General features: G+C 38.9%; 1 protein-coding gene across 1 annotated transcript; it reads left to right on the top strand.

The window, feature by feature from the left end:
- The first annotated feature begins 32,403 nt into the window (after positions 1 to 32,403).
- On the top strand, positions 32,404 to 98,059 carry TRPA1 (transient receptor potential cation channel subfamily A member 1). Its single transcript, XM_032316738.1, has 27 exons — positions 32,404 to 32,785; positions 41,284 to 41,443; positions 43,867 to 44,042; positions 50,559 to 50,666; positions 53,726 to 53,834; positions 54,018 to 54,163; positions 54,578 to 54,714; positions 56,951 to 56,999; positions 58,801 to 58,900; positions 59,561 to 59,661; positions 60,838 to 61,007; positions 61,093 to 61,257; positions 62,903 to 63,017; positions 64,099 to 64,265; positions 65,917 to 66,010; positions 69,473 to 69,532; positions 70,168 to 70,266; positions 73,186 to 73,256; positions 80,660 to 80,822; positions 81,590 to 81,679; positions 84,553 to 84,722; positions 86,285 to 86,414; positions 87,033 to 87,215; positions 90,073 to 90,141; positions 93,827 to 93,937; positions 96,474 to 96,571; positions 97,216 to 98,059. The coding sequence occupies exons 1-27, from the start codon at positions 32,675 to 32,677 to the stop codon at positions 97,424 to 97,426; spliced, it is 3,363 nt and encodes a 1,120-aa protein (XP_032172629.1). The 5' UTR covers positions 32,404 to 32,674; the 3' UTR covers positions 97,427 to 98,059.
- Positions 98,060 to 144,179: the final 46,120 nt, after the last annotated feature.

Below are 144,179 nucleotides of genomic sequence, written 5' to 3'. Positions count from 1 at the left end.
GGAACATTGGGGTTTAGATGCAATGAATCATGGAACACTACACTAAAAACTAATAATGTACAGTATGGTGACTAACAACATAATTAAAAAAAAAAGAAATCTAACAAGTTTGAGTACCTGGTTTCCATAGCGGATTAGAAACTTTGACAAAAGGGATTATTATAAGCAGGTACAAAATAAGAGGGTTAATATGGCTATTATATAAAGACCACACACATCTAAAGAAAGGAAAAAAATCAGAATGCAATATGAGATTTCAAAAGAGAAATATTTGGGTTATTTAGTGTAGTGACAAATAGTAGGACTTTTCAACTGATTCTATGGCAATAGCTATAATAAAATTCAGAATAATATTTTATTTCATACTGATGAACATATTCTCAACAAAAGTTAAAAGTAAATAGCTTTTAAGGTAATAACAAAACATAGATTTTAGTCTGGAGAAAATCAATAATATCCAAAGGTTATTTATTTACTGATTTATTAAGGTTGATGGCTGAAAGTTGTAATGTTCAGTCATCCAGAAATTCTGTTCTTTACATTGATTTATCACCCAAAGATTCTAGATCACTGAATTTCTGTTTAATTATTAACTTGCCCAGTGTGAGCTTAATAAATGCCATTTATTATCAGCTAAATGACTAATGTAAAATAAACTTCCATTATATCTTGCTAGTCTAACCTCTGGGGAAGCATGTAAAATATGAGAAATTTTATTTTTAATTGTGACAGGATTATAGGTTGCATAGATAAAGGAGAACCCAGTGACATACTTTCACCCGGTTTTTAAAAATCTCTCAATTTCTCTTTCTACTTGTAGTCATAATGACAAGCTGCAAGTATGATACCCTGAAGAGTGAATGAGAAACTTCAAGCCCGTAGTTCACCAAAGAACATCCACTCAGACCATATAGTTGTGGGGATGAAGTTGTTAAATAATAAAACCCACAGAGGTACGTCCATGATCATGTGCAGGATGCCTGTCCCACTGTGTTTCTGGGCAGTAAAGGAGCCCTTCTAGCTCCATCTGGCAGCTACTGTCCTTGTAGGGCCACTACCCACCATGACCTTAGGCAGCAGAGTTGAAGAAGATGGGAAGCAGGGCTCTAGCATGGCCCAACCACCCAGAGAAGCCATCTCCACCAATACATAACTGGTAGTGGACCCTCCTTTTCGCGAAGGAGAGAAGGTTGCTCTTAAAAATCTGGCCTTAGTATTACCATTTGCAACAGCCTGTGATACAAAGCAGCAACAGCCCCAGGGTGTTTCCACACAAGACAAGAAGAGTTTATGACAGAGAGGCATGGATGGGATCCGGGAAACATAGCAAAGGTGAATAGACGCATTGAAGTATCCCTTGGTTATGGGCTGAACTGTGCCCACCATCCTTCCCCTAAAACTTGTATGTTGACATCCTGACCTCCAGGACCTCAGAATGTGGCCTTATTTGGAAATAGGCTCATTGCAGATATGATTGGTTAAGGTGAGGTCATACTGGAGTAGAGGGGCCCCTAATTCAGTGACTGGTGCCCTGATAAAAAGGGGAAGTTTGGAGCCAGAGGGAGCATACAGAGAGAATGCCATATGATGAGGTAGGCAGAGATGGGGGTGAGACACCTATCAAACAAGGAACACCGAAGACTGCCAGCAAACCACCAGGACCCAGGAATGAGGCATGGGCCAGATTCTCCCTCACAGCCTTGGGAGGGAGCCAACCCTGCTGACAGCTTGATCGTGGACATCTAGCCTCTACAACTGTGAGGCAATCAATGTTTGTCATTTAAGTCACCCTGTCTGTGGCAGCCCTAGCAAATGACTTCAATCATTTACCAGTTCCTTAGTAAGTGCTAAACACTAATTACCAGAATACATCTGTATAGAATTAGTAATAATCACATTCATATAACAGATGGAAGAAGCAAAAAGAATTAGAGGAATAGGTTTGGATTAATTCTAGTTGTTTTATTTCTACATTTATATGTCTATCCATCTACCTATTCTCCCTCCAAAATTCAGTTAACCACATGGAAAACTATCCGCCAATCTTTTTGTTTTTTTTTTATTTGATACAGAGAAAGAGAGAGAGAGAGAGGTCGCAAGTAGGCAGGCAGAGAGAGATGGGGGTCAGGAAAGCAGGCTCCCCGCTGAGCAGAGAGCCCAATATGGGGCTTGATCCCAGGACCCTGAGATCATGACCTGAGCTGAAGGCAGAGGCTTAACCCACCGAGCCACCCAGGTGCCCCCTGTCCACCGATCTTGTCCCACATAGAGGCGTGAGTCCTTCTCAGCTTCCTCTCCCTGCTGCTGTGCATCTAAGCCTGTTAGAGGTAACTGTGCTTCAGATTCTGCTGACCAAGGGGCCAGACCAATTAAATAGTGCCTCTCACCAAGTGGTGCTTCAACAACACTCCTGTTGGTTGTGCCACAGGTCACATCCAGGAAATTAATCTTTTGTGCAACTACTGTGTACAGGGCTCAAGGTGAGGTACTTGGGGACAAGGCATACATTAATAATTAACTATTAAGCTGAACATTAACAAGAATACAGAGGTCATTTTTGCAGCTTTTTATTAATAATACTCTGGACAGAAAAAAATACTGTGGATTGTAGAGCTAAATCACAGGACTTCTTTGGGGCACCTGGGTGGCTCAGTGGGTTAAAGCCTCTGCCTTCAGCTCAGGTCATGATCCCAGGGTCCTGGGATCGAGCCCCACATTGGGCTCTCTGCTCAGCAGGAAGCCTGCTTCCTTCTCTCTCTCTCTCTCTGCCTGCCTCTCTGCCTACTTGTGATCTCTGTCTGTCAAATAAATAAATAAAATCTAAAAAAAAAATCACAGAACTTCTTTGAATTTATGATAGGTTTTATACTTCCAAGGTCTAAAAAAGCCTAATTACAGCATTTCCCTCCTCTTTATGAAGAGGTACATTCTCTAAGGATCCCTACTTCCTGGACATTTGCCAAGTGAAGCCCTGTCACCTAGAAACATAATTACCAAAAAGTCATAGATAATTTATTATTGTACAATTATAGTAAATCATTTTACATGTACCTCTTCCATTTTATTTTTTTTAAGATTTTATTTATTTATTTGACAGAGAGAAAGATCACAAGTAGGCAGAGAGGCAGGCAGAGAGAAGGGGAAGCAGGCTCCCCGCTGAGCAGAGAGCCTGATGCGGGACTCGATCCCAGGACCCTGAGATCACGACCCCAGCCGAAGGCACAGTCCCAACCCATTGAGCCACCCAGGAGCCCCATACCTCTTCCATTTTAAAAGGCAACTTTCTCCTAACCTCTAAGGTGTGTACTACTTACCTTTATGTGAAAAAATATGTAGTTAGGGATAATTTTATCTTGAAATATTCAATACATTTTTTCTACTTATTTGCTTCTTTTTTTTTTTTCAGTGACTTTATGGAAGATGTTTTATGAAATGCTTTGAATCCCCACATCCCCTCTCCTGCGTTCTAGAAGCACATAGGTAATAAAAGCTTCCCGCATAGGCTAATTGGAACTTACTGGATAAAAAGGGACTTAATCTCTGCTCCAGGATGACCCTCTGAAGAGAGGCTTTTTAAACAGCATCATTTAACCACAATCAGAAGTAGTTTCCTGACTTATACACCAGTGAAACTACTTCGGGAAACAATTTGCTTTATTGATGGAATGGGAAGAAATGCCAAATAGCAATCACAGAATCAGTGAGCAAACATTATTAAGCTTGTGATGGAAAGAACATTATTTAATCTGAATCCTTTCATTAGAATCCAGTGTTTTGTTATAAATGAGTTACCATAGAATGTTTTCAAATTAACGTGAACCTCTTATTTAGATGTATCTAGAATTAGCTTCTATATATTGAAATCATGACTTGTGACTCCTGTACTTATAATTCTGCATTTCCTTAACAGGATCAGTCTAGTTTAGTATATATCTATGAAGCATATTTGAAATGGACATGGAGTGGCTCATATAAACACAGTGACCACTCTGGCTTTAAAGAAAGGTAGAGAACCATTTGGAAACATCTGAAACCATGAAAATGAGTAACTCCAATTGGTACAGAATAACTAGAATCTTAAAAATCTGCCCCAATCCACTCTCTTCCTATAAAAGGTATATATACAACTGAACACCAAAAGACCCCCAAACAATCCAATTAAAAATTGGGCAGAAAATGTGAATAGACACTTTCCAAAGATGACATCCAGATGGCCAATAGACATATGAAAAGATGCTCAACATCACCAACCATCAGAGAAATGCAAACAAAAACCAGAATGAGATATCATCTCAACTGGCCAGAATGGCTAACATAAGAAAGATAAGAAATAACAAATGTTGAAGAGGCTGTGGAGAAAAAGAAACCCTCATCCACTATTGGTAGAAGTGTACATTGGTGCAACCACTGTGGAAAACAGTACGGAAGTTCCTCCAAAAATTAAAAATAGAAATGCCACATGGTCCAGTAATTTCACTACTGGGTATTTACCCAAAGAAAACAAAAACACTAATTCCAAAATATATACACACCTCTATGTTTACTGCAGCATTATTTATAATAGCCAAGATATGGAAGCAACCTAAGTGTCCATCCATTGATAGATGAATGGATAAAGATATTATATATATATATATATATATAAAATATATATAATATATATACATACATATAAGCCTGTTAGAGGTATATATATACACACACACACACACACACACACACACACATATATATACACACACACACACACACACACACACACACACACAATGGAGTGTTACTCAGCCCTAAAATGAACGAACTCTTGCCATTTGTGACAACATGGATGGATCTAGAGGGTATGATGCTAAGTGAAATAAGTCAGAGAAAGACAAATACCATATGATTTCACTTACATGTGTAATCTAAAACAAATGAACAAACAAAAAAAATCCCAAACAGACTTAATTACAGAAAACAAACAGGAGGTTGCCAGATGGGAGCTGGGGGGATGGGTGAAGCAGTTGAAGGGGATTAGGAGGTACAAACTTCTAGTTACAAAATAAATGAGTTACAGGTATTAAAATACAGCATGAAGAATATAATCAATAATACTGTAACAAGGTTCTATGGTGACAGATGGTGACTACATTTACCATGGTGAGCACTGAGTAATGCACAGAATTTTCAAATTAATAAGTCATATACCCAAAATGAATATTTTATTTTATTTTTTAAAAGATTCTATTATTTGACAGAGAGAGACACAGCAAGAGAGGAAACACAAGCAGAGGGAGTAGGGGAGGGAGAAGCAGGGTTCCCACAGAGCAGGGAGCCGGATGCAGAGCTCAATCCCAGGACCCTGGGATCATGACCCAAGCGGAAGGCAAATGCTTAACCACTGAGCCACCCAGGCACCCCCCAAAACTAATATTTTTTAAAAAGCATATGTTCTCTCCTCTTTTGAAAAGCCTTCTCTTGCTGTTCTTTAATCTATACGTGTCTTAATTCTTTCCAGAAACATTGATTTCTCAATTAGCATGGATTCAAAGTCAAATGCTCATAGTAGCCAGGAAATCATACACTGGGGAGAGGTGGTGAGCAAGTTAAAGCAATGTGGCAAGTGACAGTAAGTGTTGGGAGCAATAGGGAGAAGAGGCAACTGTAGTGAATGGAGATTCTCTAAAGCTGCCTTTGGCTCTCTGGGTCATTCCAAGCAGGAATGTGGGCTCAGGTGAATGTCCTAATTTTAATGTCAGATTTTTAACACACTTGTGGAAGTTGAACAAAACACTTCTGTGTTTTCCACAGTGAGATTATTTCTTGCCTCAAGGACATTACAATCATTGAATAAAGTATGATAACAGAGGTAGACATGATTCTGTGGAAAAAGATTCTTCATCTATTCTGAACAGGCTCAGAGGGCAGTGGGGGATGGGTGGAGGTAGCTTGGTAAAAGAATGCTTCTGGAGGATGATCAGCCTTATCTTGAATGATGACTGGGGGTGGCCGGACGTGAAAGCAGGCATAGAGACACTCTAGGTAGAGGACAGAATAGAAGCCACACAGTTGTGTGAACCAGAGCAGGGAAAAAGCTGCTGAGGTTCTTTATGCCTGGGGTATAGGTGGGGTGGTGAGAGAAGGTAGCTGTGGGTGAAATTTATGGAATTTGAGTTGAGCTGAAAGATTTAAAATATTTCCATTCTAGGTCATTTATTTTTTATTTAAGGTCAAAACAATGATTCTTTAATTTTGGAATTTCATGGACCAGTAAATTGGGACATGTATTTTAAAAAATTAATATTGAAGATAAACTTGATTTATCATAATTATGGTGTAACACATCTCTATAGTTTTATCAAGTTTTAAATTGACATAAACCTCACATTTGATTAAAATATGATTAAAAATCATAAACATTATTAACATCTGTGCAAAACTGTCACCTCATTAAAGATAATTAATATCTTCCACAAAAGTGTCCTCATGTGCCTTTGTAATTACTTCTTACTCCACCCTGCCCCACCCTTGTTCACAGTCAACCATTGATCCGTCTCCTATTAATATAGACTAGTTTGTGCTTAATAGAGTATTATATCAATGGAACCATATCGTCTGGCTTCCTTTATCGTCTGGCTTCTAGCATTATTTTGAGATTTGTCCATTATGTCGAAGCATCAAATAGTTCCCAAATCAATAATATATGAAAGTTTCAGCCTTTAAACATTTTATCAGTTCTCATGGATGTAGTGGCGTATTACTGTGGATTTACTTAGCCTTTGACTAATGACTAATGATGTTGAAGAGCTTTTCACGTGCTTATATGCCATCCATATATCTTCTTTGGTGGGATAGAACCATTTGCGGTCATAGACCCTTTCAAGCCAAAACCACTTTGTAAGAAAAGATTCTTTGGCCACAAACTGAATCTGAGTCTAACAACTCTGAGCTTAAGATACAGTTAATGGACGAAACTTCAAAGTGGAGCACTGTGACTCTTTGGCACTGATGTATGTTTAAATTATGTGCTGTGATTGATTTTGCACATGCTGTTTTAAAGAATTTGTGTTATTTTTACATGGATTGTTCCAGACCTTAATTGTCTGGTCTCCTTTTGTTATTGTTGGGTAGCCCTTCCCTAAAACCTGGTCCTACCCTTGGAGGCTTGGCACTGCCAGTAGGAGGCAGGGCAGTGGCCTGGCAGGTCTACAGAAAGGCCACTTTCTGTCTAGAGAAAGGTGGGTCACTCACCACAATGGCAGGAGGCGACAGGACACACGGCCAGCTCATGCTGTCACTGCCCCTGCCAGGAACCTCTATTGGAATTCTGTCCTTCTCCTAGCCAGGTAAAAATAACCAGACCCTCTGAGAACCTATAATTGTTGGGGAAATCTGCTTCCCTATTCTACCACTATTCTTTCCTCTCAATGCATGAAACAGGCTTAAAATCCATTTCTTCCTTTCTCCTTGTGGATTCTTCCCCTTCCTATAATTGAGTCTTGGGAGGCTAGAAGCCAAATGAAAGCTTGCCTATCATTTTATACATAAATTGTATCTGTGTAAATTGTATCTCTGTATGGTCATTTGACACACCGCCTGGGGAAAATGAACGTGCTGTATTTTAAAATTAGTCTTTCATCAAACCACTGGTCAGTCAACTAATAGCTTTAGTTTTTAAAAATTCTTCTATGAGGGTTTTATACTAGGTAGTACCTTACTCCTCTCAGCTCTAAACTCTCCATATTTGTAAACATCAATTTACGGAGGCATTAAATGTGTCACCCTTCACAAGGCTTAGCTGTTAGTTCTTTCTTCCTCCTCTCCCTTCCTATGTAACAAAAACATCTGGCACAGAAGTTAAACAATATTAGGAGTGTTGATTGATTTTTTTTTAATTTGTCAAGACATGATCTGTAATGTATGTTCTTAGATGTTTAATTTTCTCAGGAAATTTCAGTTGGCACTGCCATATTACCACTGTTACATATAGATTATTACATTACTCATATTTTGAATTACTCACATTTACTATTTCCTGTCTTGTCATGTAAAGAAAATTTGCTGTGAGGAAGGACAGAGTACTTCGAAGTCAACTGGATGGCAATATCCATTAAAATGGGTGAACATGTTTTTCTTCTAAAATGAAAAGTAAGAATCACTGTAATTACTGGAAGAAAGCTATCGTGTTGGCAGAGATGAAATGTACCATAAATATTCTAATATGTTAAAACTATTATTTTTTTATCGAAGTTGTACATGTTTTAAACAATCAAATAGTTCTATAACACTTAACAAAAAACTGCACAGGCCACCACCACTTTCAACCCCACAAAGGCAATAATTTCCACTTTTTATCTAATTATTTTTTAATCTAATTTTTAAAATCTAATTAACAATTTTGTTATTTATCTCCATATCACAACATAATATGCTTCTGGATTGTGCATGTCTTGATTTTTCACTTTTCATCCTTTATTGACTGTTGAAAATGGAAAATGAAGCACCAGCTCTTTTTCAGTTTTTCACAATACCCCACACACTTCCTAAAACTTTAGTTTGTCATAATTCTACCATAATATCACTGTAAATGCTCTTGAAAGATGCATTTTAAAAGGATACAGTGATTTGCTCTCCTTTTCTGTATATTTTATTTTCACTAGAATTAATTGTGCACATTTATTTGCTAACTCTTCTATATATTTATTACTTATTTAACTTCCAACTCTCCTTCAGTTATATACATCTCTCAGCATGTCCAAATGTTTTAGATATTCCAGCGATTTTGTCTTATTGAGCTTGTCTCTCTCAGAGCTTTCAGACTTGCTTCAGTCTGGAATGGTTTTTTCTTAGTCCTCTGGCTCAGGGTCTTGGCAAGCTCTCCTCTCACCAGCCTCCTGGTGACTACTCTACCCTACCCTCCCCTCCCCGCCCCTCCCCGCCCCTCCCCTCCCGTCATCAATCTCCTTTCCTGGATTCCACATCTTCTTTTTCTCTCTACTCCCTTGGTATGATGTGGCACATTCTCTTTTAGCTTCTTTTAATTTTTTAAAAAAATTTTAAAAGATTTTACCTATTTACTTACTTGACAGAGAGAGAGAGAAATCATAAGTAGGTAGAGAGGCAGCGGGTGGGGGGGGGGGGAGCAAGTTCCCTGCCGAGCAGAGATCCCGATGTAGGGCTCGATCCCAGGACCCTGAGATCATGACCTGAGCCGAAGGCAGAGGCTTAAAACCCACTGAGCCACCCAGGCGCCCCTCTCAGCTTCTTTTAGAAAGCATAGGCGATAACATGTTCAGCTTGCTATTTATTCCACCTGAACACTTAATCAGGGTTTAAAATTTCAGTTTGGAGGTTAACTTTTTAAAAAAATTTGAAAACATGAATTATCTCCAGTCTTCCAGTGTGGCTGTTAAGTCTCTTCTCCTTCTTTAAAATCTTTTTTCTTTTTTATAAAACCCTTTTTCTTTTCTCCTTGAAAGCTGTAATTTTTTCTGCAGTTTTGCCCCACTTTCATATACTGTGCAGAGCACTTAGTGGGTCCTTCTATCAACAAACTCCAAATTCTCTGTTCTTAGAAATTTTCTTCAACTATTTCTGTAACTATTTTCTGCCCTGCCCCCCAATCCTAGTTCAATTTTCTCTTTTTCTTTTTTCTAGAAGTCCAAATATCTGAATGTGCTCTAGTTATCTTATTTTCTTGCTATTTTTCATCTGTTTCTCTGATGGCTGACTTCCTATAAGATTTTCTTCATCTTATTTTCTAAACTTTCTATTGAATTTTTTAAAATTTCTGAAATGATCTATTACATATTATCCCAGAAATTCTTCTCTCTGAATATTCATGCTTCATGGACATGGTATCTTCCCTTCTTTTATGATATTTATCTTAGTTTTCTTCTTTTTAAAATCCTTTCTCCCCTCTATCTTATCTCTATGCCACACTTACTCGTTTCTATTTGTTCACTTTGGCTTCTAACTTTTTGTGATTGGAATATTTCATTTTGCATAATGTCTTCAAGGTTCATCCCTGTTATAGCATGTGTCAGGATTCTTCTGCTTTTTAAAGTGGAATAACATTTCATTGCATGCACATGCCACACTTTGTTTATGCATTCATCTGTCAACAGAACCTAGATTGCTTCCACCTTTTGGCTATTATGAATAATGCTGCTGTGAACATGAACATGGGTATACAATACAATCCTTAATGTTGCCTTTGTTCAGACCCTTTCTCAAAGATCTCCAAATTTCTTCCCTTTGGTGTTTCATCAAAATTTTCTTTCTTCTTTGTTCTCTTCTCACAATTTCTCTGTAGCCCTTTACTGAACTTACAGGCTCAAGAAGGATAGTAAAGCCATGAAGGCTCAGTAGGCAGCACAGTATAGCTAAGCCTCAGAGGGACTTGTCTTCAGAGTAACCCAGGCCTCCAACATTAAGGGATCTGGTCCATTTAGATAAATTAATACGGTTTCGGCTATTTTATGGTGATATAATTTTATATGGCCTATCTTAGAAACTTAACCACAATTTGTATTTAATTTCTTGTATGAATGTACTGAATAAACATTTGGGATATAATTTGTATTGATCTGTATATTATGGCTACAACATGTAACTGATTTGTAATCTAGTGGTTACTTGTAGAAACAAAATATTTTAGAAATAGTTTTAGCTATACAGTAACAAAATAATATGGGTGGGCATAGAATTGAATGCTACCTAAAAGACTACATGCAATTCAAATCCATAAACATTTTAAAATAAGTACACTTTAGGCACTGAATGTAATGAGATAGCTATCTATTAATACATGTTTTAAATATTCTGCCATGCTCTATTCAATTAAACTATATGCTCACTAATTCACGTGAGCATGATCACGTGAAGCCCCCTGCTGGAGAGATCTAGACTTAAAACAATTACATAGCCTACCAAATCACACAGATGGTCTGTATGAGACCATCTCATACATAGATGTCTGTATGGTCCAACTCATACGTTGGTGCTCTTAATGCTATGGTACAGAAACAGAATGCACGAAAAAGGCAGGACAACTCTAGGTGAAAAAGGAAGGGAAGTTGGCATTATAAGATGGACAGGGAACCCTCTCATAAAGTTTTTTTTTAATTTTAACCTTTGATTACATTAACTAATATTAAAAAAATAACATCTTTCAAAAAGAATCTTAAAATTCTCTATGTGTGTTAGACTCACCACAGAAGTTAGTGGGGTGCATTTTACAAGGACAACAGAACACCTTCCTGGTCTGTTTCATATATAATACATCATCCCACAGTTAATAATCATGACAATATGGTCTCTACACAGGAGTAGCATAATATATGAATATGAAAGACCAATGAAATCACAAAATATTTAATTCAGGTTTTGTAAAGATCTTTAATCTTTAAAGCATACACCTATTTCTATCATCATGATATTCTTAAATTCCATGTCCTAAAAAGATAGTTTTAAGTTCTGCCAAAAAAAAAAAAACCTTTTATATTCAATACTCCCAAATAGAACCCATTGTGTGACTGCATGTCTAGATGAGGCGCCTCTCTAAAATTCAATAGAATTGTAACTGAGAAAAACTTAGATTGAGATTTCTGTAAAGTTCACCTGAGATCAAGAAGGTCTTAGAAAATAATCTTTCTAATGGGCTTAATTTCAGGAACTCATTTACCGATTCCCTTGTTACTGGTGCCACTCCCTGAAGAACACAGTGTGAAAATGATCTGAATCCAAGGAAGAAGGGGGAATGCTCTTGGAAAGCTAATGGGTTTTAAAAGCCTCATCATCTTCATCTCTGAGTACCCTGACGGGCAGCATTAAGCATCTGAAGATGGAAAGTGTTTCATGAGAGCACATTTTTAACATTATTAAGCTTCTCACAGCAAATTGAGGTTTCTTATTCAGAAAAGTGCTGAAGAAAACCTCAACCTTGTTGAGTAGTAATAATGTAGGAATCTGGGACAGCAACCGTAATTGCTGTCAGTAATAATTAGTTTCAGGTGTAAAATTTAGTGATCATCAGTTCCATACAACCCCTGGTGCTCATCACAAGTGCCCTCCTGAATGCTCATCACCTATTTAACCCTTCCACCCCTCCCCCCTCCACCTCTCCTCCGGTAATCATCAATTTGTTCTCTATAGTTAAGAGTCTGTTTCTTAGATTCCTTCTTACTAAAACACTGATTGTCAGAATTCTCTTTGGGAAAGAAGTCATGATAATCAATCTCTATTATTAAAGCTTAAAAGCTTTATGGGCTTAACCTTCTACAAAATAGTAAATTGTAAGTAAAATTATAAAGCCAAAAAGTACTTAACCTAGTTGAAATTCGTTATGATACAGGCTTTGGTATGAAATAGTTATTTCTAAGTTTAAATGGATGTGTAGCATAATGAGAAAAATATATTTGGGTTTCTGTCCCTGGTCTCTAATAGAGCTCCCAAAATTCTTATAAATTCCTGAGTGATAGGGATGATAATAACATCTTTTATTCTAATATTTGGTCTTTCTCCTGATTCCTGACCTAGGCTCTTAAGTCCTCTGGAATTTCCTGGGAGATCAAAATATCTTTTGTTTCAATGGGGTGACTTTTATAGCCTCCTAAGGAGCTATAGGATAGGAACTAATCACCAGGCAGACCGAGACAGTGTTTCAGTAGTACAAAAGTAGACAAAGTGAACAGAAGGACTAAATAAACATGCCAGAAATAAACCTACCTGTATCTAGATACCTACATCATGACAAAATGACCTAGAAGTACAACAAAGACAGCTTTTTAATAATGGTGTTGGATTAATAAGATGTTCATATGAGAGACAAGTGTACTTTGACTCCCACCTCAAACCACATATAAAAATCAATTCTATATAAATTGGAGATCAATTCTGTATAAGTTGTAGACTTCTATGTGACAGATAAAATATCAAAGCTTTTGGAAAGATAAGATAAGATATCATTTCATGACTTGGAGTAGGCAATAATACACAAAGAGGCAAAAGATTTGTATTAACTGATGAGAAACCAGAGTATTGCCATTTGCAACAATGTGGATGGAACTAGAGAGTATTACACTAAGCAAAATAATCAGAGAAAGACAATTATAATATGATCTCCCTCATTTGAGGAATTTGAGAAACAAGGCAGAGGATCATAGCGGAAGGGAGAGAAAAATGAAACAAGACAAAACCAAAGAGGAAGACAAACCTTAAGAGACTCCTGGTCTAAGGAAACAAACTGAGGATTGCTGGAGGGGAAGGAGGGGTAAGGGATGGAGTGGTAGGGTAGTGGACATTGGGGCGGGCATGTGGTATGGTTAGTGCTATGAATTATGTAAGACTGATGAACCACAGACCTGTACCCTTGAAACAAACAATCTATTCTGTGTTAATTTAAAAAAATACACAAAAAGGACTGAAAGATAAAAGATAAAAAAGCACTAAAGATAAAAGGAAATATTGGGAAAGTTGACTATGTTAAAATCAAGACTTCTGAATACCAGAAGATACCACTGAAAGAGTCTAAGACCAATTCACAGAGTGGGAGAAGATACCTTCTTACATACATCTTAAAGAGGACTTTTTTCTAGGATATATTAAGAACTCTTACCAATCAGTAAGAAAAACACATATGTCCCAAAGATACTGAAAAAATACTTCAACATATACATCACAAAAGTGGATATTCAAATAGCTAACAAACCTATAATAAAAAGTTCAGTTTCATTATTATCAGGGAATTGCACATTTAAACCACTTGATACCACAATACTGCCAGAGATAAAAAATGAAAAAGACGGAAAATATTTGGTGTTGGCAAAGATGTGGATAAGCTGGGTCACTTACCCAACACAAGTACGAGTAGAAATTGGTATAACTGCTTTGGAAAATGGGCATCTATGACAACCCAACAGACTCATACCCTAAGACTCAATAATTCTACATATACACTCAATAAAAACACCAGGAACATACATTTGCCAAAGGACATGAAAGAGAATTTTCACAGTGACACTATTTTTAAAAGCAAAGTTCTGAACATTTTAAATGCCAAATAGAATGGATCAGTAAATAGTGATATATTGACACACTGGAATATATGCAACAATGAAAATGAATGATTTACAGCCGCATGAAACAATTTCAAAATATCTCAACCTAATATTGAGTGAGAAACCAAGCCATGAAAGAGTGTTTAATTTACATAAATTACATAATCGGACAAAGATAATGATGGTTAAAGTAGAATTATGGTGGTTAAAGTAGAATTATTACTAAAAGGGGCACAAGTGGAGTTGTCTGAGGTCCTGGTAATATTTTGTTTCTCTTCCTAGGTGCCAGTTACAAAGGTTCAATCTGTGCAATATTCCCTGAGCATTATGTATATACACACAAACACACACACATTTAAACTCTATGTTTAAAATGTTCCTCTTTCCTATGGATCTCTATGCTAGAGTTTCCTAGTTTTCTTAATGTTTCTTAATGTTTTTTATACATTCTATTTTTTGGAATGATGCATATGAATATATTTGACACAACTGCTTTTTAAAAATTAACATGTGAATGTAAAATTGTAAGAAGGTTCATAAAAATTCAAGTGGCAGAAAATGGAAATTTAGTTTTCTGTAGCAAATTATAGCTTTGTGGATTCAAGTGACACAGTAATACACTGCCATGTTTATCACTGTGGTTTGGATATTTATACAAAGGAATTACAATGCTTCTTGAGTACAGGATGTTTAAAGCAATGATACCTTTTATGATGGTAGAAGGAATTTATATTATCTTGACCTAATTTTACTCAACATACCTTGATGTTAGGAGCCTGAGTCACCACTGACTCAGCCCTTGAAATACAATGGTGCTTTCCTAGTAATTTTTCAATTAATCGAAAATTAATTAATTGAAAAGTTAATTTTCAATTAATAAACTTTTATGGTAAAAAAAGCAGAGGAGTACACTGACAAAGCTATCAATACTGATTTTGCCCTCACTGTAATTGGCTTCAGCAACAGAACATAAAACTAGCAATAGAACATGGAGAAAACTCCTGCTAGTTTATTTTGTTCCCTTTTTTTTTTTTTAAGATTTTATTTATTTGTTTGAGAGAGAGAACACAAGTGGGGAGGGAGCTCAGAGAGAGAAGCAGACTTCCCACTGAGCAGGGAGGCTGATGTGGGGGCTCCATCCCAGGATCCTGGAATTCCAGGATCATGACCTGAGCCAAAGGCAGACCCTTAACCAACTGAGCCACCCAGGTGCCCCTAGTTTATTTTGTTCTTGAAAATACGAATAATGGGGTGCCTGGGTGGCTATATTGGTTAAGCATCTGCTTTTGGCTTATGTCATGATCCCAGAGTACTGGAACTGAGCCCGGCATGGGGCTCTCTTCTCGGTGAGGAGCCTGCTTCTCTCCCTCTATCTGCCTCTCTGCCTACTTACGCTGTTAAATAAATAAATAAAATCTTAAAAAAAAAAAAAAGAAAATATGGGTAATAAGTCCTCCTTCCCACAATAAAAAATAAAGCCAAAATTTGGGGGGCTAATCGCTGCTTGGTTTTGATTGGTTTCTTCTTCTTTGAGCACCCAAGAGACATCTCCCAAATTTGTGCCGGATTTAATAAAGGGAAAAGAGTAATGATAAAGACTTTTTGTTGTTGCTGTTTTGTTCTCAGAATTAGATACTAATAATTTTTCTGTGTCACCATTGGCATTTCAATAAGAAATTGGGAGAAGCTTTGTATAATTATATGCATTTGAAGGAATGTTTTTAAATACAAGTAAAAGAAAGTCTTTATTGTTTTATTAATAAAAAGTACAAAAAAATAGGTTTCCAGGATTGGTTCTGTAGCTCCATGATTGTGTTGCAGATGTAGAATCTGTTCGTTTTTCCTGTATCACCATTATGTGTCATCTTTCACTCAGGTAGTTTGCCTCATGCAAACATTAAATCCTCACATGACAATGTCCAAAGCTGAAGGGAGGTAAGTAGGAAGAAAAGGGCTTTTCATCCTATGGTTCTCTCCTTTAATCAAGGAGAAAAATTATTCTCAAATGGCCACTGCTCCCTAGCCAGCCTTCTTACGTCTCAAGTTCAGGGGCGATTACCGTAATCAGTTTAGAACTATTACGGCTTAGTCCCTGAAACTCATTGAGCAAAACTCTCAGTATTTTCAAAGAAAAAAGTACAACGGACATCAAGTAGGCAAGGAACATCATCCATTCTGGGCTGTTTGCCATACACTTCTGTGAACAAAAGTCTTCACCTGAGTTTTCCAACATCTCATTCTCTTATGAGATGCCAAATGCAGACTTTATATGCCGAATATATGTCATTAGAAATCAATATCAAAAGCAAGAAATAAAATAATTTATTTCTTAATATTCTTACTGCACAAACCCAATAGCTATATATATTTTAATGATAGGCTCACAAGTCAGGTCACACTGGAAGGAAAACTGGCTCTAGCTAAATGAGTAAATTGGAATGAAGATAATATTTGAACAGATATTTTCAATCCTACAATAACACCACCAAGAGCCAGTAGAAAGAAATGCTTGGGAGGGAGACAAACCATAAGTGACTCTTAATCTCACAAAACAAACTGAGGGTTGCTGGGGGGAGGGGGGTTAGGAGAAGGGGGGTGGGGTTATGGACATTGGGGAGGGTATGTGCTTTGGTGAGTGCTGTGAAGTGTGTAAACCTGGTGATTCACAGACCTGTACCCCTGGGGATAAAAATATATGTTTATAAAAAATAAAAAATTAAAAAAAAGAGAAAGAAATGCTAGTAGATGAATGCAATTCATCACCACCACGCAAAAATTATCACAAGCATAGGAACCTCTGATATTTCACCTTTTTACATCAGATAACCAAGTTATTTCCATGAAATCAAAATAAAAGAACACTGGGAAATGTATCCAAGAACCCCAACAGATATCACAAAGTCCACTGGAGGAAAAATCAACAAATGTAGATGGAGATTATATAGTGGTTACTATTCCAGAACAAACACATCTGAGTTTATCTTCTCCCAAAATATTTATTTTACTTGTTAAGACAGTTTTCCTGATGTTTTAAAATTTTTCATATGCCTAAACACCCTTGTGGATAGGCAACCGCACTGTAAAGCTATGGTGTGGCAACTTTACAGAAAGTCAGGCAATGTTTGGCAATATAAACACATGATGTAACAGAAGATGAACATCTGTGCAGAAGGAAAATTAGCTGTTCAAACGGCATCAAAGTCTGTGGTGTGCAGTGAACCCTTTGTATCTCTGGTTGGCCAACTGGGCCAGTATCTTGTGGGAACATGCTGTATGAGGAGAACAGATTTTCACTGTTTGAACAGATGGATGGAATTGCATCAGATTATTTCCCTGAATGGGATTAGAATCCTTATTAAAGGATGCTCACTCAAGAGAAAAAAAATATTACTCTGGAATCACAGAGTGCAGGAAGAAAAAGCAGAAGGAAGACAGCACTGGGAAGCAACAGGAGGATGATAAGAAAAGACAGAGAATGATCTCCTTCTTGTGGAGATTCTTGGATGGTTTTAGGGGCTCCCCCTGAGCCCAAGATATGACTTTGTACCACATTCTGTTCTCTAACCCCGTGGAACCACTTACAGAGGCAATGCATCACAACCGCATGTTGGGGTGCAGGTGGCATTCCCGAGGACATCAGTCTTGGCTCTCCTCTCTCTTTATTCTAGATATGGCCCCAAAAGTTTTTGGTTTCACTTGCGTAGTCTTTCTTCTTTCCCCACCTGTTTTCGTCCTGCTCAGTTGCCCTGGGAGGTGATTCTTGTCAGCTCCTTTAAGGCTTGGGGATGGGTGTGGACAAAAGACCCCAGCAGAACACTGAAGGACAGCAGGAGAGAGAAGTCAAGTTGTTCTTTTCTGCTTCCTCCCTCTTTCAATGCTATCTCTCTGGCAGTGGCCTTGTTCCTGCCAGCAGCTCCTCCTCTAGCACTCTGGGTCCCAGTGGGCTCTGGAAGCCCTAGTTCTTCTTTTCCTTCTGCCTTAGTAGCCTATCATGCTTCCCAGGGCATTCTTGGTAACTAGTGGAAGCCTCATCAGCCATTGTTGGTTCTCTCCATCCTAACCCACCTCTGTAAGAAGGCCTTTTATTTCTCTACATTTGAATCATCTGGGGTAATTCTGCTTCAATTTAGGACCTTGACTACACAGCTGCTGTCTCCTAAAACTGGTAAATCACCTCTTGAAAAATCAGACTTGACAATACCAGGCCCATATTTTCACATCAAACCAATTATTTAGACAGAAAACAAAACATAACAATTTGACCTTTTAAATCAGTGCTTCCCAGGCTTTAGTGTGCCTGAGTATCATTTGGGACTCTTGTTAAAATGAGTATCTGGCTATAGTAGCTCTGGGGTTGGGCCTGGGATTCTGCATTTCTAACAAGATTTCAGGTAACGTCAATGTTGACAGTCAGTCCATGAACCACATTTTTGAGTTGCAGGACTTTAAACAGGATGTAGTTACCCACATTTGCCACTCTCACTTATGTTACTTTCATAGTACTTTTATTTCCTCCACCAATCCTCACTCATTTATGATACTGGTCTGGCTTATAATCTTTGCTCTCTATTCATTTTCGTTAATTTTCTTACTCTGATGATCTCAATTGTCTTCGAGTTCAGACGTCTCCCTTGATCTTCCGATGAGTGATACCACCCACCACCCAGAAACGGAGTAACCCTAGGAAAAAAAAATCCCCTTTCCTCTACCCACATTTAACTGCTTAGAATTTTTGCTGTTTCTTTCTCCCATAAATCTTATCCATCCACTAGCATGTCTATTTGAATTTTTACTGCCCCCAACCAGACTCTTATTATTATCTGCCTGGTAGGACCTCTTAGCTTGTCCCCCTGTCTTTAGGTTTTGTGCCTTCAACCTATTCTTCAGACAGCACCAGACTGATTTTTCTTATCTCTTTTTTTTTCTTTTAAGATTTTATTTATTTATTTATTTGACAGACAGAGATCACAAGTAGGCAGAGATGCAGGCAGGAGGGGTGGGGGGAGCTGGCTCCCCGCTGAGCAGAGAGCCCAATGTGGGGCTCAATCCCAGCACCCTGGGATCATGACCTGAGCCGAAGGCAGAGGCTTAACCCACTGGCCACCCAGGTGTCCCCAGACTGATTTTTCTAAAAAGCAAACTGAATGTTGTCTCACTTTTTTTTTCCCCCCTTTGGTGTTTCATACAATCTATAGCATAAGAAAGCCTTAGCAATCCTGTTTCCAGCTTCTGATGCAGCCCCCCACCTATTAATTTTATGATCTGAAAACATTGAAAAACTTACAGGAGACTTCCAGTCCCTCAAGCTTTGTCCATGCTATTTCTTCTCCCTGAAATGCCTTTGCCACCACTTCTTGCAAACATATCTATGGGTTTTTGCTCCCAGGAGAAGGTCTTCAGGCCAGAAACCATGTCTTGTCTTCTTTCCCTTTCCCTTTCCGTTCTTTCTTATGTCCAGCATCTAGTCCAGAGTGTCTTCAGTAAATATTAATAAATGTATCATTTAAAATGGTAGATTAATGTTTGACAATGTATTATAATATTCTATTTCAATTTATACACTAAGATTTATTTTAAATGTGGTTAGATATAAAACAAAACTGTTACTTCTCTTGATGTTCTCAATAGTAGGGAAGCAATTTTTAAAGAATGAGGTTTATAATCTTCACCCTGGCTGTCTATTTGGCCTTTATTAGAGATTAGTTATCTTCCTTGGATCTGCGCTTGGAATCTCCTGATGAGGGTGACAGATGATAGATCCAATGTAGACCCTAATCTGTATTAATTTTGTATCTTACTGAGGAAGTAAGCAATGGTAATTTGTTTCTTTTTCTTTAACCACAACACAGGAAATTTATATCTGGAAGGATTTCCTCTTGGGCAGGCAATCTGCCTGGAAATACTTATTGAGCACAGTCCAGATGAATCAGACTATTGGGTCTCAGTGTTTACAGATAAAAATAACTTACATTTATAGAGCAATAGAGGGGGTATTTGAGACTTGCTGCTGCATAGAGATCATTAAATGTTAGAACTGACAACCAAAGATGCTACAGAATCCCTATCCGTGGCAGTTCTTAAAAGCCACATACACTGACTTAGTAAAGTCACTCCACCATTCCATTCCATGTCCTACTTGCCTTATTTGTAAAATGGACAAAATAAAAGACCTACTTCATAAGTTGTCATGAGAATTCACTGAGGTAATAAATGGGAAGCACTTAAACGAGATAATAAGTATAAACTTAGCTCACTGTGTTCATTAATAAATGTTACTATCAATTTAGTAAACAGTGTGCAATAATGACTGTAAGTATCTTGGCGACTTTGGAATAAAGAATCAGAAAGCATTATTTCCCTTTTATTACAATGGTTCAATTAAAAACTTAGTCTATAGTCATTGCTCCAAAGGCTCATCTTATTCCCAAGTACCTCAATAAAGCACCTTTGACTTTAGAAAAGTCCAAGATTAAATGTTTTTCCACCTGAAAGTTCCATAAATGATGTGTCGTATTTATTCCTAATGTATTCTCCTGTCACTGATCATCAGCATAATAAATAAGCATTTTGTAATGGTGCTCATAAAACCCAGATGATTATGCTGCACTTTACAGTTTAATCAACATTTTATCATGCACTGTCTAATTTGCTTGTAACAACCCCAGGGAGGCTTGTTGTACTATTTCCATTTTGTGCATAAGAGATGAGAAAATCAGAGAAATTACAAGACCAACCTAAGGTCATGAAATTACCAGATTGCAAGCTGGGACTCAAACATTGGTCCTTTTACTTCACATTTCATGTCATTGCACAGACTTGTGTCTCTTGGCCTGGAGAAGACTGGTTTAGCAGACCATTTGCAGAATCTTCTGTGAGTAGATGGTACTTTGGGTGTGGGTTTGCTGATTTCCTACTGGGGACAGACCAACATTTGCAGTGGTCCTCTATATTAGTCCATAGCTGTTTTACATTCTACTATGGAATTATTGCATTTATTTATCCCTGAAGAGTGAGAAAAATAAAACTAAACATAACCAAATGTAAAAGGTAGTTTTTATTTATTTGTTTTTGTAAGAACTCATCATATTATAAGTTTAAAATAAATGCAGGTCATTCACCACTTAAGTTTTTGAGGCTTCTCATAGAATATATAGAGAAAAAGTTGCTCCATTTCAGTTTTTAAAAGTATGCGATTATATAAACAAATGTATTTTATAGGCCAATTTCCATGTCACTTTTATTTCTTTGAGATTTTGTTATTCTAGATAATGCAGTATTGCATTTTTTTTTAAGATTTTATTTATTTATTTGACACGGAGAGAGAGAGAGTTCACAAGTAGGTAGAGAGGCAGGCGGGGTGGGGGGGAAGCAGGTTCTCTGCAGAGCAGAAAGCCCAATGTGGGGCTCAATCCCAGGACCCTAAGATCATGACCTGAGCCGAAGGCAGAGGTTTTACCTACTGAGCCATCCAGGTGCCCCTGCATTTTCAGTTTTGAGAGATTTTCCATTCTACCAATTACAGTTTTGCTAATTTTTACAAGCTATTTTTTATCCTTCAGAGATCTGGAATTACATTGAAATGTCTGTTATTAAAAGGTTTGTCTTTTATAATAATAACTAAAGCATATCATTGGGTATAAGGATTTGAAAAAAATAATTTTTGATTCTTCATACCTTGAAATTTTGTTGTCATAAATTCCAGAAGTCATCATTCTTGCTAGTAGCATGATCTTATATCATTTTTATACTGAACTTTAAAAAAGATTATTGTAAATTACAATACTTAGCATGATGTTTTAGTAATAATAATATGCATTATCATCATCAAATTTCCCAACAATTTAGGCAGAGATGGAAATTTTCCATATGGAGACATGCCAGCATTGGAACTCCAGTAATTCTGTATAGAAATAATCTTTTTTACATTCAAAACATAATCATTAATTTTAAAATTTGTCCAATATCATTGTGATAAACATCATAGCCCCTTCCTATCTATAACTGAATCACTTAAACACTAAACTAAGCTGTACCATTTTTTATCCTAACAAATGTGATATTATTTCCAATGCTATTTAAGTGCTTAGTATTAATAAATTTAAATGCTCATACTGCTGTTAGCAAGATCACCGGTGATACTCTGGTTTCCACATTGAAAAACTACCTTTTGGTTCTCATTTTTTTACCAACTGAAGGTTTTACCATATTAAATATTTCTAACATTTTGAAATCTCTCATCTCATGGCCTTCTGGATGGCAGGATTTTTTTCTCCCTCTTCTCCGAACACCTCTCACTTTTCCCTTCCTCCCCTCTCCATCTCAAAAAAACCAGGAACCCTGCAGACATTCTACATTCTACTTTCACTCATCTCACCTTCAGATTGTCCTCTGATGTCTGTAATGTCTATGTCCTAGACATCTAATAAACCCTGCCCCCTCTTTGTTTCCATTGTCATGATTCAGGACTGGACTTCTTCCTTCTCAACTTTATGGCCACTATGCCTTCCTTATTGATTTTAGTGACTCTACTCTTATCCTGCTTACTTCATTCCCACAATATTGTTAGAGAGATATACGAAAAATGGAGTTTTATACCCTACAAAGTGGACAACCATATTACAAAACCCATCCATGTCCCTTCATGCTCTGTTTTCCTCCTATTCTTTCACAGGAACCCATGTTCTTGAAACGCCTTAATTTTACCATCTTCTCTCACTCCTATGATTTGCACATGGCTCCTTCTTCTACACAATGAGCTTGCTCACATACCTCTTAGTTCACCACTCCAGTTTAGCTCCTACTCATCAAATCAGATGGGCTTTTTCTCCTTCACAGAGCCATCTTGAACAACCTCCCACACAAGCTGCAGTCCCAGAGCACGTGCAGAAGGGACTATCAAGAAACACACTCCTCCTCTTCCTCCTCAGCACCACCTTTCCCAGCCTTCTTTGTTGTTTTTACGGTCATGTCACCACAAAGGACCTAGCCCAAAATGATGCCCCTGGAGCTAATCCATGCTTTTTTGTCTTTCATGGCTGGATACAAATAAACAAGGCAACATGGGAAGCCCTGAGAGGAAGATGGCAGAGTCACTATATGGGCATATCCTTGGTTTCTGAACTATCACTTGAACAAAATTTCTGGCTGGTTAGGAATACTTATTTTGGACTCTGTATGATTAAAGTACCAAGTTTTATTACCACAATTAGTTTATGCTAATACACGCTGTACACTCTAGCAAAAATGTCTACTTTCTTGTCTAATCAAGCTGGCAGCTCTCTGGGAGATCCCAATACACTACCTATTATAGTGACAACTCAATCAGTGTTTCTAAATAATAATTAAATGAGTGAATTAAAAATGTTTTAGAGAAAGAAAACAGAGAATAAATCAGATGGGACATCTTTTTTTAATTTTTTATTTTATTTTTTTATTTATTTATTTTTAAATATTTTATTTACTTATTTGACAGAGAGAGAGAGATCGCAAGTAGGCAGAGAGGCAGGCAGAGAGAGAGAGGAGGAAGCAGGCTCCCTGCTGAGCAGAGAGCCTGATGCGGGACTCGATCCCAGGACCCTGAGATCATGACCTGAGCCGAAGGCAGCAGCTTACCCCACTGAGCCACCGAGGTGCCCGGGACATCTTTTTTTTTTTAAGATTTTATTTATTTATTTATTTTTCTGAAAGAGAGAGAGAGCAAGCACAAGCAGAGGGAATGGCAGGCAGAGGGAGAAACAGGTTACCCACTGAGCAAGAAGCCTGATGAGGGACTCAAGTCCAGGACACTGGGATCATGACTGGGGACAAAGACAGATGCTCAACTGACAGCCACCCAGGCATCCCCAGATATTTAATCAAGTTGTCATAGTTGATGTGAAAAGTTAAGTTAATTTTTAAATATTACAGCTTTCATAAGGTAACTTGATAGTTAACTACTTTAGCAATACATTTTTCTCTAAATCATATCCATGATAGACACAGATATATGTTTTTGGCATGAGGCATCTATCATATTTTATTTTAGATAATTCTCCTTGGATAGGCCAGTTTTATCCCCAATATACTGATATATAGTAGATTTTAACAAATGATAATGCTATGGTCCTTTATTTACTTTTATTAGTAATCTTTTATTCAGTAGGAAGATGATAATTAGTTCACCAAAAAAGCCAGATAATTCTCCTAAGCCTACCATTGTTAATTATTTTGATTTTTGGTACTTCATTACAAAGGGGTCATGGCAGGTGAGATAAACCTGCAAGCAATAATTACATTAGGTGATTTTTTTTTCAGTTGCCAATAATCAAATTTTAAAGCTGGCATTATGCAATCTTAGTGTTTACCCATCTTTTATGTAAGATAGTCTAATAAAAAGGCATAATATTGACTCTTAGAATGAACCACTCCTTGTATAATCATATGAAACTATAAAAGTAGATGTAACATATTGACTCTGTCAGGAAAAGAACAGTTCTCTACTTGGACATTTATACTTGTGTAACATCAGAAACAGGATGTCAATTTTTATGAATGAAGGTAAGCATAATTTTTATTACCTTATAACTTTCACTTTTTTAAAAAGATTTTATTTATTTATTCAACAGACAGAGATCACAAGTAGGCAGAGAGGCAGGCATAGAGAGAGGGAGGGAGAAGCAGGCTTCCCGTTGAGCTGAGAGCCTGATGCGAGGCTTGATCCCAGGACACTGAGATTGTGACCTGAGCTGAAGGCAGAGGCTTAACCCACTGAGCCACCCAGGCACCCCAGTAACTTTTCATATTTTTAAAGGATAATGCATAGATTTAGATGTTAGAAAAGTTTTCTCATATAAGAAATTAGTATAATTTTAATACTAATTATGTATCTGAAATGCCATTTTGGGTTTCAACTGAAAGGAACGCAGGCTCTCATTTTGCATTTGACATTATTTAGCTTTAACCTGACCTCCTTACCATAATGCACTGGATAAAATAAAAACTTTATTTTACAACTAATTCAATTCAAATTGTTTAAGCTATTGTCCAGAATTCGTTATGAAACTTAAGAATTGGGATCCTAAAAAGTTTTTCTCTTCACAGACTGAGATAAGTTAATGTATCCTTGAAACAGTAAACAGTATCTCTAAATACTAAAGACAGATTTTGAACTACAGACATTATTAGTATGAGCTACCTAGGACAAATTTGATAAAGTGTTTTCATATTTTAAATACTTTAAAATGTTTTAAAATTTAAATAATTTAAAATATCCTTGGACTAAAAGCATTCCATATGTAATAAATTTGTTAAGGTAAATAACAGAGGTGCTAAAGAGAAAAGAGCTTTCTTTTGTATTCTCACTGCCCCGGTCTAAAATGATCTATGTATAAATTAGTTTAATGTCTATCAAGTAAAGTTGTATCCTGCATGCCTTTTATAATCAGTAGGAAGTTTCAATTATACTTTCAAATCCTATAAAGGAATTCTACTATTATGAGGAATCTGCCATTATCTCTCATTCACTGGCAGATATCATGGCAACTTTTAAAATTTTGTCTGTTGCTTCTGGTTAAATAGTTGGAGATAAAAATTTACAATGTCAGGATTAATCCCATCATAAAATTTTGCCTCACTTTAGGTTAAACAGAACGAAAATTCACAACATAATGACTAATTCTATCATCTGATTAAGTTATATAATAAAAGTTTATAAGAATACGAATCAATTTATTATACCTAGATTTATTCTAAATTTCAAAATATTATTTGGTATGACATAATTAACTTTTAGGAAGGTTTTCCTTGTCTAGAAAGAAGGCCAACTTAATTAGCTTTCTAAATATCTCACATTTTAAATAATCTTATCAGATTTGCATTTTTATTAATTGTTCTAATAATTTCCCTAGACTATGGTTGCTACGGCCCTGAGAATGGTGCTGGTTTGGATAATCTACGTACAGCAATTAGTCCTCTGGGTAGTAAACAGAGCAGAATTTCCTTCAGGTTTCTCTGTAACAAAGTACACTGAGTTGCTCTGACTCCCTGGCAGAAAAGAGCATTTCATAAGTGCCCACAGTAGCATGTGTGTATGTGTATGTGTAATTTATCTCACTATTTATCAAGATGAAGCAGAATTTTCCATGTGAGACTCAACGATCACAAGACTAATGACACACCCTGTGAATAGGAGAATCTCATGAACATTAGTTTCCTCCCTTCCTCCCTGACCCAATCCTTTTCTCATGTAATTTCAATGCTCAAGACATGCTATATGAAAAATTTCTCCTTTCCATACAATTTGGCAGGAATGAGGTAGAATTTTTGAAAGTTACATAACAAATAAGAAAAAGCAATTAAATTAAGATAGTTAATGTGATAGTTATGTGTCTGAGTATACATATTTATTTTCCTTTCCATCTGAAAACCTATGAAATGTCAAAAAAATTTAATAAAGAGTAAATACAAACAAAGGTAGGAAAACAAAAAAGCAAGCAATGCCACCTACCATCTAGAAATGTTAAAAAGAATTCTGGGAAGATGGAAGGTGAGCGGGATCACATCTACAGAGATATAAATAAAGGAAAACACAAGCATAGGCAAAAGTATACTGTGATGGGAAAAATGACAGGGAGCCAGGAGCCAAAGGATAAAAGAGGTAGGCTTTTATCATTCCTCAAAACAGTTGTTAATGGATGAGAAATGGTCAGAGTAAGGCTAGTCAATACCTCTCTCCTCTCCAATTTGTAGTAAGCAGTAGACAGCAATGGTGTTTGCCCATAGCTTAAAGTGGAGTGTGGGCAGTGGGGGCCTGGAAGCAGAGCAATGTTCCAGAGAGGACAGGAACTGCTCAACTCAGAAGGGAAGCTGATGCACACTGCATGATCTTCCAACAGCCTATCTGGCCTCTCCCACACAATCCCCAGAGACTGAGCTTGAACACTAAAGTCAAGTGCATAGAGATACCAAACACAGAAATGAACTAACAGCAATTACTGAGCATGTGAAGGAAATGACCACTACTATAAAGAGGAAAGGAGATCAGGACTTTAAAATAACCATGTGAGCATATACTGCATTTAAGGACACTCAAGAAGAAATTTTGAAATAAAAATTTCTTCGTGAAATTAAAAATAAATACTTGAATGATAAACATAACTGGAGAGCCAAACAGTGAATTGGAAGATCAAGTTGAAGAATTTTCCCATGACACAGTGTAAAAAGAAAAATAAGTTATACATATATGCTTATACACACACACACACACACACACACACACACCCATATATATGTATGGGTATGCATTCTTATGTATAAATGAGTGACAAGAAGCTTAAGATGCAAGGAAAGATGGATCAGGAAATGTTAATATGTAACCAGAAAAATCAAACAGAGAGAAGGTATATAAACATCCACACAACCAGCTGGAAACAGACACTCAGCGTCAATTCCTCCTTCTTCTGCCAGTGTACTCCAAGTGATCTCAGGGTGATAGAAATGATCCTTCCCCCATTCTCAGTCCACGCAATTCAGGCAAAGTTGATATCAAGTATGACATTGACAAAGAGCATGTAACTCAGATCTGAATAATCAGATCACTCTTTTTCTGGCTGTGGCGATTAAGATATTGAATTTATAACCCAATTAGAGCCAGTGGTACATCATGAAATTTTGTAGAGCTGGTAGAAAATTCAGTGGTCACACCCATAGATGTAAACTTGAACAATTTCAGCCAGGTGCTGCTGTAGGCGAAACTTCAAAGAAGTGGAGACATTTCTTTCTTTCTTTCTTTTAGGATTTTATTTATTTTTTTGGACAGAGAGCACAAGTAGGGGGAGCAGCAAACAGAGGGAGAGGGCAAACAATGTGGGGCTCAATCCCAGGATTCTGGGATCATGACCTGAGCTGAAGGCAGCCACTTAATGGACTGAGCCACCCAGGTTCCCCAAGTGGAGAAATTTCTTGCTCTTGATATAAAAAAGTAGAAACAGGTTTTTTATTTTTAAGATTTTATTGATTTATTCGAGAGGGAGAAGGACAGAGGGAAAAGGAGAAGCAGAATTCCCACTGAAGAGGAAGCCTGACTTAGAGCTTGATCCCAGGACCCCAGGATCATGACCTGAGCCAAAGGCAGACATGTAACTGAGTCACACAGGTTTCCCAAGAAACAGCTTCAATGACATGGAGTACTGGATCTATCTGGGTCCTAAGCTAGTTCTGCCACAGGCCTTTTTCGTTTTGGAGCCAATTAATTCTAGTTTGGGTTAAGCCAGTTCTGGTTGTGTTTTTCTATTATTTGCCATGAAAAGATGCCTAACTTATGTAGAAATAAATAACGACACTAAACAAAATAGAAGAAAATTTCCCAGAACCCTAGAAAGATAATCACTAGATTAGAAGAAACCACAGAGTACAGAACAAGACAAACAACAGAAAATCCCCACTGAGTTACAGGATGGTGAAATTTCAGAACACCAAGAATATAATAAAAGTCCTAAAGTTTTCAGAGAAATAAACAAAATAAGTACCAAGAAATGAATGAGATATAGCTTGACATTAGACACTTTAACTGCAAATATTGGAAGGTAAAAGAAAACAAGAAAGTCTTAAAATTTCTGAGGGAAAATGACTTTGAAAGAGTTTTGTACCTATTTAAACCACTATCTACTAGGAAGGCAAAATAAGGAGAGTTTTGTAAGGTAAGTCGCAAGGACCGAGGCATCTTACCACCAACATACTTTTCCTGGAAGAATTATTTATATATAGAATCTAAAAAAATTAATATGAATTCAAGAAAAAGAATTATAAAGATTGTGAGAAACAATGCAATTTGCGATTGTCTAAATATTTTATAAAGTTTAATTTCTTAAAAATCAGAAATTAGAATACTGGATGTATTAACAGGGATGGAAGAGAAACTCAGGGAGGAGAGAAATGCAAGCATGGTAAGCTTATTGTAAATGGGGAAGATACAGACAAGCACTAACTTTTGCAGTCATACAATCATTAACTTTTGAGGTCAGCAAAAATCTTAAGTCATTTAAGTAACAACAATATGATATGATATTTTGATGTCTTCTCATCAGAAACAATAGAGGACAGAATAACATTTGAGTTGCTCAAAAAAAAAACCAAAACACAAAAACCAAACCAAACCAAAACAAAACAAAAAACCCCCCAAAAAACCCTGTTAAGCAGAAGTTCTCCATCCAGCAAAAGTATGCCTTAACATATTTTTCAAACAGAACTGCCTTACAAAAAATTCCAAAGAAAGCCCTCCAGATTGAAAAGAGAGGACACCAGAAAGTAACTCAGATCTACAGGAAGAAATGAGTAGTGGATATGGTAAATACAGCACCGTATTTTAGAGTGCATAACATTAAGAAAATAAATTTTTAAAAACTTACAAATAAATGAGAATTGTTTTCCAAAAAAAATGTTGGACACAAAAGAAGGCATTAAAGAAAGAACAGATGGCAGAAAATGATATAAGACATAGAAAACAAATATCAAAATAGAGGTATCATAGCAACAATTACATTAAATGTCAATGACTAAACATTAATTAAAAAGCAGAGACTATCAAGCTGGATAAAATAGCAACATCTAACTCTATGCTATTTACAGGAAACACACTTTAAAAATACAAATAGGTTAAAAGTAAAAGGATGGGAAAAGATTTACCAAAGAAACAATAAATATAGGATATGTGGAATAGCTATCTCAGACAAAATTGACTTTAACTGGAAATATTACTAAAGACAAAAAAACTCATAATGATAAAGAAAAATGCAACAGAAAGCCAACAATTACAAATATGCATACATTTAAGAACAGAGAATCCCCAAAATGAAGTAAATCTTGAACAGAATGAAGAGACTAGACAATTTAACAATTATAACGAAATGTTAACACTCCTCGCTCAGTAGTTGATAGAATAGACAGAAAGTTACTAAGAATACAGAAGGCTTGAACAGCACTATTAACCAACTGGCCTAATAACATATTGAGAAACTTGAGCAAACCACAGCATAATTCACTTTCTTTTCAAGTAACAATCTCCAGGATAGACCACATGCCAGCCATAAAAACATGTTTCAACAAGTCTACATTTGAATGTAGAAAGACTAAAATCATACAAAGTATGTTCCCTGACCACAACCAGATTGGATTAGAATTCAACAACTGAAAGAAATTTTGGGAAATGCCACATATATAAAAATTAAACAATACACTTCTAAAAAACAACTTGTGAATAAAAAAAGAAGCCATAAATGAAAACAACAGCAAATCAGAGTTTATGGGATGTCACTAACACAATGTTTAGAAAGTATCTTATAGCTTTAAAGACTTACACTAGAATGATGAAAGATCTAAAATCAATAACCGAAAGTTACATATCAAGGAAGTAGAGAAAGAAGAACAAATCAAACCCAAAGTAATTAGAAAGAAAGAAAAATCAAAGAAGAAAAAAAACAAACAATAAAACCTAAAGTAGATTTTAGAGAAAAACCAGTAACATTAAAAACTGGATCTTTGCAAAGATCAAGAAATTTGATAAGCAATAGCTTATAATAACTAATAAGCTAAAAAAGAGAGATGACACAAATTATCAAAATCAGGAATGAAAGAGCCAGCATACTGCAGATCCTATAAGAATTAAAAGGATTATAAGGGAATTTTATGAATAAACTCATACCAAAAATAGATGACTTAGATGAACAGATATATTTCTTGAAAGATACAAATTACCAAAATTTACTCAAGCAAATTATAAATTCAGAAAAGACCTATAAAAGAAAAGGAAATTGGCAATTAAAAATATTTCCAGAAAGAAAACAAAGAGCCCAGACAACCCAATTCACCAGGCTGCACTGGTGACTTGTATCAGAAATTTTAGAAAGAAATAATACCAGTATTATATGTTCTACTTCAGGAAATAGAAGGGGACATTTCTCAGCTCTATCAGTGAGGCCACTATTACACTGACACCAAAGCCATACAGAGACATTACACAAAAGAAAAGCCACAGACCAATAGTCTTCATGAATATAAACACCAAAATCCTTGATATTAACAAATTGAATTCAGCAACATATAAAAGGCTAACTAAATATTAGAAAATCAATTAATGTAAAATAATAGAATAAATGAGAAAAAGCACACAATCACCTCAACTGTAGAGAAAGCATCAGATAAAATTAATGCCGCCTCATGATTAAAAACTCTTAACAAAGTCATCATGGACGATATGTCCCTCAACATGATAATAGGCAATTATGAAAATTCTAATATTAACATCATACTCCAAAAGACTGAGAAAGAGGCAAGATGTCAGCTCTGTTCAACTGACTGTCTGTTCAACAATGTCCTGGAGCTTCTAACTAGTGCATTATGGAGGGGAAAAAAAGTTAAAGATGTAGAGTTGGGAAAGAAAGAAGCAAACTGTCCTTATAGTGAAAGACACAATCTTATTAGTTCATAAGAAATCCAGGAAAAAAAACTATTAAAGTTAATGAGCAAGATTAACAAGGTTGTAGAATATACAAGAAATATAAAAATTCAAATTTTATTTTTATACTTTAAAACAGATAGTCGGAAAGTGAAATTAAGAAAATAATTCTGTTCAAAATATCTTAAAACTAATAAAATTCTTAGGAATACATTTAACAACAACAACAAAGTGTATGGCCTGTCCATGGAAAATTGTAAAACGCTGCTTAGAAATCAAGAAGTATCTATATGATGGAGAAAATGCCACATTTCTGGATTAGGAGACTTGATATTGTTAAGATGGCACATCTGCCAAATTGCTCTATAGACTAAATGCCAATTCATCAAATCCCAGCAAGCTTTCCCATGGAAATTGACAAACTGATTCTAAAATTTATAGTGCAAAGAACTTAGAAGAGCCAAACCAATTTGGAAAAAGAAGAAGTTTGGAGGATTTATACTTACTGTTTTCAAAATTTGCCATCAAGTGCAAAATCAAGATTGTGATATTGACTTACTTAGGCACAGACTTATCAATCAATGGAATAGAGTATGAAGTCTAGGAACAAACCCAAATATTTATGGTCATTTGATATTTTTTTTTAATTTATTTTTTATTTTCAGCATAACAGTATTCATTATTTTTGCACCACACCCAGTGCTCCATGCAATCCATGCCCTCTATAATACCCACCACCTGGTACCCCGACCTCCCACCCCCCGCCCCTTCAAAACCCTCAGATTGGTCATTTGATTTTTGACTATGGTCCCAAGGCAATTCTATGAAGAAAACACCCCCGCGCCCCACTACAGTGGGTGGGCGGTTCTTACTGTTTTTATTATAAAAGATTCCAGGTTCCTTGGATCCACCCAGACCTGACACCTTGACTCTAAGTGTGCGCAGCCGGGACAGGCAAGTCGCGCGTGCTCTGGGCGCGAAGCGGCGAGCGGGGGACAGTCTCGGCGCGCCACGAGGTCTGTGTCCCTGCCTCCTCCCCGTGCCCCTCTTGTTTCCTGCACTGCTAGCAGCCCGGGACGCGAAAGCCCTTCCAGAAGTTCTCTCCGCCTGGGGGAGAGCGAGGCGCCGGCAGCTCTCCGCGCTCCGTCGCCGCGGGTGCCCGCGCACGTGGGGAGCAGCTGGCGCAGGTGGCGCCGGGGTGCGGTCGATGAGGCGCAGCCTGAGGAAGATGCTGAGCCCTGGGAAGCAGGAGGAGCCCCAGGGCGCAGTCTACCAGGGTGTGGAGAACGACATGGACGACTCCAAGGACTCGCTTAAGGTACTCCGGGCGATGGGCGGGCGGGGCGGGTCGGAAGCCGGGCGGGGGCGGCAGTGCTTAACTCTGCGCTCCTGCGTTCGGGGTTTCTCAGCCGGCAACCCCGCGACGGGAGGACGCCGAGCACTGGGGACCTTCTGAGAATGGGGGCGGGGGGCGAAGGGCCGCGAGGCGCCCCAGGAGCGTCTGCTGTGTCCAGTTTGCCTTACGCTTTGCTCAACCTGCCCTTACCCCGGCGCGGGCACCTGCAGTCTGGGGAGACTTACCCCCAAGTACGGGGAATGGCGGGACTGGCGGGCTCCTCCGGGGAGTGGGGGCGTCAGGAAGGACTGTGGAAGAAGAGGCCTCTTGACGTGGGATGGGTGGTCTTCTCGAGGCGCTCAGGGCTAGGATGGGCTGTGTCGCTTGCATGGTTCCCGGGACACCCTGGCGTCCGTCCCAAGAGGCAGCACTAGCTGCAGACGGCCGGGTCGGGGGACCGAGGCTGTTGAGGGCTCAGCAAACCCGCCCCTGGCTTTCCGCCCGATGTCAGCAGGAGGAAGGGTCTTTTTTTTTTTTTTTTTTTTTTTTAACGTTAATATTACGAGTCTTTTCGACCCCACCCCCTACCTCAAATCCATTTCCTGAATTGGAACCGTGTTATCAGTGCCTCCAGTATTTTCCAGAGCGCGGGGGAGGAGGAGTTTGAACAAATACATACACGTGACACGAAATTATATTTTAGAGTACTTTAAAATTCACTTACAGATGTATCTCACTGTGTTTTTGGAGCTTTATAGTATTCCCTTACGTGAATGCATCATGATTTACTTCACTAGTTCAGCATGAGTGGACTCTCAGGTAGTGTTTTTGTTGTGTTTGTTTTTGTTGTGTTTTGCTATCACACATGTGCTTGTGTAGTGAGTGTGGATATAGCTTATTCTCTTAGTATATTAGTGAATATGCATGGATATCAAAGTCTTAGCAGAACCAAGATGTGTGTGCAGCTTTAATTTTGATAGAAATTACCAGCTTGACCTCTAAATAGGTTGCACAGATTGTTACTGAGACAAGCGCGTGTAGTGAATCACATAAACTGACAAACCAGCCTTCCCCTATTTGCACATCCAGATTAAACACTTTTTTTTCCTTCCCTCCTCCTTAATATAAACATATTAACTAGGGTCTTTTGGCTTAATCCAAAGGATTGAGGTCCTGAGTTCCAGGGCTAGGATAGTGTTTTTGGAATTAATATTACAGACTGGAAGAAAATTGTACATTTCACAAATCTCAGAAATACTTCACTTACCAACGTGGTTTTGTTTTCAAGAGATACTTGCCAAAGGATTTCTGCAGCACAGAGTCTCAAACTTCATATTTTTGTTTGTAGTTCATGTAGTTTTATTGCCTAAATCAAGTAGAGCCATTTATGTGATTTAAGGCTTTTAGAGGCTACAATAGAGCTTGTAGTTTGAAGGGTTTATGTATTTTATTAACTAAAGTAATTCCAGGTCATTCTGTAGGAATGTCAGCGGTGAGACTAATTACAAATCGGTACCTATAATACTGTAGAGAGTTCTGACTCTAAAGATTTTCTGATTAAAAAGATGTGGTGTATAGTATTTTCTCCAGCATCTCCACACCATCTCAGGAATACTTAAAAAAAATCAAAGGATGGAAGAAACCTTACAAGATGAGAAATGTGGACAGAGAACCATCTGATTGAGGCCTTTACCTTTTTCCATGACACTCTAAGCATTTGACCCTTCATTTGTCAAAATCTTTCACCTGTTTCCCTCTTTTTTACCCCATTACTGCTTGTATTTCATTAAAGAAACCTAGAAAAAATGCATTTGATACCTCTGTGTTTTTTTAAAAGATTTTTATCTATCCATTTGACAGATCACAAGTAGGCAGAGAGGCAGACACAGAGAGAGATACCTCTGTTTTAAAGTGCTTAGAATTAGTTTCTTTAAAAGTGATTATGTTCTGTATCTAGTCATGTAGTTTGGAATCCAAAAGAATTTGAAGTAACCCTGTGACAAAAAACAAAACAAAAAAATAAAACTGTATTGAGTGAATATAAAATAATTCTGTCTAAATGACATTCCCGAATTACTTTCAGAACTTTAAGAAGTCTCTTCAAAACCCAACTTAACATATACTGTACTAAATCCAGACTGTTTAGCACATCTGATGAGCTTATATAAAGTACTTAGATGCTCTTTTGTCATTTTGAATTCAGCAGTACCTTATGAGCGTCTGAGCCTAGTATTTGTCCTCTAGAGCATGTAATTGGGTTTGTGTTGACAGCATGTCACTGATCAGACCTGTAGACTGTTCTCTCCGGCCCTGCAGGGTGGGCACTGTAATCCCTTTATTACTGGGAGAACATCAAATTCAAGTGCTAAAATACTTCCAAATGTAATTAAACACTTTCTTTGGTAGAGTGAGACATTGAGAAACAGTGTATTTCTGAAAGAACCTCATTTTTAATTTTATTACTGAATCTGTTTAAGTTTAGAAATGGTTGCATGCTCCTTGTTCTATCATTCATTCACCAAAATTATGGGTTGCTACATAGAGTTTTGTAGTTGAAAAGTGATACATGTGTATTTAAAAGACTATCATATTTTAGTATATGTGCTGCTGAAGCGAGCACTAAAAGACTATCATAGAAAAATGATTTCTTCGATACTATTCTGTGATAACAGAGCAAAAACCAAAGTTCAAACTTTTAAGGGATTTCATTTTATTTATTTCAACCTGGCATTTGTTGAATGAATCCTTTGAGTTGTTGAGTAAATCATAATATGCTCCATGCTTATTAACTATATTAAAAAACATTAAGTAGTTTAACAATTTTATCTCAATGCGTGTCAAACATGACCAGTCACAGCCAAAGGTAGAATTAAAGCAAGTATCTGGATTATTTGTTTGGAGGATGTTGCTGCATTTTCAGGAAGTAGTTATTTTATGGTGGTTTCTATGAAAAGCTACTGTCTTGTAAAATGTTTGGTTTTCATTTCATTTGATGAAATATTTGATAAGAAATACCTTCAGAAAAAAGACAGATTATTGCTTGGTCTCATATTTGCAAAGCTGGGAGGAACATTGAGAAATAATTTTAGCTTATATATTAGTATAGCATTGGAATGAGGTTCCATTAATTTTTCCCACTGATTTTTTTTTAATTTTTTTATTTTATTTATTTATTTTTTTTTTCCCCACTGATTTTTAAAAAGGTAGTCTGGGGAAATTCTGAGGTGTATACGGGTCCATATGACCCCACCTGCTGCTCTGTAAGAGCTCTGGATCTGCCTTATTTCTCCCCTTCCTTCACTTTCTTTTTCTGGAAAACCTATTTACATATATAAACTATCATGCAAAATAAGTATCCAAATGTGTAGAGCACATTTAGCATAGACAGTCTGAGGAATGAACTAGAGAATGTTTCTCAAACTTTTTTGTGTGTGTCTTAGAACACCTTTAAACTTAAAATTGATGATTCCAAAGAATGCTTGTTTATGAGGTTAAAGCTACCAATAGTTACCATATTAGAAATTAAAGTGGAGAAAACATTTAAGACATGGGAATCCATGGCACGCATTCTAGTAACTGTCAGTGCTATAATGTCACCATACCTTCTGTGGCCTGTCTCTCACTGCGCAGTCATGAGAGACAGAAAGAAAGGCTAGGCTAGAGAATGGCATCCTGTAGCTCTCCCGAAAGCCTCAAGGAGGAGGGAGAATTTAGGAGGGCATTTAGAAGGTGGATTGGAAAGGAAAGAGAACAGGGCACACTTCATTCAGGTGGACAGACTGGTATAGTTTGAGCTAAGCATAACATGGACACGGTGCAGCATGGTGCTAGAAGAGGCTGGCTTCTGGAGTAGAGCACTTGTGTGCAGTTCAGGGACATGTCAGAGTTTGGCGGCAGCCTCAGTTTTGGCCCACACTCTGCAATTTGGCTTTGGCTTTGGCAATCAAATATGAAAATACCTTATTCAGTGCCATTTCTGGTGTCTTCTGGCTGGTGTGTTATCAGTGATACCATCATATCTAAACACTATAAAAATGTTAGCAACAGAATATGGCATGTTGTTCGTATTTGTTAATACCTAAACACTTTCAAATATAAGGAATTCTAGAAGCAGCTTAGACTAACACTCTTGTCAGTCAGTTGAAGTGTAATTAATAAACATGATTATATTTAATTATTTTGAAAATTCCTTTTTTGTCTTTCTAAAGATTTTATTCATTTGAGAAGGTGCGAGAAAGCACAAGAGTTGGGCGAGCAGAGAGTCCAATGTGAGACTTGATCCCTGGACCCTGGAATCATGACGTGAGCCAAAGGCAGATGCTTAATTGACTGAGCCCCAAATTTGAAAATTCTTAATTTTTTGTATAAAACAGATAGTAAGAATTTTCAAGTAGGGAAGTAGAATATGGAACTAGACTGTCAGTTAATACAGAGATTATAAAAGGATACATTACTTAATTTTTGAAAAAAACAACATACTTTAGATCTAAAGTATTCATGAAAATTTAAATAATGCAAAGCAAGGTAATAGAAGTAAGTTCATCACATTAAGGTTTTAATAAAATTTTCTTTGCTATAGTAACATTAATAACATCAAATGAAATTATTTTTAAAGATTTACTTAATTTTTAGTAAATTTATTCTGTTTAGGCCATGAGGTTTTCTAGAAAAAGTTCGGCTTGGGTATTTTTCATATCTTGTGAGAATGAGTCAAAAGCGGAATATCAACATTGTCACCACAAAATTTCATAAGGAAGAGATACAGTGTCATTTATGATAAATTATCCTCAGTCCAGTCATGATAAAGAATATAAAAAGCAAGAAGAAGAAAAAAAAGAGTATTAGAGAAAAATAAGGTATTCAAAAAAAGCTCTCACTTTTCCCCTGACATCAGTGGAAATGAGCATATGTTTGGAGTTAAACTTTCACAGGCCAGTGACAACAGCCAACTATGCCAAAAACTTACTGAACTTGCTCTCCAAGATCTGTTCTTATGGTTCAAAATATTTCAGTCTATCACACACCTCGTTCTTTTTTCTTTTCTTTTTTTTTTTTAACTATTAGCCAAATCTCTCTTTTTTTTTAAATTAACATATAAGATATTATTTGACTCAGGGTACAGGTCTGTGAAACATCAGTCTTACACAATTCACAGTGCTCACCATAGTACATGCCCTCCCCAATGTCCATATCCAGCCACCCCATCCCTCCCATCCCCCTCCCCTCCAGCAACCCTCAGTTTGTTTCCTGAGATTAAGAGTGTCTTATGGTTTGCCTAGCTCTCTGGTTTCATCTTTTTTCATTTTCCCCTCCCTTCCCCTATGATCCTCTGTCTTATTTCTCAAATTCCTCATATCAGCGAGATCATATGATAGTTGTCTTTCTCTGATGGACTTATTTTGCTTAGCATAATAACCTCAAGTTCCATCCACATGGCAAATGGGAAGATTTTGAGGGTTTTTTTTGATGGAGATAGATAGATATATACATATATATAGATATATATCTATATATCACATCTTCGTTATCCATTCATCTGTTGATGGACATCTAGGCTCTTTCCATAGTTTGGCTGTTGTGGACATTGCTGCTATAAACATTCGGGTGCACGTGCCCCTTCGGATCACTACATTTGTATCTTTAGGGTAAATACCCATTAGTACGATTGCTGGGTCATAGGGTAGCTCTATTTTCAACTTTTTGAGGAACCTCCATGCTGTTTTACAGAGTGGCTGCACCAGCTTGCATTCCCACCAACAGTGTAGGAGGGTTCCCCTTTCTCCACATTCTCGCCAGCATCTGTCATTTCTTGACTTGTTAACTTTAGCCATTCTGACTGGTGTGAGGTGGTATCTAACTGTGGTTTTGATTTGTATTTCCCTGATGCTGAGTGATGTGGAGCACTTTTTCATGTGTCTTTGGCCATTTGGATGTCTTCTTTATAGAAATGTCTGTTTATTTCTTCTCCCCATTTCTTGATTGGATTATTTGTTCTTTGGGTGTTGAGTTTGATAAGTTCTTTATAGATTTGGATACTAGCCCTTTATCTGCTATGTTGTTTGCAAATATCTTCTCCCATTCTGTCGGTTGTCTTTTGGTTTTGGTGACTGTTTCCTTTGCTGTGCAAAAGCTTTTGATCTTGATGAAGTCCCAATAATTCATTTTTGCCCTTGCTTCCCTTGCCTTTGGTGATGTTCCAGGAAGAAGTTGCTGTGGCTGAGGTCGAAGAAGTTGCTGCCTGTGTTCTCCTCAAGGATTTTGATGGATTCCTTTCTCACATTGAGGTCTTTCATCCATTTTGAGTCTATTTCCATGTGTGCTGTAAGGAAATGGTCCAGTTTCATTCTTCTGCATGTGGCTGTCCAATTTTCCCAACACCATTTGTTGAAGAGACTGTCTTTTTTCCATTGGACATTCCTTCCTGCTTTGTCAAAGATTAGACCATAGAATTGAGGGTCTATTCTGGGCTCTCTATACTGTTCCATTTATCTGTATGTCTGTTTTTGTGCCAGTACCATACTGTCTTGATGATGACAGCTTTGTAATGGAGCTTGAAGTCTGGAATTGAGATACCACCAACTTTGATTTTTTATTTTTAACATTCCTCTGGCTATTTGGGGTCTTTTCTGGTTCCATATAAATTTTAGGGTTATTTGTTCCATTTCTTTGAAAAAAAAATGGATGGTATTTTGATAGGGATTGCATTAAATGTGTAGATTGTTTTAGGTAGCATAGACATTTTCACAGTATTTGTTCTTCCAATCCATGAGCAAGGAACATTTTTCCATTTCTTTGGGTCTTCCTCAATTTCTTTCATGAGTACTTTATAGTTTTTTGAGTACAGATTCTTTGTGTCTTTGGTTAGGTTTATTCCTAGGTATCTTACGGTTTTGCGTGCAGTTGTAAATGGGATTGACTCCTTAATTTCTCTTTCTTCTGTCTTGCTGTTGGTGTATAGAAATGCAACTGATTTCTGAGCATTGATTTTATATCCTGACACATTACTGAATTCCTGTATGAGTTCTAGCAGATTTGGAGTGGAGTCTTTTGGGTTTTCCACATGAAATAACATATCATCTGCAAAGAGTGATAGTTTGGCTTCTTTGCCAATTTGGATGTCTTTTATTTCTTTTCATTGTCTGATTGCTGAGGCTAGGACTTCTAGTACTATGTTGAATAGAATGGTGAAAGTGGGCATCCCTGCCGTGTTCCTGATCTTAGCAGAAAAGCTCTCACTTTTTCCCCATTGAGAATGATATTGGCTATCATACAGCTCATTCTATGATGATGTTTTTTTACCTCAGCTTCAGTTTCTCTTGTATGTTGGTTTTTCCATCATTGACCAATCAGCCAAAATACATATTCCATGCATCTCCTGTTCAAGTTGTGACTTTGCTATTTACTGAGTCCCTTTGGGCAAATTGTGCAACCTCTCCATGCCCTTGTGTGTAGCCCTACGTAAGTCCACAGTATAGCTAGGATTTCCAATGTGCAGAGAACAATGAGGTTGGGCTGACTTGGCCTGGTGCAGGATCTCACTAATCAAAAGAGGAGGAATAATGTAATCCTAGGGCGTGAGTGGATAGCCATCTAGATTACTAACCAAGTAAGTTACATAACACTATTTTGGTATAAATCTAGCTCTGCTACTTAAGGAAACATTGGATGGGAATTGACTGTCAGCAGGAAGGTCAAAGATGAGACAATAATTTAGATTCCTGGACTTAATCCTTGTATCATGGAAATCTTTTTATTTAACCAAAATCCCACATGCTCTGATATAAGCACATATTCATCTGAAAAAATTTCTCTATGTTTCTGGGCACCTGGTTGTCTCAGTTGGCTAAACTCCTGCCTTTGGCTCAGGTCATGATCTCAGGATCCTGGGATCAAGTCCCACATAGGCTCCCTGCTCAGTCTGTTTCTCTCTCTCCCTCTGCCCCTCACCCCCTGCTCATTCTCTCTTTCTCAAAGAAATTTTTAAAAATTTTTCTCTATATTTTCACTATACTTGCTGTTTTTTAGATGACATCCCTTATAATTACTTCAGTTAAAGTTTTCTCAAGGCCTTTATTTCTACGGCATATACAAGTTTATGATCAGAAAAGCTTATCATTTATTTAATGCACTTATTAATGTTCAAGCATCTACTTGTACCTTCTATATATCTGTACTCATTTTTTGTTCTTCAAAAAATATTTACTTTACCATAAGCATGATGAATAATTTTGGGTGATAGTAACCTTTTAACAAACAGCTTGTAGTGAGGTATCTGGGCAGCTCAGTGGTTTAAGCATCTGACTCTTGATTTTAGCTCAGGTCCTGATCTCAGGATTGTGAGATTGAGCCCTGCATGGCCTCCACCTTCAGCAGATTCTCTCCCTCCTTCTCCCTCTGCCCCTCCTCCCTTAAAAAATTAACTTGTATTAATACGTTTTATGTATGCTTGTTGGAGGTAACAATTTTTTATATACTTCCAGGTGGTTTTTGAAGGAAGTACATGTAGACTTAAAAACCTTCTGAAGAAACGAAAGAAATTAAGCAAATATGATGATATGAATGCATCCCCTTTGCACCATGCTGCAGCAGAAGGTCACGTGGAGCTGATGGAGATGATCATCAATGACTCCTCTTTTGAAGGTCACGGGATGTTACAATGAGTGCTGTATAAGTCCATCATCCCATTAGATTCATTGGGAAGAGTGGTATGAAGTGATTTTGAAGGGCAGATGAGTTCCAGATTATAAAGGGCCTGAATATCTCACTCAGGAATGTGGTTTTCCCTTCGAGCTAGTTTCCACTGAAATAATGCAAAGGGTGGTGCAGGGATCTGGCACATTGCACAACATGCAGAGATTTTCTTTATACACATTTGTTGTGTTCTTTACTCTTTTAATTGAGGTCATTCTGCACTTAAATTGCATATCATTGAATAAAATCAAGGCTCTAAGAAGACAGAACATCCTCTCCTATCCAGCCTCATGCACACACAACCTTGTTTGATAAACTCAACTGTAATCCCATAAGGAAGAGATATGCTACAGATTTAAGCCATGAGATACTGTGATAAGACCTTTGTTACTTGAGATGACTCCATCAATATTGTGGAAGATGGATTGGAGGAGGAAGTGCAAATGAAAAGCTATTTTAGTAGCAAAGAGAAGATGAGAGTCCATGAGGGTTTTGAGATTGCAATAGGGAGAAAGGGAGAGAATCAAGAGCTGTTTTGCATGTAGAATGGACAAGGCTTGATAAGAGATTGAGTGTGAGGAGTAAATAGCAAGCAGTTGAACCAACTTTGAGTTTCCTAATTTAGGAGATTAGGCTAATAGTAAAGCTATCCAGAAAAGAAGGCATATAAAAAGAAGAGAAGAATAGTGAGAGTGAGATGTGAAGAATAATGAATTTGGTTTGGTCATACTAAGTCTGAAAGGTCCAGAGGACATCTACTATTGGAAATATCCAGTAGACTAGAACTCTAGAAGGAAGGGGGCTGCCCCCACAGGGCCTTTGTTCATAGAAAGTATCAGAGGCTATGGAAGTGCATGGAAATCTTTTAGGAGACCATGAAATTGACGGCAAAGGTAGCTTAAGGTTAGAGCGCTGTCATTAAGGATCAGATGGCAGAGGAAAAGCTAGCAAGAGGATCTTTGAAAAGGGTGGTGGATAAGGGATGGATGGTACAGAAACCCAGGGAAGAGTTTCTCAGATGTTTAATAAGAGTAATTGCACCCAAGAACTAAAATAGGAAGAAGAACACAATAACCCATGTGCAAAAGGGTCTCAATGACCTTTATAAAAATGGTATCTGAAAACTGATAGAGATAAAGGTCAAATTCATTAGTTAGTTAGTGAATGGGAATTTATCATTGTAGGCCCCTGTTTAAGTTTGGTGCTGAATGAAAATCTTGAAAGGAGTGATTTAATCAGACAGATTGGTCCAAAGATGTAGATGAGTATGAGGGAGTAGGAGTATATGCGTGTGTGTGTGTGTGTATGTGTGTATGGGAGTGTTGCTGAGAATGAGGTATTGGATGAATGAAAGGAGAGAGGAAAGATAAATTTTTAAAAGGAGAAACATGGGCATTGTCGCTGCAGTGTGGTTGCACATGGTCCCAAATCATTTTCATGATTGAGTACTTTCCCATCTCCTCAGACATAATAATATCCTGCCACTAATTAAAAAGGCTGATAAAGCAGACAGACATGTCTATTTTAGAATAGATATAAGATACTGCTGTATAAAAGGTCTTACCCTTATGTTGAGCTCACAAGGTAAGTAGTATAATATGTTGCATTGTAGCGGAATTGTAAGCAGAAACCACATGTGCATTAGGGGCACAAACTCTAGTTCTAGCTTTATGGTTTATTAGTGGTGTGTCTTTTTTCTCATTAACATTTTTTTGAACCATTGCTGTGGGCCATTCTACTAGAATCATTGAGGACATGATTTGATATTATCCACCCTCAAACATTGTGAAGTATATATATATATATTTAAACTTCCTCTTTCCTCCCTCTCCCACACCCTTTCCTACCAAATTTGACTATAATAACACTGAGGTTCAAAGAGTAAGGCAGTTTACAGAACTCCATACTGGTTGTGTAACATTGGCAAGATTTTGAACCTCTGGTCTCATCTTTCTTTATCTTTCTGAAAAAAATGGCCATGGTTCCTTGTGGGGATTTGGAGGGTTGAATGTGGTAAAGGTTATATGGAACTTCGTTGTGTTTCTGACATATAGTTACTACTTTTATATAAACTCAATATTTTATAACTCTTCTCAAATTCATACTTAAAATAAAAACATATAGCAACAGGAGAATCTGTTTCTTGAGGATGCTGTAGATGGACATCTAACTCATTTGACAGTGCTGGTGCTGTACTTCAGCATATCCCTGTTAGGTGTCAGTCAGATGTTTCCTGAGAACTGAAGCTATATTGTATTGTTTTTATAGAGAAGGTAAAGCCTGTGTCAGCAGTACTTGGCTTTGAAGTCATGCAATAGGTGTTGAATATAGTCCAAGCAAAATCTAACTGTTATTTCGGTGTATTTTTCTAGTGCTGAACGTCATGGATGATTATGGAAATACCCCTCTGCACTGGGCTGCAGAAAAAAACCAGGTTGAAAGTGTGAAGTTTCTTCTTAGCAAAGGAGCTAACCCAAACCTCCGGAACAGCAGCATGATGGCGCCCCTTCACATAGCTGTGCAGAGCTTGCACAACGAGGTGATGAAGGTAAGGCTGCTGCCCACACCCCATCATAGCATGAGCCAGGACCCCAGTCTGGTGGTCTCTGCCTGAGCCAGAGTGGTCAACATAGCCAACCAGGATGAAGGAAATATGGTGATGAGAGAATATTGGTTTTGCTTTTGACCAATCGGTGATGATCTTGTCTTTATCAAAGGGTTCTTATGTATCAGCATTTTTATTTTTTAAAGATTTTATTTATTTATTTGACAGCGAGAGATCACAAGTAGGCAGAGAGGCAGGCAGAGAGGGGTGGAAGCAGGCTCCCTGCTGAGCAGAGAGCCTGATGCGGGGCTTGATCCCAGAACCCCGAGATCATGATTTTAGCCGAAGGCAGAGGATTAACCTGTTGGGTCCGTGGTCAAAGGAGCGAGACTGATACAAAGCGAAGGTCAATCAAAGCTTTATTTAGCGCCAAGCATCGAGAATCAAACTGACCGGCCAGGGCCGTCTCTTGCAAAGAGGCGGCCCCTCCCAGCTTCCCAGATTAACTTTTATAGAGTAAAGGCCATGTAGTTAAGCCTGGCCACACACAGGTGGCCAATTGAATTACAATTCACCCTATAGTAGTTATTTGAACTAGCCTATCACTCTGGTCAGAATTGACACCCAAAAGGCAGGGCCCACATTCTTGGGTAGTTAGGGAGGTTCTCTCCTGATTGGATGTCTCCACCTGGCATGGCTCATCCTTGTATTCTGAGCTCTGTTACCTCCCCCTGTCCAGATACGTTCTGGTGTATGGGCTCTGTTATCAGAGGCTGGTCAGTCAGATTTTACTGGTTTCCCAGACTTGTTTCTAAGTAAGTTCCTCTGAGGGGGCAGGATCAGTCTAAGTTTATTGCATAAACAACAAAATGGCTCGCTCTGGCTAAGCAGGCCCTTACAAACCCACTGAGCCACAAAGGCGCCCCTGTATCAGCATTTTAAAAAAAAGTTTTATATGTTTCAACTTTTTAATCCTCATTCAAAGAAACAGAACTGTGTACCAAGACTATTATTATCCCTATATCAGAGCTGAGGGAACTGAGGCACAGAGAGAATGAAATAATTTGCCTAATGTCATATAACTGGTTGAAAGCAAAAATTAGGAATTTTGTTCTTTTTGTGAGTTCATACTTTGCTATTTTTTTACCTGACTGATTAAATGATAAAAGGGAAGACACTGATGAATGCCTCAGGAAGACAGAAAACATAATTGCAACTATTTTTGTTACAGCAGACAACATGCCTTGGTGGATGGCATGACTTGGCAGAAGACATAATGACACTTTGGGGGGGATTTCTTACTTTTTCCAAGACCTCAGACTGAGTGAGTTTTGTCAAATAAAGGAAATGCTGGGAAATGCCAAAAGGGTAAGGTTTAGCCCAAGGCTTTTAAACTGCATCGCAGAGTCTCACAGACACACCAGAAGACCCATGGGGTTACTGACTTAAAGAGCCATGAAATTTACGAAGGGATCATGTTTTGCGTATTCATTTCTAAGAGAGGCAAATTGGAACTTATAATAAGTTTTTCTGAGGTAATTATATTGCAAATAATGACTTGGCTATGAGGCTAACCCACCTATCTTAATTAGTGCTAGTTGCTGTAACAAAATACCATGGACTGTGGGCCTAAGCAGAAACATTTCTTTTTCACAGTTCTGGAGGCTGGGAAGTCCAAGATCAAGGCACTAGCCAGTTTGGTGTCTGTTGGGGGCCTGCTTAAGGCTTGTCTTTCACAGATGGTTGTCGTCTCCCTGTGTCCTTATAAAGCAGAGGGGGCAAGAGAGCTTGTGGGGTTTCTTTTATAAGGGCACAACTGTCATTCTTAATCACCTTTTGAAGGCCCCACCGCCCAATACTATTACATTGGGGATTAAGTTTCTACATAAATATCAGGTCCATCCCACCATCTCCAAACCGACTTTGTGTATAAATCACCCCCCAAATCCCAGGGGTGTTCTTGCGCTCCATGCTCCCTGTAGCCCAGACACCTTTCTCTCCGCCCCCTGGGTCCTTGGTTCCTTGAAGCTGAGCATAGAGGGTGTGAGAGGAGCCTGCTTTCTGCTTTCCCACTGTAAGGTGTGTATAGCTCTATCACAATACTTGGCACATGGTATTGTAATCAAAGTTCATGTGCTCCGGGAAACAAATGGAGGGTTTTAGAGGGGAGGATGGGATGGAGTAGCCAGCTGCTGGGTATTAAGGAGGGCATGTGTTGTGATGAGCACTGGGTGTTATCAGCAACTAATGAATCGTTGAACACTACATCAAAAACTGATGTTGCACTATATGCTGGATAACTGAACATAATAAAAAAAAGAAAAAATATTAAAATCAAAAGACTTAAAAAATAGTTCATGTGGTTTCTCTGGTTCTGGCTGGTTAACCTTGAAGAAGGGACTGTGTGCAGCTAATCTAAATATCTCTAGTCCTCATCAGGATGGCTCTTGAATAAGTAAATGAATGAATGAGTAAATGGGCATTTTTGCCTGAAGGAGAAGGAATGAGTTTAAGTTTCAGCCCCTAGGAAGATGGTTCAGGGCAGCCCTTTGATGAGGTTACAGAAAAGGCCTTTGGCAAGGGGCTATTTGTTTTTAAATGTCTGCATTGTTTGTGAGCCAGATACTTTATTCTATGCCTTCTGCACTGGACCCCCTAGTGACTGTGGGGACCTCTCTCTACCTAAAGAAGCCACATATTTCCTCAAGGAACTCTTGTGTTTCCTCTGAAGGCTCTCTTCAGATACAAACGCCTATTGACTTAATTAACTTTGACTCTGAAAGTGTGATTTGGGAATTCAAAGGCAGGTAACAGTGGAAGGGCTATCTTTAATTAGGAATCAGAAACCTTAAGACTGGCAAATACAGAAAGATACCACATAGAAATAGAAAATAAAGTTTAGAAATAAGTCCTTAGCTGGTTTATAAACTAGTAGGTGGGGGGGGGGGGTATAACAAAGAATTTCCTAGTGACACCAGAACAAGAAAAAAAAAAAAGAAAGAAAGAAAAAAAAAAAAGCAGGATTATAAAAGAAGTGAAATTAGTTGTCTCTCCTGTGCTTGATTTTACCAGCCATAACTTCATCTAAAAATATTTCCAAACCCTCTACTTCACCAGAGAAGATGTAAGTGGAAGGAGGAGGAATTTGGGGTTATTTCTCTGTGTGCTTGTAAGCTCCTTTAGGGCTGCCTCTCCCATTTACACCCATGGGTCCAGCCTGTACCCCACCAGCCTTTGCTGAATGTGGAATGCTTCTCCATTGTCTGTTTGGCCAACCTCCCCCAAACCTTCTACCCCTGCCTATATGCTTGTAAAGTAAAAAACTTCAACGTCCCCTCAAGTTCTTGTGCAGCTATCAGCTGTGTTTCCTGGGACACAGTGGCCTAGAGGTTAGTGGGTGGGCTCATTTCTCAATAGCCCCTAAGCTTTACTACTCAGGGCTTACCCCTTCAGCATCCAGTGGTTGACCCTCCGGTGAGGCTTCCTGGATTTCTATCAAAGGGACCTCTGGAGGCCACACCTACACACGGTCCAGGCTTGCCTGCTTATGTGTGAATCTGAAGTGGGCACAGTTTAGTTGCTCTCTCTGGGATCTCTGCCACATACAATTTTACACAGCTTTAGGAAAAATTGTGCTTATGGTAGTAAGCAAAAGCACCCTCATAAGTGCTGTATTCTTATGATTCTAAGAGGGCAAAGAGAGAAAAATCTCTTACAGACTCAGTAGGAATGCAGAGTTTGCTGAGAACAGAATGTGAAAGTGCCTGACGTTGGGAATGAACTTGTGCTCTCACTTTCTTTCACCCATCAATAATCTCCTATGTGTTCTTACATACTAAAATCTCCATTTAATTTTGTTTTATGACCAGAGCTAATTAGTAAGCCTAATTCATTGGCTTACCTATCTGGGCTTTTTTTTTTTCATTTTATTTTATTTCTTTGCAGTGTTCCAGCATTCATTGTTTATGCACCACACCCAGTGTTCCATGCAATATGTTCCCTTTATAATACCCACCACCAGGTTCACCCAACCCCCCACCCACTCCCCTCCAAAACCCTCAGTTTGTTTCTCAGAGTCCATAGTCTCTCATGGTTTGTTTCCCCTATCAGGGCATATTCTATTAACAAGGGGCTCTGTGCACTTTTTTTTTTTTTAAGTCAAGGCTTTTAGGAAATAGCTTGTTTAATAAATTCTTAAGAAATTTAATTGTAAGTACATATTATAGTTTTATCATAGTTTTGCTCTAAGAGAAAAGGCCTCTAGTAGGCTAATTCAAAAATTCTTTCTTGGGGGACACATTTGTAGGAACTAATTATTAGATCTGATATAAAATGAAGACTGGTTAGATTCTTTTTATTAATTTAAAGATTTTATTTATTTATTTGACAGAGAGACAGCAAGAGAGGGAACACAAGCAGAGGGTGAGTGGGAGAGGGAGAAGCAGGCTTCCCACTGAACAGGGAGCCCGATATGGGGCTTGATCCCAGGACTCTGGGACCATGACCTGAGCTAAAGGCAGACACTTAATGACTGAGCCACCCAGGTACCCAAGATCTATAGATTCTTGGGCCATAATCAGCTGGGAGCCACCAGCTGAGGGGATGTCATGGGCATGCTATGAAGGCACATATAGGAGTTGTGTCTTTTCACAGTGTCAGCTTTATTCAGTCATAAAGCCAAGTTAATCACAATTATAAAGCAGGTTCAGGACCCCAAACTCCATGACAGTTTGCCATGTGATTAAACTTGGCTTCTTACGTGGCACACAGAGCAGGACAGAAGACAAGCCAAACAACAAACAAGATAACAGAGGGGGCAGGACATGAAGGAACTGAATGCAAAGTCAGTCTATGGGTGCCCAGTTGAGATAGGTCTGGTCAGGGTCTGCTCTCAGCCCTCACTACTTCAGATCAATCAGACAGAGCCTTCTGAGGCAGCTGCTTGTTTTAATCGATCAGACACAGAGGAGTCACATCTGAAGAGTCTGACAGTTTGCTGCCCAAATCTTCTCCTTTCTAAAAAGATTGAATTGGTCCTGGGTCCTTGCAGACCTCCGCTGGTTGCTTGTTATCAGTTCTGGGGTGTCAGCTAGCCGATGCTGGTCCCGGCGAGATCTCCTAACTGCAGTACCTTAACTGCTTGCGTCACTGCTTGACAGGAGAGACTGCGTTGTGTTCTCTACAAGGGAACAGTTCTTAAGTTAAATTCCATCAGAAAAACTGCTTAACCATTTTATCAGGAACAGTAAGTTATTACATCACAGAAGAAGTTTCTATTCCGGACTAAGTCTGAATTAATTGAGGTAAGCCATATCAGTGTTACATGAACTCTCTTTTTTCTGCTAAAGAGAATGGAGTTTTTTTTTTTTTAAAGATTTTTTTATTTATTTGACTGAGGGAAATCACAAGTAGACAGAGAGGCAGGCAGAGAGAGAGAGAGAGGGGGAAGCAGGCTCCCTGCTGAGCAGAGAGCCCGATGCGGGCCTCGATCCCAGGACCCTAAGATCATGACCTGAGCTGAAGGCAGCGGCTTAACCCCCTGAGCCACCCAGGCGCCCCAAGAGAATGGAGTTTTTAACTGACATTTCCCAGAATACTTAGAATAGAGGTACAAGAAAAATGACTGGAGGGAGACAGCAGCTCTCCCCCATCCACCCCTTCTCCCTCTCTCCTTTCCCACCTTCCTTCTTTGTCTCTCCCTTCTCCCCCTCCCTTCCTCCTCCACACTCACACATTCTGAATGGCTCCGCAAATTTATTTTTTTGAAGCTGTTAATTTGTTAATTAACATAGTTCATTTAATACAAGTGAGAAGTATTAAGTGAGCTGTTTATTAGTATCTGTATTTCTTACTTCTTGTTTCATAACTCCATATTGCCTTAATTGATGTGATACAGAAACCTCCCGCTCTCCCTTCCCTTCTTCCTTGAGAGAGAACATGCATGGGCACATGAAGGGTGGGGAAGGGCAGAGGGGGAGAGAGAATCTTTTTTTTTTTTTAAGATTTTATTTATTTATTTGACAGAAAACGCAAGTAGGCAGAGAGGCAGGCAGAGAGAGAGGAGGAAGCAGACTCCCGCTGAGCAGAGTGCCCAATGTGGGGCTCGATCCCAGGACCCTGAGACCATGACCTGAGCCGAAGGCAGAGGCTTAACCCACTGAGCCACCCAGGTGCCCTGGGAGAGAGAGAATCTTAAGTAGGCTCCATGCCCACTGTGAAGCTTGACACAGTGCTTGATCTCTTGACCCTGAGATCATGACCTGAACCAAAATCAAGAGTTGATTGCTTAAGCAACTGAGCCACTGAGGTGCCCCAAAATCACCATTATTTAATCTTTCTGAGAAATGTATACAGTACCTACTAAGTAGATGTTTATGCCTGATTCCATGGGAGAGGGATGAAAAAAGATGAGTAAAGACATGGTCCCTAACATCCAGGAGCTTATAATCTAATGGAAGGCAAATATTCTCATTGGCAACTTGAAAGCTAACGTTTGACCGTTATCCCCCTCTTGTGTAGGTCTTGACTGAGCACAGAAGTACAGATATTAATTTGGAAGGAGAAAATGGAAACACAGCTGTGATAATTGCATGTTCCAAAGACAACAGTGAAGCACTGCGAATCTTGGTTTGTGTTTTAACCATTTCCCCCCATTTTCTTTCCTTTCGTTAGGGTAACACAGATTGTTATTTATAGCAGATTTGTTGTCATTTATAGAAGATCTTCTCATCAAAATATAAAATGCAGAAAATGTCAGGAAAAATAGTTCTCTGTGTTTCTGTATTTGTGCACACTCCTTAAATCAATCTGAGATTGTTTACAGAAGATTCACAAGAAAACTTTGGAGAAAATGTGAGGAGAACCAAGTGACAAGAAAGTATAGACAGCAAAAATGAAGATGAAGCTGCTGGTCAGGCTAGACTGCAAAATACAAAGTATAGTAGATTGGATGTTAGTAAAGGTGGACCATAGTTTTGACTCTGAGTTTCTGAATAGTCTGAGGAGAGATAAACATAGTTGACTGCAAACTTCCTTTTGGGCTCATGAAATAAAAGCCAAGAGACATGGACTTTCATGTTCCTAGGACTAGAAGTTGCCGCCACGGATTCTCAGAAAGGGAGCCCTATCTGACATAATGACTGAGGTCCTTGGCCACAGCCCTAAAAGTAGGGCCAGTCCTCTCTCTGGTGGGATTTCCTGGGGTGGTCCACTGAAACTCTGGAGATGCCCATCTGAAATGACTGACTCCTTCCCTACATAATGTCCCTTCTGAGTGTGGTATTAGAATTCCCAAAAAGCTTTCTTTCAACTATCGCTTAAAAACTTGTATGCTATTCAGACGAGGGTATATATTTTTGCCGCTTGATTTTTTTTTCTCTTCGCTATCCCAGAGAGTAAGAAAATAAAAATAATTTTAGAATATCTTCCTGAATATTTAAATTTACAAATAAGTTCTAAAAACTTAATTACATGTTTTGGAGAAAAAATACATATTCCTATAAACTGTTATGATTGGACCAAAAAGAGGACAAAAAGTAAATGAATTAACACTTAAACCAAGAATTTAGAAAGAGAGCCTCAAATAAAATAAAAGAAAATTGTAATAAAGGAACAGCACATTTTTTTTTTTAAAGATTTTTATTTATTTATTTGACAGAGAGAAATTACAAGTAGATGGAGAGGCAGGCAGAGAGAGAGAGAGGGAAGCAGGCTCCCCGCTGAGCAGAGAGCCCGATGCGGGACCCGATCCCAGGACCCTGAGATCATGACCCGAGCCGAAGGCAGCGGCTTAAACCACTGAGCTACCCAGGCGCCCCAAGGAACAGCACATTTGAAAACAAATATTAATGATTTTTAGAATTATTTGACAAGTTGATTTGTTTCTTTGAAAAAGATGATACAATAGAGTTGGTATGGGGCAAGTCTAAATAAAAGAGAAAAAGATGAATTGCAAATCATGGAGGACTTTATCTGGATATGATAGGAAATATTAAGATGCCAAAAGATCAGTATGAATAATCCTATTCTAAAAAATTGGAAATTCATTTTTAAATGTGTAAATAGTTAAAAGTAGTTGAAATTTAGTAATTAGCCAAAAGTTAACTCTAATTTATATAAAGAACTATAAAAATATTTAAAATGCATTATTAAGCTCTGTAGTCAGCTAATTTTACAAGCTTTTATAGATTCTATAAGTTCTTTCAAACTTGTAAGGAAAAGGTTTTCATTTCAGGTAACTATTTTATAACACAAGAAAAGAGTGAAAATATCCAGTTTAATATTAAGAAGCAAATGTAACAATTCTAAAATTTGCCAGTTTTCCTGGCAACTTAGACCAATTTTACATATAAACATATAGATGCAAAAATCTTAAAAATACTAGCAAAATTGATTTTAATCATTAAAAGAGTACTTCATTGGCTTTATCCAGGGAATGTACAAATAGTTTAGTATCTGATTATAGCACACCAGTTGATGTGAACAGACTAAGCATATGATTACCCATTTCTTTATCTTTAAATGGATAAAAATGTATCTTTAAGGTATTCTTATAAATCTGTAAGGAAAAGGCTACAGAAAATTGGCCAGGAACACATGAAGTTTAATTAGTTTCTCTAATACAGAGAAACCTATTGAAATAATGAGGTTGTTTTTTTTTAATCTCTTAAATTGGAGGAAACAAAGTTATTGATTTGATATTCAGGGTTAGAGAAATTTTGATGAATCAAAGAATTTCATTCACTGTGGGTGTGAATACTTTTTGATTCACCAATTTCAATTCTTGGAATATATTCCAAGGAGATAATTAAACCTATTATTGATATTAATGCTAGTAGTACATATATCAGAGGGAGAAAATTTGAAAAAAAGCAGAAGTTCAGTAATAGGGATTTATTGTATAAAGTTTTGTGTATCCAAAAATGCAATATGTACTTAAAAAATCATATTTTTAAAGAATGTAGAACTTTTTGAACAAAATGATCACACAGTGTACACAAAATTACTTTTGAAAAGAAATAAGACAAAAACAGTTGTTTCCTAAAATGTAAACCAACAGTGTTCCTCAGAAGTGAGAGTGTAGGTAATATTTGCTTCTTCACAGCTTCCTGCTTGTATAAAAAATGTTAGTTGAAAATAATGGACTCAGAGATCAAGGTAATATTCCTTTAGTAGAGAATTTCTACTAATGAAAATACCTGAATTTCATTCTTTTAGTAGAGAATTTCCAATAATGAAAATACCTGATTTTCATAGTTTAACAAGAGTGCTGGTCTTACCATTTATTAATTTTATATAAATGAGAGGAAAGGAATTTGGGAAATATCACTTTATTTATGTATTGAACGTAGATATAGGCGAGGTCATGGTAATGTTTTAAAACACTTCATTAATTTCATTGAAAAATATGTTGACTTTAGTTGGAGTATCAAGATTAATATTTTTGTGACTACATTGTTACTTCATCTTTGGAAAATACAAAGTATCTCTAGTTCATAATCCTAGCCTCCTTCCACAATTACCTTCTTCCCCAGATTTCCTGTCCTATGAACCTTTTCTATATAGTGTTACTTAGGCACAGAATAATGTAATGACCTAAGAGTGGCAATTAATTCTTGTTTATCCTTGTGATTTGGGTTTTTGCTTGGATCAGTTGACTTTTTTTTTTCTCCTTTCTTTTCTTCCAGTTAAATAAAGGAGCTCAGCCATGTAAATCAAATAAATGGGGATGTTTCCCTATTCACCAGGCTGCATTCTCAGGTGCCAAAAAATGCATGGAAATAATATTAAAGTTTGGTGAGTAGAAGTTTTCATACATTATGTACTATAAAGAAGCCTGTTTTACTCGATGCTATTAATTTGAAAAAATATTTAATAGAGTTTACATAAAGGCTTTTATATAAGTCTAAATATCCTTTTTAAAAAAAAAATCCTTGTATTTATAATGTTTGTTCTTTTGAATTCTATTTTCCTCTGAAGGTGAAGAACATGGATATAGTAGACAGTCTCACATTAACTTTGTGAATAATGGGAAATCTAGCCCCCTGCACATGGCTGTTCAAAGTGGTGACTTGGAGATGATTAAAATGTGCTTGGACAACGGTGCACAGTTGGAACTGATGGAAGTAATTGCTCATGTTCTACATGCTGCTTTTATTTAGGGTTGTCATAAATTTGTCTCCAAAATGCTTTATTGCTCTTTTACAGTTAACTTAGGTTGCAGCAGGCATCATTTTTTGCTGTTCAGGTAGAAGCAGAACAAGAGAATATCACATTTCAACCTAGCCAAAGAATTCTGAGAGCTACCCACAACACTTTCAAACACAAATATGGGCGGATAATGATACTGATAATGATAGTAGAGGTACTGTCAGAGCTGTCAAAAGCTCTCAGATTTCAAGGAAGCAGAATTGTTCACTGTGAATCTTATATTAATGCTTGATTTTGTTGATCTAGGAAGAAAAAACTCACAGCTGAATTTAGGTTATATCCTTAAATTTGGACTTAAATATTGGTTCTGATATTAAAACTCTTTGCAGAATGGGAAGTGCACACCCCTTCATTTTGCTGCCACCCAGGGAGCCACTGAGATTGTTAAGCTGATGATATCCTCTTATTCTGGTAGCAGTGATATCGTCAACGCAGTGGATGGAAATCATGAGACACTCCTTCACAGGCAAGTTTCCTGCCTATCATTGGGTGTACAAGTTTTTAGTCTGCGTGTGTTAAAGTGTACCCTCCAAGAAAAAGTTAGCACTCATAGTAGCGGAAATTCTATCATTTAAAAGAAAAGAACAGAACAGAGATACAGATCCTATGTTTCAAATGGAATCTCTATGTTCCTCTGGAATTAGAGTGTTAAATAGATTTTCTAAGAATAAAGTCTCCAGTGGCATGTTCTGGATTGTTTCTTAGGCCAGTGAATATAGGCTCAAGATTAATCTTTTATATGCTCTGGATAGCAACATACATGCTTTTCTAAGCCTTTTCTTATTTGTTTCAATTCCTTATGTGTTATCTTTTCCTTATTTTTAGTGGAGATAATGGAGCAGATACATCTGGATGTTCCACTGTTCCTTACCCTTTCCACTCACCCTCATAGTTATAAATATTTTCAAAACAGTTTTTAGGAGATGGTGGCCAAGCTCCAAATAAGATGAGAGTTTAACAGAAATACACATCAGAGAAAAAAAGCATCTGAAACTGTAGGCTTGCTAGATGCAAAGACAGAAAGCAGGCAGTATGGACTGAGAAGGGAAAACAGGAGTAAATACTTCCTGTGTGAGTGAAAGAAGTAGCTGAGACGAGCCTTCCCTCTCTCTGTCCCTGACTCTCTCTCTCACACACACACAAACTGGCATTTGTGAGTAAAAGGTTGGTGATATGAAAATGGCTATTACATCAGAACAAAAACAATTGATTAACCTCCAGACTGGAGATTCTCAAACACCCGTGTATTAGTATCAGGGCAGTAATTTATAAACTCCCAGCTTCTTTGGGATGGTCTCGGGAACTTTTTAAAATGTTATAAACTATTTCCAGGTTTAAGCCAATTTAGAAACCCAGTGATCAAGATGTAAATAAAATGTGTCCATTTGGGTCACAGCTTTAATGTACAAGTATGCAAAAGAAGGAATTATTTTAGAAAAATAAATCATTCGCCTGACGTGTAAGTGTCCTCAACCTGGTGACTACTCTAGCTGGACATACTCAACTTGGATTGGCTGTAGATTTCTTGCATCCATTCAGTCCAATTCTGATTAACCTAATACTGATCTATAATCCTGGAATGTCCTTTTAATAGCCAGTGACATTTGGAGTTTATGTTGAGCTTCAAAGTGAAGTTTGCTCTTTGGGCTAGAATTCTTTTAGTTATCATAGTGCAAAGACCCCAGTTCCTTGTTATGACTGAAACAGTGAACTTTGGAGAAAGGGGAATAGGGTGCCAGCCCTACCTGGCTGTCTAATATTTGGAAAGTCATTAACCTCTCCCAGCCTCAATGTTAAGATCTCCTGAGAATCTGCATTTTTAATGGACCTCTCCCAGGGGGTGCCAGCGCTGGTCTGCAGTCCACAGTTTGAGTAGCAAAACTCTAGACTGGGGAGAGAGAAGAACAAGTCAAATGGGGCCTTAATGTTGTTATTCATTTTCTACAGTTGCTAAACATATTTAATGTAATTTAAATGTAATACAACCTCTTGTGAATTTGGGGTGAAAATTGACAAGCCAGTTCTAAAATTTATATACAAAGGCTAAATAGCTGAGATCATCTTAAATAGGAACAAAGAAAGAAGATTTGCAATAGGAAACAAAATTTTCAGTCATTAGTATTAATATTTATTACAGAGATGCTGTAATGTAGATTGAAAGTTTTTACTTGCTTTATTAATATTATCCTTATGACTGGTTGTGAGATAATACCAAAGTGACTTCAGTGTTCCCCACAATTTGTTTTTGGCTTCATAAAACCTTAGGAAAGTAGTGCTGCCTTTTAACTTTTGGCAAAGAGGGCATTTGGAACACTGCCAGTGAATTTTAGGTGCACCTTGTATGCAGCTGTTTTTATTCCCCATGATCATGGTGATAACAACCAGTTCCTCTGTCTTTTGTTTTCAGCTCTTAGGACAGCTGTTACTATTCACTTCACATCTTCATGGTGATTTTACAAGGAGAAAATCATTTTACTAAAAGATGAGGAGGGAAATCTTGTGATGTATTTGAACTTTCTCTGTTCTTTGACTTTGAAAATATTATCCTCCTCACAGTCAGTTACACATTTTGGAAGGTTATTGATTGCCTAGCATTTTATTATGTTGTTAAATGATCATTTTAATTGACCTTTTAAGTGCAGTATAGTAGCTTTATTTTCTCTATCAGTAGTCCCTTAATATGTGTGTCACTCTCTTTGCAGAGCCTCACTATTTGATCACCATGAACTGGCAGGCTACTTAATTTCAGTGGTAACTATTCCATGGACAGTTTTTTATTTTATTACTATTTTCAGTTGAACAATCATATAATTAAATAATACAAATGTTCAAATAAGCCGAACTTTAATTTGTTGCTTCTAAGCAAAAAAGTTTACAAAAAGATGACTGACACATTTACAAATAGGCTGTATTGTGTATGAATACATTCCTGGCCAGATGTCATTGCCGTGTAGTTGGTCAGAAGTACCAAAGTGTACTTTTGATACCTGGATCCATGTTTTTAGTGTTGGGGGTTGGTGAGTACATGGCAAGGACAGTTCTGTGAACCAGTCCTAGAAGAGGGTTAGGCTTCGCAACTCTGATGACTCTTCCATGCACAACAAGCTTTCCTGGTGGAAGCAGGATAGGCAGCACGAGTAGCCTCCACCGTTCACTGTAAGCTTCTACCCAGCTGCCTCAGTGCCATCTTTCAAACAAGGAAAAACTGAGAAATTAAAAATACTGTCTAAAGTCTGCCACAAGTGAAAGCACACAGTCTTTTTCATTCTGAGAAGGGTACTTACTCAGTTGGCTTTTGAGTTAAATTTTAACAAGTCGTTTACACAAACGAATATATGATGTATTTATTGAAGCCCCACTGTATCAGCAAAAGTGTAATTCTATTGTAGTGTTTGTTGTGAATAGCTACTATTGAAATTGTGATATTTACATAGAGGGATCCTGGAAAGATTCATTATATGCCGTAGTTTTGTCATGCATGGTTTCCTATAAATGCAGCCATGTCACCTGGCAACCTCACTAACCAACATGAGATTTTCAAAGGGGCTGCTGGTGCTATCATTCGTCTGTACTTGCTGGGTCCCCGCCCCACCCCCCCAAACAGGGAACTAGCCACAGCTGGAGCTGAAGTTATTTTTATTATCCTGTCCAAAAGATAGAATTCTTTCCATGAACTTTTTTAAGCCCTGTTTCTGGTCATGTAAAGTATTATAATTAACACATCATGGTAAATACTGACTCTTAGTCATTTAAAATATCTGTGACTTTTAAATATAAATTGTCTCAAATATTTGGCTAAAATTTCACTGTAGGATCTGAATTAGTTCAGTTTAGTTGTTTCAGTTCATCTATTTCAGATGAAATGGATTTTTTTAAAAAAGTGAACAACTACTTATGAATGTTTTAAAAATCACATATGCAATAAATTTGGAAGATTTATCATGGATATATCATGGATATTTATTTATTTATTTATTTTTAAAAGATTTTATTTATTTATTTGACAGAGAGAGATCACAAGCAGGCAGAGAGGCAGTCAGAGAAAGAGGAGGAAGCAGGCTCCCTGCTGAGCAGAGGGCCCGATGTGGGGCTCAATCCCAGGACCCCGAGATCATGATCTGAGCCGAAGGCAGCGGCTTAACCACTGAGTCACCCAGGCGCCCCTATCATGGATATTTAGAAGTATTTTCTTACATTGAGAACTAAACTGTTGCTATAGGTCGGAGGGTTTTATTTTTATGATTTAGTAACATTTTTACTAACATAAACATTGATGTTACATGCAGTAACATTGATCTGTTGCCAGATGTCAATCAAAAGGTTAACATGTGAGGATAATTTTTGTTGTTAAAAACTGTAAAAGAACGTCTTGATTTCTAATGTTACAACATAAGAATTAGAGGGAAATTCTAAGTAATTCTGTAGTTAGTCATGTACTTGAGTGCTGGCTCTATAATGGCTACTCTATTTTAATGAATTAACATCGCTTACTGATTGCAGTGTAAGCTAATTTGTTCATAAACTCTTTGTTGAATAACTTGTTTTATTTTAGGGAGCAGATATTAATAGCACCGATTCAGAAGGACGTTCTCCACTTATATTAGCAACTGCCTCTGCATCTTGGAATATTGTAAATTTGCTACTCTCTAAAGGTACTATGAGGGGCCAAGCCAAGCTTTTAGAACTACTACTCAATTTAATATTAAACATTTATTGGTCATTTATTGTGCACCATGTTTTGGGCCAGGTGCTGTGAATACAAAGATAAATAGGATACTTTCCCTGGCTGGAATAATTTTCAGTCCAGTAAAGGTGTAATATTTTTTAAAAGAAAATTTCGGAATAACAATAGACAACATTTATAAAGTAAGAATTTTATTGCAGGCACACTCATGAACATTTTAACTACATTCTCTCAATTATTAATCCTGTGGTGTGGAGGCTTTGACTGTCCCCATTGTAGGTACTAACCCGATGTGAAGATTACAGAGTGGAGAGCTACTGTCCTTTTTTTTGATATCCAATCTCTCCATCTTTATATTTTATGCTTTAAAAGCTAAGCTATCATATATTAATTGACATAACAAATCATCTAGTCTCTATTGCCCCTACACACACACACTCACACACACAAACACCTAGGTAAACCAATTTTAAATACAGTTTTGTTATCTAAATAAAGTTTCCTGTAAGTTAATGTTTGACAAAGTTTTAAATAAATAAAAAACTTTTATTTTCTTAAATTGAAAATCTACCATAGGTCATGCTTTAAATAAATAAGTAGAAATTATATTTATATTGTGTTTTCTTAGGTGCCCGTGTAGACATAAAAGATCATCTTGGACGTAATTTTTTGCATTTGACGGTACAGCAGCCTCATGGATTAAAAAATCTGCAACCTGAGTTTATGCAGGTAATATATGTATATGTGAATTTCCATAACTGAGTTGGGTTCAATGGAGAATACAATAATTTTGCTTATTATGATTTTTATTGTTATGAAGTCTGACTCTGGAATTTAAAAATTAAAGATGCCATATTTGAACACATGATGATTATGATAATACATTTCATTGGTATTGAATTTTCCAAGTTACAAGCAGTTCCCATATATCCCCATCTATAATGAGTCAGCTTTCCTTCATTCTTTTAACCATTATGAATTGCTTATCAGTGGAAAAGCCAGGTGCATGAGTCAATTAGCAGTATTTCATCATCAGTTAAGAAAAATTTATATGTATTTGATTTGACAGATTGAAATGTTATCTCCATATTTATATTCACCAGCACATACTGAGTGACTATGAGGTATATCTGAAGTTCATCATATTTTTGGAATAAGTAGATTTTCATATTGTCAAAGTCTTTAACAAAGAATAAAAATACTTTTATTTGAACATTTTAAACAAAAATAATTTATTGATTGGATGAAGTGCTCATTTTGTATTCACTTTTTATTTCATAGTCATATAAAAATAAAGTAAACCTAATTTTAGCATCTTATCCCTTTGGCCTAACAGAACAAATTAGCATTAAGCTCTTAAGTGTTATTTGGGGGAAGAATGTAAAAGGAGGGCTGAAAGGGGTGGCCTTTAGCAAACACATTTAGAAAATACTCAGTTGAGGGCGCCTGGGTGGCTCAGTGGGTTGAGCCTCTGCCTTCGGCTCAGGTCATGATCTCAGGGTCCTGGGATCGAGTCCCACATCCGGCTCTCTGCTCAGCAGGGAGCCTGCTTCCTCCTCTCTCTCTCTCTGCCTGCCTCTCTGCCTACTTGTGATCTCTGTCTGTCAAATAAATAAATAAAATATTAAAAAAAAAAAAAGAAAATACTCAGTTGAACAGTTAAGTACATTTCTTATCCTTAGGATTTTTCAGAGCCCTTAATACAGTAATATACATTTTAGGGAGGTAAAGTATATACCATTATCCATATTTATTTTACTCTAGTACCTTTAAGTTACTATATTTTTGTCCTCAAGGTACACATATTGATCCTTATTGAGAAATACTGTCCTACAGAATAATTTGAAAAATAGTATATTAGCATGAAAACAAAACTATATTTAGAATATTTGTTTTTTTCCATAGATGCAGCATATTAAACAACTGGTAATGGATGAAGATGATGATGGGTGTACCCCTCTACATTATGCGTGTAGACATGGGATTCCTGTCTCTGTAAATAACCTACTTGACTTTAATGTGTCCATTCGTTCCAAAAGTAAAGATAAGAAATCACCCTTACATTTTGCAGCCAGGTAAGGGTCAGTTTATACAATATATGAGCATGTTTTCTCTCTGTTTAATATTTGCTTTGAGAACATGAAACCTAATTTTTTCAAGTTATGGGCGAATCAACACTTGTCAGAGGCTTCTGCAAGACATGAGTGACACGAGGCTTTTGAATGAAGGTGACCTTCATGGAATGACACCTCTGCACCTAGCTGCAAAAAATGGGCATGATAAAGTAGTTCAACTTCTTCTGAAAAAAGGTGCATTATTTCTCAGGTAAGGATATGTCATCAAAATATTTATATATTCTTTTTAATTGGCCATATTCTGTCTGTTTTTCTATGTTATTTTTTAATTATGATAGTTGATTTTCTCACAAAGTACTTTTTTCCATCTTACTTAATCCTCAAAACATATATGACTTCTCATATATGAAATATATTCATATATGAAATATTAAAAGGCACATCGGTATTATTTCTGATTGACAAAGATGTCATAATTTATAAAGTTGAAGACTTCATTTGAGGTCACAGAATAAGTGGCTTTGTGGAAAGTAGTTCTCAGAACCTTTGAAATACAGCTCTTGATATTTGGCTTTATCATGCTACCATCCCTTTATACAGATACATGTGCACACACACCCCATACAGATTCAGACTTTTTCATTCAGTCTGATGGATGATGAACATGAAAAGCTCCTTTTGTGTTGCAACACCAGACGTGAAGAATTCCCAAATTTCGTTATACTTATAGGAAGTCTAACAAAAAGAGCAAAGACAAAATAATTAAGCATTAAAAAATGTAGTATAATTAAATGACATCTTTGTGAAAAGAAAAGTTTTATAGAAGTTTGGTGAGCTATTTTCTAATTTTACAAGCAGGGAGGCAAAGAGCTTATTAGGCTAAGTTCAAAAGCGCATTTATTATTATTTTTTTTAATCAGAGCACTGGTCATGTAAAGTAGGGTTGCAGCTCCAAAAAGAATGCTCTGCTCAGTTCCCTCCTACCTCCAAGGGGCCACCAGGCAGTGGACATGCAAAGGGGATACAAAATGGATCTAGACCAGAGATTTGTTGCTTAATGACATCATAATAACTGAAATGGTAATGTGGACTTTGTACCTTAAAATAATTGCTCACCAGCACTGAAATTAAATTCTGTCAGGATCTCATTTTTTTTTTTCATCTCTAATTTGGAAAAATGACAGGCCTTCATTGTATTTATATCTTGAACTTCTGTTAGAAACAACAAACATTTTCTAAAGGGATTAAAAAAGCATCTTTGAGAGCACAAGAGGAATGCTCTCTTCAGACCTGAACAGTTAGAAGAATAATAAGGAGCATTAAGCTAAGCATCTTAAGGTGATATTATTATTATGATTATTAGCAATACCTAGTGGCCATGAAGACTAATACTACCATCATGGAATTTTTTAAAAGAATTTATTTTTAAGTAATCTGTACAACCACCATGGGGCTTGAATTCACAAACCCGAAATCAGGAGACATGTGCTCTACTGACTGAGCCAGCCAGGTACCAACCACCCCCATCATGGAAAATTTTTGATGTGATATTTGATGAAAGAATAAAACCAGATTCAAGATAGTGTGTATAAGTACATTACAGCCTTGAAAAAATATGCACAGCACAGACATGCTAACTCTAGTTGTACCTACCTCCAGATGTTTATGTGCTTTTATATGTTAATCTGCTAAATTAAAAAGTGTGTATGAATCACATTCTAGAAAGGTTATTTAAGACCATTAAGCTTGAAATTAGCTCATTTGTTAGAAATATGTAATATTTAGATGCTAGAACTCAGACAGGCTTTTTTGTTGTCACCTTTCCAGTGGGTAGCATCGTTTTCCACGATTCACCTGTGAAGTGAATGCACAGTCTTTTCTTAACTCTTTCACAGTGACCACAATGGCTGGACTGCTTTGCATCATGCTTCCTTAGGCGGGTACACTCAGACCATGAAGGTCATTCTTGACACTAACTTGAAGTGCACAGATCAACTAGATGAAGAAGGGGTAGGTATTGTGCTCCTCATACCTGCCCAATGTCTTGGCGTAGGAGAAACTTCCAAAATTACAGAAAGCTGCCTTCTTAGCCTCTCTCTTTCTTTCCTTGCTGCATTCGTACTCTTTTTTGGGTTCTTACTCTGCACGGGGAAAAGAATAAGAATGCCAATGGGGTGGATGCATGTTGAGAACACCTCTTAAGTCTCACAGAGACTCCACAGGCCCATGTAGATCGATGAAAGAATTTTCACTACTCCCCGGTGAACCAAGAAAAATGAAGTCAGGGATAGGTCTTCATAAAACTAAGTGTATTGGATTTGAAGGACTATCGTTTATTCTGCTATGAAGTTCTCCCTCTTTTTATGGAGAGTATTAAATAAGTGCACATTCTTTCATGAAATGACAGAGAGTTTTCACTGCTTTTTAAAATGTCTCTATGGGGCAAAATTAAAAACTGGCAACCTTCTAGCTATATCTCATTTTTTTTTTTTAATTTCACAAGCCTGCGAAAACCCCAAATCTGGAAATTATTGCTCTAAGATCATAAATCTCTTGGAAGTATACTGTGGTCACTCCAGTATCCTTACCCTGAAAATTTGTCATTTATCCTTGTGGAATCATCCCACTGCACAAAGAGAGTATGGAATTCCATATACACACACACACAGCACCCCTTCCCTACCACACACACACACACGCACACACACACACACACACACACATTGTTCAAGCTATAAACTCATTATGCAAAGCCTGATTCTGAACACTGGCTTTAAATTTTGGTATTAAATAGTTAAGTTTTTTAATAATTTATTTTAAGCAGTTCAAGAATGAAAGCAGAAAAATAGCCAGAGGATGACCAGCCATTGTTATTGGATTTTCTTTGTTCTATTTTTCCTTTTTTTAAGATTTTATTTATTTGACAGAGAGAGCAAGAGAGGGATTATAAGCATGGGGAGTGGGAGAGGGAGAAGGAAGCCTGATTGCAGGACTCGATCTCAGGACCCTAAGATCATGACCTGAACTGAAGGCAGATGCTTAACAACAGAACCACCCAGGCACCCCAACTGTGTTCTATTTTTTCTAAAAGAACACTGCACTTCACTTTGCTGCAAGGGAAGGCCATGCCAAAGCCGTTGCACTTCTTCTGAGCTACGATGCTGACGTCGTCCTGAACAAGCAGCAGGCCTCCTTTTTGCATGTTGCAATTCACAATAAGAGGAAGGAGGTGGTTCTTACGACCATCAAGAACAAAAGGTATGCTGTCTTCCTATCCCATTGTCATTTAGTGTCCTCTGGGCACATGGGATGATACACAACCTGAGAGGAAATAGGAAAAGAATAAGTTTCAGCTGTTAACATTCCTTACACAGCAATTGTTTACATAAAATTTTTAATTAACTCTTTGGGTAGCAACAGACATGTTACTTAACCTCTCTGGCTTTTGGTTTTCATCTGTAAATTCTGGGAGCATAGATTACCTTCATAACACCCATGTAAGACACATGGGGTTCAGGCATGTGTAGTTTTGTCTTTGTCTACCACACTCTGCCCTGATCTCCATGAATCTGCCCAACACTCTTTTACCAAAAGAAATGTCAAAACTGAATGTTGGTGAAAATAATCTCCAGGGCAATTATCATATGGTTTAACTTATTTGTGGAGCATAAGAAATAACATGGAGGACATGGGGAGATGGAGAGAAGAGAGTTGGGGGAAATTGGAGGGGGAGACGAACCATGAGAGACTATGGACTCTGAAAATCAATCTGAGAGTTTTGGAGCGGCTGAGGGTGAGAGGTTGGGTGAGGCTGGTGGTGGGTATTGTGGAGGGCACGTTTTGCATGGAGCACTGGATGTGGTACATAGACAATGAATTCTGGAACACTGAAAAGAAATTTAAAAAATAAATAAAATAATAATCTCCAGGGCATACCCATGCTGTTACAAGGCCATCTACTGGAATTTCCCTTAACACAGGATCTTTTGTGGTTGTGGATTTTTAAACCATACTCTATGAAGTTTTAATGATGAAGTTGGAGGGTTGTTTGTTCTACTTTTCATACATAAACTTTTTGTATAATCACAGGTATGCTCAAGGGCCCAGTATCACCTAGTCACGGACACAGAGATGAACCTTGTCCTATTCAAGACAGATCAGGCCTGTGTTTTGATCTCAAGTTCCTCCTGCTGATCACTTCTTTGAAACACTAGTCACTGCAAATGTAAAACTGGAAGTTTTCTACTGATTATGTAGATATTCTAGATGGATTTTACTGATAAGGTTAACAGAAACTTTGGGTACTTTTTAAAAGTAGTCTCTTAAGACCTAGATCAGATCTCAGAGGAAAATGTCTCTTCTTTACTTCCTGTTGGGGATTTATTTCCCCCTTGTGATCATAAGTATCTTCTTATTCTGTCCAACTGGATGGTGTTGAAGAAAGGAGCAGGCTATGCAATCTCCTGGCAGAATCTGTGCTTATTAACGTACTTGACACATGTTTTGTAGTTTAATGCAACACATGATTATGTACATGGATTGAATGTTAACTATCATGTGCCCACTGTGTTGCTATTGTATTTACATGACTATGAATCTCTCTACCCAACAAGACGAGGATGACTTCAGGATGAGAAGAAGATAAAAACTCACTTTCTGTAGAAGGCATTTAGAGAACAAGAACAGTGATTATAACTGTCATTCCGGAGTCTGTGCACATTTCTAATTTCCATTAATGGACAAAGATCCTATTAATGGATTGATCTTGATTCACATATTGGTTTCACTAGAAGAAATTCAGATTTCTTCTAAAGTTATAATCTTGAATATCAGCTGGTAGCTTTGCTGTATCAAACAGAAAGATTAAGACTTGTGTTTGTATTATTTTCACCACTGTTATTTTTTACAGATGGGAAGAATGCCTTAAGGTTTTTAGTCATTATTCTCCAAGCAATAAATGTCCAGTCATGGAAATGGTAGAATACCTCCCTGAATGCATGAAAGTAAGCTGTCTAGACAGAACTGCTTCTGGGTAGATGCTTGACATAATATAATATAATATAATATAATATAATATAATATAATATAATATAATACAATAAAATATAATATAATATATAAGGATTTATTATTGTGATTATTGTTGTAATCACAATGTAAATAATAGTAATTTTTATTTTTAAAGTAGTTTGTTGTGTCCCATAGGCTATCAACCAGGGAAGTTAGCCAACAATTATTTCATAAGGACCTACTCAGATTAAAGGATGCTGTTAGTTGTTGTGTGGAATCTAGCAAAACATAGTCAGGAGATTTTTTTATTCAAATAATCCAAATCTAGAACAAAGACCACTAATTGTCGTTGCTGGATGAATAAAGTCTCTAGCTGGTTTTTCTGGGGGCATGCATGTTGTTGTCTCAAAGCTACAGTAGTTGGTAACATTTAAAACCAGGCTACTTAAGGATCCAGATATCTGGCTTCCTGTAAAAATCAGAAGGTCTGGTGACTGGGCCTCCTCCCCATGAGGCTAGTAGCAGCTGCTTCCTTTAGATGGGGCAAACACTGCTCCCATTGCAAACACTTTTCCTTTTGTATACTCTGTCTAATGCCTCCTATTTGTTGCCATATGTTGTCATTCTGGTGAAACTGCTCTCCTAGCAGTAGAGAGAGATTTCTCTGTATTTGCCTCTACCCAAACTGTGAAGACAAAAGCCAGCTCAGGGAGAGCCAACATTTCAGAAACAGTGGGAAAGAAGCACTTAAGGCTGGTACAGTTTATTCATTTACACTATCTGCCTGGTCTCTAAGGACCTCCAAATGTGTGCTTCTCTGCTGGATTAAACATATACCCAGCATGTGACTGGACTCCTACAACAAGACAAACACTCATGAACTGTTGAGGATGTGAGTGTTTAAGGAACTAGAAGGGAGACCTCCTTGGGAAGGTAGAGGTTTGAAGATTGGGATAGATATAGAATAATCAAAAGAAGAGGAAGGATGTCGAGTGTCATTCATAGGGAAAAATATATTCAAATCCTGGAGGAGGCAATGAGACATTGAGACACAGGAGACATAGGGCCCGGTTCAGAGCCTGATGGTCCTGGGATTTAGTCCTGGCTTTGCCTCTTGCTGTGCTGCTTTAGGCAAGTCATTTCACCTCTCTGAAATTCATTTTTGCTTTCTTGCTTGCTTTTTTTAATTTTTAAAATATTTTATTTATTTATCTGAGAGACAGAGTAGGAGCAGGTAGAGAGGCAAACAGACAGGGAGAAGCTGACTCCCCGTTGAGCGGAGAGCCCGAGCCCAATGATGCAATGACGCAGAAGCCAGGAGCCCTGGATCCTGACCTGAGCTGAAGGCAGTTGTTTAACTGATTGAGCCACCCAGGCACTCCCATTTTCTGCTTTCTTTACCTCTAAAAAAGTGTTGCTGATACTGATGTTGCAAAGTGATTTTAAAAATTAGAGGTAAAATATACGAAGTATTCAGAATGGTGCTTGGTGTATATTCTACATTCTACTATTTTTATACTGCTTCTGTGGTTGTTAGTACTACAGCTACTCAAACTTATTGTTTTTATTTATTCAGTAAGCCTGTGGTATGTGCTAAGTGCTTCAGATGCATTTTTTTCTTTACAATACCTAATAAGAAACTGGAACCAGTCCAGTCTATAAATTATCATTTCAGATGCTTAAATTTCATCAAAGGGAACATAAAAATTCAGAATTTAAAATGGTCTTGGAACTTAGTAATTCCAGTTGTTGTAATCTGTCCTAATGAATAATCATAGGTACAGACAGATTTATATACAGTAATGTTTTCTGCTATGTTACTAAAAATAGTTAAAAAAATGTAAGAAATAGTCACATGTGGAAAACATAGGGTAGAACTGAAGAAATTATACTAAAATGTTAAGAATTATCACAATTGTAGATTATTAGTTTTTTCTTTTTTACACTACTGTATATTTTCTTAAAAGTTTTTTAAATTTTTTAAAAGATTTTTATTTATTTATTTGACAGAGAGAGATCACAAGTAGGCAGAGAGGCAGGCAGAGAGAGAGGAGGAAGCAGGCTCCCTGCTGAGCAGAGAGCCTGATGTGGGACTCGATCCCAGAACCCTGAGATCATGACCTGAGCCGGAGGCAGAGGCTTAACCCACTGAGCTACCCAGGCGCCCCACACTACTGTATATTTTCTAGTTAGTTTTCTACAATTTCCTTGTATTTTAGTATTGTGAATTTTTCCTTAAATAGGGAAACTTGAAGGTCTTTCAGTTTAGCCTCAGATGACACATTTGAATAATTTACGTAATCCCTCCCCCATTTATCTGCAACCCCCGCCCCCCCCGCCTCAGTCTATCTTTATTTTGTCTGTGCTGATGGTTATAAAATTCTCAGTCTCAGATCTGCTTCTTTGGTTTTGCTTTACACAGCACTACTGACTAGCTTTGTCTTCATTATGATTTTTTTTATGATGCCTTTTATGACCCTTAGTGTCACTGCTGGGTCACCAACAGAGATTGAACTTTTTAAAGTCCCTATGGTGCTTGAGACCAGCCAGGACAGCAGTGCTGTCCCAGTGGGGCCTGGGTCCCTATTTCTCCCCTGCAATTGCAAGTGGGGTTGACCAGATGCCCCATGAGTTTTGGGGGACACAATGGTGAGGTCATCTGGGGCTTTGTGTCCAGACTCTATTTCAGGAGGGCAAACTGGGCAGTATTTTTTTTTCCCCTCAGGATGATGAATTTGGGGTGCCAGAAAAGTGCCAACACACAGATTGGGGGGTGACTGAAATTGTTTATGTTAATAGACACCCCATAAAAATATTTGTTCCTACACACCCTAGAGGTATGGCTCTAATAATCTCTTAAACATTCTCTCCTTTTCTTAAGCATGTAGAGGGCCGTCAGTATTGCTGTGTATAACATTTATTCCCTGCTATGCTGTCACGCAGCTCTGGATGAATACTTTGTCAGTGTTGCTCAGCAAGTGAGGTACAGAAACCAATCCAGTACTCCATGCTTGAGCAATATGGAAGATGACACAGAGACCAAAGAAAGACCCTAGTGCTCAGCTGTGAGATCACAATTAGAAACAATAAACTGTCACTATAAGATGCTGAGCAAAGGAATCCTTTATATATTCTCTGGAAGCCCAGGACATCAAATCTTAGGCAAAACTAATGAAATATTTTTTACTCCAAATTTTAGTAAATGTAATTTCATTCTTAACCACGTGGTACATTTTCTGAATCATGTGGTGTTTCTGAAGCATGTAATGGTAGTTGAAACACTTTACATTTTAAACTTTGTTCCTTGATGACATGGATTATAGTTTATCTTTGAGGCACCAGAAATGAAGGGAGGGGAAAGGACTATCTTTGGTATAATTTTAGAAGGGGAATCAAATCCTGTCTCTTATGTAAGTCTTCTGACTAATATCTTAGCCATTTTTTCTTTCTTAAAGGTCCTTTTAGATTGCTGCATAATCCCCTCCACAGGAGACAAGTCTTGCAAAGACTACCATGTAAGTTTATTTTATCATGATAATTTAAAGTTTATTCTAATTCTTTAATGAATATTTAAAATGTTACTAGAGTTCCACAATCTCAGAAGTTGGTAATTATTATCTTCATTTGTCATACAATTGTATCATCTACTTGTGAGAGAATTTTTCCTCCATTTTCTCCCAATATTTTAATTGTTTCTAACAGCATTATTTAGGGTTGTTTCTAGTCTTTATATTTTCTTCAGTAGTACCACCTAAAGAATGAAGTTCCAAAGATCTAAGTGATCTTTTGAGAATTCATCTTTGAGAGAGAGAGAGAACTTCAGAACATGAGTGGGGCAGGGAGGGGCAGAGGGTGAAGAAGTAGTGGACTTCCTGCTGAGCAGGGAGCCTCGCCTCAGGGCTTGATCCCAGGACCCTGAGACCATGACCTGAGTCCAAGGCAGAGGCATAACCAACTGAGCCACCCAGGTGCCTCTAAGATACTTACTTTTTGAAATAACTTAATCTACATTCTTCAGACAAAATGACTCAATTTTAATTGAATTACTCAATTTTCAGCAGAATGATAGTCTTGCATATTTGATTTGTCAAGACCTATTTTGGAGGTATAAACTAGATTGTTAATTTTTTCAAAATTTTATCTTATACAGATCGAGTATAATTTCACATATCTTCAGTGTCCATTAGAATTTACCAAGAAATTAACACCTGCACAGGATGTTACATATGAGCCTCTTACAACCCTCAATGTAAGTCCGGTGTCTTCATTAACCAGGTAGTTTCTGCATGGGTTCTATAATGTTTTGGTACAATAGTTTCAGGAAGGGGCCTGGAAAGAATTTAACATTAATAGTTTTAGATCTCTGTCCTTCATGTGTTCTAACCCCTTATTTTTTAGGAAAGAAAGTAGTCATTTTCTATAGTAGCTTTAATTTGATCTGCCTTAAAGTTCCACATTCTTGATCACTTTAATCCTAACGGTCATATTATTAACCTGCCCCAACCTACAATCCAATAAGCCACAGACAATATAGGCTGACAGTTGGCACTTGCTCCCCACCTCTGTCCACCTAAATGTAAACATATATATTTAAGAGTTTCCTCCATGCAAAACCATGGGAAAATTCAAGGTTGATAACTTACAGTCATAGCTTCCAAGTCAGCTAACCACTGGGGTCCACGGTAAACTCTGACCTTTCAGAACCACTTAGATCATTCTGGAAGAATGATCCCAATCTGAAAGCAGGCCCAGCGTATACAGTATAGACCCAAATTGCCCAAGAGACCTAACATCAAACCAGCTCTTATTCCAAAAAGGACTTTTATATTTCCAGCAGACGGGACAATAAAAACCATGCCAATATGATCCACTGCATCTAAATCAGGGCTCTCAAACACAACTACAGAGGAAACAGGTTACTGGATGGTTTAAAAAGAGATCAGCTATTGGCATCAACAAATTAGTGCCATGTGGGAAGGGCAGCCTAGCTTATAAACAATGGCAACAAATTAACACTGTGTGTTTGCAAAAGAAAACCTATTTGAGGGTTAGATTTCCAAATGGGGTCTAGGGTCTAGATCTGTGCTAATAGGTAACCACTGACCACATGTGACTACTTAAAACTAATTAAAATCAAGTAAAGTTAAAAGTTTATTTCTTCATTTGCAGTAGCCACATTTCAAGTGCTCAGTAGACTATGTGTCTTGGGGCTCTCTATTGAACAGCACAAATATAGGACATTTCCATCATTACAGTAAGTTCTATGGGACAGCCCTGGTCTAGACCAATTGGGAATTTTCATTCACTTTAAATGAATTAATGTTTCTGCATGAAAGACTTTGGTACAGACCATGGTATCAACCATCACCTAAGTGGTTATCTAGAAGGCTTAGTGAGTATTTGGAAGAGGAAAGATTCAGAGTCACATGGACTTTATGCCCACAAGGCTGGCAATGGAAACTGACTCGCATACTAGCTTTATGCAAAGAATTTTAGCTCTGCTGGAGTATGTTATGTTTTGCAGTTGTTACTGTAGTTCAGACTCAATAGCCAAATGACCTAAAAGTAACTATACTTAACAGCTATACTTAGGAGAATTTTTGTGTATGTATGTGGAGGTTTTTAAATTGTAATTTAAAGAATAGGCAATACCTCTATCAGAGTGTATTGTTTTCACCACAAGAGTGAGAATAGGAGAAAATAAAATCTTTGTAGGTTCTAAAAAGTAATATTCTTAATAAGATACGGGCTAGGAATAATCTATATGAACCCAGCTTGCTTGAATAGATACACTGCACTTAGTGGACTTTTGGCAAGATTGAATAGTGCCTTAAAACATGACAAACCTGAGCCAAGAGGGGTTCTTTCGGAAGGATAGCTGATCCATCATAGGAAAGTACTGTGCACAGAAGTCTGAAAGTCTAGATGGACCTGTCAGTGCTTAGATTCAGGCAAGACAGAAACCTGTCCCTTGGAAAGTTCCCCACAAAGTTACAACATTCCACACCTCTCTTTCCTCCTCAGGGAGAAGCTAGAAGTTAGGAATTTTCTCTTAATCTCACTACTCCGTGCTGGGAGAGGGACTGTGGCAATAAATGCCATGAATTTCCTGCTGTCTTTGATTGTGCTTCTTCTTGGCTACAGGCTCACTCAGGGTGCCCGAACCTCTTAACTGGTTTCTGTATTTCTCACAAAGATAGTTTTCCGGGTATTGCTATTAAGTTGATGTCTCTTCTCTCCATGGGTGTAGGAGGGTCTAGGATTTCTGTTCCATCTTGCTGACATCACTTCTTCTATGTATTTTTTGAATAATTAAAAATTAATTTGGAGACACCTGGGTGGTTCTATCAGTTAACTGTCTGCTCTTGATTTGGGCTCAGGTGATGATCTCAGGGATGTGAGATCAGACCCTGCATCAGGCTTCACACTGGACGTGGAGCCCGCTTAAGATTCTTTCTTTCCCTCTTCTTCCCCCCAACCCCAACTAAGGAAAAAAAAATTTGAAATGGATACTAGTAGTTCCCAATAATTTATGAAAACTTAATAATCTACAAGCTAATTTAATGACTATGTGTACTATACTATTTAAAATTCTTCTAGAGGGACACCTGGGTGGCTCAGTTGGTTGAACAGCTGCCTTCGGGTCAGGTAATGATCCCAGCATCCTGGGATCAAGTCCCACATCAGGCTCCTTGCTTGGCAGGGAGCCTGCTTCTCCCTCTGCCTCTGCCTGCCATTCTGTTTGCCTGTGCTTGCTCTCTCTCCCTCTCTCTCTCTGACAAATAAATAAAATCTTAAAAAAAAAATTCTTCTAGAAAGATAATCCTGAGTTTCTTCAAGGAAAGAAACAGGGTGTAGAGCTTCCTTCTTTATCTTTAATATCCTTTCCAGTTGTAATTTTGTATGAGATTAAAATGCTTAGTCTATCTCAACTAATGAGAAATTGAAAGAGACAAACTGAATCAAATAACCACATGTAAAAAATGGTTCTCTCTAGCTTGTTTTTCAAAATATACATTCTTGCTATAATTTTGATATTTCAGACTTTCATTTAAAAGTGTTACTTTTACAGTATTAAAATAAAATTATAAAACAATCAAAGAAAAAGCTTAACTTGTATTAATAGTTTAATAGGATTTATTTTGATTGATCTTTTCTTATTTCTCAGGTAATGGTACAACATAACCGCATAGAACTTCTCAACCATCCTGTATGTAAAGAATACTTACTTATGAAATGGTAGGTAGTAAGTAGTATTTCTTTTTAATAATGCCCCATTGTTTGTTTAAAATCTTCTTATTAATTGTTTAGATTTTATTATCTTAATGCTTTATACTTTGAAAAAGAAATGTGTTGAAGGCAAATTTTGGTATTAAAAATGTTGTTTGGGGGAGGAGTCAAGATGGCGGAGAAGTAGCAGGCTGAGACAACATCAAGTAGCAGGAGATTAGCTAGATAGTTTATCAAACCATTCCGAATACCTACAAATCCAACAGGAGATCGAAGAGAAGAAGACCAACAATTCTAGAAACAGAAAATCAACCACTTTCTGAAAGGTAGGACCAGCAAAGAAGTGAATCTAAAGCAACAGGAAGATCTGGGCAAGCAGCAGAGCAATGGAGCACAAAATCAGAACTTTAAAAAGTGTGCTCCACTGAGGGACATCGCTGCAGAGGTCATCCCGGGGTGAAGCCCCCATGGGGACAGACTGGTCTCAGGTCCTGTGGGGTCATAGAAGGATCGGGGGTGTCTGAGTATCGTCGCAGAGCTTGCAGGTATTAGAACAGGGAAGCCGGCTACAGAGACAGAGTGGAGGAGTGAGCTCTCAGCTCGGGGTTACCTTGAACCATAATCCGTTGCACAGGCCACTGCTCTGTGAGTGGGGTCCCCACAAAATTTGGGGAGACCCCCCCTGGAAGAACTCAGGGATCTGCGGGGTTTGGAGACTCTAGGCAGAACTGTGTGCCAGAGACAGAAAAGCTTGGTCACAGGCTATATGAGCTTGGAGCACAGCCAGAGGCCAGGGAGACAGGAGTGCTTGAGTGCTTTTCTCTGAGGGCGCACTGAGGAGTGGGGCCCGAGCTCTTGGCTCCTCCCGGCCGGAGACTGGGAGGCCGCCATTGTCATTCCCGTCCTCCGGAACTCTACTGAAAGCACTTAGGGAACAAAAGCTCCCGAAGGCAAACCCGAGGGTATTACTTAGCCCGGCCCCTGGTAAGGGCAGTGCAGTTGTGCCTGGGGCAAAGACACTTGAGAATCACTACAACAGGCCACTCCCACAGAAGATCAACAAGAAATCCAGCCAAGACCAAGTTCACTTACCAAGGAGAACAGCGGAATTCCAGAGGAGGAGGAAGCAAAGCATGGAATTCATGCTTTCTCCCCATAAATCTTTAGTCTTGCAAAGTTAATTTTTAAATTTTTTTTTTGCTGCTGCTAAATTTTTTTTAACTTTTACCCTTTCTTCTTTTAACGTTTTTAAACTAGTTTATCTTAATACCTTTCATAAAAAAAGTTTTTTGAAGCTTCATTATTATAATCATATGTTATCCTTCGTTGTACTAACTTTATTTTTTGTATACAGATAGGGTTTTTTCTTCTAAAAAATTTGGGGTACAGCTTCTTCTAATAGATCAAAATACACACTAAATCTAACACCAGGCTTGTTCTAGTCTCCAGCCCGAGCAAATTCTGTCCACTTTTTTATTCTTTATTCTCCCAACCAACTTATCAACATCTTTTTTAGAAATTAAAAAAAAAATATCTTTATAGTCTTATTCCATCCCTTCATTGTGTTTACCCTTATATATGTTTTTCATTCTTTAAAATTTGGGGAGGTAGTTTCTTCTAAGAAACCAAAATACTCCCCAAATTAAGTGGGTAACTCTGCTCTATACACCAGTCCAACATATATATATATATATATATTTTTTTTTTTTCTTTATTTGGTTTCTTTTTGTAATTTCTTTCCTGAACTTCTTTTTTTACCCCCTTTCTCCCCACCCCCACAATTTGGGGTCTTTTCTGATTTGTTTAAAGCACATTTTCTTAGGGTCTTTACCACCGTTTTAATATTTTATTCTCTCCTTCATATATTCTTATCTGGATAAAATGACACGCGGAAAAATTCACCACAAAAGAAAGAACAAGAGGCAGTACCGAAGGCTAGGGATCAAATCAATATGGACATTGATAATATGTCAGATCTAGAGTTCAGAATGACGATTCTCAAAGTGCTAGCCAGGCTCGAAAAAGGCATGGAAGATATTAGAGAAACTGTCAAGAGAAATAAAAGCCCTTTCTGGAGAAATAAAAGAACTAAAATCTAACCAAATTGAAATAAAAAAAGCCATTAATTAGGTGTAATAAAAAATGGAGGCTCTTACTGCTAGGATAAATGAGGCAGAAGAAGGAATTAGCGATATATAAGACCAAATGACAGAGAATAAAGAAGCTGAGTAAAAGAGAGACAAACAACTACTGGACCATGAGAGGAGAATTCAAGAGATAAGTGATACCATAAAATGAAACAACATTAGAATAATTGGATCCCAGAAGAAGAAGAAAGAGAGAGGGGAGCAGAAGGTATATTGGAGAGAATTATTGTAGAGAATTTCCCTAATATGGCAAAGAGAGCAAGCATCAAAATTCAGGAGGTGCGGAGAATCCCCCTCAAAATCAATAAGAATAGGTCCATACCCCGTCATCTAATAGTAAAATTTACAAGTCTTTGCAACAAAGAGGAAATCCTGAAAGCAGCCTGGGACAAGAAGTCTGTAACATACAACAGTAAAAATATTAGATTGGCAGTGGACTTATCCACAGAGACCTGGCAGGCCAGAAAGAACTGGTATGATATATTCAGAGCACTAAATGAGAAAAACACTCAGCCAAGAATACTATATCCAGCTAGGCTATCAATGAAAATAGAAGAAGAGATAAAAAGCTTCCAGGACAAAAAAAACTGAAAGAATATGCCAACACCAAACCAGCTCTACAGGAAATATTGAAAAGGGTCCTCTAAGCTAATAGAGACCCTAAAAGTAGTAGATCAGTAAGGAATAGAGACAATATACAGTAAAAGTCACTTTGCAGGCAATACAATGGCACTAAATTCATATATCTCAGTAGTTACCCTGAATGTAAATGGGCTAAATGCCCCAATCAAAAGACACAGGGTATCAGAATGGATAAAAAAGCAAAACCCATCAATATGCTGTCTACAAGAAACTCATTTTAGACCCAAAGACACCTCCAGATTTAAAGTGAGGGGGTGGAAAACAATTTACCATGCTAATGGACATCAAAAGAAAGCTGGGGTGGCAATCCTTATATCAGATCAATTAGATTTTATGCCAAATACTATAATGAGAGCTGAGGAAGGACACTATATCATACTCAAAGGGTCTGTCCAATAAGAAGATCTAACCATTTTAAATATCTATGCCCCCAACATGGGAGCAGCCAACTATATAAACCAATTAATAACAAAATCAAAGAAACACACTGACAATAATACAATAATAGTAGGGGACTTTAACACTCCCCTCACTGAAATGGACAGATCCCCCAAGCAAAAGATCAACAAGGAAATGAAGGCCTTAAATGACACACTGGACCAGATGGACATCACAGATATATTCATCCCAAAGCAACAGAATACACATTATTCTCTAGTGCACATGGAACATTCTCCAGAATAGATCACATCCTGGGACATAAATCAGGTCTCAACCAGTATCAAAAGATTGGGATCATTCCCTGCATATTTTTATCCCACAATGCTCTAAAGCTAGAATTCAATCACAAGAGGAAATTGGAAAGAACCCAAATACATGGAGACTAAACAGCATCCTTCTAAAGAATGAATGGGTCAATCAGGAAATTAAAGAAGAATTGAAAAAATTCATGGAAACAAATGATAATGAAAACACAACAGTTCAAAATCTGTGGGACACAGTAAAGGCAGTCCTGAGAGGAAAATATATAGCGGTAGAAGCCTTTCTCAAGAAACAAGAAAGATCTCAAATACACAACCTAACCCTACACCTAAAGGAGCTGGAGAAAGAACAACAAAGCAAGCCTAAACCCAGCAGGAGAAGAGAAATAATAAAGATCAGAGCAGTAGTCAATGACATAGAAACAAACAAACAAACAAAAAATAGAACAAATCAATGAACCTAGGATCTGATTCTTTGAAAGAATTAATAAGATTTATAAACTCTGACCAGAGTTATCAAAAAGAAAAGAGAAAGGACCCAAATTAATAAAATCATGAATGAAAGAGGAGAGATCACAATCAACACCAAAGAAATACAAACAATTATAAGAACATATTATGAACAACTCTACACCAACAAATTTGATAATCTGGAAGAAATGGATGCATTCCTAGAGACATATAAACTATCACAACTGAGCCAGGAAGAAATAGAAAACCTGAACAGACCAATAACCAGTAAGGAGATTGAAGCAGTCATCAAAAAATCTCCCAACTAAAAGAGGCCAGGGCCAGACAGCTTCCCAGGGGAATTCTACCAAACATTTACAGAAGAATTATTTCCTATTCTCCTGAAACTGTTCCAAAAAATAGAAATGAAAGGAAAACTTCCAAACTCATTTTATGAGGCCAACATTACCTTGATCCCAAAACCAGACAAGGATCCCATCAAAAAAGAATTACAGACCAATATCCTTGATGAACACAGATGCAAAAATTCTCACCAAAATACTAACCAGTAGGCTCCAACAGTACATTAAAAGGATTATTCAGCACGACCAAGTTGGATTTATTCCAGGGCTGCAAGGTTGGTTCAACATCCACAGATCAATCAGTATGATACAATACATTAATAAAAGAAAGAACAAGAACCATATGATACTCTCAGTAGATGCTGAAAAAGCATTTGAGAAAGTACAGCATCCCTTCCTGATCAAAACTCTTCAAAGAGTAGGGATAGAGGGCACATACCACAATATTATCAAAAGCATCTATGAAAAATCCACCGTAAATATTATTCTTAATGGAGAAAAACAGAGAGCTTTTCCACTAAGGTCAGGAACATGGCAGGGATGTCCATTATCACCACTGCTATTCAAAATAGTACTAGAAGTCCTAGCCTCAGCAATCAGACAACAAAAATAAATTAAAGGCATTCAAATTGGCAAAGAAGAAGTCAAACTATCGCTCTTTGCAGATGATGTGATACTATATGTGGAAAACCCAAAAGACTCCACTCCAAATCTGCTAGAATTCATACAGGAATTCAGTAAAGTGTCAGGATATAAAATCAATGCTCAGAAATAAGTTGCATTTCTATACACCAACAACAAGACAGAAGAAAGAGAAATTAAGATGTCGATCCCATTTACAAGTGCACCCAAACCATAAATACCTAGGAATAAACCTAACCAAAGAGGCAAAGAATCTATACTCAGAAAACTATAAAGTGCTCATGAAAGAAATTGAGGAAGACACAAATGGAAAAATGTTCCATGCTCATGGATTGGAAGAACAAATATTGTGAAAATGTCTATGCTACCTAAAGCAATCTACACACTTAATGCAATCCCTATCAAAATACCATCCATTTTTCAAAGAAATGGAACAAATAACCCTGAAATTTATATGGAACCAGAAAAGACCCCAAATAGCCAAAGGAATATTGAAAAGGAAAGCCAAAGTTGGTGGCATCACAATTCCGGACTTCAAGCTCTATTACAAAGCTGTCATCATCAAGACAGTATGGTACTGGCACAAAAACAGACACACAGATCAATGGAACAGAATAGAGAGCCCAGAAATAGACCCTCAACTCTATGGTCAACTAATCTTCCACAAAGCAGGAAAGAATGTCCAGTGGAAAAAAGACAGCCTTTTCAATAAATGGTATTGGGAAAGTTGGACAGCCACATGCAGAAAAATGATACTGGACCATTTCCTTATACCACATATGAAAATAGACTCAAAATGGATGAAGGACCTCAATGTGAGAAAGGAATCCATCAAAATCCTTGAGGAGAACACAGGCAGCAACCTCTTCGACCTCAGCTGCAGCAACTTCTTCCTATGAACATCACCAAAGGCAAGGGAAGCAAAGGCCAAAATGAACTATTGGGATTTCATCAAGATCAAAAGCTTTTGCACAGCAAAGGAAATAGTTAACAAAACCAAAAGACAACTGACAGAATGGGAGAAGATATTTGCAAACGACATATCAGATAAAGGGCTAGTACCCAAAATCTATAAAGAGCTTATCAAGCTCAACATCCAAAGAACAAAGAATCTAATCAAGAAATGGGCAGAGGACATGAACAGACATTTCTGCAAGGAAGACATCCAGGTGGCCAACAGACACATGAAAAAGTGCTCCACATTACTCAGCATCGGGGAAATACAAATCAAAACCACACTGAGATACCACCTCATACCAGTCAGAATGGCTAAAATTAAGTCAGAATATGACAGATCCTGGCGAGGATGCAGAGAAAGGGAACTCTCCTACTGTTGGTGGGAATGCAAGCTGGTGCAACCACTCTGTAAAACAGCATGGAGGTTCCTCAAAAAGTTTAAAATAGAGCTACATTATGACCCAGCAATTGCACTACTGGGTGTTTACCCTAAAGATACAAACATAGTGATCTGAAGGGGCACATGCACCCGAATGTTTATAGCAGCAATGTTCACAATAGCCAAACTATGGAAAGAACCTAGATGTCCATAAACAGATGAATGGATAAAGAAGAGGTGGTGTGTATGTGTATGTATGTATGTGTATATATATATATATATATATATATATATACACACACACACACACACACACACACACACACAATGGAATACTATGCAGCCATCAAAAGAAAGAAATTTTGCCATTTGTGATGACGTGAATGGAAGTAGAGGGTATTATGCTGAGTGAAATAAGTCAGTCAGAGAAAGACAACTATCATATGGTCTCCCTGATATGAGGAAGTAGAGATGCAACGTGGGGGTTTAGGGGGTAGGAAAAGAATAAATGAAACAAGATGGGATTGGGAGGGAGACAAGCCATAAGAGACTCTTAATGTCACAAAACAAACTGAGGGCTGCTGGGGGAAAGGGGGTAGGGAGAGGGTGGTGGGGTTATAGACATTGGGGAGGGTATGTGTTATGGTGAGTGCTGTGAAGTCTGTAAACCTGGTGATTCACAGACCTGTACCCCTGGGGCTAATAATACATTATATGTTTATTAAAAAAAATAAAAAATTATTAAAAATGTTTACCTTTGACATTAAATGAGACATTTCAGGGGTGGAAATCCTTATAGAAGACATAAAGAAGCACTCCTGGGCCTTGTATTTTAATGGACAGTGAAGTGAGAGGGGTACCTGAGAAGAGCAATCAGTGTGGAAGTCGGAAAATATGAGCTAAAGTCTCTGTTTTTCCATTAATTGGTGAGAAATTTTAAATAAATCAGGATTTTCTGGGAAGTTGAGATTGAGATTCCTTTTCTGAAAATGAAAAATGGTGAATTTGAAGACCTTGTTTGTGAAGTTCAATGAATTTACCAAATAGATTTCTGAGAGGGATTATAACTACTTCTTCCATGGGTTATCTTATATATTTTTGTTAAAATTGCGATTTTTTTTAATTTTTGTAGGCTGGCTTATGGGTTTAGAGCCCATGTTATGAACTTAGGATCTTACTGTATTGGTCTCCTACCTATGACATTTCTTGTTACCAGTATAAAGCCAGGTATGGCTTTCAACTCAACTGGAATCATCAATGAAACTCATGATCATTCAGAAATATTAGACACTAAGGTATTTTTGATTGGTCTTCATATTTCAACTTTTTAAAATAAAATATTATCAAAAGTGTTGTTTTTTCTTAGAAATACTAACATAATAAATCTGAACTATCAAGACTGTTAAAAGTAGACTGTAGAATTAATATATGAACAGTTTCTACTAAAATCTTTTGTGGAATGAGAGGGACTATAAATAAATAGATCAATAAATGAGTTTGTAAATTAAAAAGAATTGACATGTATGAGATGCTAACTTTAATGCTGAAGTATAAAACTTTAAAATAGGTCTACGAATGTAGATGTGTGGCTGTCAGGGATTTTGAGGGAGAGGGAGTGGTACTTAGTGGATACAGTTTGTGTTTGAAGGTGGTGAAATGTTATGGAGCTAAATGCTGATGGATGGTGGTGGTTGCCTTAATGTCACAGAATTATACATTTTGAAATATAAATGTACCTGTAAAATATGAAATTTGAAAATGATAAATTTTATGTTTATGTGTATTTTACCATAGTAAAAAATTTTTTTTACATAGGTCTACAGATTAGTATTCTTTTAGAATTTGTTTGGTGATTTTTGAATCTCTCTTAAAAAGGACATTACGAAATATGAGGATGAGTTATCTTTATATTTGTATCAGTAATTTTTTGTTTAGAGCAAATATGAACAATGTGTATGAATAAAGCAGAAGAAAAACAAATATTTAGTAGTAGAAATTATGAAGATGCTTAAGTGTTGTTTTACTTGATATCCTTCATAACTTTTGTACTTTTCTGTTTCAGAATTCATATTTTATAAAAGTTTGCATGATTTTAGTTTTTTTGTCAAGTATATTTGGATATTGCAAAGAAGTGGTCCAAATTTTCCAACAGGTACACAATACATTTTATATCTCTAAAGTTGCAAATATTTTATTTTTCATTTATTTATTTTCAGCATAAAAGTATCATTATTTTTTCACCACACCCAGTGCTCCGTGCAATCCGTGCCCTCTATAATACCCACCACCTGGTACCCCAACCTCCCACCCCCCACCCTTTCAAAACCCTCAGATTGTTTTTCAGAGTCCATAGTCTCTCATGATTCACCTCCCCTTCCAATTTACCCCAACCCCCTTCTCTCTAACTCCCCATGTCCTCCATGCTTTTTGTTATGCTCCACAAATAAGTGAAACCATATGATAATTGACTCTCTCTGCTTGACTTATTTCACTCAGCAGAATCTCTTCCAGTCCGGTCCATGTTGCTACAAAAGTTGGGTATTCGTCCTTTCTGATGGAGGCATAATACTCCATAGTGTATATGGACCACGTCTTCCTTATCCATTCGTCCGCTGAAGGGCATCTTGGTTCTTTCCATAGTTTGGCGACCGTGGCCATTGCTGCTATAAACATTGGGGTACAGATGGCCCTTCTTTTCACTACATCTGTATCTTTGGGGTAAATACCCAGGAGTGCAATGGCAGGGTCATAGGGAAGTTCTATTTTTAATTTCTTGAGGAATCTCCACACTATTCTCCAAAGAGGCTGCACCAACTTGCATTCTCACCAACGGTGTAAGAGGGTTCCCCTTTCTCCACATCCTCTCCAACAAATGTTGTTTCCTGTCTTGCTAATTTTGGCCATTCTAACTGGTGTAAGGTGATATCTCAATGTGGTTTTAATTTGAATCTCCCTGAGGGCTAGTGATGATGAACATTTTTTCATGTGTCTGATAGCCATTTGTATGTCTTTTTTTTTTTTTTTTTTTTCATTTGTATGTCTTTATTGGAGAAGTGTCTGTCCATATCTTCTGCAAATATTTTAATACACAGAACATAAATTACTAAACTATTATTTTTTAAACTATTGTTGGAGCAATATATGTCAGAATAAAACTGCTTATCTTGACAAATGTGTAGATTAGAAATACCAAGCATAAACTTTTCAAACTGTAGAAATCACATGATTTTAGATAAGACTCCTGCATCAAATGGTGTCTATTTGACAGAACTGAAGTAAAGATGTTCTAGTTATACTAGTTAGTCCATATGGGTCTGCTTGGCTACAAATGAACTTATGAATGCCTTCTCTGTATTTTCTCTCATATCAGTTAGATATTTTGCTGACATCACAGATTTTGAATTTGATATTTTTGAATGTAGCATTTATAAAGAACTTACTTGGTCCATGACTCTATTTCAACTGGGTTTTTCTTTGAATTCCTTTCTTTTTTTTTTTTTTTAAGATTTTATTTATTTATTTGACAGAGAGAGATCACAAGTAGGCAGAGAGGCAGGCAGAGAGAGAGGGGGAAGCAGGATGCCTGCTGAGCAGAGAGCCCGATGTGGGGCTCGATCCCAGGACCCTGGGGTCATGACCTGAGCCAAATTAGAGGCTTTAACCCACTGAGCCACCCAGGCGCCCCTTGAATTCCTTTCTTAATAAGAATGCTTTTCAGGGGCATCTGGGTGGCTCAGTTGATTAGGCGACTGCCTTTGGCTCAGGTCATGATCCCAGGGCCCTGGGATTGAGGCCAGGGTACTGCGATTGAGCCCCATGTTGGGCTCCTTGCTCAGGAGGGAGCCTGCTTCTCCCTCTCCCTGTGCTTGCTGCTCTGCCTGCTTGTGCTGTCAAATAAATAAAATTTTTAAAAAAGAATGCTTTTCTTTATTGGATAAACTTTCAAGTTATAATAAAATTTGGAGCTCTTTATAGCATAATTTTTGCTTCATACCTTTTTTTTAAATGGGTGAACCAAATTCAGATCAGACTCAAGAACTATGTAAATTATCTACAGGTCCTTACTTTGACTAATAAATGGCATCAATCTTTTATTTCTCAGTGTGGAGGTTTAAAGTCTTTCATTCATTTTGGGTTTTTTTGTGCATCTTTTTATAAGATGTGTCTCTTTTATACGATACCTCATTTTATGTGAAAATTTACCTTGTTATATGTTAATGATAGTTACAGTGCTTCACATCTGTTTGATATACTATACATTGCAAAAACATATATGTGTGTATATGTATGTGTATGTAGGTGTGTGTGTGTATATCTATCTATAGTTGTAGTAAATTGTCACAATTTGGAGAATTAGACTATATTGTTTCATTGTAACTTTAATTATTGTGGGCACATTATTTAATCTTGTCATAATTTTCATTTTTTACAGATTATAGTTTAAAGTAAACTATCAAGTTACATGATTTCTGTAACAGAGTTGGTCTCCACCTTTTTTTATTGATAGTAAAATCATTACCTCTACAGGAAATTCGATGTCCAAAACATGAAATCTTTAAGAGTAGGACACGACTTCAAATTGTCGTGGTCATTAAGTCTTAGCACAGGCCTCAAATCCCCTTAGAAGCAGCTTCAGTTTATTTGTATCCTGAGAAATCCACATATATGTCCTTACATAGGGAGAAACGAATTATCTAAACCAACTTGCAGCTCCCAAGGAATTTCCTTAAGAGGGAATGAACTCTACAGAGAAAGTCAGAAACTTGTTGAATTTCCTTAGGTATCAGATTTCCAAAGCGTGCCAGGTCAACAGAAGAGGCTGGGCCATCTCCAGTACTGGCCCATACCTGGGCTCTGAGTTCAGTCAAGGGTGGCAGGAGCAGGGTCCTTGGTCCTAAACCTCTCCCAACTGCAGTGTCACAAAAATGTTGCTGCTGGTCAACATGTGTGTGTGAGTGTAAGATGCCAGGACTCTAAGATACTTGGACTCTACATGTGGTAATTCTGAATTCTTTTCAACCTCAGAAAAGGAACTATATTTTGGATAACGCCAATGCAGTTGAATGGATTATCTACACAACAAGCATCATTTTTGTGTCCCCCTTATTCGTTAGTATACCAGCTTCTGTGCAGTGGCAATGTGGGGCAATTGCTATATACTTCTACTGGATGAACTTCTTATTGTATCTTCAGAGGTAAAGCCAGCCTGAATGCTTTCTGTATCCCTTAGGTATTTTTAACATTAAAGGAACAACTATTTGAAGTACCATAGATTTATAATTGTCTTATTCCTTTTCCAATTGTTTTTAGACTATGAAGATACCTTTTATATACTATTAAGGAAAAAGTGAGGGAGGTTTGGAGCTCAGAGTGTAGACCAAGATTGCTTAACTTTGGCACTACTGAAATTTGTGGCTAGATAATTTTTTGATGTGGGGAGTGGGGGAACTGCCGCCCTGTGCATTGAAGAATGTTTAGCAGCATCTCTGGCCTCTACCCATTAGATAAACAGTAGCAACACCCCTACCATGTGACAACAAAAGAGTATGCAGATATTATCCAGTTCTTCTGAATGGCAAAATCACCTGGGGTCGAGAAACACTGGTCTAAACAAATCTAGGTTAAATGTGGGGAGTAAATGGAAATAAAAGTATTAGCTATTCTTGGTTTTACTTCATATTATTTGGTAAGAATTTGCTTTAGATTAAAACAATCAAAATGAAGTGATAAGTATAGGGAATAATAATGATATACAAGAAAAAATAAGTTAGAAAACTAATTACAAAGAGGGGAAAAGGACTAAGCTCCCTTACCTCCGGATAGTGTTATTTCATATAATCTTTACAATAACAGAGGGTAAATGTTATTACTCACAGTATATAAAAGAAGAAAATGAAGGTGTGAGTTAAGTAACTTTCCCAGGATCTCAGCCAGTAAGAGGACATTTTGCCTACACCTTTCTAACCCCAGGGACCACACTTTTCCTACTCTATCATCTGCATCACTGTTCACAAGCACAAGGCAGTGGGGCTGAGCCCAGCCCCTTGGAAAGGACAAGGTATGGTGGGACGAACAGTGGTCTGAAAGTCAAGAGGCTTCAAGGCAAGTCTGGGTGCTGCCACTACCTTGGCTTTTCTATTATCAGTGACCTTAGCGAGTTCTTGGACAGCTTTGGGAACTTAGTTTCTGAGGCCTCTAAAGTCCCTTTCATCTTTAAAGTTTCATGACTCCCCCTTTAACAAGTTGTCTTTGCCAAAGGAAATGTCCAGGTTGGTGGCTAGAGGACACATCCATCCTCTCTCTAAACATTTCACAATTTTGGTTTGTAGGAGAGAAAGGAAACCTCAGGAGGTCAGGAGGTCCTGTAAATCATGTGGGTGCGCCCTTCAGGTGTGTGAGCTCATTTAGAGTCCCCACTGGATGCATCTCCTAACTCAGCTCTAGGATCCCTTTATCAGGCTTTGCTAGCACTTCCTATGATCCTGAGGAGATTTTTCTCTCCTGCTTTGTTTGAAGTGATTCCTAGTGGTCAAGTAGTAAAACAAAGATAAACATGAACAAGAAGGAAAAATAAAACCCTTTGACAGTTTGAAAATGAGACAACTATGCCTGATTTCTCATCTCCTTTTTGAAAGTAACTGGTCTTCATTATTCATCTGTGGAATGCAGTTACTAATGCATGATAAATATTGACGCTGAGTGAAATACAATTTGACCAGAAAAGTAAATACATACTTTAATTTTTACATTTTCTTAGATTTGAAAATTGTGGAATTTTCATTGTTATGTTGGAGGTAATTGTGAAAACTTTGTTAAGGTCTACGGTCGTGTTTGTCTTCCTTCTTCTGGCTTTTGGTCTCAGCTTTTACGTCCTCCTGAGCCTGCAGGTGAGGCAGCTACCTTAGTTGATTTTGTTGATGCGAATGTTACGAATATATATTTATACTTAAATCTGAACAGCCTAGAACATTAATAGTAATGTAATAGTTTTTTTTTAATCTGATAAAATTGCCTTCAAATGATTTTTATCACAGAAAAAAATGTCATCTAACTCAATGACTTTTTCCCACTGTCCAAATGTTTATATAGGGGCGCCTGGGTGGCTCAGTGGGTTAAAGCCTCTGTCTTTGGCTCGGGTCATGGTCTCAGGGTTCTGGAATCGAGCTATGCATCAGACTCTCTGCTCAGAGGCGAGCCTGCTTCCCCCTCTCTCTCTGCCTAATTGTGACCCCCCCCCCGCCTACTTGTGATCTAAATTTAAATAAATAAAAATTTATCTAAAACATTAAAAAAAAGTTTATATGTAATGCATGATGATTTGTTATAGATACAGAAAAGATCTTTTTGATGACTTTATTGTCAGCTTATTAGTAGTTCTTATCACTTTCAGTAGTTATAGTCCTGTGACTTAAAAACATATTCTAAGTATGATTTTTATTTTACTCTTCGGGAAGTGTTTTTTCCTTATATGCATTTTGCATTTCACTTTTACCATCTTTTCTCAGGATGCTTTCAGCTCTCCATTGCTTTCTATAATCCAGACCTTCAGCATGATGCTAGGAGACATTAATTACCGTGATGCCTTCTTAGAACCGTTTTTGAGAAACGAATTGGCATATCCAGTTCTGTCCTTTATACAGATTATTGCCTTTACCATGTTTGTTCCAATTGTGCTCATGAATTTACTTGTAAGTAATTTTTCCTTATATTTCCTGTTGATCATGTGGGGGCATTTAGCAATGACCATTATTCTTTGCCTCCTTTAACTCCCTTCATGAAAAGAAAAAGGGACTATTATAAAATCTATTCATTCAATATTCATTTAGTGCCTGGGTGTGCCAGGCACAGCATGAGGCCCAGAGGATGCCAGCCAAGATGCATTCACTTGGCAGATACTTATGAAGAATCTAGACAATGATCCAGGTGCTGGGAAACAGTGGTGAATAGACCAATACCCAGCCCTTACATTATAAGCTAGTCATGAAGTTAAATAGTAGATAAATATGTGATATAACGTCATGGGGATGAAAAAATGCTATGAGGAACTACAAAGCAGAATAAGGAAATAAAGATGAACGGTGTTTGTGCTGGTCTGGGTTTGGGTGGGAGGTCAGAGCATCGCAGAGATCTTGGTGGAATGAAGGATTAAAACCTCATCTCTGCCTTTAAATTTCTCATTGATCAGAGATTCAAGTGGGGAAGAGACTCTCAGGCATGAGGGCATCTGTGGCATTCAGGTGCCATTTCTAAACCAGTTACAGGCTGAACGTCCTCAACAGACACAGACGTGCCCTTCACAGAGAACCTGCTCCAGCCATGGGTGTCTTAGCCAGTGCAGGCAGAAGTACATCCCAGGTCCATGAAATGCCTGAGCTGACGTTGCAGTGCATTTTTTCCCTTATCCATTTATGCATACATTCAGTACACTTACTGAGTCTGACTATACACCAGAGATTGTGCTCTACGGTGTTTCCGGAAAGAAAAGAAAATATCAACTACTTAATATTTTGATTCACTTACTTGATGCAACTCCAGTGTTTTATGTTGTTGACCTAGAAAAATAAAGGATAGCACTAAGAATAATAAAGAATGACATAAAGCCCACGTTCTTCCCTTAGAATCACTTATGTTTTAGAAGATAATCATCTAGAAGAGGATTTGGCCTAGCAGTAGTACACACATGGGTACCATCTCTACCTGCACATCCCAGAAGAAAATCAAACCCAACAGAGCCAAGACTGTCAATGTTTTCTTTCCTTCAAGCCCTTCTGTTCCTCTCAGTAGAACCTTCCTGGTTATCTGACTCAGATCATTGGAAGATACTCTAGATTCAGCTCTGCCCTTCCCTCTCTTCTCCCAGTAAATACTTGCCTCAAATGCCTACTTTCAGTTGGCTTACATCCTTATGGTTCCTCCTCCATAAAGTTGCAGTAGCCCGAAGAGGCTCTCTTGTCTCACTTCTCTGTCTAATCCTTCCTGCCAATTGTCATCACATAGATATTCTAAGGAAAAGCTGAAATTGCTTTTTTCATCATTTTTTATCTTTTTTAATCCCCAGGATTCTTCAATTCAGTTTAAATCCATCAGCATGCCACACAAAGGTCCTCATGATCTGATTCTTACCCAGATCTCACTCAGCTCCCCGCTGTTGGCAGGATTTACCCAGACATGTACCGTGAATGTTCACTGAGTGTGCCAGATTTTTCTGTGGGCTTTCTGGGCTCTGTTCAAGCTGCTCCTTTTCCTGGAAGGCCCCCCCCCACTTTGGATTAACTCTTTCTAAGCTCCCAACACTCAGCTCAAGCATCATCTCTCCTAGGTAGATTATCTTAACCAACACCTCCCTGCCATCACCCTGGTCTGAATCAGATGCCCCTTCCTTGTGTTTTCATAGTTTTGGGGACACAAATCAGAAAAATGTCATACAACCTACTTTCTAGCTTATGCAGAGAAAATGAGCTAATACAAAGCACTTGAAATGATGCTTGGCACATGATAAGCATTAAACAAATGTTAGCTATAATTAAATAGTAATTTATCTACTCTCTGACTCACAAGATCAGACGTCTTCAGATCCTAGGCAAGTATCTTCAGTATGAGACAACTGGGTTTTGATGGAGGCTGATATAAACTAGAGAGAATGCCCACTGAAAGGCTTCCAAATTAAAAATAAAAAAACATTATCCTGCCAAATAAAGCCCATTTGCTGACTACATGTGGTTCCAGTGCTAGTCTGCACGCTCTGGAGTATACTCTCGCTGCTCATTCACTCAGTAGCTGTCTTGTGTTCCTGCTCTGTCCCCGCTGTGGTTCTAAGCACTGGGCATACAGTGGTGACCTGGACAGACCGAGCCCTTCCCTTATGCAGTTTACTTGACTTTCTGAGAACATCAACATCCAGGAGGCTGGTTCAGCATAGGCGGGTACTGATTGTCTAACAGATACGTGTCAGCTCATGTAAGTAAGTGGATTTAATTGGGATTGAGTAGAACTAAGCTGACAGGTTCCCCTCACCTAATTCTATGAAGCCACGGATTTCTAGACGGAGTTCCTGTTTGTTTTTGTTTGTTACCAAAGCCACACCCATCCTTGAAGTGTACCTCTTCCTGCCAAACCTATGTAAGATATATATTTCTGCATCACGTCGGTTTGCCATTTAACTTTTCCATTTGTCAAGTCACTCTTGTTTACCTTAGAGAGGCCCAGCTCCTGGAGTTTGCAACTGTGTTGCGTGGTTACCCCAAGTGGCATTTGATACTCTAGCACCCCGTCCTCTCCAAAAATAACAAATTTTTATTTTAAATTAAAATGAATTTCAGATGGGTGTCCTAGTGTTTTATGATAACACTTAAAATCAGTGAACCCATGTGGCTACCATTGTGACCAAGGTGTATAGGCTTTACGGTGTGCTGCAAGAGGTGTTAGCCCTGTTGGGGTCACTACTAGGCAGTTACATGCTCACTCCCCCACTGCAGCCAAAGAGATCTTAGTGCATTTTTAGGTGTCACTAAACTGGTGATGACTCAGTGCTGTGTTGTATTGTAGATTGGTTTGGCCGTTGGCGACATTGCAGAGGTCCAGAAGCATGCATTGTTGAAGAGGATTGCTATGCAGGTAGGTACTGCATTTATTTAAAACTTCTTGAAATTAACACCATCTTAATTATTCATGTATGAGCATAGCTGATTTCTGTGAACAGTATTTAAAACAGATATTTTGTTAGTGCTGAGAAGTATCATACCGTCTAGTGCTTGTTGGGCCCATTCTTTGTAGTACCTGCTATAGTCAAAGACTCAGAAATGAGGAAAAAATTTTCAGAAAAAATTCAGCAGAGAAACTGAGAAATTATCTGGGCCTCTTTTAATGTCAGCATTTGGCCAAACAGGTAGCTAGCTGCTAAATAAGGATGTGACAGGTGTGAGGTGTTCTGTCTTGTCACAGCCCCACTGTTCCAAGGATCCTGGTATTCTGGCCATAGTCTTGCAAGGTTCCCACATCACATGTTATATTGAAGTGACGTTCACTGCATCCAGGAGATTTTGTTCCTTTGTCACATCCCTGACATCTTTCTAAATAATTCGATGTAAAATCCGCTCAAGTCAGAGGCTTCTGGGTGGGTCCTTGGCTGCTGAATCCTGTGAGGTGGTCTCCTGTTACACAATGCAAAACTATTTTTAGGCTCTTATTTGCCTTGTCTTTAAATTTCAAATTTGAATGGGAATATTTGATGCTTCAAAAATATCTGATGACCAGTTGAACATACACATTCAGAAACTTAGGCCAGTTCAAGAGAAAGACAAATTCATGGTAAGATTTAACTTTATTCTCTTCACTTTTCTTTGTCACACTGCTTTCTTCTGTGTCACTCACTCAGCTATCCATGAGCACATGTTTATTTCTGAACAGTGTTCCAGTACATGACACGTGTGGAGCACAGTACAGTTTAGCATGAGTGAACACAGAACCCCAGCCCAAAGTCATCCAGTTATTTGCTAACTTTAATACGTAAAAGAAGTCTAATTAGAGAGCACATCAACAGAACATTCAGAGTGTAAAACGTCGAAGTCAACTTAGAACCGTGCTTCAAGTCTCTGTTCTGTGACTAAGTTGTACATTTTACAGAGGGCGTGGCATATTTAAAGAACAAAAATATATAAATTAACTGATTAAAGTGTTAGGTCCAGAAAATGAATGGAAATGCAGTTAAGGAAATGCTACATGGAAGAGTTGGCATGTGAGCCAGACCTTGAAAGATAGGATTCAGAAGAGCAGTGAGGCCGGTCCAGAAGGGCGGGATCCGGCAGGAGCAAAGGGCTGAAGGCAGAATGAGAAGTGGCTAAGGAGGGGTGAAGGGTTGCCTGGCCTAGAAGGATGGTTCCTTAAAGGGCACTAAGGCTGCTCAGGATTATAGAGGGCTTTATTAAAAAATAGCAAAGGGAAACCTCAGCTTTTTTTTTTTTTTTAAGATTTTATTTTTGAGTAGTATCTCACTGCCAGCCTGGGGTTTTAACTCACAATTCTGAGATCTATAGTCTTGTTCTACTGACCGAGCCAGCCAGGCACCTCAGAAAACCTTAGCTTTGAAAGAAAGGGCAGTAAATGATGGAAGTGCTTCAAGTTATTTCGTTAGTGCGTGGGACGCTATGTGAGCTCTTCCGAAGAATGAGAACAAAATGAAAGTGGCGTTTAAGATGATCAGTTATTATCTCTGTTTGGTGGAGAAAGATTAAAGGAAGAGCTAACTGACCAGTTCCTACTGTAACAAAGATGGGGTGTGGGACTTGAGGGAGGTAGGGAAGAAAAGGAAAAGAGATGCAGAAACTCCTCGCAGGCATGCCAGCAGTACCTCATAACTGACGACTCTGGAAAAGGTCAAGGAAAGTAAATAAAAAGAACAATACAAGCAATAGCACTACATAGGATGTCTGCGGAAGTCCACTAAACACACGGTTAATACAGCTAACTAGTTCATACGGTTAATAGGAAAAGCACAATTCTGTATTAGGTTTGACCTCTTCCCTGAAACACAGCAACAAAAGGGCTTATAAAGGAAACGGGCACAGCAAGTGCTCCTATGTTATCTGCCTTGTTTTGGATCACGAAGAGCATTGGCTAGAAAACCAGGAAGCCATTCTCTTACTTCCCCTAAGTTGTTTTTTTAAGCAAATTTCTATAATCCATGTACAACTCTGTGAGGTCCAACCTGAGTGTGAGGCCACATCAGAACCAGAGCGTAAGGGGATGGCAGCAGCCCTCTCACAGAGGGACATTTGGTCTTTTCACAGAGTCCTCTCAGACCTAAGTGGGGACAGAGAGGTCCCTGGGGAAGTGCATGCTGGGAGATGGAACAGTTACTCAAAGACAGGAGTTGTATTGTGAGGAGCTTGGAGCTCTGTAGTTTTCCAAATTAGTATCCCGTTTCCAGTACAGGCTGGCAGCTGTCAACACTGCACACGGACAGGCACATCACGAGAGACAGCCATGGAACTCACTTACCTCCAGCGTGGGAAAGCCACCAGGTGGAGGAGGTGCAGATCAGTCCTAAGCCCACAGGAGCCATGCTCGGTGGGTGCCAGCAGACCCACCAAGGTTGGACTTGAAGCTCTGCTTGCCATCCTCCCTAGGACCATATTTAAGGAAGGAAATCTGGCAGGTCCTATGTAGAAAATGAACAGGGTTAAGATACATCATGTGCTTTGTCTGTTGGCAGGCACTAGACTTGAATAAATCTTTTTCAATCAAGTAAGTGAATGATAACATGTGACCTCTGAAAAAAATGTATATTGTAAGTGGAAAGGAATATTGCTCTTAAGACCCAAGGGGAAAAGGAACCTTGAAAACTATTTATTATAGAAACCCAAAGAAAATTTTTAATTGGTGTTGTGAATAAAATACAAGAAAACATAGCTGTTCTTGAAACTAGAACCAATATAGAGCATGTTAAGTGGTGGTAAGTGCTATAAAAATGGGAAGCAAGATAGAGTGTGTTATGTGGGAGAGGGGCTAGTGTTTTAACAGGTGGCCAGGGAAGTTCTTAGCATCTCACCATTTGTGGATGTGAGCCACTGAAGTGCCCATATATAAAAAAGTTATTTCGTTAGTGCGTGGGACGCTATGAGCTCTTCCAAAGAATGAGAACAAAACTCTTAGCTTAGACAGCAAACTCTCACCTACATGGTAATTACAATAAACATATCTAAACAGACACAAAAGACTACAAAAAATGAGTAGAAGATAAATTTGGCAAATAAAAAGTAAAATGTCAACTCAAGGTAAACCCATTAAATGACACAAATGATTGTATCTCTGAAAATAGAAAATATTAGACTCAAGATGGGTCACGGATAAATCATTTTGCACCCGATAGCACATCGTGAAAAGTCAGTGGAGTATTAGTCTTCGATGCATCAGCTGTATTCCTTCCTCTGGCTCCGGTCGTGGTCCTCCATCTAAGCACGAGTTCCTCCCCTGTCACAGGTGTGCATTTTGGACGACACCCCAGAGGACAGGCCAAGTTATCTTCTTCTGTGGGTGGTGTCAGTCACCGTCCCTGAAGAGTTACCATCTGCTCACTTCCATTGAATTCCTTCTTTAAGCAGTCTGTCTCAGCTGCAGACTGCTTGGCCCTCATCTTGTCAGAGCGGAGAGGCGGTGAACCTGGCCAGCCCGGCTGCTTGTGCGTTAAGCAGGGCACCGGAGTCAGTTTTCAGTTCGCTGTGCTAATGGTTGCTTTCCTGTGGTGTAAAAATTCCAGATGCTTATTAATGATTCCTCTCAATCAATCCAAACTGCACTTTAGGTGGAACTTCATACCAGCTTAGAGAAGAAGCTGCCCCTCTGGTTCCTACGCAGAGTAGACCAGAAATCCATCATTGTGTATCCCAACAGACCCAGATGTTCAGGGTTATTGGTAAGTACGTGTGAAAAATATCGGCATCAGTAACATGATACTGTTTGACCTTCATTCATGGTGTTATCCTTAAGGGTACCCTTAGGAAAAGAAGTAATTGTGATTTAAAAAAAAAAAATTAAGTGCCTGATTAACCCATAGTGAGAAAGTGAAGGGCCGTGGGAAGGAGGCATTTGTCCTACTGGCTCATTCACAACATCTGTGTTAAATGTGTACCACATCCCTGTGAGGGCAGATGCTTGGGTGGGTGATTGGCTGTGCCCTGTATCTTTCCTACAGTGTACGCTTCATTTTTCCTAGTCACATGCCACTTACATAATTCGTGCAAAGAATAGGTCTATCTGCAAATATAGAGCACATATGTACCTATGCTCAGATATATATACACACACATACACGTGCATGGGGAGTGTACATTATAGACAATATACTAAGTGTCCAAGACTAAGCAAGCCACTGCATTATAATGGAAAAGGACTGTATTAAGGATCAGAAGTACTAGATGCTAATCCTGGCCATGCCTGGGCTTCCTCCTCTATGAATATTTTTTTCTCAATTCTTTGCTTATTACTTTTCCATTGTGTGGTCATGAAATGATAAAGTCAATTTGAGTATTGGCCTAGGCTTTATTCTGTCTACACTATTTCCCTGTTTAATTGCATTCATATCCATGGTTGTGACTACTCCTAAAACACAGAAGGCTCTCAGCAATTGATTCCCTAGCCTAAAACTCTCTTTGAGTTCCAGGCTCCTATGTCCAGCTGCCTACCGTGACTCTTTACTGGTATGTCTCAAGGTACCTCAATTCTGCATATTCAGAACAAACTCATGCAAAAGAAACTCGCATTTCACTTCTCCCATGTTTATTCCCCCTGCAGGGAAAGAATGAAAAAGCCTCTTTTCTCTCCAAAGTTTCTTTCAATTCATGTCAACACCATTCACTTGCTTGTGCAAGATGTCATCCTTGATGTTTCTTTTCCCCCCTGCTGACTGCTCACACCCAGGGACTCCCATGTTTGGTTTATTAGGCTTCCCGGATCACCTGTGTGCACTGTCCTCTTGTCTTGCCGGGATTCCTAGAATTGCCTCATTTCTGGTCATTTCATTTCTGCCCTTGACCCATTCCAGTCTATCAATGGTTTAAAAGACACTAAATTTTAAAAATTTATATTAAAATAGCATTTCAGAAACATCCTTATGGGAAATTCAGTTGTGTTAGATAATGGTGTGGTTTTAGAGAACAATTAATCTTGTATGGAATACCACCACTTATGATGAGCTTTTTTCATAATAAAATATAAGATAATTTGGTTATACTTTTTCATAAGCAGTCTTCCACTCTTATTTTCTCCTTCTAATCTATATAGCTTGTACTTTATTATAATATGCATGACTTGTTTTATAGCTTTTTATATGCCTGTTTCTTTTTTTTAATGTATTTTATTTATTTATTTATTTATTAAATTTTTTAATTTTTATAAATATATATTTTTATCCCCAGGGGTACAGGTCTGTGAATCGCCAGGTTTACACACTTCACAGCACTCACCAAAGCACATACCCTCCCCAATGTCCATAACCCCACTCCCCTTCTCCCAAACCCCCTCCCCCCAGCAACCCTCAGTTTGTTTTGTGAGATTAAGAGTCACTTATGGTTTGTCTCCCTCCCAATCCCATCTTGTTTCATTTATTCTTCTCCTACCCACTTAAGCCCCCATGTTGCATCACCACTTCCTCATATCAGGGAGATCATATGATAGTTGTCTTTCTCTGCTTGACTTATTTCGCTAAGCATGATACGCTCTAGTTCCATCCATGTTGTCGCAAATGGCAAGATTTCATTTCTTTTGATGGCTGCATAGTATTCCATTGTGTATATATACCACATCTTCTTGATCCATTCATCTGTTGATGGACATCTAGGTTCTTTCCATAGTTTGGCTATTGTGGACATTGCTGCTATGAACATTCGGGTGCACGTGCCCCTTTGGATCACTACGTTTGTATCTTTAGGGTAAATACCCAGTAGTGATCCAGCAATTGCCTGTTTCTTTTTTTATTTTATTTTTTAAATTTCTTTTCAGTGTACCAGAATTGTTTATGCACCACACCCAGTGCTCCCTGCAATACATGCCCTCCATAATACCCACCACCAGGCTCACCCAGCCTCCCACCCCCGCCCCTCCAAAACTCTCAGATTGTTTTTCAGAGTCCATAGTCTCTCATGGTTTGTCTCCCCTTCCAATTTCCCCCAACTCCCTTCTCCCCCCCCATCTCCCCATGTCCTCTGTATTATTTCTTATGCTCCACAAATAAGTGAAACCATGTGATAATTGACTCTCTCTGCTTGACTTATTTCACTCAGCATAATCTCTCCCAGTTTCTCTTAAACTGTGAGCTCCTTAAGGGCCATAGTCATGTCTTAGCTATTTGTCGTGCTAGCATACCTGATGCAGTGCTGAATCATGGCACACGTTCAAGAAATAGTTCCTGAATTGAGTTCAACCTGAGTAACTATTCATCGTTTATCCCACAGCGTATATTTCATTTTCTTTTTCACACCAAAGAAACAAGACAGGAAATTCCAAATGTTGACACATCTCTAGAAATAGAAATATTGAAGCAAAAGTATCGGTATGTATTTTTCTTTATATCTGTATTTGAGAAACTTAAAACTTTTAAATAATGATGTCTAGTGTAAGGTTATATTGTATATTTGTGTTCATCTCATATATTAAGTCATACTTTAGGTGACTGATGTCGTAGTATTTTGAGAATCATGAGAAATTTTTGAGACCCAACAATTTATTTGCTGCAGTTCAACAATCAGTTTTCCAGTCAGTATCTTAAACTGCATTCCCATGAGCCATCTGAATTCATACATCAAAGTTTTGAAAGATTTTGAGGATTCCTAGAGAAGCTATATAGTGTACAGTGGCTAAGCGTTAGGGCATTAGAGTTTATTCACCTGAGTTTAAAGCTCTATTCAACTGCTTACTAACTGTGGCCTTGGGTAAGCTGCTTATTCTTTCTGTGCAACAGCATTTTAATCTTTAGAATGGGAACAAAAGTAAACTGGCCAAGAACTAACAGCCCAACCTTAAGAAGAGCACCTAACCTTAGAAAATGTGTATTGCTTAGAAGGGTTAGGACTACCACAAAGCTATGGCCTGACAGAGCCCATTGGATATAGAACACCTCTCGTAACCTAGTTCTCTACACTCAAGGACTGAAAGGATCATTGATAGTAAATTCACGAGACATGTGTATCCTTTTAGGCTGAAGGATCTCACTTCTCTTCTGGAAAAACAGCATGAGCTTATCAAACTCATCATTCAGAAGATGGAAATCATCTCTGAGACAGAGGATGAAGATAACCATAGTTCTTTTCAAGATAGGTTTAAAAAAGAACAGTTAGAACAAAGGAATAGCAAGTGGAATTCTGTATTGAAAGCTGTAAAGACAAAGACCCACAGCCCTTTGCGTTAGGCTGCAGTGGGGCTTCCTGTGGGGGGGGGGGGCGGGGGGGAGGAGTTTGCATGACCCTGTTGGGTCCAATTTCCAGGTTAGCAAAAGTGAGGAAAAAGCAGAACTAGGACTCTGATTTCACTACATATGAAAGGATGGTTCCTGTATTCTTTGTAAAATAAACCTCTCGATTCATATTTTATGCCAGTTAGTATATATAGAGAATATCCTTGCTAATGAGTTCAAGTTGTACTTCACTTCTCATTATTTGAGTAGAAAACTGACTTGTTAGAACATACATTTTCATAAGGACTAGTAAATGTAACTCTTAAACTAGAACACAAATGTCAATACTGGATTCCTGCTTGATAATTATGTAATATGTAATGTATTAGACAATAAAGTATTATATAAGGTTATACCATTGGGTATGATTTTTGTGTGTGTGTTGTAAGAACCTGTGGGTGGAACACTGTGTACTCCGTTCCAACTATAATAAACGACCACACCCTTTTTGCTGCTCTTAACACACCTGATGTCACTTTGAGTTGAGATCCAAATTAATAGACATTATATGCATGAATTTTACTATATAGATAATATGTGCTGTTTCTATATTTTTGGTTTGCTAATAATCATAATAAGTGTAAAATCTATATAGTCACCCCACTGATTATTGTGTGAACTTTTTACTACACTTAGTTTTTTGAGATTTGTAAAAATACTTCCATCACACATGGAACTAGAGAAAGATACTACAAAAAAAGAGAACTACAAGCCAGTATTTCTAATGACCTAGGTCCTCGGCAAAATATTAGCAAACTGAATCTAATAATACATTTTAAAAAAATCATACACCAGAGTCAAGTGGAATCCATTGCCAGGATGCAAGGGTGGTCCAATATTTATCAAACAATCAGCATGATAAGTCACATCAGTAAGAGAAAGAATAAAAGCTGTATGATCATTTCAATAGGTGCCAAGAAAGCATTTTACCAAGTACAACATCCATTCATAATAAAAACCCTCTGCAACGTAGCTCTAGAGGGAACATACCTCAGCATAAAAAAGGCCTTATACGAAAAATCCACAGCCAACATCAGAGTCCATGGTAAAAAACTGAGAGCTTTTCCCCTGAGGATCAGGAAGAAAACAAAGATATCCACTCTTACCACTTGTATTCAGTGTAGTACTGGAAGTCCTAGCCACAGTATTTAGACTATATAGAGAAATAAAAGGCATCCAAATTGGTACGGAAGAAATATAACTTTATTTGCAGATTATATGATGCTATATATAGAAAACCCTAAGGACCCACAAAAAAATTACTAGAACTGATCATTGAATTCAGTGAAGTCGCATGGTACAAAATCAGTGTACAGAAATCTGTTCCATTCTTATACATTAATAATGAAGCAACAGAAAATGAAATTAAGAAAACAATCTCATTTACAATTGCACCTAAAACAAATTTTCTAGGAATAAATTTAATGAAAGAGGTGAAAGACCTATACTCTGAGGACTATAAGACATTGATGAAAGAAATTCAAAATGATGCAAACAAAACAAAACAAAACAAAACAAAAGACATCTCAATGCTCATGGGTTGGAAGAACAAATATTGTTACAATGTCCATACTATCCAAAGCCATTTATAGATTTAATGCAATCCCTATCAAAATACCAAGAGCATTTTTCATAGAACTAGAACATACAATTCTAAAATTTGTAAGGAACCACAAAAGACCTCAGATAGTCAAAGCAATCTTGAAAAACAAAATGAAGTATCATATTTCCAGATTTCAAGTTATATTTCAAAGAAGTAGTAATTACAACAGTACGTTATGGTCACAAAAATAGACACATAGATCAGTGGGCTAGAATGGAAAACCCGGAAACAAACCCACAACTATATAGCAATCTTCAACACAGGAGAAATGAACATACAGTGGTATTGGGAAAACTGGACAGGAACATGCAAAAGAATGAAACTGGATCCCTTTCTCCCATCATACACAAAAATAAACTCAAAATGGATTAAAAATTTAAATGTGAGACCTGAAGCCATAAAAATCCTAGATGAGAGCAGAGGCAGTAATTTCTCTGACATTGGGCACAGCAACATTTTCTGAGCTCCATCTCCTGAGGCAAGCAAAATACAGCAAAAATAAACAGTTGGGACTTCATCAAAATAAAGAAGTTTCTGTAGAATGAAGGAAACAAGAAAACTAAAAGGCAGCCTACAGTATGGGAGAAGATATTTGTAAACGACATATCCAATAAATTGTTAGTGTCCAAAATATGTAAAGAATGATACAACTCAACACCCAAAAAGGAAATAATCCAGTTTAAAAATAGTCTGAAAATATGAACAGATATTTCTTAGACATACAAATGGTCAACAGACACATGCAAAGATGCTCAATGTCACAAATCATCAGGGAAATGCAAATCAAAACCGCACTGAGATATTATACCTTACACCTGTCAGAATGACTAAAATCAAAAACAAAATAAACAGTAAGTGTTGACAAGGGTTTGGAGAAAACAGAACCCTTATGCACTACTGGTGGGAATGTAAATCAGTGCAAACACTGTGAAAAGCAGTATGGAGATTCCTCCAAAGATTAAAAATAGAAATACCATATGATCCAGTAATTTCACAACTGGGTATTTACCCAAAGAATACGAAAACACTCATTCAAAAAGATATATGCACCGTATGTTTATTGCAGCATTATTTATAATAGCCAAACTCTAGAGGAAGCCCAGGTGTCCATCAATAGAATGGATAAAGAAGAAGTGTAGGGGCGCCTGGGTGGCTCAGTGGGTTAAAGCCTCTGCCTTCGGCTCAGGTCATGATCCCAGAGTCTTTGGATCAAGCCCCGCATCGGGCTCTCTGCTTAGCAGGGAGCCTACTTCCTCCTCTCTCTGCCTGCCCCTCTGTCTACTTGTGATCTCTGTCTGTCAAATAAATAAATAAAATCTTAAAAAAAAAAAAGATGTGTATACACACACATACACACACTCACACACATGTACATACCTGCAATGGATTATTATTCAGCCATAAAAAAGAAAGAAATCTTGCCATTTGCAACAACACGGATAGTGTTAAGTATAATGCTAAGCAAAATAAGCCAGAGAAAGACAAATATATGATCTCACTCATGTGTGAAATTTAAGAAACAAATGAGTAAAGGAAAAAGACAAACCAAGAAGCCGACTCTTAACTATAGAGAACAAACCAGTGGGGAGGGGGGTGGGAGGATGGGTGAAATACGGGGTGGGGAATAAAGAGTACACTTATCTGATGGAAAAAGTGCTTCCATCACATACGCCCTTTTTTTTCTTTTGATGTCCACCACAAAGTATGCATCGGTCACATACGTCATTGTTGATCTTTTTCAAGGTCCTTGTTTTTATTTTCCTCTTCACCCTAATTCTGATGTTTTTTCCCTCACTTGCCCAGGACATGCCCGCTCTAATGAATGTCTTTGGCTAAATGTGTACCCTTGTATTACACTGACAGTGTTGGTTCATGTGTGTTTTTATTTACATAGGTGCTATGATGCCAAGGTTCTTGTTCTCCTTACTTCTTTCCATTTAATGTATTGATGAGATAGAACTATGGAACCCTCTGTCCATCTAGCACAAGGGTTCTGACAGATGTTACTGTAATTTTTTGGGCCCCATTGCATGGACTCCTCTCTTTTCCACAGATGGACATCTTGGTGGCCTCCATCTCCTGCTGTCATATGCATTCTCAGCCACACACTCACCCAATCAAGCAGAGTGCTAAGTGACAATATATAATATGAGGAAACCAGTCATTTATGGTCCAACAGAATACAAGCCCTAGAGACAATATTGTATGTTCCTTAGTCTTTGATTCAGACAAGATCTTTGTCCCCTTTATTTTCCTTAAAACATAAAGGCTGAAATTCACAGTATAGGATCACCAGGATGTCCTAATCATGAAAACAAATGGTCTTCTCACAGTCTTCCCACTCCTCAAACTTCGCGGAGCATTGACACCATTCATTTAATATTAATTGAACACCAAGAATGTAAGAATATGTGCCATATTGTACTACACCTGTTGTGGGGGGGGGTATGGATATAGGCTATCCAACCTGCTCTTGAGGAGATGACAGTTGAAAAAATCACTTAGCTTTCTGAAATTCTTCCTTCCTTTTACCCCCAAACACTGAATTCTGTTTTTTCCACTATTTTTGTTACTGCTCCTCCTCTACATCCCATCGACTTCTCTCTATGGCTACTACTACTACTAGCTGATATTTACACCCCTGAGGTCTGTCCTTGACCCTTTTCTCTTGCATACTCATCTCTTGCCAGCTGTCTTGACATACCACAACTTTGCTTAGATTTGTAACCGACTACTTGATACAATCTCTCCTGCCCCTCCCCACAAATTCTAGCTCTGCATTTCCATAGTTCTTCCAATTGAATACCCATGAATACGAACAGGGGAGTGCATACCAGTTCCTCCAGGGTTCCTATTTCCTATCAATGGTATCATTCTCTCAGAGTCCTAGACTTGAAACTGATGTATTGCATTGCTTAATCTTTCTGAAGTAGAGCTCTTGGCCTTCACACCCATGCTGTAAGGCTTTAAAGACTTTGCTTTTCTTTCATAAGCAACCTTATTTTCGGAACTTGACTCTTGAGTCCAATTTAGTCTTATCTGCAGTTCATCCAAACCAGAACACTATTTTATCCAAACACACCATGGCTTCCCACTTCCTGCCTCTTACTAGGCTCTTCCACCCCAGATGTCCTTCCTCCAGCTCTTCTCAAGCTCAGTATAAATGGAACCTGCATCTTGAAGTCTTCCTTAATGACCCAACTGATGATGCTCCCCACATCCTCAGAACTGGTGACACTGAACTTCTCCTCTGCCACTTGTGCCTGTTTGGTTGACCATGACTCTTGTTCCACTAGGGTCCATCTAGTGGGAAAGAGAGTCAGTCCATCTCAAGTTCATCTTTGAGATTATCATCATCAGTCCCAAGTGATCCAAAGACTTACACCTTATTTCTTTATGTTTCCTTTTTTCATCCTTTGTAGCTCCTGGCCCAGGCTCTTGCACATAACAGATGTCAATGAATACACACATATAAAGTAAATAATAAAAATCAGTGAAAACAACAAATATCACAGGTCTAAAAGATACTCCACGAAAACCAGTTCAATCTGCCTCAGAAAAGAAGTTTAGTGTCCCAAATTCTGTTGACCATTTGCCCTACCAAAGTTGAATAACACACCTCTAACTGGTGGAAGAGACATTCGAATGCCACTTTTCTGTCTTTTCTACTGCTTCTGTCTTCTGTGGTTGTTGAGTATGGTTTTTGATTATGGTTTGTGTGGATGACGTCTGTACTTTCCAATAACACAACTGAACATTGATACTGACCCTAATTCTTATTGACTGAATGACTCTGAGTATGTTTCCACATTTCTAAAATGGTAATCTGAATATAAATTGCTATGGTGTTGGTAGGATTGGAAAATATCATGCATGCAAAGTGCCTACCTCAATAAATGCTATTGCAGTGTATTTGGGAGAACGGACTTAGCTGAGGTAAAGGGGATTATATCCTAGTCATTACACAGGGAATTTCCTCAGAATCAAGCTGGTGCTCCCAGGTACTTCTGAGTCTCATCAGCCAAACAAATCTTGGAGTGTGTACCACCAAAAAACCTCACATTTACAGAAAATAATTAAAATATGCATTACAGCACTTTTTCTTATTTTTGATTTTGCCCCAGATTCAAATCACCAAATATCAACAGAGCACCACCTCTCTGCTGTCAGGATAAGCCACTGCCACTGTGTATTTCTAAACCATTTTCAACATTTTGATATGAACACATTAAAAGACAGTAATAAGACTATGGAGTATTATGCCTCCATCAGAAAGGATGAATACCCAACTTTTGTAGTAACATGGACGGGACTGGAAGAGATTATGCTGAGTGAAATAAGTCAAGCAGAGAGAGTCAATTATCATATGGTTTCATTTATTTGTGGAGCATAACAAATAGCATGGAGGACAAGGGGAGTTAGAGAGGAGAAGGGAATTGAGGGAAATTGGAAGGGGGGGTGAACCATGAGAGACTATGGACTCTGAAAAACAATCTGAGGGTTTTGAAGGGGCGAGGGGTGGGAGGTTGGGGTACCAGATGGTGGGTATTATAGAGGACACGGATTGCATGGAGCACTGGATGTGGTGCAAAAACAATAAATACTGTTATGCTGAAAAGAAATTAAAAGAAAAAAAAAAAGAAAGACAGTAACAAGGGTCACCTGGGTAGCTCAGTCGTTAAGCCTCTGCCTTCGCCTCAGGTCATGATCCCAGAGTCCTGGGATCAAGCCCCGCATTGGGCTCCCTGGTCAGCAGGAAGCCTACTTCTCCCTCTCCCACCCCACTGCTTGTGTTCCCTTTCTCTCTGTGTCTCTCTCTGTCAAATAAATAAAATCTTAAAAAAATAAATAAAAGACAGTAACAAGAAGGTGGCTTATGAAATATTTACTATGTTTCAGTTACTGCTCCAAGCACTGTTAACTCACTTGATTCTCAAAACAACCACATGAGGTTGGTCCTATTATTCATCATCCTTGCTTTATGAAAGAAATCATGACACTTTTAGGTAGAGTAGCTTGTCCAAAGTCACGGTGCTGAGATGTGACCTCAGAGGTCTACTTGTGCATGCTGTGACCTTACATTGAAGCCTTCCTAGCTCTTGAATAAAAATCAGGAAAAAGGTAATTTTTTTTTTCCCCTGGGGACACTATACCTGAAAGGTCACTGAGTGGATATTGGCAATGTCACATTCACAGGCACGGGGATTTGAAGGTTAGGAGACGTGGGGCATGGCAGACTGAGTGAAATTGGGTGTGCAGCCTCTAAAGTCAGGCTGCCTGAGTCTCTCCAAGTCAAATAACTTTCTAGCTGTGTGACTTTGAACAACATACTTAACCTCTTAGTTGGGGGGGCTAATAAGAGTACATACCTCACAGAGTTGTGCTGAAGATTCAGTGAGTTCATGCAAGTGAAATGCTTGGAGTAGTGAACTGGCACTATTCTAAGTATTAGCACTCAAAAAATACTAGCCACTACAGAAGAGTGAATAATTTGTAAAGTTCCGGAAGAACAACTATTTATTTAAAGCATTTTTTTTTCCTTTTCATCCAAGCTGAAAAATATAAGAACTGTACAAGGACGATATTACAAATTCAGCTGTCATACCCTTGTACAGACTTTTCCCCCCAGTTTGATCCCCAAATCTTTCAAATCTAATTTCATCCATGTGCTTGATATGTAAGACCTCACTATCTTCCCAGATTATGAGTGACATTTTGTAAGTTGTAAAAATTCAAATGGGAATATTGGGTTTTTGTTTTTGTTTTTGTTTTTTTTACTATGACTAACATAGAGGGGCACAAGGCACCTAGACAGCCCTTCTGTGGGTCTAATATCTGTTTCAAATAATGGTGATTTATAAGAAGATGGTGAAAATAAAACATATCATTTGAAGATTAGATATGAATGTGAGCACATATAGGAATTGTCCAGGTTCTCTGTCCGCTAAATGTGTTTAGTCCACAGAGTAATTTTAAAGGCTGTTTTTTAAGGGCAATGAGATTTAAAAAGGCACCCTGGAAATGTCCTGAATCATTCCAAAAGAAATAATCAGTAGAGAGTGATTTTTTACAAACCTATCAAGTACATCTAAGAAATGTTTAACTTTAGACATTCCTTAGTATGTGCAGCATCTGTGGACCTAGGGTCTGACAGAGGGGCCAGTAACCCTGTAATCCAGGGATCCCAGGTGCCAAGACCGCCACAAAGACTTCCAGAGCAGCACCTGCTTGGCTGCACAATCCCAAGTACAGTTGCTGGGAAATTGCAGGAACCAGGAGCTAGAACATCTCCTGACAGCATTATGGAAATGGTGTCAAGAAATCAGTGAAAGCCAGTGACAGAGGACCTGTCTCTGATTCTAGGGATGGTAATAGTTCTGTTCACTGCGTAGCTTCATGCTGGGTTAAAGTTCACTGTTAACAACTGAGCCTTCTACTGTAGCGTCTCCAGCACCAACGTCTTTGCCATTAACATACTTTCAAGGAGAGCAGTTTCAGTGGGAGACAAGACAGGAAGCTGCAGGCCACCCTTTGCAATTTCCAACTAGAAACCATCCCCAACCCCTCAAAAGGCATTCAGAAATTTCTACAGCTTCTCAGACTTAAGACAACGCAGCTGCCATTCCAGTAATGGCAACAGTAAAACTAGCGCCCCCTTGAGGTGCGATTCATACTGAGCCCAAATGGAAGGGCAGAGGTGGATGGTGGCGCTGATTCACAGAGGTGTCAGCTGTTGAAGCCTGCATTACTGAGGCCACCAAGAAGCAGTACACAAAACAAGCAGGTGTAGAATCAGAAGTATTTAGCTGCTTAAAGGAGATCTAGTTCCTGTCTAGAACCAAATCTGAAAAAAAGGGAGGACCAGTCTCAGACGAGATAGTTCTCAGGAGTAACCTCAACCGTCTGGTTGTTTTTAAAAATTGATGGAGAAAAAAGAAGGAAATGGGGGAGAAGGAGGGTTATTATGGTGCATGGACAGAAAAGGTCTCGGTAGTACCAGCAAAACCTGAAAGACAGTTTCACTTGCACCTTCCAAACCAGCTTCCAAGCATCTAATTTTGAAGCAATACCGAAGCTCCGAACCTGTTAGAGTAACAACCAACTCTTCCACAGCCGGCCGCAGAGATAGTTGCTCTCAAAACGTGAATTTCTCAGGGGCGCCTGGGTGGCTCAGAGGGTTAAGCATCTGCTTTCAGCTCAGGTCATGGTCCCAGGGTCCTGGTATCAAGCCCCACATCGGACTCCCTGCTCAGTAGGGAGCCTGCTTCTCCCTCTCTCTCTGCCTGGCTTTCTGCCTGCTTTTGATCTCTCTCTGCCAAATAAATAAATAAAATTTTTTAAAAAAATCAACATGAATTTCTCATCAACACCTGCTGCAGGTATGGCTTCAGGCAAAGCAGGACCCTCAGTTTAAGTCCCCGCTTAAGGACTTCCACAAAGAGAGGGATGTGTGTGTGGTGGATGGTTGGGGGGGGGAGCTGGATATCAAGTGACTTAACAAAGGTAATTGTTTCCTTGTCTCCAAAGTGACTCAATAAAGGCAAAAACACTACAGGTTGATTGAGAGCCACATACTGTAAAGAGCACTGATTCTGAAGAAGCCAAAGGATCTGGGGATGGAGAGGACAGACATCTCTACTTTCCAGATACCTCAGGCAGACACAAAATCTTTCACAACCAGATACACCTCCCAAGTTGACAGTGATGCTGGGAGGTGTCCCCAGCCCTGGAGATTTAGGATAGGTCCCGTGAAGGAATGGAACCAGTAAGCCACACTGTAGTCTTCTAAAGGGGACTGAGAGCCATCTCCCCAACACCATGGTGACTCAGTTTTGCTTTTCAAGTCCAGGGTGCTTTACAGGAACCAGAAAAGTACCAGAGAACTGCAATATTGGACTCCCTATAAAAATGTATGCAATTACCACCATTCAGTGTCACTTTGAAACCTTCCCCATTACAAACTTGCTAAAAAATGTGTTCACCCAAATTTAAATGACCTGGGCAATGTGAAGCCCAACTGTCTTTCTCAGTCAAGCAGAGCCCTACAGCTTTGGGGCTGTCTGAGCACTGCCATCTAGTGGTCAGCTCCGCCATTCCCTCTCCACTTGCAAGACAAACGGCTTTTCCTCATCTGAATCTCCGCAGACCTTACCACTCTCTGAGAGCCTAGTGGCCACTGCCTGACTTGAAATGGATTCCACCCAAGCTGGTCACAGAGACACGGCCAGCCAACGACCAGCCTGAAGATCAGGGATTTTCCAAGTTTCTATAAATTGGTGAATGACAGTCCACAGAATTGATATAACCCTTGAAATGTGGATTATATTAATTTCATAATGTGAAGTGTGCTACCTGTGTGGCAGATCAAATTTTTCAAAATGTTAAGTTTTTAAAGTAGGTGTGTGTGTGTGTGTGTGTGTGTGTGTGTGTGTGTGTGTGTTTTAGCTATGAAAAAAGCCAGTGAGAGAAAAAGCTAAATGCTATGGAATACCTCAAAATGAGGTGTTTGATACTGCCATTTTAAGTCCTAGAATTTATAATAAGAATCAACAAAATACAGCGATTTCCTTGTTATTAAGATAATACCATGTTCAAAAAAACAAAGAGGCAACCCACGGAATGGGAGAAGGTATTTGCAAATGACAGTACAGACAAAAGGTTGATATCCAGGATCTATAATGAACTCCTCAAACTCAACACACACGAAACAGGCAAACATATCAAAAAATGGGCAGAAGATATGAACAGACACTTCTCCAATGAAGACATACAAATGGCTATCAGACACATGAAAAAGTATTCATCATCACTAGCCTTCAGGGAGATTCAAATTAAAACCACATTGAGATATCACCTTACACCAGTTAGAATGGCCAAAATTAACAAAACAGGAAACAACATGTGTTGGAGAGGATGTGGAGAAAGGGGAACCCTCTTCCACTGTTGGTGGGAATGCAAGTTGGTGCAGCCTCTTTGGAGAACAGTGTGGAGATTCCTCAAGAAATTAAAAATAGAACTTCCCTATGACTCTGCCATTGCACTCCTGGGTATTTACCCCAAAGATACAGATGTCGTGAAAAGAAGGGCCATCTGTACCCCAATGTTTATAGCAGCAATGGCCACGGTCGCCAAACTATGGAAAGAACCAAGATGCCCTTCAGCGGACGAATGGATAAGGAAAATGTGGTCCATATACACTATGGAGTATTATGCCTCCATCAGAAAGGATGAATACCCAACTTTTGTAGCAACATGGACCGGACTGGAAGAGATTCTGCTGAGTGAAATAAGTCAAGCAGAGAGAGTCAACTATCATATGGTTTCACTTATTTGTGGAGCATAACAAATATCATGGAGGACATGGGGTGTTAGAGAGGAGAAGGGAGTTGAGGTAAATTGGAAGGGGAGGTGAATCATGAGAGACTATGGACTCTGAAAAACAATCTGAGGGTTTGAAGTGGCGGGGGGTGGGAGGTTGGGGTACCAGGTGGTGGGTATTATAGAGGGCACAGATTGCATGGAGCACTGGGTGTGGTAAAAAAATAATGAATACTGTTTTTCTGAAAATAAACAAATTAATTTAACTTAAAAAAAAGATAATACCATGTTGAGAGCGCCTGGCCGGCTCAGTTGGTAGAACATGGGCCTCTTGATCTTGGGGTTGTGAGTTCAAGTCCTACCCTGGGTGTAGGGATTACTTAAGAAAAATAAAATCTTAAAAATAAAACACAATACCATGTTAGATTTACTGGATGTTCTTTGCACATGGAGATTCAGCAAACTGCTGCTTTTAGTTTTCCTCAAGATTGGTATGCAATTATCATAACCCACTTTGAAAACATAATAAAATAGAGCCAAAAAAGTGCTGAGCTGCTTAAAGTAGTCATTCTGTTCTATTTTTAGTTTTTAAGGTTGTTTACCTTGAGAAGGTACTGGAGCAGAAACGTGGGGTACATCTTTCAATCTGGGCACAATTTTGCTGGTTGGGTAAAATGTTTCTTAAGATTTAGGTCCTTACCTGCTTGGAAAGGATGAAAAAGAAAAAGTCAGGATGAGTGTTTTGATTTAACTATTTAGAATGGCAATTGCAGGGGCGCCTGGGTGGCTCCGTGGGTCATGCCTCTACCTTCCGCTTAGGTCATGGTCTCAGGGTCCTGGGGTCAAGCCCCGCATTGGGCTTTCTGCTCAAAGGGGAGTCTGCTTCTCCCTCTCTCTCTGTCTGCCTCTCTGCCTACTTGTGATCTCTCTCTGTCAAATAAATAAATAAAATCTTAAAAAAAAAAAGAGTGGCAGTTGCAAAAGTAAGTATAATTTTAAATGTTTCCATTTATTGTTAATATTTACTTCTAAAGAAATGTTCTAAGAAATCATTATCATAGAAAACTATTACATATATATATATATATATATATATATATATATATATATTCTCAGAAAACTGTAATTAGCTGAAGCTTTAGGTTCCCAAGGATATACACATCTATCTTCATGTTCTGAAAAATGACATCCTAAAAACGATTTACAAGTGAATATATTGAGAGTTCCCACTGAAGATAACTTTTAAAACGTAAACTTTGATTTCCACAATATATTTCAAATGACACAAATCACAGGGGTAAATAGAAAATTGGGACAATAAATCTGGGCTATTGTATTAATATACAGAGTATTGTGTGTAGGACTTAAGAATTTGTATTAAGGTAAGAAGGATCAGATGCTTTTGAATTATACAAAAGAATGCATCACTGGTAAAACATAACCACTCCATTGTTAAGTGGCTTCATAACCTTCAAAGGAGAAGATGTGAGGCAGCACAAAAACCTTGCCATGTGAATATTCTAGAGTCCACTCTAGACAGGGGTTTCAACTCTGTGCTGCTAATGACACTTGTGACCCACAGCAATCCCAGATGGATTTAGCCTGTCCGCACTGCACTTGTAAAACAAGTTAGAAAAAGGCAAACTCTCTGTTCTTCTGGTGCCATGTGTATATATTTTGGCTATTTCAGGATATAAGGTAATGGGGGAAAAGCACCTTTTGTTTCATTTTTCACCATAATGAGGAACACCATTTGACATGTGCTCCAATTCACTAGATAAGAGAAGAGCAATAAAACACAGGGCTGAAACATGAAAAAAGGAATGTTTCCTAAGGTCCTCTTGGGCACTGCATCATTATGATATTTTGAAGCTTGGTTTTAACTGACCATGCCTGAGTCCAAACTTTGGAACAGAAATACCTAGGAATTCTCACTAATCAACAAATGTTCCAGGAGATCAGACACACCAGAGCATGGATACCTATGGCACAGGGCACAGATGTTTGTGGTGAAGTGGCTAACCCATTTGTAAATTTCCACTGTATACATTTCAAAGACCGCCAGTGCTATGTAACTGTAGATTATGCCTTCAGTATTGATCAATGACACTTCTGACAACTATAAAAAAATCATACAGCATTTCACAATGATGGGTGGTGAACAAAGGATGGAAAATGTGCTTAATCATTTTTCTTCGCAAGGAGTCATTTGTATTCAAATCAAGTAAAGGTATTGCTTCATACCTGATCCTTGCAACTTAAGAAAGAGAGGTTTGACAATTTCTTTTAAAAATTAAGGAACTATAAACATACTTTAAACAGAATAAATACCTACGAATGCACTAAAGGTAGAAGAAAATGAAAGAAGCAGTATCAGAAAAGCTTTCTTTAAAAGACAGAAAAATCAAAACACACAAAAATCCTAAAACATAAGCAAGACTACCCAAATAAAATAACACCCATCAACTCTGACAAATAAATACAAACATCAGCAAAAAGCAAATATTCTCCATTTGAGCCCAGAAATGTAATTACTAGAGAATGATATAAACTGGTGTTACAGAAAGATAAAGAGAAATCTTAAAATGTAAACAACATTAGTGATCAAATGAATCTAACACAAAGAGCTGAAGGGAGGAATTATGAAATTAAGCAAAAATAGTGCTTTACACTGATAAAGGTTTTGATCCATCAGAAAGTCATGAGTTATTAGCCTTTTTTGTTTCAAATAAGTTACCAAAATATGTCAAGCCGTAACTGGTAGAAATGAATCACTGGTAGAAATATTATGGGAGAACCTTATCACACCTCCATTAGACTAATCCCTAGCTCTACATTTATGAACTGTGTGACCCACAAAGGTTATTAAAACACAGTTGTCAAGGGACCAGGAGAGAAGAGGCTGCCGGCCAAGGCCGCTGGCAGAGACTAGCAGTTGCTAGAGTAACACAGGTGCCAAAACCAGGTTCCCAGACAAGACCAGGGCCTCAGTGGAAAGGTGGGTCTTTGGAGATAAGAGGGTCTCTGAACCCCTTAGCATCTGACTCATTTTGTAGTGTTACCTCCTCACTTTTCATCTCAGTCCATTTTCTCTCCTCCAATTTCTGCCATTAATACTCCATTTTGAATAATGAATTCATTTAAAAAAATTCACAACCCACAGAACTTGAGTTTATAGATAAAGAAAATGATAATGAACCAATACCAGGTCTGACTTTCTTCCCTCCTTACCTGGGTTTTAATGACAAAATGAACCTGTATTAGTCCATATGCCCTTTAAGGGGCTATTTAACCATCCTTATGCCCCTTCCCCCAATTAATTCACCTCCCAGACATTAGCTGAATGAAACCTGCCCACTTAAGCTACCTAAATTTAGTCTTGCTTGCTGCTTCCTCCAGAATTGCTCTGCATATGGGTTTATCCCCTCTTCCCTCATCCTGGCTCAACAACATTCTTGTTTAAACAGTTTGTCCCTAAGGTGAATAGGGTATGCTTCAATGGTGTTATTAGCTCCTTCTCCGCAATACCAAATATTTTTTCTTGACTCTTCATATGTTCTAGCACCGTCCTCCTCCAATGTGGCCTGTGGGCCAGCAGCAGGAGCATCTCCTGGGAGCTCATTAGAAACACAGACTCTCAGACCCCACCTTAAACCCACACAAGCAGAGCCTTCATTTTAACAAGATTACCTGGTGGTTCAGGTGCATGCGACAGTCTGAAAAGCACTGCTTTAGTGATTCTTTCCCGCAAATACTGCCGGATACATCCAATAATGTGTTGAACCATCCTGACTCCAGGTTCTCAATGTCCACTGACTTAATAAAGTCTCTACTAAAACTGTATTGAATAAACCAATTTTTTTTAACTTTAGTATTTTTGCAGCAACTTACTCTTCCATGGATCCCCCTGTCCCATGATAACTATTATCATCCTCCAGAATTCACAATCTGTGGAACACATTTTGAGAAATGCTGGACTAATGGACATAATACGATGAATGAAAATAAATCACTAATTAGGCACATCTCTGGGTTTCAGTTTCCTCAACTACTCAATAGGGATAAAACAGACCTACTAATGTCAAAGGGTAGTTTGGAGAAAAAGATGAAATATATCTCAAAGCCCTCTGAAAATATGAGTGGTGAGAAAAATTTCATTCATTTATTTGTCCACTGAACAAATATTTATGAGTGTCTACTCTGTCCTATGTATGTGCTGGGTATGGGGGTTACAGCAAGGAGAAAAGCAGAAATGTTTCCTATTTTCATGGAGCCAAAAATCAGTTCAAGTGAATTAAGGATTAAGATCTATAGACAATCCCATCAGTGTTATTTCAACTCAGAATTTTATTTTATTTTTTAAAGATTTTATTTATTTATCAGAGAGAGAAAGAGGGAGAGAGAGCGAGCTCAGGCAGACAGAATGGCAGGCAGAGGCAGAGGGAGAAGCAGGCTCCCTTCCGAGCAAGGAGCCCGATGTGGGACTCGATCCTAGGACGCTGGGATCATGACCTGAGCCGAAGGCAGCTGCTTAACCAGCTGAGCCACCCAGGCGTCCCTCAACTCAGAATTTTAATTAGCAGAATGGCTTCTCAAAAACCACAAAGGAGTTGGAGTACCTACTGAGTGATAATTGTAATGATTTAATATTTATAGAGAATTTACGGCATACAGCCAAGCCAAGCCAGACCTTGATGTGTAATGTTTGACAGTTTCCATGGTATATATCCTCTCACAAGACCAATTCATTTCAAGCTACTGATAAGAGGTTACTGGATTGGGGGATGGGAGGATTTGGAGAATCAGAAAAGTTAAACACAATATCAGTCCTCGTGAGCGACCGCAAACCAGCTTCGGCCCATTGTGATAAAGATCATGCATAAAATAAATCATAACTACCTCATAATATAGTAACAATTATATTCCTCATTTTACAGCTGAGGAAATGGAGGCATAGAAAAGATTACAGAATTTCCAAGATCATGCAACTAGTAAATGGTAAGTTGGGATTTGAATGTAGAGACACGTGATTGCAGAGGCCCTACCTCTAGACACTCTAGCCCAGTACTTTGTGGAAAGCTCTGATGTAATTCCTTGGGTTAGTGTCAGCCAAATCCCCCTCATTCATTCATTTACTCAGTAACACTCCAGTAGTAGCCAGTGATGGGGATACACTATGGCTGAGATGCAGCTGCTTCACTGGAGTGAAAATCTAGTGGGGACTAAAATAAGTCAACATTTAGATGTGGCTGGTATACTCTTGTGTGATAGAAACACACTATCACAGGACAGCCAGAAGATTTCCTTGCTTGGGCTTTCCAGATGAACCAAGATATGGCCCAAACAACTGATCAGGGATTGCGGTGAGAAATTTTGACAGAAGTCCAGGTAGGCACGTGGATATGTGTATAGTTCCTGTTAACTGAATGGTAAGAAGACTGCTCTGGATTAAGCTAAGTTTAATCCATATTTTAATATAGCCAGACTTTAATTGGCTAGGACGTAACAAGAAGGATTTACCTCAGAATTGAGAAATTGCCTCAGCAATTGCCACAGCAGCCTTATAAATACATCCAAAGAATGAGGACTAGCTTCAGGCATTCAGGTGTGGAGGCAACCATAAAAGAGGGTTTGGATGAAAAATCTCCATCTTCAGGAAAGCATAAAACCTGCCTTATCAGGAAACTGCAATAGGAAGGAAAAGAGTGAATGAACTGAGTGAACAGAATGGAGATTTTCCTCTCTGACACACCTGTTGGCATAATGAAAGGACTCTGCCATAAATACTGAACTTGTTCCCATATCCCTATATCCTGAGAGCAGAGGCTAATTATCTTATCTTCAGATAAGCCTACTTCTGAAGATCTAGGAAGAACAGCAATAATTTTTCTCTCTCATAAAATGTGATTTTTAATTTTCTATATTTTGGCTTCACTGCTGTAAAGGATTGTGCAAATGGCTTAAAATGAATCTTGATAGAGTTCTAATTCTTCAAGATAGTGTTTCAAAAACATAGATGATTTAAATTCGAATATATGAATAAGTTATATTCTTTTTATTCCCATTCTAAATAGTTTAAGTTTAGTATTTTCTTTTTTAACAAGTTCACAAAAATAGGACAGGAATTTTATATCAGCAATTGGAGACGTGTGAGACAAACTGAAGACACTTGCGCGAAGTAATCAGAGATATTTGAAACAAAGACCATGTCCGTACATGCCCAGGGATGTAATTACTATGCAACTTAAAGTTTACCTGAATAACTTAGTTGGTTTTCAGAAACTATTTCAGAGCCTTTGGAACTCAAGTGTTTAATATAAAGTTCAGAGGCTTCTCTTGGAGTTTTATTCAAGTGAACGTTGAAGCTCACTTACAAAAGTAGAGAAATCCGTTTCTTGATTATCTCCCTGATTCACTGATGAGTTACAGACTTTCTCTTTCTGTTACAAACTTTCTCTCCCAGCAAGGAATTCATCTAGTCCTATGAGGTTATGAAACCTGAAGGAGAAGTCTGCGCCAGGAGGGCTGGTACCCGTGCCGGAGGTCTGGGGAGGAGAAACACAGTGAGGGGAGACCGAGCCGTAGGGTACGCCTGCGGAGACAGGAAACACAGTTTTTCAGGACACAGACAGCACAAGACTAGATGTTTGGAAGAGATGGTCTGCAAGCTCTGCTTTAATCTGAACACAGAGGGCTGCTGGCTGGGAAAAGAATTTAGGGAGACATGAAAAAATTTCATTTATCTGGTTAACACTAGATGGCAGTGAATGATAGTATTTATTAGGAAATAGGAATTGGTTGTCATTAATAATGACATCATGGGCATATTTGGACTATCTTAGGGCTTGACACAGAACAACAACACCACCACAATAAAAATCACCTGATCACTCTTGCCTTGGTTCATTGTTTTGCTATAATCCAAGTGAAATATTCAATGCATTAGTTTTTCCCTTCCCTAAAGGTAACTGTAGTTTTGTCTCAATGTTCTGTGTTACATTCAGTTTCTCTATTCTTTGTTTCAGTGTGGTGATCTTTCACATTTATGTGCCTTAATATAAATTTTTTTTTAAGTTTTGTTTATTTGAGACAGACAGTGAGCGAGCACGAGTGGGGTTGGAAGGGGCAGAGAGAGGGAAAAACGGACTCCCCACTGAAGGTGAGGCGGAGCTCCATCCCAGGACCCTGAGATCATGACCTGAGCCCAAGGCAGATGCTTAACTGACTGAGCCACCAAGGCACCTCATAGTTTTGTTTTGTTTTGTTTTGTTTTGTTTTAACATATATAGACTCTTTAGAAACAGTAAGCATACTTCATTCTTAAAGGAAGAAATTATGTAGAATTTTTGCATCTTGGACCATCAGAGCTAAAAGGGACCTTAATAATCATGTGGTCCACGTTTTCAAATGAAATAACTAAGGTTCACAGAAGTTTAGTAGCTTGCCTGAGGTCACACAGCCCATCAGTGATGCAGTTAAAAATAGAACCAAGGTATCTTGGCCTGCATAGTTTTTCCATTACTTTTGAAGCTCCCAGGCCAAAGGGTGTGAATGGAAGAAGTAGGTTCTCTCCAAGCTGAGGTACCGGGTTGGGGTGATGTCCCACCTGCAGTCATTTATTTTCAGCTAGCTTCTATGACCTTAAAGCCCAGCCAAGCAGGCCAGAAGTCCCTTGTGTGCTCTGTAACATCAGTTAGGGGCAGGACAAACAGGTAGGATATGAAGGACAGGCTCCCTTTAAGAAACTGAAGCAATCCCCCTGCTGTCAGGAGGAAAGGAGTGTCACCAATCCTACATTTAAAGGAGGATGGCAGCCAGGGCTCTGTCTGTGAAGCTGTGTCATCTGGGACAACCAGTGGCCATGCAGCTGACCCGGAACACCGTGCAGGGAACCTTGGCCGGTGCCCCGCTGGCCACAGCGCCTCCACCGTCACCACCTCCTGGTCCCCGCATGACGCCCACACAGCAGTCCTTTCCAAGCCAGATGCCGGCCTCACGTCCGCTGGCCTCACCTCCTCCGGCCCCTACCGCAGGGTAGGTGGGGCAGGCATGAGTGCTCCCCAGGGGTCGGTGGGGCAGGGCGGGCCAGTACTGGCTCTCCTGACTCTTCTGATTCCCAGAGGTTAACTTGTAAGGCTGCAGGGTCCACAGGCCACTGGCAGGAGGGGCGGCAGGCTTGGGGTTGCTCTCTGGGGCGGTGGGGCAGGTGGCGGGAGGCAGGAGCGCTTGAAGCAGCCCAGCTCTCCTTCCTTCCAGCTCCAGTTCCTCTCGGGCTTACATAAATATACACTTGCTCTTTGAAATGGTGGAGCCATGCTGGTCTGCTGCTCAAAGAAAAAGAATACAAACAAAATAAAACAAAACAAAAAGCCCTCCAACTTGACTGAGCTTAAGAAAACTGCACAATTGAAGAGACTGGACCCATGTGGAAACTCCTTATAACCTCAGATCGTCTGCCAGTAAGTATTAGCCAATAAGTACTTGGGGGACATCTGCTAAGTGTCAAGACTGTGCTAGGCATGGGAGTTCCCATGCCGAATAAGACAGATGTCATTTCTTCTCTCCTGGAGCGTGAAGTGTAGAGGAAAAGACTGGCATGGAGGAAATAAGTAGTTACATGCTCACACGCTTACACTGGGGATCACTGACACCTGTGTGTTGAACCCCACTGGTACTGGCTCCCCAGAGGCAACTGTTCAATATTCAGGGATGTTGTCAGCCAGCTGTTAAACACGGCCATGAATGGGATGAGCTGAGGTGGGAGAGCTGAGACCACTGAAATCAGTAAATGTCACAAACTGGTCCTTCCCCCAGAACCCCTGCTGTTAGCCGCTGACCTGCCCAGCATTGGAGGAAGTTCATGTCTCTTGTGAGGGCTCCTCCTTGCTACTAACCAGGATCCAGTGAGTATTTCCAACTACTGGCCCCTGTGGGGGGAACTGGGCAGGGGGCCAAGGCATCTGACTTGAGGGTAGTATTGTTTCCTTCTCTCTGTTAGTAGACTGAGGAGGAAGGATTACTTTCTAGGCCACCTGTGCCAATCAAGTGGCCAAGAGGTGTAGACGGGGCACCTAAAGATAGCCTCCTTCGTGGGCAGAAACATTTGGATTATGAAGGTTTGATGAAGTCAAGTAAATGGCCCCCAAACCCTCTCCCAGAGTTTAGACACAAGCCTTCCCCCATCAAGATTTTACCTGATCTGGGGATACCCAGGTGGCTCAGTGGGTGAAGCATCTGCCTTTGGCTCAGGTCATGATCTCAGGGTCCTGGATCGAGCCCCACCCTGGAGGTCACAGCCCTGTGTCAGTCCCATGTCAGGTTTCCCGCTCAGCAGGGAGCCTGCTTCTTCCACTCCCTCTCCCTCTGTTTGCTCTCTCTCAAGTAAATAAAATCTTTAAAAAAGAAAAAAGGTTTTGCCTGAGCTGTATTCCTCCTCTCCTATCAATAACTTCACATTTTCTTTAAATTGGCTTGCTTTATCCCCCAAAACACATATCTTAAAGGACACTGTGGTCACCACCATTAATAAATCGATATTGTTTGTAATAAAGTAATCATTAAATAAAGTGCAATGATAACAAAACAATGGTAGTCAGTTCCAGCTCTGAGCTTGAGGTTGGCTCAGAGATTAAACGGCAATCTGTGTACGAGACACACTGGTGCCATCTGGCCACCTTCTTCTGCGGGTCATCAGAAAAATAAAAAATGAAATAACTTCATCAATGCGTGATTTGACATTATCACGTCTTACCTGAACATTACTTAAAATTGCCTTGTTATTACAAGGATGATGATGATGATGATGTCATCATATCCTACTGACATTTACTGAGTGCCTGATGTGCACCAGGCGCCCTTGGAAGTGACTCCACTCTTCTGTGGGGGTTGGATATTGATGGAACCCTCCTTTATTCAGTCTCTGCCAGTTCTGTCTTGATTCTGCTTTGGTCTTTTTCCACCTGTAATGCTTCAGTTGATTCTATTTCTCTAGTACCTAAAGGCAAACACAATTCACTACTGTGATAGTTATCGTCTAATGAGCACAACATTAATCCTTCTAATTAACTGGTGGACATTACTTTATTTTTTTTATTTTTTTTATTTTTTATTTTTTTTTTACTTTAAAACAGGCTTTCATGTTGTCATGGTTATAAGTGCAGAAAAAAATTAATTTCCTAGAATGAAAAATAAAATTAAGCTTTTTTAAAAAAAGATTTTATTTATTTATTTGAAAGAGAGAGAGAGAGCATGAGAGGGGAGAAGGTCAGAGGGCGAAGCAGACTCCTCATGGAACTGGGAGCCCAATGCAGGACTCGATCCCAGGACTCCCGGATCATGACGGGAGCCAAAGGCAGTTGCTTAACCAACTGAGCCACCCAGGTGCCCCAAATTAAGCTTTCTTGATTGACTAAGTGATTCATTCAACAGATAGTTGTTGAGTTCCTCTTACAAGGAATGGCAGGGGGACAAAGAAGATTAGCTTCCCTGGCTGATGGTACAGTCAGAGTCCCAGAAGTCACCATCTCTCTCAGGATGTGGATACAAGAATGATCATGTTGATGTCATCAGTTATTGGAAAGAGTTTACTTAAGAGCAGAAGAGAGCCAGGGGCTGAAGTGCGTGATTGAGAGAGGAGACTTCCAAAAGGGAATGATAAATTAAAAAACAAAAGTGCAGCATGATGATTATAGTTAATACTAATGTATCATACACTTGGCTACTGCTAACAGAGTAGAACTTAAATGTTCTTACCACAAAAAAGAAATCATAACTATGTGAAGAGATAGGAGAAGGTAGCTAATATAGCTAAGAGTATAGCAGTAACCATTTTTGCAATTTATAATTGTATCAAATCAACACCCTAAACTTAGATACACTTAAGCCTTAGAAAGATAATCCATATTTTTTTTAAGATTTTATTTATTTGACAGAGAGAGAGATCACGAGTAGGCAGAGAGGCAGGGAGGCAGGCAGAGAGTGGGGGAAGCAGGCTCCCCGCCAGCAGAGAGCCCTATGAAGGGCTCGATCCCAAGACCCTGAGACCATGACCCAAGCCGAAGGCAGAGGCCCAACCCACTGAGCCACCCAGGCGCCCTGATAGTCCATATTTTAACTTCAGACCTGCTAGCCCTAGCTAGCCTGGCTGATTAGCACCGACGTTTTCCTTTATAATTTAATAAATTGAAAGACTGTTAGTGTATATTCTATTATATCATTCTTTCCCTTCTCTCTCTATACAAGCTCATTTCTCCCAGTATTTTTAATGAAATATTCGATCTAGATCTCTCCACCCCTTTGCTAGTCTTCCCCTGATTAGAGTCCCATTTACTAAATGTGCCCTTTAAAAGGCTTGGGTGCAGCCAGATCTTTGAGGCAAGTCCCCCACCACATCTAGAGGAGAGTGGGCAGCAAAGTATTTCATCTCTATGAGATACAGGATACAGACATTAAAAGAAACTAAGAAGCAAGAACATAATACCCAGGAAAGTCGACCATTTACAAGAGGGGAAGCCAAAACAGGGTGGAGTTGGGATGACCTTCAGGCCACCTGTGAACAGAAGCCAGTATTTTTCTCCTTTAGTGCATTTTATTTTCCTCTTGAACATCTGGTCCATTTCCTAATGGAAGTGGAAATGCCAAATGGGTGTTGTTTTCATTCAGTTTGAAGAATGCAGCACAGGGTCATTTTGGTTGTCACAATTGGGGTGCAGGAAATGCCGTTTGTGTCTAATGAGTATGATGCTAAATGTTCTACAACGTATAGGCCAGTTCCCAGAGCAAACACTTATTCCCTTAATGTCCATAGCCCGAGGTTGCCAAACACAGGATTAGAGGAGCAATATTCGGGATGCTGTAACATGAAGTCTGTAATACCCTACGAGAGTTCAAACAATCAGAACAGAAACTGAGAAGGGCCATCACTTAACCGGTTGTTCTCTAGAGTTTCCAGAAGACTTGCTCTATTTACCCCTTGTCACTGTGCCTGGATTCATTCGCAGATGGAGTTATAAAATTTTAAGATACTTTCAAAATGGGTCCTTGCTCCCCACATGGATGTCCCTTGATGCTAGCTCAATTTCTCATTAAGAGACTTCTGCTAATTCTTAAACCACCTCCTTACTTTGCATTTCTGCAACTCCACTCTACATCATATCTGAAAATGCTCAGATTAGTCAGCACTGCATCTGAAAATAGGAAGATTAGTCAAAACCCCCCAAGAAGTACATTTTCTTGGTGTTTGCCTCAAAGGCAAAGGCCTCAACCACCAATCACAGCTGCATGCCAAAAGACATTGCAGCACAAAGTAGGGCACGAATGCACTCGCAGGTAGTGGCCCTCACCACGCTGCTGATGGTGACCGCGCCAAGGGCGTGCAAGGCTCGTCCTCACTGGTCAGGTTGCTCACACTTCGGCTGGTAAGACTGACACTTCTTTCAGTTTAACTAAACAGGTATGGTGGAATGAATAGCATTTCATAAAGTTGGGGCTTCAGAGAACTGTCCTCTTTCTGGAATCGTTGTCAACTTCACATTTTCTTCCCCAAGTTACTCAGTAATGGACAAGCGAATGGCAGAAGAGAATGGGTTTGGCAGGGTTGTCGGGTAGCAGCTGAAGCATGTAATACAGGAGGGAAATTTATATTAGAGTGATAAGTATATATTATATATAATTATATATTGTATATTTATAGCATATTTCAATATTATTCATGTAATTATTATTTATTTTTTTAAAAGATTTTATTTATTTATGACAGACAGAGATCACAAGTAGGCAGAGAGGCAGGCAGAGAGAGGAGGAAGCCGACTCCCTGCTGAGCAGAGAGCCCGATGTGGGGCTCGATCCCAGGACCCTGGGATCATGACCTGAGCCGAAGGCAGAGGCCTTAACTCACTGAGCCACCCAGGTGCTCCCAGGTGTGTAACTATTATATACAATTCTTTACGATATATGTTTCCATTATAGGGGAAGGAAATCACAATTGTGCAACTGCCATGATAGGGTTTTGGAAGAAATATGTAAATAGAGCAATGGGTCATAAACATGAGGAGGAAATGGGCAGGGCTAAGCCCCGTGGAGAGTAAACACGGCTTGTTTAAAAAACAGAAATGATCCTTGTAACTTCAGCTCTCGCGGGTGCAAACAGGGTCCATCTGATTCCACTCTGTGGTAGCAAGATGCTCTGTTACCTTGGGTAAACAGGAAATTACAACTAGAGACTGCCCTGTAATCGGAGTAACCTGCTCTGAATCACCCTGCACACTAAGCTCTGCAGTGCTCCTGGATTGATATAGAAATATTTCAGAGCTTGAAATAGTAAAAGCCTAGATCTGTTTGTGTCTGCACTGTATACTTGGGGATTAAGAAAAATTTAAGGAAATAATTTACTGTTACTGTTAAAAGCCCTGAGTGCAATATTTAGGACACAAAATTCTCTCCCTTAAAAAATGCGGGAAACTCTGTTGCAGGAACTTTTTAAAATAACATACAGAACAAAATGATCATTTTGCTGATGAAAAGCTAAGTGCACCCTGTCCTTCCCCAACACCAATATAAAGCGAATTGGTACGAACCGAAGATGAGACCCTTCTCTCAGTCAGGCTCTCCCTGCCTGGATTTTATCAGAGATTCATTTTTTTTTATCTCTCACGAAGGATTTACCGCATCAAATGACTGCCTGCACCTCTGTTCTGAATCTTTGTTTAGGGAAGCAGTAGCCCTCCTCAGGACAGAATGCTTGGGTATGGTCCTTCACTGAAATGCCAGAGACAAGAGCGAGCTAGAAGAGCTCCCAAAGACATCAGAAGGTTTGCTCGGAGCTGAGCAGATAGGAAGTGACTGCGTCAGCCTGGGCTTCTGATTCTGGGTGCAGGCTTAGGTCTGCTCCCGAAATGCTGATGGCCCCAGACATCGCTACATCCCTGCATAGCCCCACACCAGCCTGAAAGCTTCTCTCCAGGCAATCTAATAATCGAAATCCATTCGCATGTATAAACCAAACCTAAGGATATTTGATCTAAAGAATGAAAGTCCAGGGGTGCCTGGGTGGCTCAGTTCATTAAGCAACTGCCGTCAGCACAGGTCATGATCCCGGAGTCCTGGGATCGAGTCCCATGCCAGGCTTCCCACTCGGCTGGGAATCTGCTTCTCCCTCTGACCCTCTCATACTCCGCTCACTCTTTCTCTCACATAGATAAATAAAATCTTAAAAACAAAAGAAAAAAGAAAGTCTGTATGTACTCATTTTTCTAGAAACTTCAGGGGTGGCCCAAGTGCCTCAAATGTACCCTTCAGGGCAGCCCAATATCACTTCAGCTTTAAGCAGTGGAGTACTTTGTAGAAAGAAAATACATAGTTTCTTATAGAAACACAACAGTCCTAAAACCACCTGCATTTCAATTTCACTATCTACCTACTTGCTTCCAGTGTAAATTTCTGGCTGTTAAGTGTTATGAGACTCTGTTAACTCTTCGGTGAAAGGGAGAAAGATATCACCTTCCCTGCTGGAAATGCAGATTCCTGAGTTCCGCTCTTAAAGATTCGGCAGTTGGGGGGCCCAGGAACCATCATTTTTGGGAAGGTCCTCCTGTCATTCTGATGTACAGCCAGACACAGGAACCCTTTACTGATTACAATAATTCCAAGACAATAAAACTATTATTTTGGGAAAAACAAAAGGCATATTGACATTTCATGTTCACCCAAACCAGGCATGAATCTGGAGGATAGTATCCTATATCAAGAAAGGGTTAAATTTAGCATGTGTAATCTTATAGGCTGAGATTAAGAGGGAAAAAAAGCAGGAAGCCATTGATTGCTGGCAGGATTTCCTCTGCTAATCTGTGTAAAGGGCTTAACCGGTACTGGGTATATGGTAAATATTCAATAAATGTTAACAATTATTTTTAGTATTGCATAGAAACTATTGGTTCACCTAGGAAAACTGTAAGTGATCATTAAAGCAAGGAATGATCAACTCTTTATGCGAGCAAAATGCCTTTTAGAAATTATATATAAATACCAAAACACATTAAAACCACAGATGTGTTAACTTCTTACATTTTCCCACCAAGCAATACTGGAGAGACCTCTTCTTCCTCTTGCCTTACTTCTTCCTCTTTACAGCTGATATCAATCCCTTTCTTTCTGAAAAACAAATACTAAAATTTATGTAGAAAAGAGATCTGCTCTCCTTCCAAGAAATTGGAGCTGGACACGCCCTTCAGGTTCTCTCATTGATCCTTGGGACCAACACTCAAAGGGTATATTGTAACACACACTAATTAAACACACACTTATGAGAAAATTCCACAAACTTCTCCTACCTTGTACTTTATTATCATACAAAACGTATCTGAAACAGCCGTGATGGTTTGAAGGTATAAAATGTTTGGTTTTAGTTGCTGCATTTCCCCAGCTGAGTTTTGGGGGAGTTCTTGGTCTTCTTCATAAGCTTTCTGCCCGACGCCGGCAGCAGCCCACTTCTTGCCTGTTCTTCGCTGGGGCTGGGTGATACTTCTTAGCAGGTACAAAATGACTAAGTAACTTTTGGTAATGTCAGTCCCTTGCTGGGTTCTTAATATGAGAACACTCTGTGACCCTGCTCAATTATTTTAACCCTTTCTTCTCCCCAAGGTGTCCCTTAACCAAAGCACTAGCCACTATTAAAACAGGATTATAAATCATGGTTATTCGCCCACTGACCTTACTTACGCCATCAAAAAAAAAAAAAAAAAAAAAAATAAGAAAAAGCTGTGAGCTCTGAAGGCTCAGGCCTGACTTTGACAGTGTCTCTGCTGTTGATGAATCTTTATGGAAGTCTTATCTTATATTTTTAACAGCAAAGCTTGGGCTCTGTTTTACTGAAGCTGTTTATATATCTAATCAGAGTAGATCAGGAAATGTGGCTGACAGCGTCGGGCTGCCTGAGAAACATAATATTTGTCGGCCAGCTTTAAGGCCACCTCTCAGCTAAGAGCCATGATCAATGAAGTGTGCCTGAGGCCCTGTTTAGATTAAGGGAAATAAGCACATCGGTGGCCACATTCATCCCAAGCAAATCGTCTTCCCACACACAAAGCTGCAGCGAAAAGCTTTCCAATAAACTGCTGACAGGATTCAAGACAAGCAGCTCCTCATGCACCCCTCATGTAGCTGTGGGCCGCAGGCAGGGAGGGGCACGGGCTCTCTAGGCGGACTAGGAGGATGGCCTTGCAGGAAAGGGCAGCGCACCCTCTACCCTGCCGCTAACCACCTGCATGGCCTACGGTCAATTAATTTCTAACTCTTGTTTCATCATTTGCAAAAGAGATGCATTAGGGTTCTCCGGAGTTAAAATACACAAGCGCGCGCACACACACACACACACACACACACAATGAGAAAGACAGAGCTGTATTTTAAGGAATTGGGACATAGGACTGTGAGCGCAGACAAGGAAAATCTGCAGCTGGAGGCCCAGGCAAGAGCCCAGTGGCTTGGGTCCACAAGCATTCTTGAGGAAGTCTTCCCTCCTCCCCGGGGGAATCAGCCTTTGTTCTTATGATCTTCAACAGACTAGATTATAGATGGTATATACACGTTATAGATGGTAATCTGCTTTACTCAAAGGCTCCCTATTTATTTTTAAAGATTTTATTTATTTATTTTTGAGGGCAAACAAGTGCATGAGCAGGGGAAGGGGCAGAGGGAGAAGGAGAAGCAGACTCCCTGCTGAGCAGGGAACTGACAGGGGACTCCATCCCAGGACCCCAGAATCATGACCTGAGCTGAATGCAGATGCTTAAGCAACTGCACCACCCAGGCATCCCAAAGGCTACTGATTTAAATGTTAATTTCATCTGAAACTTACCTTCACAGCTACATCTAAATTGGTGTTCGACCAACAACTGGGAACCTTGGGTACCGTGACACATAGCCAAGTTGACACATAAAATCAACCATCATCACAGGGCACCACGATAATGCTTCACTCAGGTAGGTTTGAGGAAAATTGAGTGCCAATGCCGACAAACATTTGGTGTGGGCCTCAACTGACCATTTTTCTCCCAAGATTTAAGGCAGATTGACTAATAATTGAAGGTTAAAATTTAAAACAGTAGAAAACCCGAGTTAGCACTAGGTATAATTCAGCATTACCCTCTGATGGTACCTGCTTCAGCTGCACGGGGGAGTCCCTGGCGGTCAGCTTCGGTTGTTGTCCTTGAAGGCTGAAGGATGACACCGGAGCAAAGGCATGTTTATAGGCTCCTAGACTTTTTTTTTTTTTTAAAGACTTACCTTCTAGACTTGAAAAACAGAGAAACTTTGTGGATACAGTCATCTTCTCATGGATGATTTCCTACCATGTGGCCCCAGCAATTTAGAACACAGAGGATTAAGTGAAGGGCTCATTAACAGACTCAGAAATCATGTACCCCATAGTTGGAAAGGGGTGCTTAGGAATGTGGTTCCAATGTACATCTCCGTAGTATGAAACCCGGCAGCAAAGAAAACTCATTGCTTCCATTTCAGTGTCCTCTCCTGAGGAGGAGACTGGGCAGTTACTGGTGGAATGTTACCTTTCTAAGATTTATTAGGAGCCGTAGAGGGCTCTGCAACCTCGGAAGGTAACTTTGTATCCTACAGCACTCAAGCCTGATTTAATTTCATGTCAGTCCTAGAACTGCAACCACAATATGAACTGCAACTTTATAAATTGCTCCTTGGAGCAGCTGCCCTTGCAGGTGGGGAAGTCGGACGGGTGGAAGCTTGGAGGGAGCTGGACAATTGAGAATCCGCACCCCGAGTGAGCAGATATATTTCACCAAACTCTGCTGTTCTCAGCTGTCCCCCATTTCACCCCCACAGCTCCTTCTTCTTTCACTCGTGTTTGTCTCCTGCTTCAAATACTCATTTATTCCCCCAGAAGGATTTCAGATGAGACGCGAGGGAGAAACTGAATTATGCTATCATACTGCATAAGGCTTTTGGATTTCCAATGATTATTCACCAACATTTCTGCTTGTGAGAAACTCAGAGTGAACAGAGTAAAGCCTAATTTACGTCTCCTCTCACAATAGAGTCCCTGATGAGAATATTAAAACAAACTGATGTCACTAAGAAAACAAAGCTCATACTCAGAAGCACGGACTTCTCACAGGAGCTACAGAATGTGGTTTGGGTTCATAGCATCGATTAAGCCATGCCTTAAAACCAGCATGCAGCAGCCAACGTTACAGGAAGGAAACCACATACAGTGGATCAGGGCGAATCTCCTAACAGTCTGTCCATTCTGTTACAGTGGGACGTTTGTCTTATGCAGGCAGTGGCAGCCTGTTCTCAAAATTTCATCACTTGAAATTATTCTGGACCAAGCATTTGAGGATAATGTGAGGACAGGCTTACCTTGGTGATGGGATGTTATGACCATCCCATCATAGCTTGAGAGGTACTTCCATGAGTTAGAAAGAATACATGTGGTTAATTCTAAAAAATAATATAATTTAGAGGAAATGTAGGTAATGCTTTCACATGATTCACTGTAGACATTATATAGATTCATCATCTAAATATACATACATATAAATTCATCAGCTAACAGACCCACAGTCACATGATCTCAATGCTTTATAGAGAAATATGTTCTTAGTGCCAATCACATTTCAGATATTTAGACATATTTCAAGAATGAAGTTTAAAGATTATTTATTTATTTGACAGACAGAGATCACAAGTAGGCAGAGAGGCAGGCAGAGACACCGAGAGAAGAGAAACCAGGTCCCTGCTGAGCAGAAACCCCGATTCGGGCTCGATCTCAAGACCCTGAGATCATGACCTGAGCCGAAGGCAGAGGCTTTAACTCGCTGAGCCACCCAGGCGCCCTTCAAGAATGAAGTTAAATGCTTATATTCGCTCTGGCCAAAACTGGCCTCTACATGGCACTGCATGGGGCCTTTTAAAAGTGAGAAAATGAAAATAAGAAAGACTCACACTACACATTTACAAATCTCAAGATTTACCTACATCTCCCACCCTTATGAAGAGAGTAAGTGATATAGGTCTACACACCTGTACACACACACACCCCATCCCTAGGAGCCCAGGAGAAGCTCCATCTTGTACCATCTTCTACTACTCTCATGTTGTATGCTCACTGCTCTGCTCTTTAATCAGGGAATTTCCTTGTTACCTCTGATCTGCAACTGGACATAGAAGAGCCACGAGAAGCCTATTTCTTGTCCCAAACTCTAAAGCAGAAATGTAGGCTTCAGTCTGGGTCCAACGTCTTCCACCTGATCTGCATTTCCAGCTCCTCGCTCAGCATCACGCAGTTACACCAGAACTGTAAGTGGGATTCACATCTCCCAGGCATCAGACACATTTCTCGTACTTAAGCTGGACATGACCTTCAAGGCTGAGAGGGAGGAGAGCTGCAGAGTGTATCCACGTGCTGAAGGGATATTGTGTGCAACAGTGGTAGGAGGGAAGGATGGAAAATATGTATCTTATCCGGTTCCAAACCATTTCCATCACGGTTGGCGGCAGACTATCAGGAAGTTACTAAATGCCACAGTTTTTCACTTTAAAGTGGTTACTTTCATGTTATGTTAATTTCATCTCAATACATTATTGATCTCATTTCATCTCAATACATTATTAAAAGTTATTGATAACTTTTTCAAAATTATCCACGAAGCAATCACCTAAATGATCTAAGGGTTCAACAATATCGGACTCCACCTTCCATTCTCCCTTCCTGCTTCTTTGGGTTGTATTTTTTTTTTTTTAATTTTTTATTTCCAGCATAACAGTATACATTATTTTTGCACCACACCCCGTGCTCCATGCAATCCGTGCCCTCTATAATACCCACCACCTGGTACCCCAACCTCCCACCCCCCCGTCCCTTCAAAACCCTCAGATTGTTTTTCAGAGTCCATAGTCTCTCATGGTTCACCTCCCCTTCCAATTTCCCCCAAGTCCCTTCTCCACTCTAAGTCCCCATGTCCTCCATGCTATTTGTTATGCTCCACAAATAAGTGAAACCATATGATAATTGACTCTCTCTGCTTGACTTATTTCACTCAGCATAATCTCTTCCAGTCCCGTCCATGTTGCTACAAAAGTTGGGTATTCATCCTTTCTGATGGAGGCATAATACTCTATCCCCAGGGGTACAGGTCTGTGAATCACCAGGTTTACACACTTCACAGCACTCACCAAAGCACGAGACCAGGAGGCCGCCATTTGGGTTGTATTTTAAGCCTTCTAGTCTGGCCACATTGACCAGACTTGTCCCTGGCCCACTGTGGGGTAGGTGAAGTGTGGCTGGTGGCCTCCTGGGTCCCTGCTGACCTCTTATCTGCTCCATCACTGTCCCCAAAGCCCTGTGTCCTCTTACTACTCAGCACCTCCAAACCCAGAGAAATGCACCTAAAGAGCCTATCTGGAGGTGGTAGGTTGACGTTTTACTCTCCAGTGTTGGAGTTTCATTCAGCCAGTTACTCACCAAACATATTTTGAGGACTATGGACTGGTAAGTAGTTTTTTCCTCGGCCAAGCAGAAGAAAAGCACAGCGGGGAAGAGAAAGTCATGGAGTTGTGAAAAGGCCAGAAATGTTCCAGGAAAGTCGAGACTTCAGTGTGCTTGAGCAAAGTCGTGTGATCAGTAGCTGAGGAGCTCTGGGAGAAAGCGAGCCTAGGAACAGGCTTCTAATCATCGGGGAGTGAAGACAGGATGCTCAGAGGCTCCAGGAAATGGTTGTGAGGGCAGAGAAGGACAGAATCCAGGAGGCATTTATGATCAATTGAGTGCGGGGGCTGTTAGTGAGAAAGAGGGGTAAGGAGACCCAAGTTACTAGCTAGACAGGCCACACAGTGAGTCACCCTGTTCAACAAAGTCTGCTTAAAATAATGGGAAAGATCTGGAAAGGCAGAAACCAAATGCAGTGGCAACTTGAATCAGAGGTAGATTGGGAGCAGAAAGTCTCCCCTGAGATCTTTTCAAAGTCTCCTTTCAAATTTATGACTGCGCAGATTCAAGAAGCCAGTCCATCAATATGGAAAAGGAGAATTTGTGTCAAATTCCACAAGCCGAGTTAATATTAAGGAGAATTTTAATAATAGTTACACGCTATTCTCTACATTCAGTTATATAATTGCATTTCAGTCTCAATATAAGCTTCAATCTTTGACACAATGTAAGTTCATCGTCAATTACTTTAAAATACGCAATTTCATTTCAGTCTGATGGAGAATTATTTTATTTGATAAGGACCTAAGAAAAACACTTAGTTAAAGTCAAAATAGTACAAAACATTCATCTAAGAAATTCTTTATACAAGGTGCTACAATTTTTCCTCGAATATTTTCATGAGATTGAAAGGGTCAAATATGCAATAAATTACTTCTTTCAATATGAAATTCCATCCAGATCAAGTTACGCTCATTGTGTGCACAGGTCTACCTGTGAAAACCCCCAGTCACTTTCACAACCAATACCTGATACATTGCCAGCATCATAAACCTACAAGTTGTGAATTTTATAAGGCAGGAGGCAAAGTACATGTAATTTTTTTTATATCTTACTAACCTTTCTATTATAAGCATCTGATTTTAAAAGTGGGGAGAAGTGGGGTTAGTAGTATTACATAAAACCATAAATGAACCAAAACTAAAGGAGTGTTGATGTAAACTAATTTAAATGCATTTACTTGTGTGAGCTATGCTACAAATAATCCCATTCGAGGGTAAAATAATATTGGGGAAAAATCCTAGTAGTGAAAATAACCAAATAAGAACATTTACATTCTTTGACATTTAAAAAAAATCAGCCTGAATAATATAAAAGTTAGCAAATTCCTTAAAATAATGAGCTAAATCTTTCTTATTGTGAAAGAAATGGTAAATTTAAAACATTAAATCATACTGTTTGTAGTCATTAATAAAATAAATGTTAAGTTGGTTCCTAAATAGCAACATTTAATTATAAACTAAGTTAAAGTCAGAATATGTGGACATTTGTAAATGGATTTGAAATTGTGTCCCCATTTTCCAGTTCTGTACTGTTTTTACCTACATAGAACATAGTGAAAGGAAAAGACTAGCCAAATTCCAAGCTAACACAACAAGGATAGCTGGAAACTAAGCTTCAGTTTTTAGGACGTAAATGCATCTAAATAAACATTCAATTTCATTACTACAAGCATTACTGAGTTCACCTTGCAAATGACAAGGAAGAATAGTTAAGTGTAGAATGCAAATAAAATGAAAGCTTTTCATAAACCCCTTAGAAATCTTGAAATTTCACTCATAAAATTTATGCAAAGAGTAGACAGAATAAAAGCAAATCATTGGAGAAAAATATATTTGGGAAGGATTTAAAGGCTTTTAGAGAAAGAGCTTTCATGTTTGTTTGCTTGTTTTTTCTTTTCGTAACAGTTTAGACTAATACTTTAACATGTTTCTAGGATTTACTGAACAATTTACAATAATATACTTTTGTAAAAGTGATATTAAAGATTTTACAGTTAATCTTGAATATGTGTTAATGTATTAATAAAGGATAAAAACCTACTACCCTAATTTTGTAAATGTCTTAACAAATCATTCATCAAATATATTTAAAGTGTCACTTTTTACATAATAAGACTTAATTGTGTAGTTTATTGTATAAACAGTTAGAAGCTAATATGAGGTGCCACTCACTGTTAGGTATCAATGAGAAATAAGGTTTCATTCTTACAGTAGTATATAAATTACGTGTGTGTGTGTGTGTGTGTGTGTGTGTAAATAAACTTTAAAAACTCTGTGAATGTTGAGGTTTTCTGCCCTGTCTACTGAGATAGAGGGGAGGAAAAATTACTTTTAACTACTTTTAATTGAGCTTCTTTTACATTCCAGACTCTGTGATAGGACTTTGTATCTATTTTGTCATCTAACTTTTAAATTATGAGATAGCTGTTACTCCCTCAACATCACAGCTGGTAAGTGGAGGTACTATTTTTAAAAATAAGGCGTGCTAAACATTTAAACAACAATTAGTACAAATCTTTTTCAAATTCTTCCAAAATACTGAAAAAAGGCATTTCCAAAGTCACTTTATAACCCAAAGTGTGTTTGCTAGGTCACAGGTTATTAACTCTTTTAGAAAAGTGATGACTTTAATCTTTGCAATTGTGCTTAATTTATGGAAGCATTGGAATTCTGAAGCTAGAGCACAGAGTGGTCAAACAAGCAAAGACACAGAGTAAATCAAGGGGCCAACTTTGCTTCCTTGGTATGCATATGAGAAAATTCAGTTGTTGTTTTCCAGAAGAGCAAGATGATAGTTTTTGGACACAGAGGTCGAACTCAAGAGAGGCCAGGAGGAGAAGGCTGTGAATTAGGCAATGGTTTCAAAGGCTAGCTTGTCCATAATGGCCTGGAGGCTGGAGAGACTGAGAGGAGAGTAAAACAATTGAGAATGAGGTTGTCCTTGGTAGGCCAGAGGTAGTGGACTGGTGCGAGATTATCAGCCACAGAGGGCAGAAGGCAGAGAGGTTGACTCAGCAGGTTGGAAGTTTCTGGAATATGTTTCTATCTTTTCTTTTCAATTCCTAGCATCAACTCCCAGTTCAGCTTCTTATCATCTATTCCCAGATTAATGCAATGCTTCCTTTCCGGTCACTGACCCCCTCCAAAGTGACAGTTTTCATTCATTAGGGTTAAAAATAACAAAGGTCATTAATATTCAGAATTAGCTAATATGTCGAGAAAGAGGTATGCTTCCACTGTTGAGAGAATTACTTCCACGGTAAATCTTTGATAAAGAACATTTGCTTATTTTTAGCTGTTTAGTGTCCACTTTGGTCTTTTCACCATCTATACCAAGAGCTGTCTTAGAGGAGAATTTCCCATTGTATGGAGTCTTGGCAGCAACTCCTGTGAGTCTGTCGGTCTAGGGTCAAGGGCATAGACTCTGATGTCAGACCATCCTGAGCTTGACACTGGACTCTGCCATTAATTCTGTCATCTTAGGAAAGTTGCCTAACTTTCCTGAAACTCAGTTTCATTAGTTTCTGATATCTATGTGTAGATCTTTGTTATATTTCTTCCAATGGGATAACCACCGGAGTTCAGCTTTGAGTTGAACTAGGGAAAATCAAACAGAAGAAATGGGTCCAGATATGGGGAACACAGAGGAACGGGTGTTTACTGAGTTCCTAGGTCATGCAAATATTTCCAGGTAATTCAAATACATTGTCTCATTTTAACCCCCAAATCATTTAATAAGATAGTATGATCATTATGATGCCCATTTTACAGATGAAGAAATAGAGTTGTTTCTTATGTCATATAATATTTAAATAGGACAAAGATTTAAACTGAGGTCTGAAACCAGAGGCCATGCTTTTAACCATTACCTAACACTTCCTGAAGGCTTAGGAAGCAATGAGGGGAAGTCATGGGAACACTAGGCCACTGAGGGCATGGAGACCTGTGTAGGCGAAGGGAGGCAGAAATCCAGCTGATCCTGATGGTTGGATCATTGACCCAACTGCTAGTCCCACAAAGGACCAAAGTTCCAGACAGCGTATCTGCAGATCCCATCTTTAAGGGCTGAATAGTTTCTTAGTACTCCTGAGGATAAATATAGTCAGTAATAAAAATCCTTTTAAGAAAACAATGGAATTATCTAAAGTGGCCTCCTTTCTTTCTAAGAAAGAATCAGAGGGATAGGTCACTAATAAATCAATAAATAGATAAAAATGAAAACTACTCTCAGAAGGAATGGCTGACCATTAGACAATATTACTAGTCCCAAAAGAACGTTATTGCTTATATGACAATTATTTGAAATCAGACTTGAAGCACTTGGCTATACTTGAAAGAGATAAACAGAAATTATTCACAGTATGAATCTGTTTAATATTTAGAGTCTCTCTCCCAGGTCAGTTTTCTATTTGAAAACAAGAAAGAATAACCAAGGAGCAAAGACAGGACTTCAATCATCAAATCCATATCATATCGAGATAACAAGAGCATTTTTTAATACCTTAAATTTTTATTCACTAAGGAAAAGACTAATTTATTAGGTAAACATAAAAGATCTACAAGTTCTAAAAATTCCACATTTTACAGAAATTCTTTTGATGTCTTCCTTGTTACCTGGACATTCCAGTTTTGAGGCTACCCATGGCTGGTAAGCTGTCAGCTATACAGTACGAGGACCTGAAGCATATACCTGAGAAGATTCAACTACAGTGAAACAGTTGATAAGTCTATGATCAATAAATAAAACAAATCTTAATAACATAAGAGAAAATTCAGTAACTATTTTAAAAAGGACTCATTCACTGGACTAAAATAATAAAATTCAGAATGCTGTTGCTATCTTGGCTTGGGCTGCTATAACAAAACATAATAGACCTGCTGGTTTAAATGAAACATATTTATTTCTCATAGTTATGGAGGCTGGGAAGTCTAAGATGATGATGCCGGCTGATACAGTTCCTCGTTGAGAAAGTTCATGTGTGTTCATAAGGCAGAGAGAGAGAGAGAAGCTCTGATGTCCCTTCCTCTTCTTATAGGGTCACTAATCCCATTATGATGCTTTACCCCCATGACATTATCTAAACCTAATTAACCTTCCAAAGGTGGTACCTCCCAATACCATCATATTAGTGGTCAGGGCTTCAACCTATGAATTCTGTGGGAACACAAACATCAATATATAATATCTCCTAACTCTTGATTCTGGAGGTCTTACCCCTTAAAAAGCTAGCAAGATTAGTTTCCGATTTCAAACATCTCTCTGAATGTTGGCTGCTAAACATTTAAAATTCTTGCACTAAGTTTTCTCCCTCAGTTCTTGCTTCCCTAATTTATGAACTTACTATTTCTTAATTAAAATTATGCGATTTTGCCTAACGAGAGCTGTCATTTATTTTTCACGCATTTACTACTGTTAGCATGCAAAATTGAGTCATTCTCTCTTAACAAATGAAAACCCATGAGCAGGCTATAGTCATGCTTTCTTTACAGAAATGTACATGAAGCATATTTACATCTTTTTTTTTTTTAAACAAATCACAACATAATTAACTAAACTTGGATTTCTCAACACAAGTCTATCAAAAGGTGAACCTGCCTTGCTAAGGTTGCACATGGTCTCCGTGAGGACTGCTCAAACTTTCCTTGATGAAGAGGCACTTCCACCTGATCTAACATCTGGTCAGAGCCCACAGAGTTGCAGGAGAGGCTAATAGGTAGGACAGGGCCTGGGGTGTTAGGGGCAGAGCCATGGCTGCCAACTTGAAGGCCTCTCAGGTAAAGCTTGGGGATTGCCGCCTATGCCTTGGGACTCCAACTATGATATAAATATCTGTGTTCCTCCCAAATTCATGTTGAAATCCTAATCTCCAATGTGATGATATTTGGAGGTGGGGCCTTTGGGAAGCGATTGGGTCATGGGAGTGGAGACTTTATGAATGGGATTAGTACCATTATGAAAGGGACTCCAGGGAGCTCCCTTTTACCCCTTCCACTTTGTGAGGTTACTGCAAGAAGCGGGCTTGGACTCTCACTTGACACAGAATCTGTGGGTGCCACGATTTTGGACTATCCAGCCTCCAGAACTGTTAGAAATAAATGTTTGCTGTTTATAAGTCACTGTCTATAGTAATTTTTTGTAGCAACCTGAGCACACTAAGACAATCCTGCTCAATTTGTTAGGCTTTTACATATTTTCAAGATTCTAGGTGAAAGAGCCACAGCTTTTGTGCCCAGAATTAAGTATAGAAGGAGAATGAAAAGTGTGTAGTTTCCGGAAATCTTACGGGAGACTCATTTCTGATCTCTTCAGTAAACTTAATTTTTTCACCTTTTTTTTTTATGCATTAGCTATCGTATACTCTTCAAGGACACCTATGTTTCTCATGCAAAGCTTCAATTTGCATGTACAAGATGTCATTTGGTAAGAACACACAAACCTCCAATATCCATGTGTGCACTGAAGAGCCCACTTAAAATGTCACATTTCGTAGAACTTTCTCCCATCCAAAGACATAGAAATTTGGCTGGATGTATTTGTGAAACTAAAATTGCTCTCCAAGAGGCTTACCTCATCTTCCCATGGCAACCAAAACAAATCTGGAAATGGAAAGGCTATGAAACCACAGCTATTCTTTTTAAAAATACCATTGTAATGCTGAAGGCGGCATTGGAAACCAGCACAGCCTCACAAACATTTCTTTTACCGTCTCTAAATTCAGTTGGGTGTCAAACCCTTCTGGTCTGGGCTCCTAGCAGACTGAATTGGTGGCACAGATGTTAGCAACGTCTCTCCTCTTGGGGACCAAGTGGGCAAAGCAGTCAAAAGTCCCATCACGCACATGGGATCCACCATGCTCTGTGTTTGCCTTGGAGCAGAGGGAAAGGAGCCTTTGTCAGAGGATTTAGTTCTCCCAGCGCCTCAGTCCTGCTGCCATCACATCATCTGTGTCACATCTCATCTGGGAAGACTTTCTGATGGAGACGGTGAGTTTGCAATGGCCTATGCCACAAACTCAGTGTGCGGTCAACTCTTCCCCTGCCCGTCCCACATCAGTGCGGCTGCACGCGTATCGTCCACACCATCGCGGTCCGTCCCTCCCACCCCAGGGTGCTGCTTGGGTTTCCCTGCGAATGCATTCCTGCAGTGCCTGCCTTTCATGTTCTGACTTCGATCAGAATAAAAATGGCTGGGCGTCCCCTGCTCTGCATGTTCTGAAACAAAAAAGAATCAATTAAAACCAGCCGTATTTCCATCAGGGGGGCTACTGCTGTTCCCCAAACAGCTTAGGCTGTCTTCTCATAGTTTATGATGTCAGCAGGATCTCCCGACTGAAATACAGCCTTGAAATCTCACCCCACCCCTTTCTGGCCTTCTGTCTGCGGTATATATTATTCTTGTAGTTTTCAGAGACAGCTGTGTGAATTAATGAACTGATGTGAGAATCAGAGTTGGCCTAGAGCCCCATTTAAAAGTCATGTCGATGACCTCATAAAAACAGCAAAGAATGCTTACAGCTCGCTTGTAAAAGAAAGCCATTTCTTCGTAACTTGGAATGCCCGCATAATTCAGCACATATTTTAACCCCAAATGATTATTTCATAAGAGAATGAAAATTTCCCATGAAAAAGACATTTAGCCAAGCCAGGCAACTCTAAACTTTAATTGACATTTCACAGTATGTAGCAGCGGGCTCTCCGGGGAGGGTAGAGTATCATTCCTGCACCTGCGCTTTACCTCCAGCCTTCTAGTCTTTCAACCATTAAACATTTTTCATTAAAGCACTTCATATAGAATTAGCCTAATCTGATTTTAACGAAAGTATTCTATATTTAGTTTTTCACACTGTATTAGTCCAAACCGTTAGAACTAGAAAGGCCGGGCTTTTGTTCACTGGCAAAAAACAGAAGGGCGGTCCGTGCCCACTCACTTCAAAGGTGGCCCTTCCTTTCGCTGGCTGTCCTTGGAAACAAACACAGCATTTCTAAACTAAGTCATTCGTGGGTAAATTGTAGGCCTTCAAGAAACCAAGACATGTAGTAAGTTTGACTGGTCGCAGGATCTTCTTCCTTTCCCTGTGGACAGACATAAAGAGCCCCCCCTCCCCCGCCCCAGAGCAAGAGCACTTCGGAAGCAGGGAAGGAGGCAGAATATTTTTGCTAAGGCAGAACTGAGAAAATGTGCAAAAATTTGCATCTTACGGTTTGAGTTTTATAGCTGTTATCTTGCTGGCAATCTTGTGGGAACAGCTGCAGGATTTTAGGATGTGTGACTTGAACAACCAGAAAGGAGGCCTTTCTAAATGCTCCCACTTACAATCCAAGAGGGCTGAGCAGCTTAGGAGCGCACTCGGAATCTGACGCTGCGGCACATTTAAAGCGAACCAGCCCGCTCCGGAGACCTCGTTTTTCCTGAAAGGCTACACTCTATTCTCTCTCACTTAGAACACTAATTTCTCTGAATTGAGAACAGCTGAGGTGACAAAAAGTCACTCTTTTCAGGTAGTGGTGATAAGTCTGTTTCAAATAAACAAGTCCAGGAAATACTTTTTTGACTTAGCTCCTCTGGGTTTACCATTTACTTAAGACAGCTCAATAGACTTCATTTTATTGATGTTTCAACTTGACAAGCAATCAAACCGGATGTGCTCTAGGAACATTTACCTATAGGACACTTGAATGATATAGGACCATCAACTCTGCTAAACGGTCACCGCTGTGCTTGATTTAGGCAAAACAAGACAATAAACACCTGTGTGGCAGACCGAGCTGGGCCGTGGTACTTGTGTAATAAAAGGAAATGTGAAGTCATAAAAAGATTTTCACTGTGTAATTAAAATCTTAAATCTTCCAATTTTTTAAAAAGATTTTACGTATTTGTCTGAGATAGAGAGAGACAGAGCACATAAGCAGGGGGAGCAGCAGGCAGAGGGAGAACCAGGCTCCTCGCTGAGCATGGAGCCTGATGCAGGACTCAATCCAAGGACCCTGGGATCATGACCTAAGCCTAAGGCAGACGCTTAACCGACTGAGCCACCCAGGCATCCCAAAATATTAAATCTTCTAACACAAGTTCTGATAAAACATACAGGAGTTGACTTCATGCAACAGAAAGTCTCTGCTACACCCTGATTGTGTTTGATTAAGCGTGAGGGGCGAGGTTAAAGCATGCACACATAGTGCAGGTATTTGACTCTAAGACTTACAAATATGGAGAGTTCAGATGTAGTATAGCATCTGTGTCACCTGAAGTGGGGACCAACCAGGAAGGCAAGCCACTGGGGAGAAGTGAGGCAGTGCACAGTGAAAGGTATGAAGAAGGGACCTCATCAGAGGGGTCCTAGATTTGTAGAGGCAGGGAGCAAAAAGCCACCAAAATGGGAGACCTGTTGCCCACGCAGTAGGGAATCAGTCTTACCTGACTTTGAAGAAATCATCTGCTTGCTGCTGTCATCAGAACAGCTTGCTGTTATGAACCACCGTACCTGGTTCTGGAGAACTACCTTCCTGTCTGACCCCACCGCTGGGAAAGATGGCTCTGGCTTCCCAGGCGGGGTGTGGCTGGGAGGCCCCCTGGTGGCCCCCAAGGATCCCAAGTTAGGAAAGGATATATTAGAGCTCGGACACTGGATGGGAGAGAGGTGGTCAAAGCCAGGGCCTCCACGTCCATCAGTGGGACTGAGGAGACTGCGCTGCAGGGAGCCGGCCATGACCTAGAGCAGGTAAAGCACGTGCCACGTGGAGTGGCCATCCTAGCGGTCATTTGTCAACAGCCATTCTCAGGAGTGGCTGCAGCGGTAGGAATACAAGGTGAGTCCAGCTGTGGGGGTCAAGCCAAGCGGCTGGCTGGGCCCATGAGGGGTGGGCGTGAGCTACACTCACATGAGTCCCATGTTTCCAACAGGCCAGTGTGAGAGGCAAGTGCTTCCTGTTTGCCTGGAATGGGCTGCTACAGCCTAGTGATGAGGACCTGAGACACTTAGGTCCTCCCATTGCAGGCGTAAAGATTTCCGAGGCACCTTTTAGGAGAATTGAAACAAGCAATTTTCCCTTTTTCCCCACCACACGCACCGGCTTGTGTGCAAGCGCGGGCACGTGTGCGTGCACACACGCGTGTGGAGGACTCAGTCTAGGGAAAGGAGCCTTATGAGGAACAAAGTGTGTGTAGCATTAATGATCTCTTCCTAAATGGACGCAGACACCTGGCTTCTCTTCCTACAAGATTGAAGGATGCCTGGTGAGATCATCTCTTACCTGGAAGTCACTGGTCCACAAAAGGAGCAAAGTCCTTGGGAGGTGGGATGGGGTGGGGTGGGTGGAGACGGGGGTGGGGCGGGGTGATAAAGGGATAGGTGGCGGGGAGTGTAGGGGAAGACCATTCTCTCATGATCAGTCAATGAGAGAGTCATCTGCTTTTCTCTTCTTCCTCCTCATCCCAAATCTCTTATTTGGTTAAGTTGAGGAAGCTGGTAGAGGAAGCAGTTTCAGCTGGCTGGGAGCTCAGGCATTAAGTAGTTTCAGTTTTCCAGTATCTGCTCTCAACTGTGTTCTAACTGTGCATTCCAACTGGCTTTCACGTTTCCTTAATGATACCGAACTGAGCGCCCATCTTTTTAAGTCACTTCAATTTATCAAATGTTTTATTTTAGTTCTTCAAATATACTCCAGTTTTTTTTTTTTTCCATCTTTTTTTAAACTTGAACCTCGTATGTATTCAAGCTCTTCTCTTCCCCAAGCCAGCATAGGCGGGAGGGCCTGGAGTGGAGGTGGGATGAGGCTCCTTCTTCCTTACATCTACTCCTTTGCTGCTGAACAGCGAGGAGGACATAGGAGACCAGATGGTGTCACCCTGCTTGAAGACCCATGATGAGTTGCCACCTTTTTTTTTTTTTTTAAAGGATTTTCATTTATTTCACAGAGAGAGATCACAAGTAGGCAGAGAGGCAGGCAGAGAGAGAGAGAGAGAGAGAGAGAGGAGGAAGCAGGCTCCCCACTGAGCAGAGAGCCCGATCTGGGGCTCGATCCCAGAACCCTGGGATCATGACCTGAGCTGAAGGCAGAGGCTTTAACCCACTAAGGCACCTAGGCGCCCCATGAGTTGCCATCTTATTCATGCCTTCTCCGTAGCCCTGAGTGGCTCATTGTTCCTTCTGGGTATCAGGTGTCCCCTGTTGATTAGCTCAGGCACACTGCTGGTTCCTCAGCCTTGCTGATGATCTAGGACCAGTCCCAACACCTCAGGTCTTAGAGAGAAGTGACGGAGCCCACTCTGGAGGAACTTAGTCCTGAGAGAAGTGACGGAGCCCACTCTGGAGGAACTTAGTCCTGAGTCCTCCACCTCTACTAAAACCCTACTTGCTTTGGCTTGAGACAGGGGAACAGTGACTGAATTTGCTGGCCTCAGTCTGGCTGGTCAATGTAGTCAAGTACTGTCTACAAAGGCACTGGAGTCTCTGAACACCAGAGGCTGGATGGCACACAAGAGGAACACCTGCAGGGGTAAACATGTAATGAGACTGTCCTATATCAAATCAAGCTGATCCAAGGCAGTGGTCCCTGAAAAAAACTAAAAAAAACCAAAACCACTAGAATTGCTGCTCCTCTGTGTTGTTTCACTGTTGTGATCAAGAAAACGATAGATGAGGAAAAGAAGCAAAGACAGAGAGAGAAAGAAGGGAGATAAACTGGAGCATGAAAACCTGAAAAATAACACGGTGGCTTCTCTGACAAGGATTATGTTATTGACAAATTTCCTTACTCATGACTGAAAGGAAAAACAAAGGTAAAAATCCCAGGAAAAGCACATAAATGAGTAGAGCTGACCCAGCTTCTTGGCAATCTGTTTACCTGGACTACAGATTCCATTTAAGATCTCATTATCTGAGAAGACAACACAAAGAAGGAAGATACGAGAATGAGCATTATTGCACCTGTTTCACAGTGAGGAGACATCTGTCTCATCCTTGGGTCTCTCTTTTCTACTCCGCAGTTATCCTGGACACTACTTGTTTGAACAGCATGTGTAGATTTTTCCTTGGAATACTAGTGAATTCCGGAGCTATTGCTACAACAATGGTGCATTACCATCCACCACAAACATCTCAGAGGAAGATGAGCGTGCAGGCGGGGCTCAGCTGGGCTCAGCTCTGCTGGACTCTGCCGGGTGACTGCTTTCTCCTCCTCCTGGGACCAGCAGGCTAGCTCAGGCCAGTCTTCTCATGGAGCTGGCAGAGGTGCCAGAGGGCAAGCCCAACCACAAAATCACTTTTCAGGCCTTTGCTCATGGCACACTTGCTAACATTCTGTTGACCAAAGTAAGTCACAAGTGTGAACTCAAATACAAGGGGTGGTGAGAATATCCCTTTTTATTGGGGGAGCTACAAAACTACATGAAGTGTGAGACTATAGGATGGACAAATAATTGAGGACATAAATACAATCTGGCAAAAACAGGAGTTGAAATTTTTTAAAAAGACAAACGAGTAAATAAGAAGTGAAAACTTATCCCTTCATCCAAGCATCCACAGAGGACCATGACTAATAATGTCATTAGTGTTCCATTATTTTTTCTAGGGATGTAAAAAATTCTTTGACTTTTTTCAAACCTGAGAACAAACTTAAATACAGCTATGAAGGCTTAAAAAATCTGATCAAAGTATGTCCAAAGCCTCTTTTGATGTCATTAAATATTCTTAGACAATTTATTTTTGCTGTCTACATATTAGTTGAGCACAGAGATATGCTATATATTTTTAATCATTTTACTGTTGTTGGGCATTTAGTTTGTGGACATTATTTTCTTAACAAGTAGTAGGTATGCTTCCTGATGATAAAAATGACACTTTGTGCCATAGAAGCACATAGGGGGACATTCTGAAGAGGAAGGTTGCACGGTGGGTAGAGAGTGAAAATCCAGGCCTGGGAAAAAATTGTAAAACTTTTATGTGGTTGTACTTTCAGGAAATCTGTTTCTTCTTCGTAAAAGGCAGCAGCCATCTCTTTGCTTTTAGTAAGCTATATTTTGGCTCTAAAGTGACAACGAAAAATCATGACATCTCATAAGAAAAAAAATAACACATGACATCTCTGTGTATCAGCTTAACTCTGTAGTGTTTTATTTACACATACTGCCCTCCTAAATAATAAGAAGGCATGAGTAGCCAGCAATTTTAAGGTCTTGGTGATGTTTCCAAGTAGTTTTCTAACGGCCATGCCATCCAATTGGGAAAAAATTTATCCTGTTAATAGTTGGTCAATTATTTTAAAAGGTTGAGGAGTTTTCCTTTATTAAAAATACCTAAAGACCTACTAACCCATAAGATCTCTCTTTTTACTGAGATATAATTATATAAGTTAGTTGCAGGTGTACAACATAATGATTTTATATATGTCCATATTGTGATATGACCACTACTGTAAGTCTAATAAATACCCATTGTTCATAGAGAGTTTTCTTTCAAAATTTAAATACATCTTGGGATGGGAAGACCTGAGATCATTATTAGTCATTTGCAACTTAATATGATTATCAGGTCATGTTTGAAACAGCCAATACTGAAAGGCAGAAAAATGCATGAAAACATTAAACCATAAGAATTTACTTAAAGGAGATAAATATAAGGCTTGAAACTAATTACAGATTAGCTGCTAATTTATTTTCATTTGATAGTAACACTGACACCGGTAGAAGAGCGAACACAAGGGAGCCAATTACTGTGCCCAACGCTGCAATGGGTTCTGCTTTTATTACTGTGTCCATGCAGTTACTCACTCTGATCACTAGATGGTGCTTTTGTGCGCAAGAACTCCTGGCTTTGCAACCTTTGTTCCTTCCCTCCCCAAGAAGTGATTGGAAATTCAAGATACGCCTCCACCTTCTTAACTAATTAGCCTTTAACTTTAATAACCTTTAATGAAAAAGTGATAAAATTATTTTTATCAAATATGTCAAATCATATACATTATCAAATATGCAATCTACCCAAATTGTCTCTATAATAATATAATGTGAAAATTTTCCCAAGTAAAAGAGTAATTTGCCATCAACTTCTGCTTCTCTAAATCAATAGATCTGCTAAAAACAGTGCAATTTGTTGGGGGAGAACAACTTAGTAAGGGTCTTGGCTGAAGTTAACCAGTGTATCAAAAAATGCAGTTTTTAACCTTACACCATAACTTTTTAACAGAAAATTTGACTGATTTGCTCTTCCTTTTTGCACTGTTTTTTTGGTCCAACTATTTTAAGAAACTTTGGGCTAGGATTAAACATCCCTTACATGAAGATTTTGCTGCTCTCACAAGTTCTACCTCGCCTGACCCTCCTCTCGCCACCTTTGCAAGATCACCAACACAGTGTTTTAATTGGAAACTGACACAGCTGTTAGGTTGTCAGGGAGAATGGAAGCACAGTCATTCTCTAATGGGGCTGATACTCAACTGTAACACATTATCATCACCATTCATGTGGCTTTCTTCACATGCAAGCGTTCTAAGAATATATAAATTAGATGATCTGAGTGACAAAAATGATGCTCCAAACAGCCCGAGTCTCTGTAAAGTTTTCAGTCACTCACTAGCTAATTAATAAGACACCTCTTCAGTACAAAGATAACTGAAATAGTCCCTCAAACAACAAAACTCCATAGGACATCCACAGAGACAAGGCTAGTGTCCAAAAAATATCTTGACTCTTGTCCTTTACTTTTGTGCTAAAAGAAAAATTTTCTCTCTGTGTTAAGGGTATCCTCAAATTGTTAAAATTTCCAATATGAATGTACTGTCATATCACATTGTCAATACATCTGTTTAATTCAAGGTGGTTCTTTCCTCTAAGACTTAAGAAACAGAAAACATGTGTAACAGCAACTGGAAGAAATTTTCTCTTTAAGAATGGAAGAGTTGGTGAATGAAAATTCAGAGCAATAATCAATAATAGGATAGTCAGATTTAGCACAAATAAGCTGCTCAATGAATGAATTCTTAATTATTTAGAGTTTTATTGTGCAAGTATCGCTGTTGGGTCCGAGCGTGAAGAAGGTGGGTAAGGTATGAACACACTCTTATTTGCGGACATATGGTCACTAGGAGCAGTTTTATCATTTAACCTTGCTCCTAGACAACTATGATTTACACCCTCTCCTCTCTCAACAAAAAGTGTAGTGAATTCAGTGCTCACTTCCTTAATGGTGATCTAACAAATAAGGGGGAGGTAAGAAAATTTGAGTAAGGGAATTCACCTCCCTTTTTGTTGAGAAAGAATCAAGCATATGAAAC

The sequence above is a fragment of the Mustela erminea genome, chromosome 16 (genome assembly GCF_009829155.1).
Source record: "Mustela erminea isolate mMusErm1 chromosome 16, mMusErm1.Pri, whole genome shotgun sequence".
Taxonomy (NCBI): Eukaryota; Metazoa; Chordata; class Mammalia; order Carnivora; family Mustelidae; genus Mustela; species Mustela erminea.
This window is presented reverse-complemented; position numbering and strand designations above follow the sequence as displayed.

Coding starts and splice junctions, on each gene's coding strand:
- TRPA1 (XM_032316738.1), top strand. CDS start 32,675: ATGAGGCGCAGCCTGAGGAAGATGCTGAGCCCTGGGAAGCAGGAGGAG. Junction 81,680..84,552: donor TGGTCCAAATTTTCCAACAG/GTACACAATACA, acceptor TTTCAACCTCAG/AAAAGGAACTATATTTTGGA. Junction 96,572..97,215: donor ATATTGAAGCAAAAGTATCG/GTATGTATTTTT, acceptor GTATCCTTTTAG/GCTGAAGGATCTCACTTCTC.